Genomic DNA, 144179 nt, shown 5'->3' with positions numbered 1-144179 from the left:
CAGTCTGGGACCATTCTATCTTCTCACCAGTTAAAACACTCCACAGTCTGTCCCCTAACCTTCTGTTTCCTTACCCACCCTTTCATTTATTTTTATATTGTATTTAATCCATCTTTTTTTTTCCCCCTCTCATTTTCTTTAGTGTTTTTATGTCACAATTGTCTTCAATGCCCTGTCTGTTGAAAATTTTTTTATTTCCCGAAGAATCTCCTACCTGCTGTTCTGTAACAGAGGCTTTTTTTTTTTCTTGTGGGAGGGGGGAGGAGTCACATGTACATACTAGACTCACTGTCTGATGGTCCAGTTTACCATAAGAAATATTTTTGGCTGTCTATATTGGTCTTTATCTGCTAGCATTTACTATGCAATTAGATATATAGAAGTGCACTTTTCAGTTAAAAATATCTCCGAATCATCATGTTATCACTTGATGTCAGTTCCTGCTCATGTTCTGGGGTGGGTGGGGGGGGGGGGGATTTTGGGCATCTGTTATCATCATCTGGGGCATCCTCTCAAAAAGAAGTTGCTCTTGAGTCAACTACTGGTGGCAAAATGGACCCGCAATGCATGTCTTAAAGTGGACAGCCTGAAAATCGCCCTCTCCATATTTCATAAGGCTGCTCAAATTAAATTCTGCATCAGCATCTTAATTTACTTTCATTATGAGAGTAACCCCTCCCCCCCGGAAAAAAAAAAAAAGCTTTAAAATAATTTCAAAGTACAATTTCAAATTAGAAGTCAAATAACAAGAGTGAGGAGTATTTTTGATGTTGCTGGTACTTTAATGCAGCAAACAAGATATCCCCCAAAATAATACTTATAAGAATTAGAAACAAAAACTTTTGAGAGACTTGTTAAAATAATGTGTTCGCTGCAAAGCATATGGTTAAGAAATTATAGTCTTATTTAATCTAATTAGTGCACCTTCTGTAGGTTTCATGTTTGCTTACCTGCAATATGGAGATTTACATTCATTGAACAGATTTGTAATTATAATTCCAATATATTTAAATCATACACATGACAAAAAGCAAACAATGTGCTAATTAGTGCATCTCAGCTGTTACTGGCCCTTTTTCTCATAGTTCTTTCCATATATTTCCCCACAAGGAAGTGACTCTACATGAAAATGTTCAATAAGACATTTTCCATATTTAGCACTTACCTCGAAAGGCTCCTTAAAATGAGAAAGGACTTGTTTTTATTACTGATCTTTTTGAATTTTCTATAAAAATAAACAGCTACTTAGAATTATCCCAGAAATGAAATGTAATTTTGTTTTCGAGTCCTATCTACAAAACAAGGGTGCTCTTTTACAAAGGCGCGCTTTGGAAGGTGTATGGATCCAAGAGGAAAAAGAACAAGGAACCAGCGTGGCTCACTGTAGCGATGAATGAAGCGATGAGAGACAAAAAGACTTCATTTAAGGAATGGAAAAGGTCAAAAACAGAATAAAAACTGGAAAAAGCACAAACAATATCAAAGCAGATGCCACAAGGCGGTACGAAGGGCCAAAAGAGACTATGAGGAAAAAATAGCCAAGGAGGCGAAAAACTTCAAGCCATTCTTTCGATATATTAAGGGGAAACATCTTTTTGTAGCAAATGGTTATCCAGGGATTACAGCCCATCTCTGGCGAGCAGTATTTATATTTTTGAATAAAGGTGTATTTATTTTGTTACTCTATACATTTTTTCTTGTGAGACAATATAACTATACAAGATGGCTCAGGCCTGGAATAGTGGATTTCGATTTTTGGGAGACCAGAGGGAAAACATTTTACAGGTTCCTTCACTTCCCCCCCCCCCCAGTACCTCTAGCCAGCACAAGCATCAGCTCCAACCTGATGCTCATGTTGGTTTGCCCTTTGACGTCACTTCTAGGTCCCATGCTTAGGAAATGATGTCAGAGGGAGAGCCGACAGAGGCAGCAAGTTGGTAATGCTGGTCACACCTGGAAAGTTAAAGAGGTATGAAGGAAGGGAAGGGAGGGGGCCATGCAAGGCAGCCGGGGGAAGGGGGGGCGCCACCGCCTTGGCCACCTCTCACCCTCGCTTTGCCACTCAACTCAAGACTACTTGTATAGCCCTCGATGGAGACTGCCCCAACTTGGGTCTCTTCTCTGCTGCTTAGCGTTGCCTTGCGCTCACAAGGAACCGGAGTTGCCTTGACTGACAAGAAACACCACCATAGTCCCCAAAAAAGAGAGATTGAAACCAGACAGATCCAGAATCCGCCCAATAATGAGCCTAAATCAGGGATCTCAAAGTCCCTCCTCGAGGGCCGCAATCCAGTCGGGTTTTCAGGATTTCTCCAACAAATATGCATTGAAAGCAGTGCATGCACATAGATCTCATGCATATTCATTGGGGAAATCCTGTAAACACGATTGGATTGTGGCCCTCAAGGAGGGACTTTGAGACCCCTGGCCTAAATGGAACTCTGGAGAGGGAATCATTTTTAGGCTGGTTGTTGTATTTTTTTCACTTGCTTCAATTTTGCCGTTTTCTAGGAGATAGAGCCCTGTTCCTAAAACTTGACCAGGAAGCATTCATATTACAGGAAAGCAGCAGATAAAAGAAAGTCTTAAGCATGCTGGTTATAGAACAGGCTGGGGAAATGTCCAACTTACCCTGATCTGGGAGTGGAGCCTATAAAGAGCAAGGATTAGATTAGATTAGATCGAACGCAACACAACGAAATTGCTTTTAGGGGTTCTGCTGCATGGGGGTGTGGGGTATGGGAGGGAGGGAGGGATAGAAAGAAACTGCACAAGGGGATGGGTAAGAGATAAGAGCAAGCCTGAGACTGGGGTTTGGGGAAGGGGAGCTTACTGCTTATGATTGGCTGTGGGGAGAAGGCAGGCAAGGGATTAGTAGGATACTCACATGATCTGCAGCACTAAGGGCTCCTTTTACAAAGGCACGCTAGCGGTTTAACGCACGTAATACCACACGCTAATCCGCCATCAGCGCTAGCCGCTACCGCCTCCTCTTGAGCAGGCAGTAGTTTTTAGGCCAGCGTGGGGGTTAGCGCGTGATGAAAAGTCATGCGCGTTAACCCCGCTAGCATGGCTTAATAAAAGGAGCCCTAAGTTGATGCTTTTTTTTGTGAAATTGCACTGAAGGATGATTTGGCATCAGTATAGACCAGTGGTCTCAAACTCGCGGCCCGGGGGCCACATGCGGCCCGCAAGGTACTATTTTGAGGCCCTCGGTATGCTTATCATAATCACAAAAGTAAAATAAAACAGTTTCTTGATCGTATATCTCTTTAGCTATATATTACAATATTATTATTTAGACTTAGCCAAAAGGAAAGATTTATAAAAACTATAAAGAGTTTTACCTTTGCAGGTGGTACAGAATGATAACTGCAACATCAAGATATGAGCATATTACTCCATATCTCTGACAATTGCATGGGTTGCCAGTTGCATTCAGAATTCAATACAAAGCAATATGTCACCAGTTTTTATATGGTACGATCCCTGAATTTTTTAAAGGCTTGATGTCAGAGTATCAATCATTAAGTTCATTGCACTCTGAAAGTTCAGCATTGCTGAAAATGAAGGCTAACCCTAAATATGTGGAAATGGATGCCATGACTTTTACATGTTCAGGGGTTAAATTGTGGAATATCCTGGTTGGTCAAATCCGAAAATTTAGGAAAATGCTGAAAAACACAATTATTTATAGATGCATTTCTTTGAGAAATTGATTTTATGTAAGGATTGAATCTGTTTGTTTTGTTCTAACCTTGTTCTGAATTTTATAATATTTTATGTATGTAACTATTTGTAAACTGTTTTGGGAATAAAACGGTATATAAATTTTTAAAAAATAAATAAATAAGACATTAACTATTTTTTTTTCTGAGGCCCTCCAAGTACCTACAAATCCAAAATGTGGCCCTGCAAAGGGTTTGAGTTTGAGACCACCGGTATAGACTGAAGAAATTTTTAAGGGTTTTGAATCCTTGTACCTACAGACTTATGTTTAATTGTTGAGTGTTGTAGACATTTTTAGTGATGATTTTAAGTGGAATATACTATTTTAGACTGTTACCATTTCTATAATAAGTGCAATATAATATGTCTGATGAAATATTATAAATGTACTGTATTATATAAAAACCGGGTTGGTTCAAGCGGTTTAGAGAAATTTTAGAAATAAATAAATAAGTGCAGATTTGCTGAATGCCGCGCCATGATGCAACCCAAATTACAGCACAAAATTCTAAAACCAGACCAAAAAAAACATAACCCGCAGCTACTGAAAATTTCCCCAAAACCAGTGTTCCAAAGCAGCCCAATTGGGCGAGTAAACCACAGACCTGGCAACTATGCTCACAACAGCAAACACCCTTACTGACTAGGGAAGCCAATCAGGAGAGTTCTTACATAAGTACAGAAAAACATTACATTCCAGCTGCAAGTTTAAATTAATTTCAAATTTTAAAACTTTTGATTTTGGAAACAAACCACAGAATTCACCTGTGCCAACAAGAATTAATACTCTGACAAAATATATCAACATTTAAGTTGAAGGAAGTATATTTTCAACACTGTGCAACTCATGTTAATTTAAAGGGATAGCAACGTTTTTGCACTGCACCAGGCACATAACAGTGCTCAGGACACCCTATAGCACCTTTGCTGAAAACTAATTATTTTTAAATTTTGTATTTTAATTTTCATATCTAGGAGATGGTCTCTTTTGCCAGTCTCCTTAAAAACAGTAGGCATGTGCCAGTTTTGGCGCCAAAAACACCGTTCTCTGGCCCACTGCACACCCCCTTAAACTTCCAGCATTCCATGGTGCTTAAAATTAATTAATATCCAATCTAACCCCAGTAGGCATGTACAATTATTCCCACCACAAGGCGCTAAGTGGCCCCGTTTAAGCTTGAGAACCTGTGAATTTTCAAAGCCTTGCTATAAAGATTGATGGCCAGAATTTACTAATACCCAAGGATTTGGTTGTAATAAAATTAATTAATATGCATGAAATCATGTATGCGTGATCACGCAAAATGTGTGAATCACATTTCACTTTGGGACATGCTTGCCCCTCTTTCCTGGGCCTTCCTGCCCCCCTTTCCACCTTTAAATTATTTGCCACATTGGTGGCAAAATATATAAGAGCTCCGGGAATTTTCCTGGGGCTTCGGGCCATCTCTCCCACAATGTGCATGTGTATGATGTCATATATGACATCAGCACACATATGCATCACCGCAAACATAAGCAGCAATGCTCTCAGCCCCGCTCAGGCTACGGCATAGGCATGGGCCTCTCCTGCTGGGTCCAACTCTTTCCTCTGGTTCTGTCCTGCCCCCAAGCGGCCTGTAATCGGCTACAAAAATAAAAAAATCTCTGGATCTGGCAATCATGCCGGATCTATATCTGGACCCATGATCGGGTCCCAGCAAAACTGGGCTGCCCCTTGGGGGTCTGGACAGCTCTGGGCAGCCTCACCTTGCCTCCCCCTGCACAGGTATTTTTAAAATATTCTGTAACACTCTGGTTATATTATCACCCCTGAACCAACTTTTCTCCAAGCTAAAGAGCCCTAGCCACTTTAGCCTTTCCTCATAGGGAAGTCGTCCCATTCCTTTTATCATTTTCATCGCCCTTCTCGGTACCTTTTCTAATTCCGCTATATCTTTTTTGAAATAGAGCAACCAGAATTGCACACAATATTCAAGGTGTGGCCGTACCATAGAGTGATACAAGGGTATTATAACATTTTCTTAATTTTTGCTTCTAGTGTACCTGAAAAAGTTTCTACTAGGCATTTTTACCCCTTTAGAAAACTTCTTTTTCAATTTTCTTTGTGTTTTCCTAACTTGCCAGTACTTAAGCTGCTTTGTGTTGTCTTTATTTGGATCCACTGTAGGCTTAATATCTGTCTCACCCCCCCCCCCCCTAACACACACACACAGAGTCAGACAGACATGCAATTAGCAGTTCTTAACAATGTCATCAGTAGAATCCAGAAGCTTGACTTTATGCTGATAACATAAGAACATAAGAAGTGCCATCTCCGGAACAGACCCTGGGTCCATCAAGTCCGGCGATCCGCACACGCGGAGGCCCCACCAGGTGAACCCTGGCATAGTATTAGTCCCCATACTCTAAGCTTCTCATAAGAGATGCGCATCTAGCTTAACCTTACCTATGTTCTATGATGGAAAGAATCTACAGTCTCCCTTCGCATTGGATTTGGATACTGCGATTATATCAAATATTTTAAATAAACTTGAAAGAAATAAGAGGTTTTACACCAGGAACATCCAAACTCAGCCTTACCTGGTCAGGTTTTCAGGATTTCTCAAATGAATATGCATAAGATCTACTTGCATACAATGGAAACAATGCATGCAAAGAGATCTCACACAAATTCATTGAGGAAATCCTGAAAACCTGACTGGATTGCGGCCCTCGAGGATTGACGTTGGACAACCCTGGTTTACACAAAACTTTTGTCACCCTTTATACGTACATTACAGATTGAGAGATATACAGTATGTTTGCATATTCAGTTTCCATTAATGAGCCCTTTAGCGATGAGATTCTCTGTGAAAATAAATATTCTGTGAACAAATATGTCTGAGATGTTTTAACTTTGAAACATAATTAAATCTTTTGAATTCTGTACCAATTATTAAAACATTTGACTTATATGTTGGTTATTTCAAGGTCCTTTGGCATGCTGTCAGGCACTTGACTAAATTTCAAAGCACATTCATGAAAACTGCATATCGGTAAATACCTCACATACACGTCAAGTAATTAATTAGCAAAAGTTCAACTCTGTGCCAGATTAAAAAAAAAAAAGACAGAAGAAAAACTCTTAAATATTCACATAAGGATTTGTCATTGGATATTTGCACCTGGCAGAATGAAAAATCTTGGTGCTGAATGTTTGTTTTTTTGGGGGGAGGGGAGGGGGTGTCATGCAGAAGGGATTCCAATTTTTTTCTTTAACCAAAGATAACATTGACTAACTCTCTACAATAAAAGTAAAAAAAAGAAGAATCAAAGTTCATCCAGATGGTGGAAAAGCCTTATTTGTCGATACCATGGGAAAGGAGCAGTGGAACTAAAAGGCAATAAGTATATTAGCCTAAGGGGAAGGAGTTCTAAGGAAGCTCTCTTCCATCAAGCTGGGCCAGATCTCTTTGCAACCCAACAGATAAAATAAATACATAGGTACAATGGGATTTTGGTGCCATGAAAGCATATTGCCCTTGAACAGATGAAATGCTGCCTACTAGCCTTAGGTCAGACCATCTAATCAACTGTAGTCCAGTGGGGGAGGACTTACGCTAGGCCTTAGAAGCGGAGCGTGGATGAGGAGATTAGCTCAGCAGAGACTGATCATGTCAAGGAAGATAACCAACTAAGTTTTAAAAGCATTCAAATGCGGAGGAGGTCAGGAGCACCCAGAGACTGCAAAGCAACCAGGAGAGTGTGGCACAGTGGTTAAAGCTACAGCCTCAGCACCCTGGGCAAGTCACTTAATCCCCCCCATTTCCCTGGGTACATTAAAGAGATTGTGAGCCCACTGGGACAGAGAGGGGAAAATGCTTGAGTACCTGAATAAATTAATGTAAAACGTTTTGAGCTTCCTTTGGAGAACGGAAATAAATAAATGTACTGAAGATGACAGAGTAAGAGCTATGCGATGGTATTTTTGTTAACGCATTGGTGTTTATTTATCATCGTTAGGCTCATGTTTGAGTAAACTGGACATAGGGATGTTTAGTTATGCCAATGACATCAAAGTTGTCATACCACTCAATTCAGCTTTGTTTTATATTAATTTCATATTAATTTTATATTAATTGGAACTTTGCTGGAGAATGCCACAAAAAAATTAGTTTTGTCTGAATTTGATTTAAGCTTAAATTGTTGCGTCCAGACAAAACTAATTTTTTTTGTGGCATTCTCCAGCAAAGTTCCTTCCGAACCATCTATTAATATAAATTCAATTTCGTATACAATAAATTCAACAATTAAAATACAAGGAGTTATTTTAGACCAGCACCTCACTATGAAAACTCAAATAGATGCTGTAGTGCGTAAAAGCTATTTTACTCTTTGGAAACTGCGAACTATTAGATAGTTTATTTTTGAATTTATTATTTTGAATTTACTGCCTTTAGATTATTGGTTCAATCGCTTTTACTAAGGGCTCCTTTGACGAAGCCGTTGCTAGCGGTTTTAGCGCGCATCCTGGATTAGCGCGCGCTAGCCGAAAATCTACCGCCTGCTCAAAAGGAGGCGGTGGTGGCTAGCGCACGCGGCAATTTAGCACAGGCTATTCCGCGCATTAAGGCCCTAGCGCGGCTTCGTAAAAGGAGCCCTAAGTCTTCTTGATTATTGTAATATTATTTATCTGACAATTGCTAAGAAAGAACTAGCAAGACTTGTATTAGTACAGAACACAGCGGTCAGAATGATCTATGGCTCGAAGAAGTATGAACACGTCACGCCGTTTTACTGTGAGTTGCACTGGCTGCCTAGAGAGGCTCGTGTGTTGTTCAAGTTGGGCTGCTTCTGTTACAAGGTTCTTTACGCCACAGCCCCTCATTACTTGGTTTACAGATTTTCCTTGGCTTTATAGAGATATGGTAGAAGAACCTATTCTTTGTTTAATTCTCCTTCAACCCAGGGTTGTAAAAGTATAAAATTTCCCAATCACACTTTGGCATCCCCAGGCCCTTCATGATAAGGAGTTCCGAGCTTTGTTGCTTGCAGCTCACTCTTATAAAGACTTTAGATCACAATTGAAAACCTATATATTTTCTAAATATTTGACCAATTAACTTTCTTCATCCCATTTATTATGATGTAATTTTTTGCAAACCGCGTTGAACTAATGGTTACGCGGTCAACAAGCACAATGTTACGTTATGTTCTTATGAGTTTTCTACTTGGTAAAAAAAAAAATGAGTAGAAAAGTTGAATAGAGTTTTCTCATTTCTCATTTGCTACAGGATAAATATAAACCCTTCCTTGGTGTAAAGAATAAATTCAAAAAAAGTCCTTAACTCCATACTTCAAAAAGGGAACTTGCACTGTAATCAGTGGCATAGGGAAGGGGGAAGGGTGGTCCGCCCCAGATGAGGTCTTTCTAAGGGCGTGGCACCCCTCCTCCTCTCTATCATGACGCTGTACCGGGCCATGGTGCGCCCTCACCTGGAGTACTGCGTCCAGCACTGGTCGCCGTACATGAACAAGGACACGGTACTACTCGAAAGGGTCCAGAGAAGAGCAACTAAGATGGTTAAAGGGCTGGAGGAGTTGCTGTATAGCGAAAGATTAGAGAAACTGGGCCTCTTCTCCCTCAAACAGAGGAGATTGAGAGAGGACATGATCGAAACATTCAAGGTACTGAAGGGAATATATTTAGTAGATAAGAACAGGTTGTTCACCCTCACCAAGGTAGGGAGAACGAGAGGGCACCCTCTAAAATTGAAAGGGGATAGATTCTGTACGAACGTAAGGAAGTTCTTCTTCACCCAGAGAGTGGTGGAAAACTGGAACGCTCTTCTGGAGTCTGTCATAGGGAAAACACCCTACAGGGATTCAAGACGAAGTTAGACAAGTTCCTGCTGAACAAGGACGTACACTAGTAGGGCTAGTCTCAGTCTCAGTTAGGGCGCTGGTCTTTGACCAGAGGGCCGCCAAGTGAGCGGACTGCTGGGCATGATTGACCACTGGTCTGACCCAGAAGCAGCAATTCTTATGTTCTTATGTACCCCCCCACACACACACACTCCTCTCCTTGCCACGCACGCACACCCCTTGCCTTCCCCTGTACCTTTTCCACTTCCCTTGTACGAGATTGCTGCTCAGATTGGCATCGGCACGCTCTCTCTGACATCACTTCTGGGACCTGCACCTAGGAAGTGACATCAAAGGGTGCACCGACACTGATGTGAGTATGCTGCTCACACCGGAGAAGTTTAAAGGGCACAGGGAAAGGGAAGGGGGCTCGTGTTTGTGGCAGGGCTGAGCGGGGAAGAGGGGAGGGGAGGGGCACCATTGCCCCGGCCGCCGCTCGCCCTTATTATGCCACCAACTGTAATGACACCGATTTTATCTGGTTGGCAGCTGAAGGTGAGCAGGAAAGCTTATGGCCCTTTGGGAAAATAGTACACAGATAGAGCGCCAAAGACGACAGTCATGGAATATAATCAGCCAGTGGACAAGTTGAACGGTGTTCGGTATGGAAGGTGAGCTCGGGTGCATATTGCAGAGCAATGACATCACAGGGTTCTAAATTGGCCAGGCCCATTCTTTTTTGCAAGCTGCAAGCTGTTTACATTGGAGTTTAATTTTTCCCCATCATTTCCCCACCCCCACTCCCATCAATATCAAGGGCACTTCTATTTTAAATAGCATCTACAAGTTTCAAGCTATGCCAACAGTAGTTTTACTACCACCAGGGCCTCCCAAAGTGGACATGTTTCAGTGGAGATGCCAGACTAACAATGTACCACCCATCTGGGCAGCAGCAGATGGGCAGTGTTGGAGGTAGAGGATCAAGTTTGATGTGACAGCAGTGACAACATCAAATTTATACTGTGCAGCAGAAAGACCCGACAATCTACTTCTGTATTCTGCCAAGGAAACTTGTATAGTGCTGGAAGATGATCCCTATGTTGGAAGGCACACACCATGCTGCTAGGGAAGAGCTGATCATCACCCAGGGTATGCTCAGTGTTTGTGAAGCTACAGATCAAAGCTGCCAGGACATTCTGATGCTGATGTTGCAGGACAGAAAAGGGATATCAGAAGCTGCAAAGATATTCTCAACATAGGAACTTGGAATGTACAAAGCATGAATCAAGGAAAATTGGAAATTGTTAGAGATCAAATGAAAAAAAACCCAAAATTGATTAGATAAGGATCAGTTAACTCAAATGGACAAAACAGGGCCATTTTCAGTCAAACGAGCATTGGATCTGCTACTCTTGTCATGAAACACACAGAAAAAAATAGCATGGCATTCATCCTCAACAGTAAGCTTTCAAAGATGGTACTAAAGTACAATGTTATCAGTGACAGAGTAATGTCAATCCTTCTTAAGGGAAAGCTGATCGATATCACCTTGATCCAAGTATGCGCTCCAACGACAGACATGGAAGATGAGGATGCAGAATTGTTCTACAAACAACTTCAAAATGAAAAAGATCAAATACTGAAACAAGATCTATTGATCATTATGAGGGACTTCAATGCAAAAGTAGGAAGTACACCTGAAGATGCAGTGGTTGGAAAGCATAGCATAGGAGAAAGAAATGAAGCTGGTTAGTAGTTTTGCAAAACAAGCCAACTGTCAATCATGAATGTGCATTTCCAAAACATAGATATCGCCAGTACACATGGACCTCTCCAAATAACATGTATCAAAATCAAATTGATTACATCTGCATAGGAAAGAGATGGAAATCTGCAGTTTTGACTGCAAGGACTAAACCAGGAGCTGATTGTGAAAGTGACCATGAGCTTTTGACATGCAAGATCAAAGTAAAGCTTCACAAGAAGATCATTAGAGACCTCCCAAAATATGGCATTGAATATATTCCAGCAGACTATTAGATAAAACTAGACAACAGATTTGACTGGCTTGATGCAGGAGATAGAGAACCCGAAGCGTTATGGAACAACATCAAAACCATAATTAGTGATGAAGCTAAAAATACACTCCAGAAAAGAAAGACAAGAAATTGCCTTGGATCTCAGAAAAAACTAGAAAAATAACAGAACAAAGAAGACAAGCAAAACTTTCCAGTGATAAAGAGATTGATTGTTATATATGCTATAATAAAACCTTTAGCATGCATGCGCACTTCAGTCTCAATGCCTCACAGGGGGCCAGGTTGAGAGACAGAAAGAAAGAAAGACAGACAGACAGCAAGCAGGGAGACAGACAGAAAGACAGACAGACAGCGGGTAGGGAGAGAAACAGACAAAAAGAAAAACAGACAGACGGGGCCAGGGAGAGAGACAGAAAGAAAGAAAGACAGACAGACAGACAGCAAGCAGGGAGACAGACAGAAAGACAGACAGACAGCGAGTAGGGAGAGAAACAGACAAAAAGAAAAACAGACAGACGGGGCCAGGGAGAGAGACAGAAAGAAAGAAAGACAGACAGACAGCAAGCAGGGAGACAGACAGAAAGACAGACAGACAGCGGGTAGGGAGAGAAACAGACAAAAAGAAAACCAGACAGACGGGGCCAGGGAGAGAGACAGTATTAAGAATGTTACTTTTATTTTCTATTTAAATGGAGTTCTTTTCATAATTTTGATTGAATTATATTCTAAACCGCTTTGATCCTTTTTTTGGCTATATATACAGTATATAAAGATTTTAATAAACATAAAACAAATGAACCAAGTATGTATGTATGTATGGTTAGTTTATTTGATATACCGCCTTTCTTAACAATTATTGCCAGATCAAGGTGGTTAACACTAAAGTGCTTAAAACTTCCCTATCTGTCCAAAAAGCCTCACAATCATACCAAAGCACCATGTTAAATATTTATTAATATAATAGCAGTTGTAGAAATACATAAAGTTCCAAAGTTTGAAGAAATAAAATATTAAAAAGGAGAGGTAAGGTTAATTAACAAGTAAAATAATTAAGCAAGAATTTGACATGAATAAACAAAAAGATAAACTCGAAATAAATCAAAAGAAATAAGATTCCGTTAATAAGGAGAAATAAAAACAGAGCATGTCCGTGTTCAATGTCAAGTTCGGCAAGACAAAGAATGATATCTAAAGAATATTTATTAGAAAATTGAATCATAACATTTAAACAGAAAACCTAAATTAACATATCAGGAAGTTAAGAGATTGTGGCAGACATTCGAGCTTCAATTTGGGATGCTTAAAGATGCCAATGGGATGATATTGAATGATCCAGAAAGCATTCAAAAGAGATGGAAAGAATGTACAGAAACTTTATACAAAAGAATTTGCAAAGTGTCAATTTGCAGAATTGTAATGCTATTTGACATTTTTTCAGACCATGTCAATGAAAAGTGTAGAATTTTCAAGTGTGGAACTCCAAGGCATCATGAAAGTTCCTATTCCTGCAGAAGAAAACTCCAAAGGAAATCCATGAATGTATGATGCAAACATTGAATGACAAATGCCTATCATACTTCCCTGTTTAGTACAAATGAAAAATAGGGCGTGGAGGGGGATTTTATTGTTGAAGAAAATGATTTTATGAAATATAAAATGAAGGGAAGGAGGGGGATAAATTTAATTTGATAAAGATCAATTGTAAAATCTCAAGTGAATTATCTATGTTACAATGTTAATATCAATATTGATGTAGTTGATGTAAGTTATAAAATGAATAAAGAATTAAAATAAAGAAAACTCCAAAGGAAATCCATGAATGTATGATGCAAACATTGAATGACAAATGCCTATCATACTCCACAATGAAGAAGTGGTATGCAAACTTTCAGTCAGGAGATTTCGAGACCGAAGATGCAAGCAAGGTCTGGGATGCCTCAAACAATGTTGGCTCCTGAAATTGTTGACCTTGATCTGATTATGGCAGATCAGCAAATATCAGATAAAACAATTGCTGAGATGTTACAGATATCCATGGACTGTGCTGGGTGCATAATCCATGAGCAGCTGGCTCTGCATTCAACTGGGTGCCCAAATATTTGAATGCTGATGAGAAACAACATCAATGGATTCTCCCAAATGAAACATGGTTACACCACTATGATTCTGAAACAAAACAACAGTCCATGCAATGGTGTCTCTCAGGTTCTCCAAGGCCAAGGAAATTCAAGACCCAAAAGTCAGCAGGAAAGTTCATGACCACAGTGTTTTGGGATCAGGAAGGTGCTGTAATGACTATTCTCGAAAAGGCCAGTTAATGCAAACTACTACTGTAACTTGTGCCAATTAAAGGAGGCAGTGAAAGAAATAAAAAAGAGAGGGAAGGTGCAGAAAGGAGTTCACCCTGCTCACAAGGTTGGCAAAACAATGGATGCTTTGATGCAGTTTAGGTTTCAGTGAATAGAGCATCTACCCTACTCACCAAATCTTGCTCCATCTGACTATTTTCTGTTTCCAAACCTTAAAGAGTCTTGAAAAAGTGACAGTTTTTGAGTGATTCAGAGGTGAGTGCAGCAGCGGAGCAATATTTCAGTGACCAGACAGAGTATTTTTTGGAAGGGTTACAGAAACTTCAGACATGATATGCCAAATATGTTGAACTTAGGGGTGAATATGTGGAATAACATTCTAAGTTTCATGGCTCCATATCATGCTCTTCTTGGTTGGGCTGAGAGCACCTCTTCATGATGGATGGGATGGGATGACTTCCCTATGGGGGTGGGCTGGGGAAGCTGGGTCTCTTCAGGTTGGAGGGGAGACAGCTCAGGGGGGATGTGGTGGATGTCTGTGGGATGATGAGTGGAGTGGAGGGGCTGGATGTGGATCGCTTGTTCAATCTTTCCAAGGGTACTGGGAATGGGGGGGCATGTGATAAAACTACTAGGTGGTGGATTTGGAACAGACAGAGAGGATGTTTCTTCACATGGCATGTGCTTGAACTCTGAAGTTTGTTGCCGGAGAGTGTGGTGGAATCAGATTAGCGGGGTCTGAAAAAGGTTTGGATGGTTTCCTGGAAGAGAAGTCCCTGGGCCATTGTTGGGATGATTTGGCGAAATCTACTGCTTATTCCTAGGATAATCATCATAAAATCTGTTTTATTACTTGGGATTTAGCTAGGGACTTGGGACCTGGATTGGCCACTGTTGGAAACAGGATACTGAGCTTGATGGGCCTTCGGTCTGTCCCAGTATGGCAATTCTTATGTACCACTATATCTCCAATTCGATTCAAAGCAGTGTACAAAAAAATTAGAAAAAGTTTGCAAAGAGTAATTACCAGATAATCAAAGGTGAGCTCATGATGCCATTTATATTTGACATTTTTTAAAAGCTGGATATAATAAAACCTTGCTCTTATTGTGTCTCATGGAGCCTGTGTTGATTGGGAACATTACTACAACTACTTATGGTTTCTATAACGCAGCAAGATAGACAAGGGCTGATGTAAAAGATATTGAACTGAAACATGACTGAAGACTGGATTCGAATGACTTCTTGTAAATAGTTTTAGAAAGCATGAAACTGCAACTCGGATTTCAAGTAAAGTTAAAATTGTCAATGTTCATTAGTCTTGATTTATTTCAATTAAGTGAAAGACTGTATGAAGTGAATGAGCACCAGGGAAAATTGTCCTCCAGACTACCAGAGTAAGTCTGACCCCCCCTGACCTGCGCCCAACTTGAAAATCTTGAGCTTTGCTTTACAGATCATGGCTAGGGTAACCTACCCAAAGAGCTTAGCCAATGCCCAAGTGAGTGAGTGAGATCAGGGTTGCAAAAATGGTGCCCAACCACTTGGGGGTGAAAGAATTAATTTTTTTCCTTGGACAGAGAGAGCATAATATCTGAAATCATAGAAACATAGAAACATAGAAATAGACGGCAGATAAGGGCCCACGGCCCATCTAGTCTGCCCACCTTAATGTCCCTCCCCTACCTTTGCCCTGTGAAGAGATCCCATGTGCCGATCCCATTTGGCCTTAAAATCAGGCACGCTGCTGGCCTCAATCACCTGTAGTGGAAGACTATTCCAGCGATCAACCACTCTTTCAGTGAAAAAGAATTTCCTGGTGTCACCTCGTAGTTTCCCGCCCCTGATTTTCAACGGATGCCCTCTTGTTGTCGTGGGACCCTTGAAAAAGAAGATATCTTCCTCCGCCTCGATGCGGCCCGTAAGATACTTGAACGTCTCGATCATGTCCCCCCTCTCTCTGCGCTCCTCGAGCGAGTATAGCTGTAATTTGTCAAGCCGTTTTTCGTATGGTAGATCCTTGAGTCCCGAGACCATCCGGGTGGCCATTCTTTGCACCGACTCCAGTCTCAGCACATCCTTGCGATAATGCGGCCTCCAGAATTGCACACAGTATTCCAGGTGGGGCCTCACCATGGATCTATACAATGGCATAATGACTTCCGCCTTACGACTGACGAAACCCCTTCGTATGCAGCCCATGATTTGTCTTGCCTTGGACGAAGCCTGCTCCACTTGATTGGCAGACTTCATGTCCTCACTGACGATTACCCCCAAGTCTCGTTCTGCTACCGTTTTTGTTAGGATCTCGCCATTAAGGGTATAAGACTTGCATGGATTCTGGCTGCCCAGGTGCATAACTTTGCATTTTTTGGCATTGAAGTTGAGTTGCCATGTCCTAGACCATCGCTCCAGTAGGAGTAGGTCGTGCATCATGTTGTCGGGCACTGAATCTTCGTCTGTTGTGCATTTGCCCACTACATAAATCGAATATGGATTACAATTCACTGACTTGTTGCAGGAGCCAGAGTGGAAAGATCGTGATGAAAATTATCACTAAGAACTGTGAGGCTGTGAGGACAAGTGAGGACAAAGTCAGGTTTGAGAAAAGCCTAAAAAAGATGGCACTCGTTCCCACCGGCGGGAAATATCACTGGAGAAGGAGCAGATTGCTGGCACAATTTTGGTTTCAGTGGGAGGGCTGTGATGATATCATCACATGGAGCAGAGAGGCTTCCATTGCGAGAGCGAGACAAGGAGTTGGGGCCTGTGCCCATTACTCCAATGCACATGTGGAAAGCGAACAGAGTGGAGGAGCTAGGAGTATCTGCGAATCATAAATTGTGATCAGTCCTATCATGACACGTCAGTTATTAGCCTGGGTCAAGATCTCAGTGGAAGATTGGAGCCTTATCAGGAGAATCATATGTAGCAGATGCAATACTTGCAAGGATGTGATATACACAGGTAATGTGTGATGAGTTGCAAGTTCTTCTGTAAAAATGCCAGAATCAGCACCCCTTACTCGAGTGAAGATACTTCTGGATTATGATGGGAAAGTCAGCCCTGGGGTATCAAAACCCAGAACTCTCTTCTAGATAATGATGGGGAATTGGTTTGAGAGATGACAAACAGGGGAAGTCCCCTCCGAATTGGAGAGCCTGAGGAGCAAAGGCCAACTTGCTGCAACAGACCAGAGGAGCGGAGAGATCACTGTATGAAATTCTCAAGTTCAAGGTTGAGGGATGTAGAAAGCCTTGGGGTACCCAAACCTACCACCCGCCAATCCTGCAGGTATGCAGAAAGACCAATAACCCATGAGATGAGGAAGATAACACAAGGCGGAGAACAATGGAGATCAGGGAAGTGTACCTGAGGCATGAGGAGCTGCTGAGGAGATTTCTCCCACTGCCATACCATTGCATTTAAGGAGTCCGTTCCATATAAGCAGGGCCTTGAAAGATAAGGTGCATTTCCAAATATCTAGAGAGTAGACTACCTCATCCACAGATGGTGTTCCAGAACTTGTGTTTTTTTAAGTTCAAAATGTTTATTGGTTTTATATAATAAACAGTAAAATATCAAGTACGAGCAGAGTCATTGCATATAACAAGAACAGAAAACAATCTGCAATACATATCACAATCAAGGTATAAACAACAGAAATGCAAGTACCATAGACAAAATAACTATGCAGAGAAAATTAGAAAAGAAATAAAATGAATCAAGCTGCCAAGAGATTAAAGTCATAGAATTACAGCGATACACAGAATTCAGTTAAAGGCGTCCAGAGTTGCTCATGTTTATGCACATGACCACATTTCACCGCATGACATCTTTCATATCTCATTATTAAACATACTTCATGCCACCACAAGTTGTAAGACATGTTATCAGCATTTTTCCAGTTGGATACAATAAGTTTGAGAGCTATGATCAATAAACAACGCAATAATTTTGCTGATGACTCATCAAGTGGAGAATTTAAACCCATATTGCCATAAATCAAAATGGCTAAGGTAATAGGTTCCTGGATATCAAAAATTTTGGATATAGTGTCCCATATGGAATGCCAAAAAGTTTTGATCGCTGCACAGTGGAAGATTAGATGTTCAAGAGTGCCAATATCATTATGGCAGGACCAACATGTATTGTCTTCATGATTTGGTAACTTAGATAATTTATATGGGGTCCAATACGCACGGTGTAATAAATAGAACATTGTTTGAGATATGGCAGCAGAGTGTAATACTGAGAGGGATTCTTTCCAAACCTTTTTCCAATTATCCAGTTCAATAGATGTCCCTATAACATTAGCCCAAGTTACTTGAACCCCCAACACTGAAACATCTTTGTACATCCATATTGTTTTATACCACAGTGCAGATTGGCTTTTCTGTTTTTTTTGTATGAACATACACAAAGATAGAATAGAAGGAGTATCAGATCAACTTGTGTTTGGCTCTGGGGGAAGTAGACATAACATAACATAAAAATCCACTTGTATACCGCCATACCTATCAGTTCTAGGTGGTTAAAAAAACAACAACCCAAAACTATACAAGCATAGCAGATAACAAACTCATTTATAAAATTTGTCAAACAGGTAAGTCTTCACCATCTTTTTAAAAACCTGATAAGAGCCAGAAGCATATCAATTTACCAACACTCCTATCTCAGGATGCTACCTGATAAGCCAGGATTCACTGAAAAAAATTGCTTATATATAAAACCTTTTACTGAAGGAAATATAAATATACTAAGCTTGCACAGTGATAATTTTCTTTCTGTGAACTTGAAATGATCAATAAGATAATTTGGCACAAGGCATTTTAACACAAAAGCATCCCATTTTTAAAACGTGCCTCAGCTGGAAGCCAATGCAGCATCTGATTAATATTTTGTTACGTGTTCAGATGTTTTCAAATTAAAAATCAATCGAACCGCTGTATTCTGGATAAGCTGCAGCCTTTAAATATTCCTTTTTTGAGAGGCTAAATAGAGATATTACAATGGTCTAAAAGACTCACAAATCAGAGACTGTACAAGAAGTGGATCGATTTTTTGCTCCGTCAAAAATTACAAAGACTAGGGGACACTCAATGAAGTTACAGGGAAATATTTTTAAAAACCAATAGGAGGAGATTTTTTTTCACTCAGAGAATAGTTAAGCTCTGGAACGCGTTGACAGAAGATGTGGTAAGTGTGGATAGTGTAGCTGGTTTTAAGAAAGGTTTGGACAAATTCCTGGAAGAAAAGTCCATAGTCTGTTATTGAGAAAGACAAGGAGGAAGCCAATGCTTGCCCTGTATTGGTAGCATGGAATATTGCCTCCTTTTTGGCATTTCAGAGGTAAACTTCTCTTAGAAGCAAGGAAAGACAGATTCTCGCTCGAGCGTCTGTGCCAGAACGCTCAGCTGACCGTTCCATCTGCCATCTTGGATCCTCCCTGTAAGGCTATTCTTATGTTCTTAAGCTTGAATGCAGAGAAATCAAAATAAGCCCTAATTGTCCAAAGCATGGAAAAGCATTTCTTTACCAAAACTCCCAGTGGTGTTTCAGAATGGACTGTGCAGATCTCAGGCATTGACAGACTGGTCCAGAATGCTGAGGCTGGATGTGTCCGCAATGATGTTGGAGATTATCCTTCCCAGACGGCTGCTGGGGATGGAGATGTGAAATAGATGGGCACTCCCCTCCCCAGGAAATATCTGTGCAAAAAAGCTGAAGTAGAAAAGCTGCCCAAACTGAGCAGGACAGATCGCTACCTCAGGTGCCTGTTGTAGGGATTATGGTGGCTATGGTATCCATATGTCCCACTCCAGATGATAAGGGCATGGGGGAGATCCTACAGGTAGCATGGATCCGGGAAGTGATCTTCAACTGGATGAGACCTGATCGGTCCTACAGGTCTTATAGTCCTGAGAATTCCAGCTATCATGATTAAGTATATCATCAGTGGTTGGACTGGCAAATTGGATGGTCCATTAGCAAGCACTTTGTAGAGGTGGTAGACAGATACCACTCCAGAAAATTCTATAGTGTCACCCGCACCCTACCAGGGGGCACAACAGTGAAAAAGCCTGACCTTTTATGGTATGGGTGAGAAAAGTTAACAGTGTGTTGAAAAGAAATATTATAACCTGAGTTCTGTGGAAAAGAAACTGCCCCGGGAAGAACAAAATATGTCTGATTAAAAGTAAAATGTTTTTGAGCAAAATGACAAATGAAAATGTCATGCATGTTGTATTGAAGAAAGAAATATTGTGACATGGATTATGAGACTGTGGAAAGTAATGCAAAGTGAAATTTGCCCTCTGAAGACCGAGGAAAAATGATTTCCAGAAAGTACAAGGAAATCATTTTTTCTTAACTGAGGGGAGAGTGCTTCTGCTACAGATTAGGAGGCAGAAGATTTTCTGGGAGTCACTAAGAAATGCTTGTGTGTGTGTATGGGGGGGGGAGTGGTAAAGGAAATATAAGGGAGGTGCTGAGAAACATAGAAACATGACGGCAGATCTCAGGCCCAAATGGCCCATCTAGTCTGCCCATCCCAAGAACGTGTGCTGGTATGGCTAGTCTTAGTTTGGGGCGCTGGCCTTTGACCAGAGGACCACCACGTGAACGGACTGCTGGGCATGATGGGCCACTGGTCTGACTCAGCAGCGGCAATTCTTATGTTCTTATGCTAGCCGCAGTGACCATTATCTCCTCCTCTTCCTATTGGCTAAGGTTCTTAACATTTGCATCTCCTCTTCCTATAGGCTAAGGCTCTTTGAACCTGTATTATGAGGTCATAGAGCTGCCCATCCGCAGTAACCATTATCTCTTTCTCTCTCTGAGAGATCCCAAGTGCCTATCTCAGTCCCTCTTGAATTCAGATACAGTCTCTGTCTCCATCACCTCTTCCGGGAGACTGTTCCATGCATCTGCCACCCTTTCTATAAAAAAGCATTTTCTTAGATTACTCTGGAGCCTATCACCTCTTAGCATCATCCTATGCCATCTCATTCCAGAGCTTCCTTTCCAATGAAAGAGACTCAACTCATGCACATTTAGATGATGCGGTATATAAACTTAAGGTTTAGATTAGATTAGATTAGATTAGATTAGATTATGTAGGTATTTAAATGTCTCTATCATATCTCCCCTCTCCCGCCTTTCCTCCAAAGTATACAGATTGAGATCTTTAAGTCTGTCCCTATACGCCTTATCACAAAGGCCACACACCATTTCAGTAGCCTTCCTCTACTAAGAACTGGGATGTGTGATTATCCTGATCTCCTGCCAGAACCCAAATATTGAGGAACACTCCAGGGAGTGTCAGCTGGTGGAGATAAAAATCCAAGTGGAATTGCCAGAATGCAATACTGTGGTGTGTTTAATTCAGCTTGGAGAGGAAGAAATAGCCATGGGATGAAGGAAGAGAGCGAGACCAGGAGCAGCTCACAAGGAAAATCAAATCAAGGGGACCTTATACCCCAAAGACTGTTGCCAGGATGGGACAGAAAAGGGAGGACACTGATCTCAGATGGTTAAAAAAAAAAAAAAAAAGAGTGATTGTTAGTTCTGCTTATAGCAAATTCCAGACTGAGGGTTTCAACAAAGAAGTGCCTCTGGGCTGATGAACGAGGTTAGAACCCGGTATAAAAAGGATTTTGTTAGTAAAGAGATTGGGAACATGACAAAGGAGTTATTGAAAGTGACTTGCGCTGGAAATGTGAATGAAGAATTGCTTTGAGGAACTTTTGTAAATACAGTGGAACCTCGTTTTGCGAGTGTTTTGCAAGACAAGCAAAATACTCCTGCAAACCTTAACTCGCAAAACGAGCACGGTCCCGCTAAACATGCAACCCCCCCCCTCCCCCGCTCGAACCGGCATCGCACCCCCCACCCGCGAACGCCCCCCTGCAAGAACTGCATCGCACCCCCGTGCTGGAAACAGCATCCGCCCGCCCGCCCACCCACCCAAACAAGCTCCTTACCCCTATCTGCTGTGTGCCGGTGCCATTTAAGGAAAGATCCCGCCTCTTGCCTGGGCTGAGCCTTGAGCATCTGTGCATGCTCAAGGCCTTCTGACTCTCATTCTCTCCGAACGGGGTGTTCACGGGCAGGGGGGGTGCGATGCCGGTTTGAGTGGAGGTGGGGGGGTGGTGATGGAGCAACGCCGGTTGCCTCGGGGGGCGGGGAGGAGGTGGAACGAATCAAAGCGAGTTTCCCTTACTTCCTATGGGGAAACTCGCTTTGATATATGAACAATTTGGTTTACGAGCATGCTTCTGGAACGAATTATGCTCGTAAACCAAGGTTCCACTGTAGTTTGAAATTGTTACCTGTGACTCAAATTTTGAAGTAAAGTTCAAATTATCAATTTTTTCATCAGTTTTGACTTGACTTTTTTTTTTTACAATTTACTAAAAGACTGTGTGAAGTGATTGAACAACAGGGAAAATTATTCAGCTTGTCGGAGTAAGTCTGGCTCTGACCTGTGCCCAGCTCATAAATCAGACTTTTGTATTCATAGATCTTGGTCCTAGTACTTGACCCAAAGATTTAACTGATGCCCAAAGACATTATAAGAGTTACATATAAGAACATCCTCAGTGCATAACATAAAGTTCTACTTGCATATCTCTACCTATACTGCCTATTAGGGGGTAGGAATATTGCTTACTCAGACAAGACAATGCAGGAGAGGCACTTGGGGTAGGGTTGCCAGATTTTAACTATAGTAAAATCTAGACCCAATAGAACCGCCCCCAAACCTGCCCAGTCTCACCTCCAATCCCACCCTAGCACCACCCAGCCCCGCCTCCCGGTGCCTGCTCTCGTCAGGCAGGAGGAAACCCATGCATGAGCGGATGCCACCCGATGACGTGCGCGTGACATCATTGCGTGGCATCCAGACATGCACAGATTTCCGCCTGCCCGATGCAATGTAGAGGAGGCTTATCAAATCCCAGACAAAGTGCTGGGTTTTGAGAAGCTGTCCGGACCCCTGGACGTGTCCTCGAAAAGGAGGACAAGTTCGGGGATATCCGTACGTCCGGTAACCCTAACTTGGGGGGAGGGGGAGCCTTGATACTGGTTACCTGACCAGCAGTTATTCTGGACTGACAGATAACCTAAAGGTTAGTTAACCAGGACTCTACGATAAAACAATCTAGGACAGAAAAGTTAAAATGATTAAGTTCCAAGTTTATTTAATCTTTGATATACGGTTTACAATAATCAAATTATTGTTAAAATAAAAACAAAAATTGGAAAATAAAAATTTTATTACATAGGACTATATTTAATGTGGGGATGGGGAGGTATGTTATGTGATTTAATGGGTTTATTCCTGATGAATGGGATGGGTGGGGGAGGGGACTTTTTATATGCAGTTGACAATAATTGTTAGAATGTCAAGTGATTTGTACGAATTATCTGATTGAATATTGTACACTTGCTGCAAGAGTTAAAACTGAATAAAGAATTTAAAAAAATAAAAAATAAAAATTGGAGGGGCGACAAAACAAATAGACTTACTGGTACAAAAAGGAAAAGTGGGAAAAGGTGAGAGGTTAAATGCAATGAGAAAATAAAATCTTAAAAAAGGAGGGAAGAGAGGGAGGGGCTTAGACACCTTCATGGTTTTGGGAAGCATACAGTACAAGATCATATGTGTTCATGATCAGGAGAGCTGTCAACTCTACGCTGAATATCGGACGTGATGCTAAGAGCACTAGCTGTGTGTTTTCTTTCTCTCAAGAGAGGACTGAAACAAAGGTCATGTTGACCACAAGTTTCTGTGTTATCATATAAATGGCCCCTATTAGCACATCACAGAGATAACAACATTTCTTTCTTCAAACTACAGCTTTGAAATATATGATCCTGTGAGGCCAGGAAATGAGAGTTTAGCTTGCAGGAGAGAAACCTCTGGGTATTTTGTGGGTTTTTTTTCCTTTCTTTCTTAGTCTTCTGAGTTTCCAGAACCGCAGGACAGAATCGATAACAAAAACATTGCCCAATTGTTCAAAAGGCAGCAAATCTGTGCTTTGTTATGGTATTCTAGTCACTGAGCACTTCAGAGGAGTATAATTTGAAATAATAGAACCACCTGAATCTTTTGATAACATGGAAATCAACTTTTTTCAAGTCTGAAAATGAGTTAGGAGATCACAGAACATTTTTTTTTTTAAATGATAAATCATATACATTAGTAAAAGATATTCTAGTTCACAATGGTGATAGAGAGAAGGTGCTTTCTTAGAGTAATTGAATTTCATATTTTCTACCAGGATTTCAAAGCAAAGCCGAGGATCCTATTTACTGTGCTAAACCACATTTGTGTTTTAGTGCAGGAATTAAAATGCATCAACTAACCTCCCCCCACCCCACCCCACCCCACACACACACTTTACAAAGCCGCCACTGTAGTAACTGCCCCAAAAACTCAGAGATTTAAAGGGCTGCAGAGCTTGGCTATGCGGGTTTGGAAAAGGAGGGGAGGGTAAGGCATGTTAAAAACTGGCTAACACATAGAGGGTCTTTTACTAAAGCTCCCAATGTTGTACTTAGCACATCTTAACGGCAAATGCAAATGCTGTGTGCTAATTATTGAGGACATGCCGAGTGGCCTCAGTCATTAGCATGCGTAAACTTCCTGGGGGATGCACAAAACTTGCCGATCGTCTAACGGTCGTCCAGTGATCGACTGAATTGGATTCCCTGACCCGATGCACAAAACTGCTTTCTACTGTGTTTCTCCGAGCGCTCGCTCAATCTCCAAACCGAGCATGTTAATGAGGGGAATAGTATTGAAATGCCATTCAAAGTAGGCGCGCAATCGATGCACCAAAAGGGATTCAAGATAAGGTTGGATAAGTTCCTAAAGGAACAGAACATACGCAAGTAAGGCTAGACTCAAATAGGGCACTGGTCTTTGACCTAAGGGCTGCCGCGTGAGAGGACTGCTGGTCGCGATGGACCACTGGTCTGACCCCGCAGCGGCAAATCTTATGTTCTTAAGTTCAAGCAGAAGAAGTGATACCGATCGGGTTTGCCGATCAAAAAAAAGAGTGATCGGTGAAGACCAGTCGCTCACTATCCTTGCCGACTCTTCTGCCCTGAAAAAGTAATAGAATCAGTATCGAAGTTATACAGTGACACTTTAAAAACGATTAAAAAACTATAATATGCTATAAAAAAATATTTAAAAAACCCAATATAGATATACACAAGAACTTATGCGTGTGCTATACACTTGTATCATGTGTGCATTGTGAGCGCATGTGTTTAAAGCGTGTGTTCAGGTTCTGTTCAATGCATTTCCATTATCAGCGTACACCCCAAAAAAAATGTAAGGGATAGTGGTGGATGGGGGTGATCACAAATCTTTTCTTTCCAAAAAATAGGGCCATCACTATATATAACATCCTCTTTTTATGTTACCCATAGTAAACTGCAACCACCCCGCTCCCCCCCCCCCCCTCCTTATGGGCTCGATGGTTGAATGGATATAATGTCACAGGGTCACATTGTCTGCTTCGCACTTCACGGCACATGAAGCCACAGAGCATCATGGGATAGTTATAAAGCTCCATCCAACGGCTTCAACAGCTGCCACCAACTCCCAAGACAAGGAAAATTTCTTCCGGCATTCCTTATATTGCATTTTTTTTTACAACAACAATGCTTTGCGACCGACACCTTCGATGTGCCCCGATGATGTGCATGAATAAACCACACCTATGAAAGATACACAGCATGTGCGTGCATACATCACATCAAGAACCAACAAGAATAATCTGTGCATGTGTTTAAATCGTTCTCACAGCGATCGATCAGATCGCTGCAGGGCATGTGTCCGCTCAAATAGTTTGCAAGTAAACTCGGTTGCACACCAGTTGCTCGGCAAAAATCAGCCAGAGAATTGGCCAACAGCGATCCAGCCGGTAGTACCGACTGACTTTTGTGCATCTAGTGAGAAGGCACTTAGCCCTTCTTACTAAGGATGGGCTGTGTAAACAACAATGCAACTATCAGTTAAAGCACTTGGAGAGACACAGAGATCAACAATTTCCGTGGCTGCCATGCCAGAGTACCTGAGACTCTGTAGGGACAAAATGTCTTTAGAATAAACCAGCTTAAAACCTTATTATTTGTTAAGGCTTTTTATTAGCTTTATGGGGAAGGCTATTTTAGCGCTCTGTTAATATGTTTTTATGACAATGTGTGATGAGACTGTATTGCTATGTTTTGTATGTATTTCAGTTGTGTATGTTATATTGTTATCCACTTAGTTTGTAAATAAAAATACATAGAAACATGACGGCAGATAAAGGCCAAATGGCCCATCCAGTCTGCCCATCCGCAGTAACCATCATCTCTTCCTCTCTCTAAGAACATAAGAATTGCCGCTGCTTCTGGGTCAGACCAGTGGTCCATCATGTCCAGCAGTCTACTCACGCGGCGGCTCTCTGGTCAAAGACCAGCGCCCTAACTGAGACTGAGACTAGCCCTACCAGCGTACGTCTTTGTTCAGCAGGAACTTGTCTAACTTTGTCTTGAAAATCTGGAGGGTGTTTTCCCCTATAACAGCCTCCGGAAGAGCGTTCCAGTTTTCCACCACTCTCTGGGTGAAGAAGAACTTCCTTACATTCGTATGGAATCTATCCCCTTTCAACTTTAGAGAGTGCCCTCACATTCTCCCTACCTTGGAGAGGGTGAACAACCTGTCTTTATCTACTAAGTCTATTCCCTTCAGTATCTTGAATGTTTCGATCATGTCCCCTCTCAATCTCCTCTGTTCTAGGGAGAAGAGGCCCAATTTCTCTAATCTTTCACTGTACGGCAGCTCCTCCAACCCCTTAACCATCTTAGTTGCTCTTCTCTGGACCCTTTCGAGTAGTACCGTGTCCTTGTTCATATACGGCGACCAGTGCTGTATGCAGTACTCCAGGTGAGGGCGTACCATGGCCCAGTACAGTGGCATGATAACCTTCTCCAATCTGTTCGTGATCCCCTTCTTTATCATTCCTAGCATTCTGTTCGCCCTTTTCGCCACCGCCGCACATTGATCCCACATTCCTATCCCAGGCTTGCTTGAATTCAGACACAGTCTCTGTCTCCACCACCTTTCCTGGGAGACGGTTCCACGCATCTACCACCCTTTCTGAAAAAAAAAGTATTTCCTTAGATTACTCCGGAGCCTATAACCTCTTAACTTCATCCTATGCCCTCTCATTGCAGAGTTTCCTTTCAAATGAAAGGAACTCGACTCATGCGCATTTACATTATGTAGGTATTTAAATGTCTCTTATCATATCTCCCCTCTCCCACCTTTCCTCCAAAGTATACAGACTGAGATATTTAAGTCTGTCCCTATATGCCTACAGCCGGTACCATCATGACTGTCTGAAGATAAATCGGCTGTTGCCTCTTCATATATTTTTTACTTGGGGAGTTGGTTGGGGAGGGTTCTTTGAGTGCATTTTATGTTTTTTCACACTGATTTGTTATTATTATTATCACCTTCAATTGGGGTTTGATTTACGCACACAAGAGGCCACCAGTGATGGTGTGCAGGCAAAGGTTTTGTACCTTTGTCTTATACTGTGAAGCGCCAGTTGTTCTCCTTTCGCTGATCCTCACACTGAGGTGGCATCTATCACTGTTGACTTAGCCTTATTATTATTATTATTTATTTAATTCAGATGTGTTATACTGCATTTGCACTCTCAGAACCCTTAGACTAGTGTTTGCCTTATTGGTTGTAACAACAAAAGTATAGCATGTAGCAGGTACCCTGCACTGAATGTTCTGTGCAGTTCCCACCCATTCTCTATTTCCCAGCCTCATGACAACATACAGTTCACTCACAAATTTAGGCAAGGAGCGTGTGGTGCAGGGGTTAAAAGCTACAGCTAAAAGGATGTAGAAGATGAAAGAGTTAGGCAAACAGGAAACAACCACAACAACCGCCTACCTCACTGGTTTGGGTTCAATTACAGGATGGCAAAAAGGTCTTCAAAGCCCTAATTACATACAATATTTGTGAATGTCCAGCTTTGGCTCATCTCATTTTTCTTTGAGTCACGCTAATAAGATTACACACAGAGTGCACTTGTTTACATATCCCTCCTTAATATCTTGTCGTTACAAGAAGTTCCTTGAGAGAACCCTCTCATTTCAGGCCGCCAAACTGAATTTATGGCTTGGAAAAATTATGTTAGAGGTCTCTGGTTACAACTGGAAAAATGTCTGTATGATCCAACTCACCTAGCCTACACTCTATCTATCCCTCTACGGACTAAGGATAAACAACAACCCGTTTTCTATTCCACTCACGATGTGCTTAAAGCCTACGACAACTTGTTTGAAATTAAATGGCATGAATCTCGTCATATTTTGCTGTGGCATAATGATCATATCAAGATACAGGACAGATCACTTGATTGGAAGTTGTGGCAGAATTGTGGCATTTGGACTCTTCAAGATTTAATAAAGAATTTCCAATGGATGTCCTTTATGGACCTTCACACTCGTTACCACTTGCCCCCTCATCAACAATACCATTGGATACAGCTGAGACACTGTTTGACCGCTCTTTATCCGGATGTGAGGAAATTGGGAACTACTCCGACATTGATCTCTCAAACATCGTTAATTAATAACAATAAAAAAGGAGTTTCCTCGAGATGGTATATCCTATTGAGAAAGTCTTCGACTTATTCCTTGTCGAAGGTGACGAATGCATATGGCATGGAGACTTGGGACTAGCATTAGAGGATGAAACTTGGCAAGCTGTCTGGAAAAATTTGTTTAAATCCTCTCGAGCTGCCAGCATTCTTCAAAGATATTAATAGGATGGAGTCATCCCAGAGGGAGGTTATTAAAATGGTCCATGGTCTACATCAGAAGGCATATGGGGACAGATTTAAAGATCTTAATATGTATACTTTGGAGGAAAGGAGGGAGAGTTATGATAAAGATGTTTAAATACCTACATGCTCAAAAATCAAGCCACTATATCTACTACAAAAATGCAAATCCAAATTTCAAGTATTAGAATATAATCCCAATCTTGGACCCACTCTTATTTAAATGTGGGAAATATACTGCCGATTGATACAGCTGGCAAAAAACTTTTTACATTTTAAATTTTTGTATGGACCTTCAGAATCCAACCAGGCACAGCATCCTTCTGGTTGTTTACATCTCCATCGGTCCAACTTTTATTGAATTCTTAAGAACATAAGAACATAAGCAATGCCTCTGCTGGGTCAGACCTGAGGTCCATCGTGCCCAGCAGTCTGCTCACGCGGCGGTCCAACAGGTCCAGGACCTGTGCAGTAATCCTCTATCTATACCCCTCTATCCCCTTTTCCAGCAGGAAATTTCTTGAACCCCAGTACTGTACTCTGCCCTATTACACCCTCTGGAAGCGCATTCCAGGTGTCCACCACACGTTGGGTAAAGAAGAACTTCCTAGCATTTATTTTGAATTTGTCCCCTTTCAACTTTTCCGAATGCCCTCTTGTTCTTTTATTTTTTGAAAGTTTGAAGAATCTGTCCCTCTCTACTCTCTCTATGCCCTTCATGATCTTGTAAGTCTCTATCATATCCCCTCTAAGTCTCCTCTTCTCCAGGGAAAAAAGAGACCCAGTTTCTCCAATCTCTCAGCATATGAAAGGTTTTCCAAACCTTTTATCAGATGTGTCGCTCTCCTCTGAACTCTCTCGAGTATCGCCATATCCTTCTTAAGGTACAGCGACCAATATTGGACGCAGTACTCCAGATGCGGGCGCACCATCGCTCGATACAACAGCAGGATAACTTCTTTCGCTCTGCTTGTAATACCCTTCTTGATTATGCCTAGCATTCTGTTTGCCTTCTTAGCGGCCGCTGCGCACTGTGCCGTCGGCTTCATTGTCATGTCCACCATTACTCTCAAGTCCCTTTCTTGGGTAATCTCAGTCAATAACATCCCTCCCATCGTACCTCGTACCTCGGGTTTTCATACTCTCTTTTGGCTAAATGTGATTTTTTTTTTAATCTTGTCATTCTTCCTGTCATTAAATAAACTTCATTCATAAAATAACCATCACTTAGGGCTCCTTTTACTAAGGTGTGCTAGCATTTTTAGCGCACACAGATTAGCGTGCGCTAACCCTGCGCTATGTGGCTAGAACTAACACCAGCTCAATGCTGGCATTAGCGTCTAGCGTGTGCTATTCCGTTCGTTAAAGCCCTAACGCAGCTTAGTAAAAGGAGCCCTTCTCTTTAGGATTATTCTTCAGTGCAAATAGTTATCTTCCATTAAGCCACCTCTCCTGACTTGCATGTTTCACTGGATGCTTTCTTCAGGGTCGAGGGGAACTAAAACATTTGAGGGAGCTGCCATCCGCCATAAATCTGCTTTAAATACCTACATGACATAAATGTGGATGAACTACAAAAACACCCAATAGAGGAATACTGAAAAATAGTAGCAAGAGAGAAAGTCTCCCCTGACCCAATTTGGGTAAGGGGGGAAGAGACAGTCCTGAGAAACAAATGCATTTTTGTGTGTGAATGGGGAGTTCTCAGTCCCACAGCCCGCAAATGGGGAAACACCGTTCCAAATGCTCAGCTGCCACAATCGGTTCACAGTCATTCACGCCAACATTTGAGCCCAGACAATTGCATGAAAGACTGCAGAGCGCTGCTGGAAAAGTTAATTTTAAAGAGCTCCGAGGGTGTGTGTGAGGGGGGAGCTCCCCCAGTTTACTTAATAGTGTTTGCGCTGTCATTGGGGGGTTGTTTGGGGGGTTAGAACCCCCCATTATAGAGGCAGCGCAAACAGTATGAAGTAAAGTGTGGGGGGGTTCCCCCCACCCCCTGTCAGAGCTCTTTAAAATTAACTTTTTCGGCGGCGTGCTGGAGTCTTGCTCCCAATTGTCTGGGCTGAAATGTTGGCGCGGCTTTTGTCCCGTCACTGCCACAATCATACGCCCAACAGGGTGAAACATCCTTGGAAAACCCCAATTACTGAAATATGTGATTGAACTAGTGCTCAAACTGGTGTGCTAAAAGTGAATCAAACAAATAAATAAATAAATAATCAAATAATTTGTTAGGCTAGCTCTGCCCTCTGACCCGAGGGTACACAGCAGCCAAAGTTCATCCAAGCCAAACAAAATCACAAGCTGGACAAGCAAATAATGCAAAACGAGTGCGGTCCTTTTCTTCTCCACAAAATCTAAAGTAAGATCACATAGCCTGCATTTCATAAGTCCGTCCAACGGGGCTCTGCTTCAAGAGTTTACCACCCCCTTCCTCAGGAACCGGCACTGCTATCAAAGCTCGCTCTCCAGAAAGTCACAGCAAATTGTAGTCAGGCAAAGTTGAAAATGGTGCTGGCCAGGGGCTGTCTCTCCCCCCTTACCTGAATTGGGTCAGGGGAGACTTTCTCTCTTGTTATAAATGTGGATAAGGCAAGTCTCTTTCAATTGAAAGGAAGCTCTGGAATGAGGGGGGCACAGGATGAGGGTGAAAGAAGCATAGTCAGAAGTAACCTCGGAAAATACTTTTTTCACGGAAAGGCTAATGAATGCTTGGAACGGCCTCCCAGTGGAGGTGGTGGAGATGAAGACCGTATCTGAATTCAAGACAGCTTGGGACAAGTATGTTGGATCCCTAAGGGAGAGGAGGGGATAGTAGATGGCATGGTTGGGGAGGGAATAGTAGATGACAGGAATTGGTGGGAAAAGAGTGGGGAGGGTGGTAAAACAGTTAACATATATTAACTGCAACATACATTAACTGCAAAACACAAACACCGAAGCACAGTGTGCCTTCAGTATGTGGGTGGTCAATAGATGAAATTGTTTCTATGAAATGAGAAGAATTGGTGGGAAAAGAGTAGGAAGGGTGGTAAACAGTTAACGTATTAACTTGTTGTTAGGAGCCATCAACTTGTGCTTGAATCCAACAACTTGATGAATTGCAGATCTAAAAAGAAAATGGTTTTGTGCTAGTCCGGAAAGGTCTTCCAGTGTCATCCCCATGGTTGTTTTCAACATGTCCAGCCATCTGACTGCAGGTCATCCTCTTCGCTTGGTTCCTTCGATCTTCCTCTAAACATGATGTCCTTCTCCAGTGATCTCTCTCTTCTGATGCTGTGACCAAAATAAGACAGTCGTAACTTTATCATTTGGTTGGCTCACAATGGCGAGTTTGAGCCAATCAGGGCCTTTGGCCCCTCCCACTGCGTGCCAAGATGCATTGTGGGGGGAAGCCCCATCATTTGCAGCATACAGCCCTGTAGACAGGAGGAAGTGAGCTTCCCTTCTGCCGTTTTCTCATCCAAAGGTACAGGGGGGGCCAGGGATGTGGGAAGTGGGCCCAGGAATGTTAGGGGGATGTGGGGGGGAAGGCAGAGATGTCAGGAGATGTTGGTGGATGTCCAAGGTATCAGGGGGACATAAGGAATGGGAGGGAGATGTGGGGATGTCAGGGGAAGAAGTGTAGAGCTCTGCGGCTCAGCAGATCCTGGCAGGGGGAATCCCCATCAGCTGAGCAACCAGGAATCCCCAAAACCAACTCAGCTGATGGGGATTCCTCTGAGCAATCAGCTGATGGGAAGCCTACAAGTTTTTGGGGTGTTTCACTCTTTGGGTGGTGGGAGGGGGTCATGACCACTGGGGGACTAGGGGGGGGGGGGTCATTACTTAAATCCTCCAGTGGCCTTCTTGTTAGTTTGGGCACCTTTGTGGAACTTAGACGCAACTGTCTAACTTGGTGTCTTAAGTTCCCTCTAGGAAAGCTTTGATTATGGCTGGGATACATCCAGGTTGAAGTCCACCTGATTCCCACCCATAACACACCTTCCAACATACATACCCCTTTGCTCTCTGGACACACAGCAGTTTAGAAGTGCAGCTGCACATCCAGAAAGTTGGTTTTGATTATCGGCACTTGGACGTCCCTGATATTAGGACTTATTAGGATGTAGAATTCCTATGAGTGTAAGAGCTTTTACAGCAGTGGTCTGCAACAAAAAACCCTTATGCAGCTTGATAAAAGGATATTGTCTAATAAAAGTATTATTTTATTGTCTTTCTCTTTATTACATTTTATCTAAAATAAGGCTTACTACTGTACGTAGTTGGTTTATTGTAAAAATTATTAATATTGAAAACACAATGGAATAATAGTATTTATTATCTGTAGATGTTAATGCTGGCAGTATGGTAGACTTTAATGCCCAATTTATGAAAACAATAAGATACAGAATGTGGCATGTCTGCATTAAAAATAGCAGGGTCATACTAATGTGCTTTTCATCAGGGTTGTTTTTTCTCCTAAGGTTGGTTACCATGGGGAAGACTGATTAACTTTATCTCCTGACTTCTCAGACTGAAGATACATTGGCATAAGAGTCAATTTGTTAAATTATGCAAGCTCAGTTTTACATAGAACTTTGAGATGGGAATTGAGACATCCAGGTCAGGACATGCTCAGGTCTATAGGTATTTTACAAAAGGCTCAGCTGAATACAGAGGGTTTGTAAAATACATATAAGGAAGTACAGGAAAAAGCAGCTTCTTGGCATGTTCCTTGTGTAAATGTCAGCACATATACAGTACTTAATACACATAGAAGTGGCAATTTTGCAACTTCCAAGAATAACAATGGTCTGGTAATAAAAAAAGGCTAGGATAATTTCTAAAAGAGAAGTCTATAGGCCATTATTGAGATGGCTTGGGGAAATCCACTGCTTATTCCTAGGATAAACATCATAAAATCTGTTTTACTACTTGGGATCCAGTATAGGTGCTTGGGACTGGGTAGGCCACTGTTGGAAACAGGATACTGGGCTTGATGGGCCTTCGGTCTGTCCCAGTGTGGCAATTCTTATGTTCTTAACATGAGCCAAGTATAGGACAATCAAGCCATTGTGACATCACTGATGAGTTTGACTCTTAGGCATTGGTGGAATGAGGCTTTATGACATCACCATCTCAGCTCTGGAATGTTGCTACTCATTGGGTTTCTGCCTGGTACTTGGGACCTGGGTTGGCCACTGTTGGAAACAGGATTCTGGGCTTGATGGACCTGCAGTCTGTAACAGTATGGCAATTCTTATGTTCTTATGTACATACTGGGTCAGACTAATAGGTCATCAAGTCCAGTAGCCTATTGTCCAGAGTGGCCAATCCAGGTCACGAGTACCTGGCAGAATCCCAAATAGTAACACTCCATATCAATTCCAGGGCAAGTAGTGGCTTTCCCCATGTATAGAGGGGTTCTAATTATTTTCCAAAGAGGTAATATTACTATTTTAATTTAAAGAAATTAAAAAAATAGAAAATAGAAACAATTCATTATTTATCTATCAATATATTCATATCTCAGAATTCTCTGAATAAAATTGAAAGATTCTACATCATGAAAGGTCCTCACCAACAATTCCAAAAAGGTATGATAGAAAGGAGAAATCTCACACAGACATTTAAAAAATTGATATTCTACAACATTCAAACTGTCTTATTTGCTCTGTTCCAACCAGTTTTACCCTCCATGGGCTTTGTCAGGGAGCATCATCATCCCACATATAAGAGGGTTTAATAGATATTTAATTCCACATTAGTTATTTTTGCCTAAAAATATATATATGTGGAGGGGCATAATCGAAAGGAATGTCTAAGTCCGTTCTTGTCCAAGTCGTCCAAAGTAAAAAATAGCTTAGGACACATTTTCGAAAAATACGTACAAATTATTTTCCGTTTCGAAAATCGTCTAAGTATATGTCCTGCCGATCTGATCGTCCAAGCTGCTAAATCGTCCATCTTTATACCACATTTTCGTCCAAGCCAAAAACGCCTAGAACAAGCCATGTTGGACGTGGGAGGGTTCTGTAAAGTGATGGACTGAACACCCAGATATGGCTCCTAAATAGTGGGATAACTTACAGGGCACTGCTGTGAACTTCACAGAAAGGGTGCCGTGTCATCATCTTACTACAGCTCCCTTATAGGTCATGGTGAGCCCCTCAAACTACCCCCAGAATCCCCTAGACCCACTTATCTACCACCCCAATAGCCCTTATGGCTACAGGAGCCACTTATATGCCAGTACAAAAGGGTATTGGGGGTGTATAGGGGAGTGCACATGTTTCAATATCAATGCAGTGATTACAGGGGCTTATGGGCATGGGTCCTCCTCTCCATGGGTCCCTAACCCACCCCCAAGATGGCTTAAGATGCCTTTGTGCAGGACGACTAGGCTTTCCTATGCCAGGCTGCCAGGTGATGATGGGCTGGAGACACAATTTTCAAGTTGTGATTAATATTTTTATGGGGGTGGGGCGGGGTCGGTGATCACTGGGGTAGTGTGTGGTGATCTGTATTATGTGTTTGCAGTGCCTATCTGGTGACATTAGGTGGGATTTTGTGACTTAGACCATGTTTTAAATGGTCTAAGTTACAACGTACAAGTTCCGTCTATGCTGTGCTGTATAACTTTCGGTTATACATGCAGTATGACTAAGTCTAAGCCTGACAAAAAATATATATATAATAGCAAGTGGAATATTAATAAGAAACACCACCAAAATATATTCCAGTAAATATATACTGGAATATATTTTGGTGGTGTTTCTTAAGTCTAAGCCTGCCCACGTCCCGCCCAAATCCCACCCTCAACATTCCTCCTGAAATGCCCCGTTTAGCTATGGTCGTTCAGCGGTACTGTGAAGGCCTAGGTCATTTTTAAATACATCCAAAACCCGGTTTTATTATCGGCACTTGGACGTTTTTGACTGATGATCGTCTAAGTGCCAACTTAGGCTGGTTTTTGGACGTTTTTCTCTTTCAATTATGAACCCCATACTGTATATCTCAGCCCAACTTGTGGGATCACTGTGTTCAGAAATTTCTCATTGAGAGTTGCTAAATAAGTAACACTGGTAACATCAAAGTTGAAAGCTTCACCAAGAAATCTGTTGAATCCCGAAGATTAAAAAAAACAACAACAAAAAACTCTCTACATAAAAACAGTCCACATAAATTGAGAGGAGCTTACTTGAAACTCTTCGGTCTCCCAAGTGGCTTAAAAAATGTTTCATGAATTGTGGAAAGCAGATAGATAACCAGAATCTTCGAATGTTCTACGTTCCAAAAATTGGAACTCATGTTTGGTCATAAAACCATGATCAAAACCCTCTAGGGCTAATTCTTTAATTTGATTTTCAAAACTATATTTAGGTCCTCTTCCATTTTTCTTTAATCAGATTGAATTAAAAGTTGATGAAACATTTCATTTTCATAATCACATTTATTTAAAAATACCACTGCTTTGCTTTTATCTGCCTGGTGAATCACTAAACTGGAATTGGCTTTCAATGTCATGAGGGCCTGATGTTCATATTTAGAATAATAAAACTGCTAATATCTGTTTATAGTATCCTCCAAGTTTACAATGAACCTCAATATCAATTGTTTTAAAGTATAAAGTATTGGGCTCATAGAAGCTGGAGGTGACCATTTAGATTTGATCCTAACCACAGAAATATCTTCAGCAATGGGTTCTCTGTGTACAAAAGATTCCTTAAAATGTAAAGATCTAAAAAAGTCTCTCCAAGTCAACTCGTAACTGAAAACTTTCAATATATTTGGATGAAACAAAAAAAAGACCTTTTTGCAACACTTGTTCCTTCAAGACATGGTCAAAGTGGTTGATTACTACTCTTTCATGCTTTTCTAGGACTTTGTTAGACAATTTTGCTCTGGTCTCTCCCTTTCCCTTATTTTTGTGTCCCTATCTGTCTAAAAAATTTGTCTTCAGTGCTAGATATATCTAAGAAACCTGTAGTGTCCTCAAAATCTGTTGATTTTGATTTTCTTTTTATATCGGCTGACATGGTCTGGATGCAACCATGCCTATATTGATTGCTTTTTATAATCGTCTTCATTTCGCTTGTACTTTTTAAATCTTGTTGTGTTGTAATTCAGCCCTAAGTTAGTCAGTCTTCTTCCTCAATTCCACATGTTGTTTCACAAAATCATCTGCTGCTAATATATTCTTCAATTCCTGAAGTTGTTCATCTAAACTGACCTGTAAGGCCAAAGTGTTTCCCTGGGTTTTCTCTATGATCAATACCGTGAGGTTCAGGGAAAATTTATTCAGCATACCTACCCATTTGTTCAAAAAGTTTCTAGCGTCCAGAATTAATCTTGGCTCTTTCACTATCAGGAGACTTTTTTTGCAGTATTTCAATAATATTGTCCCATGTAGATCAGCTCTCACCAGCTGTTTTGATACACTGAGAAACTTGTCCCAGGTTGAGCTTCCCTTCTCATTTACCGTAATTGGAAGGTGGAAGAATATCAGATTCAAAATCCGATCCAAAGCTAAAGTCACTTTGCCATGATTGGGCTGCCATCAAAATTGCACTATGGGCTCCTTTTACGAAGCTGCGTTAGCGGTTTAATGTGCGTAATAGCGCGTGATAATTTGCCGGCTGCACTAGCCACTACCGTCTCCTCTTGAGCAGGCGGTAGTTTTTTGGCTAGCGCGGGGGTTAGCACACATTAAAAAGGTGCGTGCAATAAAGCCACTAACACGGCTTCGTAAAAGGAACCCTATGGCTTCAAATAGCAAAATCCCCCCCAACCCTCCCCCCCAAAAAACCAGCATATAGAAAGGTAAAAATTCCAAACAATATACAAATCTCTATTTGTGAAAAAAGCTAATGTAGTGTCACCACCATTGAGAATATTGACCATTTAGCCCTACTCTGTTTTTTATCTTTTAACCGGTTCTTAATCCATAATAGAACATTACCTCCTATCCTATGACTTTTTAATTTCTTTCATGAGGTACTTTGGCAAATGTCTTTTGAAATCTAGATACACAGTATCAACTGGCTAACCCTTATTTACATTTTAATTACCCCTTCAAAGAAATGCAGTAGATTGTTGGTGAGGCAAGATTTCCCTTGACTAAATCCATATTGGCTTTGTCTCATTAATCCATGCTCACTAGTGTATAATTTCCCAGCTTGCCTATGGAACCCTTTTTAAAATTTGGCATTACATTGGCCACCCTCCAGTCTTCTGGTACCATGCTGGATTTTAAAGATAAATCATAAATTATTAATAGCTCTGCAAATTAATTTTTCAATTCTGTCAGTGTACCGGGATGTAAACTATCCAGTCCAAGCAATTTGCTACTCATCAGTTTGGCAAATTGCCCTATTACATCTTCTAGTGATACAGAGATATGTTTCAGTTTCTCTGACTCATCAGCACTGAATAGCATTTCTGGCATTGGTATCTCCCCCACATCTTCCTCGTTGAAGATCAAAGCATTAATTTAATCTTGCCATAGCCCTGTCTTTCCTGAGTGTTCCTTTAACTCTTCGGTCATATAGCAGTCCAATTGATTCTTTTCCCAGCTTCTTGCTTCTAATATACCTAAAAAAGTTTTTACTATGGGATTTTGCCTCCAACACAATCTTCTTTTCAAGGTCTCTGCCATTCCCTATGCTATTTCCTATTATTTTTCTGAAGGATTTTCTTTTGACTCTATTAGCTTCCTTCACCTCTCTTGTTAACCATACCGGCTGCTGTTTGACCTTCTTTCCTCCTTTTTTAATATATGGAATATATCTGGTCTGGGCTTCCAGGATGGTATTTTTGAACAGCATCCACACCTAATGTAAATTGTTGACCTTTACAGGTGTTTTTCTAGCGGCCTCTTTTACAAAGCTGCACTAGCGGCTGCCGCGCAGCAACAGCCCCGAAGACCTTTAAATCTCTATGAGCTTCGGGGCCGCTAGCGCGGCTTTGTAAAAGAGGCTGTAGGTTTCTTTTTTTACCAGTCCCCTCATGTAATTATAGTCTCTAAAAATGTGTGCGGAAATATTTTAGCGTGTGACTGAAAAGTAGGCGTGGCCAAGGGAGGGGCAGGGGCATTCACTATAGATATGTGCAGTATTATGGAATCCAGGGGATCGTTGCATTCAAAGATTTATACCAGGTTTCAGTTAATATGAATCCTCTTGCCCAAAGTTGGGTGCAAATCCCGGTGCAACACTATCCTATAAATGGCGCCCAACTCAAAGTGTAAAGCTGGGCATCCAATTTTATAGAATTAGAGAGAAAATAGTATCTTATAAATACAGACATCTCTTTACATTTATACAAGTATACAGTATATCACTAAAGAAATCACTATATAAAAAAATACAATCCTAACAAACTGACTTTTGCTCAGCAAAATAATTTTCACACAGTATTTTCTTTATAGGCTTGGAAATGGCCCTGAAAAAAAAAAAAATGGATTATTTATTGGTTCTGAAACTTTTTATATGAACAATATACGAGTTATCCAAACATATATAGATGAATTTTTGAGATAACATTGCTCTCTCCTTTAGAACAAGAAAAAGCAAGAAACATGTTCTATATAACAAATGCTCGCTCAGAAACAAGGTTTCCACCTATCATCTCATTTGTTTTCCAGAAGGGTCACTCTATCAGCGTATGCGTAATATATCTGTATGCCTGTGTTTACACAAAAGCCATTACTCATAAATGCCAAGAGATAATACATCGTTGTCACAATGCAGCAAAAGTATACTTGAAAACAGAAAATGGGTGCATTCATTTCCATTAATATCTATATTTTCAATGAGCAACAAATGCTTCATATACTCTTCAAGTACTTCTTTAAAGAAAAGAATAGAACAATCTGGAATTGGAATTATTTCCCATTATGGTCACAACCTTGTGTGCATTAAGCCACCTCAACTGTTCTGTACAAGCTATGATTTAGATCGTCTTTTCTTAGTTATTTTTTGAAGGGTAAGAAACGGCTTCAGAACTATCTGGACTACATTTGAAAATAAAGTAGATGTTAATCAAGTCGGAATGCTCAAAGATTTTGGGAGCCGTAGGTCCATTCATGAGATCATATTTTTACCTCCTTCAGCTTTTAAACCATATTTGTGACAGAAAATATAGGACAGAAATGTTCTGCTAATCCACCCCCCACTCACACACCCTTTTACTAAACCAGGATAGTGGTTATTAGCACAGGGCGCTGCGCTGAATACTTCGTGCTGCTCCCGACGCTCATAGGAACATTCAGCGCGATTCCCTGCACTACAAACCGCTATCATGGTTTAGTAAATGGAGGGGTGGGGGGACAGTGCATTGGAGTAAGGGGTCATTTTATTAAGTTGTCTTATCATGCATTTACATGGGTCTATCATATGCTAAGGCCATGTTTCCAAGTTTATTATTTCTTGGCTATCAAAAAAGTATCTAGACCAGGGGTGTCCAACCTGCGGCCCCAGTCGAGGGCAATGCAGTGTTTTCCTCTGCTGCCCCCGGGTGTTTACCGTCTTGCCGGCTCCGTCCTCTGTCTTGCTGCAGCATTTGCACGTTTGTGTGGCCCCAGAAACATTTTTTTCGGCCAAAGCGGCCCAGGGAAGCCAAAAGGTTGGACACCCCTGATCTAGACGGTTTGCAATCATTAAAAAGCATTCAAACAAAAATACAGTACAAGCAATTAAAATTTATAAAAAGGAGGGGAATACAAGACTATGAGAGACTAACATGACAAGAAGGAGGCAACAAGAAGTGGTAATATAACACATCGAGAGAAAAAAAAAATTTAAATATTGGAGGGGGGAGGGAGGAGACAATTGGACGGGTTTTGCTTTGAGAAAAGCGTTTGGTGAAGAGAGCCTGAACTGAGTCTTAACCAAAGAAGGAAATAGAGGCTCTAGTATTAGGAACTGTATGCATCCTTACCATAGCTGTAAGATGGCCGATTTTCTATTTTTTTTATATTAATGGCCCTATGCTGTTACCATTAGTGCATGGCCATTTTTAAAGTGGTCTTAGCTTGTACACTTATTTTATAGGCATTCTATAAATGGTGCCTAACCACACTAAACTTATAGGCGCCGGTCCACATGCTGACAACAACGGCCGACTACAAATCATTTTGAACAGAAATCAAAACCCTGCTGTTCAAAAAATTTATCAAGAAATCCTAACTCATCTCCATGACTATCCCCACTCATAAATTTCCCAGCAAAGTCTCAAACAGGTAAAAAGCACCCTGATTTGTAATTTTCCTGGAAATGTCCAGTTATCTTCTTTTGTAATCTGCCCAAAACTGCAAGGTATTGGTGGAATAGAAGTCACTAATGTAATGTAATCAGCCACTAGGTGTCCTATATAGAATCATGCCTTACGGCATCTAGGTGTCCTTAGGCATTGCTAGGCGGTGCTGCTTGCCCAAAGCTTCCCTCTGACGCAGCTTCCTGTTTCCGCCTGGGCTCATGGTGGGGTGGGGCGGGGCAGGGGGGCCCAGTGTACTTGGGTGCCTGGGGGCCCTCGACAAATTAATCCTGCCCTGGCAGCATTTGGATTCCGGGGCAAAAATTAATTTAAAAAATAGTTCGGATTCCAAGTTGTTCGAGTTCTGGGGCGTTCGGATTCCGAGGTACCACTGTATTACCTCCTTGTAGCATCAAGGCAGGAAGAGTGTGTCGCAGACCAGAGGAAAGGGAGATGAAGTCGGGGATAGGGGTGTAGTGACCTGTTTAAAAACAGAAGACTGATTTTTCTGAACCTATTTCTGAAATTAGTCATTCCTAGCCTGGGCAGAGAGAATGCAGGACAGTTTGAACAAGGAAGTAAGTGAGGCAAAGAGCAAATGAGGGATGATGGCGAGACAGTTTGCCGATGGACATTGTTGGTAGGGTAGCTATGCTAGTCTACTTCTAAAGGTAATAAATAGAAATAAAACAAAAGAAGGAAAAGAAAAGAAGAGGAAATCCTTTTAACAACACATTTTTTTGATGAGCTTTCAAAAGCAACCTTTTTTCACATCAGAAATGAGCAAATTACCTATATGAAAACATATATGTGAAGCATAAAAGCATTCCAGTTTCATGGGGAAGGTAGGAGTGAATAGGGAGGGAAAGGAGAAACAGGGAAAATGCATGGGTGATCAGGTGACATTGTAAACCATAAAATTATACAGCTCTGATCACGCAGAGCTGAGGAGTAGCTGAATGACTAGTGTGGTGAACTGAGAACTAAAAGCTTTTTTTTTTTATTATTATTGTAAGCCCCCCAGAAACATAGACACATAGAATCATGATGGCAGATCAGTGTATTACCACTGTATCAGTGTATTACCACTGTATTACCTCCTTGTAGCATCAAGGCAGGAAGAGTGTGTCGCAGACCAGAGGAAAGGGAGATGAAGTCGGGGATAGGGGTGTAGTGACCTGTTTAAAAACAGAAGACTGATTTTTCTGAACCTATTTCTGAAATTAGTCATTCCTAGCCTGGGCAGAGAGAATGCAGGACAGTTTGAACAAGGAAGTAAGTGAGGCAAAGAGCAAATGAGGGATGATGGCGAGACAGTTTGCCGATGGACATTGTTGGTAGGGTAGCTATGCTAGTCTACTTCTAAAGGTAATAAATAGAAATAAAACAAAACAAGGAAAAGAAAAGAAGAGGAAATCCTTTTAACAACACATTTTTTTGATGAGCTTTCAAAAGCAACCTTTTTTCACATCAGAAATGAGCAAATTACCTATATGAAAACATATATGTGAAGCATAAAAGCATTCCAGTTTCATGGGGAAGGTAGGAGTGAATAGGGAGGGAAAGGAGAAACAGGGAAAATGCATGGGTGATCAGGTGACATTGTAAACCATAAAATTATACAGCTCTGATCACGCAGAGCTGAGGAGTAGCTGAATGACTAGTGTGGTGAACTGAGAACTAAAAGCTTTTTTTTTTTTTTTTTAATTATTGTAAGCCCCCCAGAAACATAGACACATAGAATCATGATGGCAGATAAAGGCCAAATGGCCCATCCAGTTTGCTCATCCACAGTAGTCATTATCTCTTCTTCTCTCTAAGGGCTCCTTTTACTAAGGTGCGCTAGCGGTTTTAGCGCACGCAGAGTATTACCGCGCATTACACCGCAGGCTACGCAGCTAGAACTAAAACCAGCTCAATGCTGGTGTTAGCATCTAGAACGCGGGGCAATGTAGCGCACGTTAATGCCCTAACGCAGTTTAGTAAAAGCAGCCCTAAGAGATCCCATGTGCCTATCCCAGGCTTTCTTGAATTCAGACACAATCTCTGTCTCCACCACCTCTTCCGGGAGACTGTTCCGTGCATCTACCACCCTTTCTGTAAAAAAGGATTTCCTTAGATTACTCCGGAGCCTATCACCTCTTAACTTTATCCTATGCCCTCTCATTCCAGAAATTCCTTTCAAATAAAAGAGACTCGACTCAGGTACATTTATGCCATGTAGGGTTTTGTGTTGTTGTTTTTTTATAAATCTTTATTAATTTTCAAGTCGAGAACAGTGCATTAAAATATATATACAATTAACGTCATAGACAGCACTTACAATCGATCAAAGAATACTACAAAATATTTCCCCCCCTCCCTCCCTCCCACCCTAATTCGGAAACAAAAACAAAGTGCTTTAAATTATGCATACAATTAATATAATAAACAGCACTTGCATTCGATCATTGAAAACTACAAAATATATTATCCTCCTCCCTCCCTCCCACCCTCCCTGGATGTGCAAATTAAATAGGAAATAAAGGCATAATCCAACTAATCTGAGTTAACAAAATTCATCAATGGACCCCATGTTAATTTAAATAGTTTATTAAGACACAATATTTCTGAATTCATTTTGTCATATTTATAACATAAACATAAAGTTTTCCATCAAAAGAAAAAATTCATTTTGTCATATTTATAACATAAACATAAAGTTTCCCATCAAAAGAAAAAATTAAGTCTGTCCCAATTTTTCCAGTTCTTGGTAATCATTTGTTGGCTATCCCAGTCATAATGATAAAGAGTCTGCTTTCATACCTATCTAATGGAGGTTTAGTTGACAACAATGTCCCACAGATTACCACCTCATAGGACAACGGAATTGAAGACTCCAGTATCAAATTAATTTGTCCCCATATTGATATCCAAAAATTGATTATCAAGGGACAATAGAACAACAGATGATCCAGTGTCCCTATTTCAAGATGACGGTGCCAGCATCTATTAGCCTTTGAATTGTCTAACTTTTGCAAATGAACAGGGGTCCAAAAAATTCTATGTAACAAAAAGAACCAGGTTTGTCTCATAGATGCTGACGCTGTACATCTCATCCTCCAAGTCCAAATCCGTGGCCATTGAGGAGCATAAATCTGCTGCTTTATCTCAATACTCCAAATGTCTTTTAGGCTAGTTTTTGGCTTCTTATTCAAATATTCAAATAATAATTTATACCACTTGGCGGCCTGATGTCCTAGGAAATCTGTCTGGAAACATAGGCCCGGCAAGCTATATTGATTTTTCCAATTTCGTCAATCAGGGAACCCTTTCTGAATGACCTATTTCAACTGCAACCATTTATAGCCATGTAGGTATTTAAACTTCTCTATCTTATCTCCCCTCTCCCGCTTTTCCTCCAAAGTATACAGATTGAGATTTTTAAGTCTGTCTCCATACGCTTATGATGAAGACCATGCACCATTTTAGTAGCCTTCCTCTAGACTAACTTCATCCTTTTTATATATCTTTTTGAAGGTATGGCCTCCAGAATTGTACACAATATTCTAAATGAGGTCTCACGAAAGTCTTATACAAGGGCATCAATAGCTCCTTTTTCCTACTGGCCGTACCTCTCCCTATGCAACCTCCTTCTAGCTTTTGCCATCACCTTTTCAACCTATTTGGCCACCTTAAGATCATCACATACAATCACACCCAAGTCCCGCTCTTCTAACGTGCACATAAGTTCTTCACCCACTAAAACTACAATAACACTAATAAAAAGTTCACACTATTTGAACTATAAAGTACATTTCTCTTCAAAACTATTAAAAAGCTTTTACAAATAAATGAATTTTCAGCTGCTTCTTGAATGACAATTTCCCTCTACATAGTCTTAAAAACCCTGGAACAGGAGAAGTAACATTTTTAAAAATATAAAATGGTCGACGACAGATTCACATGAACAGTATTAGACATAACACGATACATAAGGGTAAATGGGAAGGATACATTGCATAAAAAGAAAAAGAAAGGGAAAAGTGAAAAACGAAAGGAATAGAGAGAATCTTTAATGTTAGGCCTAATGTCTGAGTCTTATGAAAAGGGAGAGCTAGGAATAGATCTCATAAGCATCTTTGAAAAGAAATGTTTTAAGACTAAATTTAAACTAGAAAATCCAGGATCTCCCTAGTTCTAGAAGACCCCGCAATAGGGATACCCCAATCAACATCCGGCATATTAAAATCACTTATTAGTAAAACTTCCCATTTTTTAGATATATTCTGAATGTCTACAATTAAATCTCTGTCCACTTCTTCCATCTGTGAAGGAGGCCTGTAAATTTATTCACCGTTCCCTCTTTCCAAATTGACCCATAGTGACTCTTCCTTGCCCTGCAGATCCTGCAATTGTGTGGCTTTAATATGATCTTTAACATATAATGCTACTCCCCCTCCTTTTCTTTCTACCCTGTCTTTCCTGAATAGATTATAGCCCAGTATAACTACATCCTAGTCATGGTTTTCCGTGACCGCCACTATATTTAACTCATCTTTTTCCATCACAGCTTATAGATCCAGAATCTTGTTCCCCTTACGTCGAGCATTAGTATATACTGCTTTCCAGATATTGTCCTCTTTTCCCATCCGTGTAGATGTATTCAGTGATTTACTTACCTTTGGACTTATACTCACCTATGGACTTTGATCACCCTGCCCCATCACTTCTAGTTTAATGCCCCCTTCAGTAGATTAGTAAGTCTGCCACCAAAGTCACTTCTTCTCTTCTTTGATAGATGGAAACCATCTCCTTCCCATTCTTTTTTTTTTTTTGTCTTTATTAGCAATTGCAAAGGGAACATACAACCAGGATCAGAGTAAGCATAAAAACATAGCAGACACTTGAAAACTATGACAGCAAATGTTGCACAGTACAAGAACCCAATGGGTGGATGCCCATCACAATTGACATTTTGAAATACCAAACCCCCCAATCAAACACACACAAACCCCAAGCCCTCGGCCTCAGACCACAACAATCAGACAACAAACACTCCACAATCATACCTCCAGATATCCAAACACCCAAATGCTCACACACTCACACACACAAGTGCAGCCACCCAGTGAAAAAGCAAAAACAACAAGAGAGCAACAGCCCCATCAAGAAGAAAAAATCAAGGTAAGGATTCCGTGTCCACTGGCTCCCCAGCGCAGGGTTCTTTAAATGGCTGTCTTGGTGGTAAAAAAAAAGCTCCTGTTGCAGCATTGGGTGGATGACGTAGTAGCCTCTTATCTGCAATGGCTTGCTCGTTTTGCTGAGGTAGGGCGGTATGAGCTTCAACGCGTCCCTAGGTCTGGGACTCTGGCCCTCCGCTGCTATCAAGCTCTGTGGCAACGGACGCTAACTGTCTGTTCCAGCTCGGAGCCAGTGGACACGGAATCCTTCCCATTCTATTAAAAAAACAAACACATAAAACTCCTACCACCTTTATAAAGTGCGGTTTAAAATAATGACTAGAATTTTACAGCTAGAATCAAATACCTTTACAGAAGCTCATATAAACCATTCTGAATTGACTCCCCCCGTCATTAGTAGCGGTATATAAGCTTTCAATAAACAATGAACAGCACTCCTAGACTCTGTTTCTTGCATGATAGGAACATTAGAATTAGAAAAATAGGGCATAAGTACCAGCTCTGTGGGTCTTTGAGTACCCCCAGTACTGAGCAAAATGCCTTTACTTTGTTCAAATAGGAATAATCTGAAATTGGTATGCAAAATCTTTCAGTAAAATTTGCTCCTATAATTTATGCTAGTTCATAATTCCCAATCCAGACAACCAGAGTAGTTCAGTTTTTCCTGCATTTACTGATAACCTATTGGAGGTTATCCAAACATGAATCATTTTGATATATAACTCCACAAAACCAAAAGCTGTCTCAACTGTGTGACATTCAAACAGAAAACTTCAAGTTATCGGCACACAATCTGTAACATATGTCAAGACCTCTCAACAGCTTACAAATTGGAAACATATAGAGATTAAAAACAATGACTGAGAGAGCTGAACCTCGACGTCCATTCTGATTCTGATTTTCCCACAGCTACTTGGAATTGTTGGCCAGACAGATTAAAACCAATAGAGCATGAGCCCACCAACCCCAAATAATCGCAGGTATTTCATCAAAACGGAATGATTCGTTATATCAAAAACAGCAGCTATGTCTAATAAAATCAACAAAAGTCTTTCTCCCTTCTCAAAACCTACACAAATTTCAGCAGGTTATGAATGTAGGCAAGGCGTGTTAAAAATAGAATGAGCGTTACACAGTGAACATGAGAAAGGGAGAAGAGAGAAAGAAAAAGGATATAAAATTGTTTGGAGTGCTTATGCTGCACAGAAAGGATCACAGAGTTGTGCAGTTTACTGTGAATTGGCCGTACCATCTTTATCTGAACACAGTTATGCATTTTCAACCGGAGGTTCATTATTTGGGTGTGATTTTGGATCCCCTAAATTACATCTAGAGAATGTGATTAAAAAGACTTATTTTAAGTTGCAGATGTTGAGTAAACTTCAAATGTATTTATCATGCTGTGATTTTAAACTAATTCTTCAGACTATTGTGTTAGCTGATTTGGACTACTGCATCATTGTGTATTTAGTGCTGCCTGATTCATGATTCGAATCGATTCACCGATTCGAATCAGGTGAATTGATTCAAATCGATTCAATTTGGAAAAAAAAAATCGGCCTCCCGATTCAATGGCCGACCCTTCCTCTGTGCCTTCCTAAAGCAGGAGCTGCTGCGCTGCCTCTTGCTGGCCGTCCGCTCCTGCTCCTACTTGAGGGGGGAGGGTTGGTCAGAAAGGCCTCCCCCAGCTTCCCCGCTCTTGCCTCTCCCAGCTTCCTCGCTCTTACTTCCCCCAGCTTCCCCGCTCTTACCTCCTTAACGCTAATAGGGCAGCTTGCAGTACCCATAACCAAAGTTGGTTTTTGATGTATCTAAAACCAATTTAGGCTTTTCCCCTGACTCTAAACACATAGAGCAAAAAGAGGCATTTTTAGAAGAAGGGAAAGGGCGGGATGGGGGCCGACCTAGACCTAGGTGTACAGCAAGTATAACCAAAGATTTTGACAGGTTGCCTAGTCGGCACTTATACGTTTTGACTTAGACCAAGTCAAAACAGGTAGACTAGGCAGCTTCCTAGGGAGCACATCTGTGGATATGGCAAAGGTGCTCATGTGCCAGATGTTAGTACTACAATGTACTTAGGTCGTCAAAATATCACCATTCACTAGATGAGTTAGCCTTTGTAGTTTTGTTTTCTGTTTTTTCAGTTTAGTTTTCCATCGTTTTTTCACTACATGTGCCCATTACCTGTACCTGGTTTTTTTATGTTACTAGCGCTTACATGTTTTTTCTGTGCAAGATATTAGTTTACTTTGTTTTTATGATGCATCTTTCAAAAAATCTCATATGAAGCTTTATTTTTAACCTGCTTTGATTTATTTATTATGTATTATTTTTCAACCTGGTAGTAGTGCTGAGTTATAGATATGTTTTTTAAAATTTTGATCTAATTACCTCTATGTAATTTTTACATATATATATATATATTTTTACATATATATATATATATATTTTTTTTTTTTTACATATATATAATTTTTACATATATATATATATATATATATTTGAATCAATCAGCATCTCCATGTATTCACCATTATAGGACCCTCAGGGTATGTATGTTCATCCTGTATAGTGCTTTCTCTGTTTCTTAAGCTTGTTTATGTATGTCTTTATAGATTAACTGTTCAGCACAGTTTTTTTGTGTTATATTATTTATTTATTTATTAAGTTTTGCACTCCACTCTGTTTTTTTTTTTTTTTTGGGGGGGGGGGGGTTTGCATAGACTTAATATATATATTTTTTATCTTTATATATTTGTGATATTCGTCACGGTCTTTAACCAATTCATTATTATTAGTTTCATTCATATCAATGTACTCTTCATTTCACATTTTCTACATCTTCTGCATGCTTGATATCACTTACAGTTTTCGACTTCATAGTCACTACCTTTCCTAATTTACCTATATTTTAACGTATCCCTTATTATTTATAGGACCCTTGAAGAAGACTGTTTGTCGAAACGCGGACCATGTTGGGTCCTGCATTCCTAGTGGACTAGGTCCTTTAAGGTTTTCATGTGGATTATTTTACTTTTATGTGGATGATTTTATTTTATGTGGATGACTTGTTGTACCTTTGGAACTTTGACATTTTTCAAATAAAGTCCATTTAAGGAACATCGTCATTCCACAGAGTTTCTTATGGTTTCTTTTAAACAGTGATACCATTTTCAAAAATAACCTGCTTTATTTGACTTTCGACCATTCCTCAGGACACACCTAGCCACTTGGGTTTCGAGACAATTCGCAATGAGATTCAAGAGAGAGATTTGTAGATATTCAGTCCATTGTCCAAAGACTTGCTTGAAAGCCATTCTTATCAATCACATCGCCATATAATTTGTCTGAAAAAGGATTCTCAGTTGTTGTGAAAACCTGCATCTTAAAATATTCATTGGGCTATAATTCTTTTTTTTTTTTCCCTGTCCAGCTTTTTCAATAACTTTTATCTAATTTCTGCTTAAGATGAGCTAATTACATTTTCCTATCTTGTAGCTGAACTATCAGAATAGCTGCCAAGCACAATTTTTGAACCGCAGCCAAGAATGACCTGTTTAATAAAAGCACAAAAGATTTACACTAATTGTAAAGCACAACAAAAGGAATTGATTATTTCAGGTGTAGGCTTACAGATAATAGATAGAACACGTTCATTATGAATTGACAGACAAAACATGCCACTTTACAATAGAACTTGAGAGCTTACCGTCTTATTTTTAACTCTTTCCCAACAACAAAAAAAATGAGTTTTGGGGACAAAAGTGTAGTTTAATGCCAGTTACTAACTAAAGCGTAACCATGACAGTTCTGAGCTCTTGTCATGTCTAGGTTTTGTTTTCATGGTGGGGAGCTGCAACAAGTGGCAGATAAATCCAATGACATTCTTTCCCGTGGAATCTATTCTCATTTTCTATTCATTCATTTTGTCAGCAAAAGGAAAGCAATAATCCCCTTTCTAGGTTTACAAGCGAAACCATTGTGTTCCAAAGCAATAATCATTCAAGGTAAGGATAAGGTTTTTCGAGATTGAATTGGACCCCTGTGTTTTCTTTAACTAGACACCTGAGAATGGAAATCGCAACTGTCAAGATCTCTCCTGACTGGTATTACAAGAAACTTAATCCACTTACTCACCAGTGTGATGTCCCGCTAGCATGAGGCAAACACGTACTAATTAAATGCTTCAGTTCTTGATTTAAATGCTTACATTGCATCCCCAAAGAGGAAGATGTCCATTGCTCTGTTCTTTAAAGAAAATTACTTTTCTTTATTATTAAATTCTCCTCTGTAATGGAAGCAGGGCCATTGTTAACAAATTAGTAGTTGTGGTTACAGTAAATGGAAAACGGAGAAGCAATTACCACTGCAAATGATGTATGCATGGTATTAGATGAACAAGATAAGAAACAATATCGCTAATGGCGATGGGATGAGATGTAAAACTGCAAACAAAGAAAAGCAAAAGAGTACAGAACAGTGGCAGACCATAAACTGGGGAAAGCCTCAACCACTGGTATCCATTGTTTAAAATCAGTGTCCTGAATTAAATAAATAAATAAATAAATATATATATATATATATATATATATGTGTGTGTGTGTGTGTGTGTGTGTGTGTATATATATATATATATATATTATATATATATATATATGTGTATATGTGTGGGTGTGTGGTTGTATGCATACGTTACATTACATTAGAGATTTATATTCCGCCATTACCTTGCGGTTCAAGGCGGATTACAAAAGAGTTATAAACGGTGGGTTACAATGGAAGATCATTGGTCATTTCTAGAGAAGATAAAGAGTAGATCAGGTAGTATCTGTGCGGCAGGAAGAAGGTGGAAGGAAGGAAGGTCTTTGTGATGTTAAGACTGTTTCAGGGATTTCTTGAAGAGTATACTTTTTATTTCTTTTCTGAACATCTTGTAGTCGGGGTAGTTATTAGTAGATTGGAGATTTGGTTATCTAGTTTTACTGCTTGAGTGGCTAGGAGGCCATCGTATAGTTTTTTCCATTTAACTTCTTTGATTGGAGGGTGTGTGAATGGGGTGGGGGTGTTTTTCTATGCCTGGTTGAGGTAGTTTGGATGAGGCGGTTGTTCAGGTAGGTTGGGCTGTATATGTATATATGTATGTATATATATGTAAAAGTACACCTGGAAACAAGAAAGGTGTACACTTTTATATAAACCATGTGTAGGTGGAACATGAGCAGAAATGAGAATTACATTCATTTGAGGCAGTGTATATTTAATACCTACATAATTAAAACCAACAATAAAATTACTAACATAAACAACACTAAAACAGCTTAGCCTGCTCGCTATTATAGCTACCAGAACCTATTATATCTCAGGGGAGAGTGTGGTGCAGTGGTTAAAGCTGCAGTCGCAGCCCCCTGAAGTTGTGGGTTCAAAGTCACACCACTCCCTGTGACCCTGGGCAAGTCACCTGATCTCCAATTGCCCAAGGTTCATTATATAGATTGTGAGTCCACCAGGACAGATAGGGATTTACATTGCTTAGCAAATTGAATAAGCGATTTATCAAACATTAATAAAAACTTGAACTTGAAAAATGCTTGAGTACCTGAATAAATTAATGTAAACCATTCTGAGCTCCCCTAAGAGAACAGTATAGAAAACTGAATAAATAAATAAGAACTGGTCATTTCACATCATCAGACATATCAAAACTGACCATCCTATAACATCCGCAACCATCCACATTTTCATTATAGTCTTGTGAGCTGTGCTGCTTGTAGCCTCTTAACTGCTTGGATTTTTTTGTGACGTTTATGTTTTTATATATAAGACCCCTGAGGAAGGTATTTTTATTTTGCTGAAACACGGCCATATTGGGTCATTTTTATTGCATACATTATTTGGTTTCTATCCTGTGGGTCACTTGTGACTGTACAGTATACACCCTCTGTGGATTGTTTTTATAATTATTGTTTTTAAGTTATTTTGACCCTTATTAAACTACAAACTTGTACACCCAATCTTTTCTTCCAAAATATTTCTGTTGTTTTGCTGCTTTATTTCCTTTGTGGAACCTTTTGGTGCTATTTGGATTTTGTTGTTTTGCTTTATACATAAACATTTGTGCCTGTTACTGAGCACGGGTGTTGGTTCTGAGATATTCACTATATTTAATTAAGAATTAAAAAAGACACTGTGATTATAATATAGACCTGTTACTGAGCAGACATAAATGTCCATGACTTCAGTCCAGATGTGATTTTGCCACACATGTATCTACATGTAGGTGCCAATAAGATGCATTTTAGAAGGATTTCCAGCTCATACTATGGACTTCCAGGTCTCTACATCCCATGAGGACATTCTTTTCTCATGTGTTTAAGAACAGGGTCTGCCAACTTATATATGCATGTCCATTATTGTCTACAGCCATCTTTGCCTTTGTTTGCAGTTTTACATTTCATCCCATCGCCATTAGCGATATTGGGCTACATTCACTAAATTTACCGATCCGGTAACGATGGTCGCACAATTGTTCCTGTTCCCCGACCCGATTCACTAAAGTGCTGTCTGATTAATCTCCTATTCGATCCGATCAACCCATGCAAATGAGTAAAATCCCATGCAAAATAGCCAAGCGATTGATTCACTAACAATTGCTTGGCTATTTTTCATCAGGTTTTATGAATGTAAAACCCCACTGCTGTAAATCTGTCGGTAACTGTGTTACTGACACATCTGCCTGAGGAGTTGTTTTTTTTTTCATTTTTTTTAATGGCAGTGATATTTTATCTGCATTACACATGCAAAATATCTGCCCAATTAATAAAAAGCACCCCCCAAAAAATGCCTGCTCCCCCCAACCCCCAAAAATGCCTGCTGCTACCTACCGATGCCTGCCGCCACTGCAGCAAACAAAAGGCAGGAGGTATTCACAATCCCGCCTGCCATCGTCCCCTCTTCTTACCCCCCCAAAATACAAATGGCAGGAGGGATGCCCACTTCCTTCTGCCACTGGACAGCAGCCACCAATGCCCCCTGCCCCCTCCCTGCACCTTAAGTTGGGAGCAGGAGGGATGCTCAGTCCCTCTTGCTCTTCTGGACTCCAGCGATGATGAACTGTGGGCCTTAGGCCCTGCCCCAGCACATCATCTGATGCATGGGGAGGGGCATAAGGCCCTGATTAGCTCAGGTGCCTCAGGTGCCTCCCTTGGGAGGGGCCTGAGGCACCTGAGTCAATCAGGGACTTCCTTAGCAAGTAGTCTAAGGAAGTCCTTGATTGGCCATTGCTTTGGTAAAACAATGGCCAATCAGGGACTTCGTTAGGTATAGAGAAGGGTGACAAAAATGATAAAAGGGATGGGTCAATTTCCCTATGAGAAAAGACTAAAGCAATTAGGGCTCTTCAGCTTGGAGAAGAGATGGCTCAGGTATGATATGACAGAGGTTTATAAAATGCTGAGTGGACTGGAAAGGGTAGATGTGAATCACTTGTTCACTCTTTCCCAAAATAGTAGGACTAGGAAGCATGCAGTGAAGCTACTAACTAGTAGATTTACAACAAACTAGAGAAAATGTTTTTTCACACAACATGTAATTAAACTCTGGAATTCATTGCTGGAGATTGTGGTGAAATCAGTTAGCATAGCAAGGTTTAAAAAAGGCTTGGCTAATTTCGTAAAAGAGAAGTCCTTAGGCACTTACTGAGATGTCCTGGAGAAATCCACTGCTTATTCCTAGCATAAGCAGCATAAAATCTGTTTTACTACTTGGGATCTAGCTAGATACTTGGGACCTGGATTGGCCACTGTTGGAAACAGGATACTGGACTTGATTGACCTTCATTCTTTTTTTTGTTGTTATTCAAATTTATTTATTTAATTCGATTTCTATCCCATCCTCCCAGTAGCTCAGAACAGGTTACAAGCAAACATTCACAGTGGAATACATTTGGACAGTACAAAGACTGTGCAGAAACTTAAGTATAGGTTTAAATATGGTTCAAAAAAATTAGATGCACTGAAGACAAGCACATCTAAGAAATGAGCATTTTGGTCTGTCGCCAGGTTATGTCCTGTCACATTTTTCTTGGAGTTATTTTCTCTCTCGGGCTGACTTCGAATGATACTCTTTTGTCCCAGCCCGTTCGTTCTATTCTCGGTAGCGGTAATCCATGCAGAAATTACACCTTGAATGGAGAAACTTTAACTAGTACTTCGGCGGAACGAGACCTAGGAGTAATCATCAGTGCAGACATGAAAACTGCCAATCAAGTGGAGAAGGCTTCATCTAAAGCAAGGCAGATGATGGGATGTATCAGTAGAAGCTTTGTCAGCAAGAAGCCTGAAGTCATAATACCATTGTACAGAACCATGGTGAGACCTCATCTGGAATACTGTGTACAATTCTGGAGGCCACATTACCGTAAAGATGTGCTTAGAGTCGAGTCGGTTCAACGGATGGCCACCAGGAGGATCTCGGGTCTCAAAGGTCTCTCGTACGAGGAGAGACTAAACAAACTACAGCTCTACACTCTAGAAGAACGTAGGGAGAGGAGAGACATGATTGAGACATTTAAATACATCACAGGACGTATTGAGGTGAAAGATGATATCTTCTTTCTCAGGGGACCCTCTGTCACCAGAGGGCATCCGCTCAAACTCAGGGGCGGGAAATTTCATGGCGACATCAGGAAGTACCTCTTCACAGAAAGAGTGGTTGACCGTTGGAATGAGCTTCCAGCGCAGGTGATCGAGGCCAGCAGCGTGCTGGACTTTAAGAATAAATGGGATACCTATGTGGGATCCCTACGAGGGTCGAATAAATAGTCACTAGGTATAGACTTAAGAGGAAGGGACAGTAGGGTGGGCAGACTTGATGGGCTATAGCCCTTTTCTGCCGTCATCTTCTATGTTTCTATGTTTCTATTTTAATAAAAAATACAGGGAGAGTGCAGCTATTTACTTATCCTTCTATAAATTTTGCCACTACAAGAGGTTTCTTGGGAAAACTTTTTCTTTTCAGGCCGCTAAAATGAATACATGGCTCGGAAAAATGATGTTAGAAGCTTCTTATTTAGATTTTAGGAAATTACTAAAGGCTCAGTTATTTGATAAGCTGACATCGTAATGGTTTTACATTTTCTCCTATTTTCAACCATGCTCGCATTTTATTCCTTATGCTTTTTACTCACATGGTTTTACAATTCTATCTTGATTAATTTTATTGAAATGTTTGTATTTTTTATTCCGATTAATTTTACTGAAATGTATGCACTGCCTTTTATTGTATCGTATTGAGATTTTTTTTATTGAAAATGTATGTATGTATTGTTTTTTTCATGCTGTGAGCCGCTTAAAACCTCCCCGGTATGGCGGCATATAAATAAATAATAATAATAGGGACCTGGATTGGCCACCGTAAGAACAGTAAGGGGCTCATAATCGAAACAGAAAAACGTCTAAAAACTGGCCTAAATCGGCACTTGGATGATTAGTAACACAAGTCGTCCAAGTGCCGATAATCGAACCGGGTTTTGGACGTATTTAAAAATGACTTAGGCCTTCTCAGTGCTGCTGAACGACCACAGATAAAAGGGGCGTTTTAGGAGGAGTGGTGAGGGTGGGATTTGGGCGGGACGTGGACTAGAGAATGACACAGTGACAAAATTCATCACCGTTCCCGTCCCCGCGGTAAACCATCTTCATGTCATTCTTTAAGGAGAGAGGGAAGAATCAGAGTATGAATGGCCACAACCACTGACCCTAAAGCTTTGCTTTGAAGAATGCTGGTGTAGAAGGACTGAGGTTGAAACAGACACTACAGAATGACGGTCTCTGGTATCCAGAGCAGATATTGTGATGTCATAATGCCTCATTCCACCAGTGCCTAAGAGCCAATCACATCAGTGATGTCACAATGGCCTCATTATCCTTGGCTCACATAAGAATCAGAGTATGAATGGCCACAACCACTGACCTGCAAGCTTTGCTTTGAAGAATGCTGGTGTAGAAGGACCGAGGTTGAAATAGACACTAGAAAATGACATGGGATTATTTCCCGCGGTTATCCGCGGGGACGGGAACGGTGATGAATTTTGTCACCGTGTCATTCTCTAACATGGACCATCTTAGACTTAGTCGTACTGCATGTATAACCAAAAGTTTTACAACACTCCCTAGACGGAACTTGGACGTTGTGACTTAGGCCATCTAAAATCAGGTCTAAGTGCACAGAAGGTATCCAAAGTGACCAGATAAGCACTGAAGACACAAAGTACAGACCCCAACACACTGCCTCAGTGATCACTGACCCCCCCCCTAAAAAAACGTAATAACAACTTTACATATCTGCCTCCAGACCATCAGCACCTGGCAGCCTGACATAGGAAAGTCTAGTAGAGCTGCACAGAGGGGGCTTAAGTGGTCTTGGGAGTGGGTTAGTGAACCATGGAGAGGAGGACCCAGGCCCATAAGCCACTCTAATCACTGCATTCATGGTGATAAATGTGCACCCACCTCTAAACCTCCCATTCCATTTTGTACTGCCATATAAGTGGCTCCTGCAGCCATACAGGCTATTGTGGTGGTAGATAGGTGGGTCTAGTAGGTTCTGGGAGTATTTTTGGGAGCTCACCATGACCTATAAGGGAGCTGTAGTGAGATGTTTCTGTGGTACCCTTTTTGTAAAGTTCACAGCAGTGCTCTGTAAGGTACCCCACTGCTCTGGTGCCATGTCTGGGTGTTCAGTCCATCATATTTCTGGCCCGACCGTGCCCAAAAAGTTTTTTTCTAGGCGTTTGTGACTCGGACGAAAATGGGATATAAAGATGGATGACTTAGCGATCTGGGCGATCAGCTGGCTGGATGTACAGTTGGATGATTTTCAGAAAAAAAATATGCTGGACGTATTTTTTGAAAATGGAACTTTTCCCGTGTCCGACTTTGGGCAACTTGCAACTTAGGCCAAAATGCACTTAGACATTTCTTTTGATTATGCCCCTCCACAGCTATTGTTATGTTCTTAGGAAATTGAAAGACAAAACATCCAAATGGTAGATTAAATTTAAGGTGGACAAATGTAAAGTGATGCACAATGGGAAGAATAACCCAAATCACAGTTACCAGAAGCTAGGGTTCACCTTGGGGATCAGTGCCCAAGGAAAAGATCTGGGTTTCATTGTAGATAATATGCTGAAACCTTCTGCCCAACATGCAGAACTTATGTCGGCACTTTTGATTGTTTCTACTCTCCTTTATAGAAACATGATGGCAGATAAAGGCCAAATAGCCCATCCAGTCTGCCCATCCACACTAATCATCTCTTCCTCTCTCTAAGAGATCCCAAATGCCTATCCCAGGTTTTCTTGAATTCAAACACAGTTTCATGGCTCCACATCATTCTCTTCTTGGCTGGGCAGAGAACTTGTATTGTGATATCATAATGCCTCATTCCACCAATGTCTAAGAGCCAACCTCATCGGTGATGTCACAATGGCTTGGTTTCCCTATACTTAGAAACATAGAAACATGATGGCAGATAAAGGCCAAATAGCCCATCCAGTCTGCCCATCCACAGTAACCATTATCTCTTCCTCTCTCTAAGAGATCCCACATGCCTTTCGCCTGCCTTCTTGAATTCAGACACAGTCTCTGTCTCCACTACTTCCTCCGGGAGACTGTTTCACGCATCTACCACCCTTTCTTACGCCACGTGTACTAAAGGAGAGCAGAGACAAGGAAGTTCTTTTTCACTCAGAGGGTGGTGGATATATGGAACGTGCTACCGGAGGATGTGATAAGCAGGAGCACGCTATAGGGCTTCAAAGAGGGTCTGGACAGGTACCTGGAGGACAAAGGGATTGAGGGGTACAGATAGGAGTAGAGGTAGGTAATAGGGATAGGATTAGAGGCAGTTACAAAATTAGTCAGGGACACTGTTCAGGCAATTAGGCCTGATGGGCCGCCGCGAGAGTGGACCGCTGGGCAGGATGGACCTCTGGTCTGACTCAGCGGAGGCAACTTCTTATGTTCTTATGTTCTAACTGTGTGCGTAAGTTCTGTACTGATGAAGGCTCCTGAAAGAGCATTTGTTGTCACAGGCTGACTTTGAACTGTGATTGTGATGATAGTAAATTGCTGTTTGTTTTTGTCATCTCTGTTTATATTTCTTTTTGTGGTCTGGTTTTTATATGGAATGTGTTCTGTCACATATGCTGTGTTGTACTCTGCTTTGGATAAAAGCAGATTATAGATTGAAATAAATGAAATGAAATGTAAGAAATGGCTCCTGCTCCATGGACTATATAAAATATTCAAGACAAATGCAAAAATAAATAAATAAATAGTGAGTTTAATTTATTATGGTAATGAATAAAAACAATATACTGTAGGTATAAATGCAACATAAGGGATTATGATTTAGACATTTCAAAAAGGATGGCTTTTAGTCTAAATTTGAAGGCCAGAGAGGAAGCATGACCCACTGACTCAGGAAATTTATTCCAGTCATATGAAGAAGCTAGGCGATGGTGGAGAAAGGTTCAGATAAGAGCGTGACTTTATTGATAGGTGAGGTTCCTGAATAGACTTGTAGGGAGAGATAAGAGAGAAGAAGTAATGAGGAGCTGCCGAATGAGAGCACTTATTGGAGAGTAATAGAAATTTTAACTGCTTGCTGAAAATGGATAGAGAGCCAATGAAGTGATTTGCGAAGAGTGGCTATGTATAGGCACTGGCAGAATAGAAATAGTTTTGAATAAATCGAAGTTCAAGTTGTAATAGCCTAAACTCATAGGGAACAGATTTTTGGTAGTGTGCTCAGAAAGGAAGGAACAAATTTTGCTCTTTTAAAATTTTCTCTTTACGAGCATTGTACAATAATCATTCAGTTCAAATGGACTGAAAGAAATATGGCTTACAAAAATGACAGGAAAAAGCCTTCATCTAATAGGGAAAAGAAGTCTAATTAGATGACAATACTAACAAGAATAAGAAAAAGCATTAAAATAAGCAATTGCTGGTATGGAAAAAAAGAAAAGACTAGATAAAAAGGCAAACTACTACAAGTCAGCCAAAAGCATCCACCATGTAGAAATATTCATCGCACTGGTCTTCATTCATCTGTATCAATTTAAAAAATATATATACTGTCATTGTATGGGATGAAAGCAAAGAAATGCATTGCCTATGAACTGAACAAAATGCCTACAAGGAAACTTTAATGTCAAATTAGCATTTAAGGTTAGTACCTCAAGCTTGAAGGCCAAATCCTCTCTCTTTCCTGTGTGGCATGAGAAAAATCAGAAAAAAAACCCTGTGCCCTTGATTCAAAAATTTGTTCATTACCGTAATATTTTGAAAATACCAATGCAGAACCACTTTATGATATGGATCATGGGCAAAGCTCAGCACCAGTGTAAACCTTTCAATCAAAACCTTCAAGGAACTTTCCAGAAAACCAATAAGGTTTATTGGGGGGGAGGGGGGTTGAGGATTCCACATTATTCTCCCACTCATCCTGAACTTTTCCCTTTACAACACTGCTTGATGTCTGTAGCTGGCTGATTGCAAGACCGTCATCTTATTCTCAATGAAATGAAAATGAATGACTTCTGGATCAATGGTGGTTTAGATCAGGGGTCTCAAAGTCCCTCCTTGAGGGCCGCAATCCAGTCGGGTTTTCAGGATTTCCCCAATGACTATGCATGAGATCTATGTGCATGCACTGCTTTCGATGCATATTCATTGGGTAAATCCTGAAAGCCCGACTGGATTGCGGCCCTCAAGGAGGGACTTTGAGACCCCTGGTTTAGATCAACCTTCACTGATTCCATTATTGTTTGATTTTCCTATTACCCCAGTTACTTCTATCGGGTACTTAAGGGTTACAATATACTCTAACGACCTATCATTTGGGCTACATATTTCTAATTTGTCTGGTCTGTTATTGTTGTTGTTTTTCTGTGTGTGTGTGTATTATGTCAAATATGCATAGTTATTTCTGTACTGAGGTTATGAAGACTCCTACACGTGTACTTATTTTCAAATCTGGATTGTAGTAACATTGAGTTTGTGGGTATAACTACATGCAGACTGAACCATCTTCAGACATTGCAGAATACTGCAGCTCACGTTCCCTGCTATGTTCACAAATCTAACCACATCCATCCACTCCTAGTCCAGTTACATTGGTTACCAGTTAAATTTTGCTTTCAATGTAAGTTACTATTCTTGACCTTCAAGGCTTTCCATAAACATTTACCTAATTATTTGTTCCCATATGATTCCCCTTTACTTCATTAATACTGCTTGATATAACATGCCAGAGTGTCTTTTGGGGTCCTTTTATTAAGGCGCGCTAACCGATTTAGCGCGCTAAAGATTAGTGCGCGCTAAATGCTAAGATATCCATTATGTTCTATGGGCGCCTTAGCTTTTAGCATGTGCCAATATTTAGCACGCGCTAAATCGGTTAGCAAGCCTTAATAAATGGACCCCTTTATTTTTTATCTCCACATTTTCTTTTGCTTATACCAAATAGGAGTTGGGGGTTCTAGTGATAGATATGTTTTATTTTTCTCTGTGAGATTATATTCTTTCTTATCAAATACTGCAGTTCTTTTATTGTTTATATGTTTTCATTATAAATCACTTTGATCTGTGATGTAGTAATGGCATTATAGCAAAAATAAATAATCTAACCTAATTTAACTCATGTGTACAAGTCTGGAGAACACAGCTTCAAAAAGATATAAACAGGATGGAGTTTATCCAGAGGAAAGCAACTAAAATGGCCGACTGTCTACATCATAAGGCATATGGGGACAGAGTTAAAGATCTCAATATGTTTACTTTGGAGGAAAGGCAGAAGTAGAGAGGTATGATAGAGACATTTAAATACCTATGTGGCATAAATACCCATGAGGTGAATCTCTTTCAATTGAAAGAAACTCAAGAGTGAGAGGGCATGGGATTAAGTTAAGAGGTGATAAGTTGGTAGTGGATGCCTGGAATGCGCTCCCGAGAGAGGTGGTGGAGAGTAAAACTGTGACTGAGGTCAAAGAAGCGTGGGATGAACACAGAGGATTTAGAATCAGAAAATAATATTAAATATTGAACTAAGGCCAATACTGGGCAGACTTGCATGGTCTGTGTCTGTATATAGCCGTTTGGTGGAGGATGGGCTGTGGAGGGCTTCAATGGCTGTGAGGGTGTAGATGGGCTGGAGTAAGTCTTAATAGAGATTTCGGCAGTTGGAACCCAAACACAGTGCAGGGTAAAGCTTTGGATTCTTGCCCAGAAATAGCTAAGAAGAAAAAATTAAAAATTTAAATTGAATCAGGTTGGGCAGACTGGATGGACCATTTGGGTTTTTATCTGCTGTCATCTACTATGTTACTATGAAAGGGTGGTAGATGCATGGAATAGACTCCTGGTAGATGTGGTAGAGACAAAGACTGTGTATGAATTTAAGAAAGCAAACCTTCGATGAACTCCATAGTCTCAGCAGCAGGTCTCTTCCTTAAGTTTGACCTCCAGAATGTCAATCCTTTCTTCTGGATCTTCTTCCTGTATACAAACTGCTCCTTGATAACACTTCTTAAGAACATAAGAAGTTGCCACCACTGGGTCAGACCATTGGTCCATCGCGCCCAGCGGTCCGCTCTCGCGGCGGCCCGTCAGGTCCATGACCTGTAATGTGGTTCCTGTCCGTTTCTGTAACCTACCTCTTCTTTTTTATCTGTAACCCTCAATCCCCTTTTCTTTTAGGAACTTGTCTAAACCTTCCTTGAAACCCTGCAATGTGCTCTGGGCTATCACAACCTCCGGAAGCGCGTTCCATGTGTCCACCACCCTCTGGGTAAAAAAGAACCTCCTAGCATTTGTTCTAAACCTGTCCCCTCTCAATTTTTCCGAGTGACCCCTTGTGTTAGTGGTTCCCCACAGTCTGAAAAATCTGTCCCTGTCCACTTTCTCTATGCCCCTCAGGATTTTGAAGGTTTCTATCATGTCTCCTCTAAGTCTCCGCTTTTCCAGGGAGAAGAGCCCCAGCATCTTCAACCTGTCAGCATACGAATAGTTTTCCATACCTTTTATCAATTTAGTTGCTCTCCTCTGGACCCCCTCAAGTACTGCCATGTCCTTCTTGAGGTACGGCGACCAGTATTGGACACAGTACTCCAGATGTGGGCGCACCATTGCACGATACAGCGGCATGATGACTTCCTTCGTCCTGGTCGAGATACCCTTTTTAATGATACCCAACATTCTGTTCGCTTTCTTTGAGGCCGTTGCGCACTGAGTTGATGCTTTCAATGTTGTGTCCACCATCACCCCCAGGTCTCTTTCAAGGTTGCTTACCCCTAGCAGTGATCCCCCCATTTTGTAGCTGAACATCGGGTTCTTCTTCCCTACATGCATGACCTTACATTTCTCTATATTAAAACTCATTTGCCATTTTTTTGCCCACTCTTCCAGTCTTGTTAGGTCTCTTTGCAGGACCTCACAGTCTTCCGCGTTTCTAACCCTGCTGCAAAGCTTGGTGTCATCAGCAAATTTGATAACCTCACATGTCATCCCCATCTCCAGGTCGTTGATGAATATATTGAACAGGATTGGTCCCAGCACCGACCCCTGTGGAACTCCACTCGTGACCCATTGCCAGTCTGAGTAATGGCCCTTTACTCCAACCCTCTGCTTCCTGCCTGCCAGCCAGTGCTTGATCCATCGGTGGATATCCCCCTGCACCCCGTGGCTCCATAGCTTCTTAAGTAGTCTTTCGTGAGGTTCCTTATCGAAGGCTTCAACTCTACATTCCCCTCCTGGGACCCCAACTCAGAATCCAGGGTTTTCATTGCTATGGTAACACATCTGGCTCTCAGCAAGTTGTCCTCAGAAAAGCCTAGACTATGCTTCAGTCCACCTTTTCACATTCAGACTCAACTGAAGAAGCAACTAGTCCCACACCAGAGGATTCTAAATGACATTAAGGGCTCCTTTTATCAAGCTGTGTAGGCAGTTAATGCGCAGAATACCACGCGTTCAACCGCCTGCCATGCTAGTCGCTAACGCCTCAATTGACGAAGCGTTAGTTTTTTGGTGTGCCTCAGGGGTTAGCGCGTGATGAAATGTCCGACGCACTAACCCCTGTAGAGCTCCTTGATAAAAGGAGCCCTAAATTTGACTGCATCACTGCTGACACCATTCTAGGTCAAGGAGGGAAGACTTGGCTCTTCATTTTGCTGCAAACTACACTCAGGGAGTTGCTAGGTGGGAAACAACTTGAAGATAAGAGAATGCAAGCTCGAGCACCACCTAGACACCATCTTGGCCATAAAGGAAATCACATTTTGATCATGTTATAGAGAAAAAAAAATTGAAAAATGTTAACAGAGATAGCTATGTGTAGAAAAAGAATAGCCATGGCTCTATGATTATGAGCTGAGGCGACTAAGAGCATAATAGTATTTTCCATAGAGAAAGGGGGAAGGTAGAAACCAGGTATTAGGTAAAAAGATAAGAAGGTCTGTCTGTCTCTCTTTTTCATGTTAAGTTTCTGATATTGGTGAGACATGCAGGCATGATGTCAGTCCAGGAGGCTAAGATATGGGACTGGATTCCTGTAGAAATGTCAGGTATAGAAAGGTATATCTGGAGTCATCAGTACATACGGTACTCAGTACTGTGCTTAGGGAATATTTCAGTTCAAGTCGTGGCTGTCGCTGTTAGTTTGTGGAAGAGTAGATCATGGAAAGTGGGAGAATAGGGGGGAATGGGTAGGCAGTAAAATGGTTAACTGCTATGATACTAGTGCCATGTCACAAACCTACATATCTAAGTCACCAGTTTAAGTAAGTAGTGAGGACACGTTTTTGTTTGAGACAGAAACAAAACAATGTAGAATTAATAATTACCCCAGAATCCTCCGTGTGAAGTCTTGCACATAATGAACATTTAAAAAAAATATGTGCATGTTTCTGAGCTTCTAAACGCACCCCCCACCCCCCAGTGGGAACATTTTTAACATATGTTTAACCCCTATGTAGACTTTTGGTCTATCCAAGCCACACCTAAATAAGGGGTCTTTTTATTAAGGCGCGCTAACTGATTTAGCACGCGCTAAATGCTCAGGTGCCCATAGAATATAATGAATATCTTAGCATTTAGTGACACTAATCTTTAGTGTGCGCTAAATCGGTTAGTGCGCCTTAACACCCAGAGACCCAGTGTTGTAATATTACAACATCACATTTAAGGCTACAAAATAAACCCTCCCCCATTTTTTTTCTTTTTAAAACTTCATGTACATTACTAATAGAACCTATTGTTCAGTTCTGCAACACCATTGGATGGTTGAATGTGTAAATAGGTCTGTTTATCTGGCCATGAAGTCATACAACCCTGTTGCCTGCTTTGGAGTATATCATCTTGTTGTTTTGGACGGGATACATCAGGACTAAAGTAAGTAAAAAGCTTGAAATATTTTTTTATGTGATCATTAATATGTGTAGATCATGCAGATTTTATGACATCATTGAATATACTGATTTTAAGAGATTTAGAGCTGGTTATTTCTATGTTGTAATTTTACAACAGTGGGTCAAAGTGATAGCAAGGTTTTGTCTGCACTCCCCTGAGACCCAGTGTTGTAATATTACAACATCACATTTAAGGCTACAAAATAAACCCTCCCCCATTTTTTTTCTTTTTAAAACTTCATGTACATTACTAATAGAACCTATTGTTCAGTTCTGCAACACCATTGGATGGTTGAATGTGTAAATAGGTCTGTTTATCTGGCCATGAAGTCATACAACCCTGTTGCCTGCTTTGGAGTAATGATGTCCATTCCCTCTGCACACCACTGGAGTACTTTCAGAAGTTTGTGACAGAAGATATGATCAACGCTCTGGCAGATAACACAAATCAGTACAGTTTTCAAAAGAAAGGATCATCTATAAACACAAACACAAAGGAAATAGAGCAAATGATTGGCATGTATCTGAAGATGGGTCTTGTCCAAATGCCTGGAGTCCGTATGTACTGGGAAGCAGACACAAGATACAGTCCTGTCGCTGATGTAATGTCACGAAACAGATTCCAGTCTCTGTTGACATCATTACATTTTGTGAACAATCTAACCGTGTCTGAGATGGAACAAAAAAGTGACAAACTCTGGAAACTCAGACCATGGCTTGATGCTTTCAGAGAGAAATGCCTAAAAGTGGTCCCTGAAGAACATAACTCTGTTGATGAAATGATGATCCCTTTCAGGGGGAAATTCAGCAGCATCAAACAGTACATGCGTGGCAAGCCAAACCCATGGGGGTTCAAGCTGTGGGCAAGGACTGGAATCTCTGGTATACTTTGTGATTTTGATGTGTACCAAGGCAGTGTGAATGGAATACAGGCAAGATCTGAACTTGGACTATCAGGGGATGTTGTGATGAAACTTGCTTCCACACTTCCACATAGTCACAACTACAAGATCTATGCAGACAACTTTTTCACCAGCATCCCATTGATAGTTAGGCTGCTGGATTGTGGAATTCATTACACAGGAACAGCCAGACAAGTGCGCCTTCCAAACTGTAATCTTGAGGATGAGAAAAGCTTGAAGAAAAAGGGAAGAGGAAGCTTTGATGTCAGAGTGGAGTCAAATCACAACATTTGTGCTGTGAAATGGTTTGACAACAGACAGGTTACACTTGTGTCTTCCTTTGCTGGCCCACAACCAGTGGAGAAGATTCAACGCTGGGACAAAACTGCCAAAAGATTTGTTGAAGTTGAGAGGCCTTATATCGTGGCTGCCTATAACAAATTCATGGGCGGAGTGGATTTGTTAGACTCATTTGCAGCAAAATACAAGTTTCCACTGAAGTCCTACCGCTGGTACCTTTACATCTTCTGGCACACCATTAACCTAGCTGTGATCAATGTTTGGCTCCTGTACAAAAGGGACTGCAAAGCTTTGGATATCCCAAAGAAACAGATGCTAAACAGGAGAATGTTTCAGGCCCAGTTGGCATCTTCTCTTATCCTGATCGGAACGGCTGGGTCAGTGTCAAAGCGAGGGCGACCATCTGCAAGCCCAGTTTCATCAAGAGGGGGCACCTTGACTTCCCAAAAGAGGCAGTTTACAGATGATGGAGGTTCTTCAGCTGCCATGACAGCCAAAAAGTCAAATGCACACCCTCCAAAGGAAGTTTGCAAGGACATGATTGGACATTTTCCCATCAAAGCCGATAGAGGACGGTGCCGACACTGTGCAAAAGGCTATACCAGGGGTCTGCAACCTTTAAGACATAAAGAGCCACTTGGACCCGTTTTCGAAAAGAAAAAAAAACTTGGAGCCGCAAAACCATTATAAAACAAATCTAACACTGCATATATTGTTTCTTATCTTAATGCTATATACAGGATCACTAAATTGAAAATAAAATCATTTTTCCTACCTTTGCTATTTGGTGATTTCATGAGTCTCTGGTTGCACTTTCTTCTTCTGACTGTGCATCCAATCTTTCTTCCTTTCTTTCAGCCTCCTGTATGTTTCCTCTCCTCCAGACCTCATTCTCTCCCCCAACTTTTTCTTTCTGTCTCCCTGTTCCCCCTTCTTTCTGTCTCCGTGCCGTCCCCCAAGCCACTCGGTTTGCTGCCACCGCAATCGGGGAACAGCCCCCAAGCCACCGCCGTCCCAAGCTTTCCCTGCAGAAGTGTTGCGCTGACCAGCATTCCGCTCCCTGACGTCAATTCTGACGTAGGAGAGGAAGTTCCGGGCCAACAAGGCATTTCTCCTCATTCCATCCAGCCTGAGCCCCATCTCTCCTTGATCCAGCATTTCCCTTCTGTGTCTGTCAGAATTACCATTCCACCTATTTTCCAGCATCACCCTTCTTTGTGTCCATCTCACCTATATCCCTATCTCACCACTTTTTCAGAATCTTCATTTGTCTCTATCCTTGTCTTTACCCCATGTTCACCATTTGCCCTTTCAATGTCTTTATCTCCCCCCCCCCCACACTTTTTCAGCATTACTTCTATGTCTCTATTTCACCTCCTCTTCATGTCCCCTCTGTATCTCTATCCTTATTCAGTAGGTCCTGCTTACTCTTTCTCTTCTTTGTGTCACTATCTCCATTTTCAGCTTTCCCCCCCCCCCTTTTCCTTTGTTACTGCACCCTGTAGCTAGAATCTTTCCACCCTCCCTCCATTCCAGCCCAGCCCAGTATGAAATATTTCCTTTTGTTTCCCTCCCCTCTCTCTTCTGCTCCCTCACCCACGAGTCCTGCATCTGGCCCTCTCCCTTCTACCTGCACCTGGCAACACCCCCCTGCTCCGCGGCTCTCTTCAGCAACTCGTCAGCAGCGGTGATCAAGACAAGCTGCCGACATCGAGGCCTTCCCTCTACGAGTCCCGCCTTTGTGGAAAAAGGAAGTTGAAACAAGCGGGACTCGCAGAGGGTAGGCCCCGACGTCAGAAGCTGCTGCTGAGTTGCCGAAGAGAGCCGCGGAGCAGGGGATGTGGCCGGAAGCAGGTAGAAGGGAGAGGGAGATAGGAAGGCTGTAGATCTCCGGAGCATGACACCGACCCCAGCCAGGATGATTTCTTTTTCAGGCACCTTACAAGTCCAGCGTCGCGGCGGGAAATAGCCATGCTGAGCAGTGAGCTCAGCACTACACAGATGAAAGCCTTGCTTGCTGATTGGTCCGGCGGCACGGCGGGGCGGGGCCGCCGGACCAATCAGCAAGCAAGGCTTTCATCTGTGTATGTGCTGAGCTCACTGCTCAGCATGGCTATTTCCCGCCGCGACGCCGGACTTAAGCTGCATGCCTGCGTGACACACTACCGGAGCCGCAGCAAAGGTGGAAAAGAGCCGCATGCGGCTCTGGAGCCGCAGGTTGCCGACCCCCGGGCTATACCAACACACTTTGCAGGAAGTGCAATGTTCGCCTGTGCTTTTCAGAGCAAAATAACTGTTTTTGGAACTACCATAACTGAATAAATGAACAAATAAAACATGCACATATAGGGCTCGATTCACAAAACCGTGCTATGAAGATAGCACAAGTGCTATTTCATAGCGTGGCCGTTTTTACCCGTATTTGCGCTAACATGAAATTTTTTGTGCAAAAACACGAAATTTCTTGATTACCGCTGATAGAAGTCAATGGGCGCTTCACAGGGAAAAATTTGCGTTTTTATATGATACTCATTTTTTGTATTAAATTGATAATAAAAATTACTTTTTTCTTTATTATACTATTGTTGTTGTGTATATACATAAACTTAGGTGGGTCTTTATAAGCTGTAAAGTACAAATAAACTTTTAATTATTCCTTACATGTGTTCAGAGAGAGAGTGACACTATTGAAATTCTGCTACCTTACAGGCCCAGCGTTGCAATTTTACAACATCCTCCCCAAAAGTTACTAAAATGTCAAAATAAAAAAAAAAAACACTGATTTAGGGATCACAAGCCTCCTATAACAACATGTGAACGTTCGAAAACATTTTTTTACGTTTTTTTCTATATTTGGGTCTCTGAAAAGACCCTCTAAGCCATGCCCCCTGCATCCCAGTGATTTCCCCATGTATTAGCAGCTTCCTGAAATCACCATATAAACATGCATGCGATCTACATGTATAAGTGCCACTATTTAAATGTCATTTGCATTTGTAAGTAGAGCGATGGCTGCCTACTAATATACTCTGTGGAGTGACGATGTTCCCAAATGGACTTTATTTGAAAGTATCAAAGTTCCAAAGGTACACTGAAATCATCCACATAAAATAATTCCATCCACATAAAAGTAAATCATCCAAATAAGAGCCTTAAAGGACCTAGTCCGCTAGGGATACAGGACCCAACACGGTCCGCGTTTCGACAAAAAGTCTTCTTCAGGGGTCCCTGGGGGTCCTATAAAGGTGTGTACATGGGAAACAATTGTGTGGTGAACCGGAAGAAGACTTTTTGTCGAAACGCGGACCGTGTTGGGTCCTGTATCCCTAGCGGACTAGGTCCTTTAAGGCTCTTATGTGGATGATTTACTTTTATGTGGATGGAATTATTTTATGTGGATGATTTTAGTGTACCTTTGGAACTTTGATACTTTCAAATAAAGTCCATTTAGGAACATCGTCACTCCACAGAGTTTTTTTGGTTTTCTCTGGATTTTCTTCTTTGTGGATATTTTGGGGTCAATTCCTTTTGTTTTTGGCCTACTAATATACTACACTGATTGTTCTAGCTCTCTTCTATTGGGGGTTATACGGATGTAATTTTATCATGGGGAAATACAAGTCACTGCCTGTATCAGGACTTTCTTGCCAGGTTGCAGTATGAAATTCATTGCACATAGCATCCCTACCTGATAGTTTTATCAATTCTAAATGATACTCATTTCTAGAAATTAAGGCAAAAATCAAGATTAGAAATGTCATTTGCAGACTTAGCAGCAATACCAAAATGAGAAAGATAGCCTTTCTAGGAACTGGGATTGCAGATGAAAAAACTGCAAGCAAGTGGGTTTAATAGTAGCAGTTATATGTTATTCCTTCCCCAATATTTCTGCTGCTGTATGTGCATGAGTTTGCATGTTACTATTTAATTTCTCCTTTCTCGACAATTGTTATTCTCTTTGGTATTATTATTAAGAATGCAATAAAAAGTACCCCCCAAAATACCCACAGGATACCCCACACCTCCCCAATTCTAGAAGACATGTTGTTGCTAGTCGCCAAGCTCCAACTCCTTACCCACACCCATGACATAAACCAATACCCAATACCCCTAAAAGACCATCCTAATGTAAGTTCCCCTGGTACTCTAGGGCATGGAAGGCAGAAACAATCCCCAGGTTCAAAATGGCAGCTAAAACCTATAGCAGTAGCCTTACAGTAGCACTTCTAGGGTACTTCTAGTAGTACTTCTAGGGTGCCGAATAAGGGCAAAAGCTCTGAGCCCTAGTAGTACAGAGGTACGGGGGGAAGGGATGGCATGAGCACGGTGGGGTGGAGAGGTTCCGGTGCTCCATGACATGGCGTTCAGAGCGATCTGCCATCCCTCACTGCGCCACTGACTACTAGGCATACACAGTGCTGTATATCAAAACATGGAAGAGACAGTCCCTGCTCACAAGAGAATATACTCTAGCTAAGACAGACAAACTGGACCAAAAGGAGCATGTACGTATACAAAGTGCTAAGGTGGGGAAATTACAGAGGAAATGATAAGACAGGTATTGGTGATTATCAGGTGGATTTGAGTTTGGAACTGAAAGCAGCTTCAAAGAAGTGGACTTTGAGTCTGGATTTGAATACTGCCAGGGACAGAGCTTGACGTACTGATTTAGGCAGTTTGCTCCAGGCATACAATGCAGCAAAGTAGAAAGGACAAAGTCTGGAGCAGAAGGCCTGGGGGGTGGAAGATGAGAGAGGAGAGATATTGAGTAGCTGCAGAGTGAATACACTTTTAGTTCAGTAAGAAGAGTTTGAACTGTTATGGAAATGGATAGGAACCCAATGAAGTGACTTGAGGAGGGGGGTTGTGTGGACATAGCAACATTGGCGGAATATGAGGCATGCAACAGAGTTTTGAACAAATTGAAGGGGGAGAGAGATGGTTTTGCGGAAGGCTAGTGAGAAGCAGGTTGCAGTAGTCTAGATGAGAAGCGATGATAGTATGGATGAGGGTTTTAGCAGTGTACTCAGAGAGGAAAGGTCAGATTGTACAAACGTAGAGAAAGAAACAATGGGTTTTGGTGGTCTGTTGGATTTATGAAGAGGAGGAGAGAGATTACCCAGAGGATATGAGCTGATGAGACAGGGATGAGGTGGACATTATCCACAAGGATAGAGAACAGGGGAAGAGGAAAGGTGGCTTTAGGAAGAAAAATCAGGAGCACAATCTTGATCATGTTTAATTTTAAATGGTGGTGAGGCATCCAGGTAGTGATGTCAGACAGGCAAACTGACAACTTAGCCTGAATGTCTGTAGAGATTTCCATTGTAGAGAGATCTGTGAGCCATCAGCATAGAGGTGATACTGGAAGCCATGTGAAGAGATTAGAGTACCAAAGGAAGAACTGTAGATGGAAAAAAGAAGTGGCCTCAGGACAGAGCCCTCAGGTACACTAATCAATAGCAGGATGGTGGCAAAGGATGATCCACTAGACCAGTGCTTTTCAACCTTTTTACACCTAAGGACCAGCAGAAATAAAAGAATTATTCTGTGGACCGGCATCGGTCCGTGGACTGGCGGTTGAAGAACACTGGATTAAGTCGTACACCAGACCCCGCCCATCTCTACCCAATCTCTACCCCAGACCCCGCCCCCATAATAGTACTAATTGCATCTTGCACGTCCCGTGCCTCATCTGGAAGCCTTCCCTCAACATCAGAGAGAAGGCTTCCGGTTCAGGCGCAGGATGCCCGTAGGAGCCACTGCCCATGGCTTTGTGCACTGAATCAGTTAGGAAGAGGGAGCTGGCTTGAAGATAACGCTGCATCGATTGCACCGTGGACCAGCGGTTGAAGAACACTGTTTTGGGCCTGATGCACGTGCTGGCCCTGTGGACCGGCAGGAAATTTCTGTGGACCGGCACTGGTCCATGGATCGGTGGTTGAAGAACACTGCACTAGACCATAAGTTAAAGGTACAATAGGAGAGAAAGGTAGAAAACCATGAGATAACATAGCCCTAAAACCCATTATTACATGTGTAAATCTGAGGAAATCCCCCAATCCACCATGACACTCCCATTTCCGTGCCCTCTTTGTGATACCACATATAAATTTTAGGCATAGATTCTGCATATCAATTTATGCATGTAAATTTAAATTAAATTCAATTAATGCTAGTGATTGCTTGTTAAGAAACCACAGTGCTAATTGGCTCATTATTCAATTAAGTTGCACACACAATTGATGGCAAATCATCACTACCTTATACTGAACCCTAAATGCCACTGGCAACCAGTGTAACTGCCGAAGGTAATTGATTAGCATCAATGTATTGCAAGTTAATGGATCATTAGCTAATTGATTTATATGTACATCTTCAATCCATATGCAAATTTTTGCTGCACATTTTTTGGTACATATGTAGAATCTGGGGGATAATGTCAAATTCTGAAAATTAACTTACTGCATCCAATTGTAAGACCTGACTTCTAGATTGTCTAGAAGTTAGGTCTAGAAGTCAGGTCTTACAATTGGATGCAGTAAGTTAATTTTCATTATTGGACATTAACCACCAGATTATAAATATGTGCCAAAAAATATGGATGTCTACATACTGTACATACAATCAATTCACTTCAGAAGTGTTAAACGTATTGGTCTACAAGCACATTAGATGTTTTATTGCCGCTTTTGACTGTCTACATTTTAATTTGTGGGTTCATTTGAGGTTATAGATTAAAATCCTCCATTGCCCCAGGTATGTTAAATAAATTGTGAGCCCACCAAGACAGATAGGGAAAATGCTTGAGTACCTGATTGTAAACCGCTTAGATAGCCTGATAGGCAGTATATAAATACCTAAATAAAAATTTAATATGGGTAGCGGAGATATGATAGAGACTTATAGGATCATGAAGGGCATAGAGAGAATAAAGAGGGAAAGATTCTTCAAACTTTCTAATAATAAAAGAACAAGAGGGCACTCGGAAAAGTTGATAGGAGACAGATTCAAAACGAATACTAGGAAGTTCTTTTTTACCCAACGTGTGGTGGACACCTGGAATGCGCTTCCAGAGGACGTAATTGGGCAGAGTACGGTACTGGGGTTCAAGAAAGGATTGGACAAATTTCTACTGGAAAAGGGGATAGAGGGGTATAGATAGAAGATTACTGCACAGGTCCTGGACCTGTTGGGCCACCGCGTGAGCGGACTGCTGAGCACGATGGACCTCAGGTCTGACCCAGCGGAGGCATTGCTTATGTTCTTATGTTTATGTTCTTATGTTATTAATTGAAGGGTCTGTGTGCATGCGTATGTGTGTGAAAGAAAAAAAAACAAACATCTTTGCTACGTTCAAAAAGTCTACATTTTATCATTCTCATGACTAGCTTATCAGTTGTTTATTGCTACTGAGAGTCATAACTAATATTTGGTTCCCCAGCATTTCTTCCATATCTTGCAGGAAGTAGATCATCAGGACACATCTTTTCCCCACAATATGGCTTAGCAGCAACACACAGTTTATCTTCATAATATTTAGGTGCTACTTAATGAGGTAATAAAATTGATTAGGCTAATTACAATCAATCACTGTGAAGATTGCAGTCAACGATACGCACTGCGTTTCCATAAGCAGTGCCAAGTGAAATTGCACATCTATTAAAGTTCCAAGTAGACAATCTATAATCTTCAATTATCCGCCATAAACATGAATCTTTAGTATTTTATGCTTGTACAGTAAGTATCTGTGGAACTACAGAAACATGAGATAACAGTATGTAAATCAATATAGGAAGCTAGCATGATTTCTTTTCATTTACAGCATTAGAAAGGGATGATTTTGTGATAGAAACTGGAACATAAATGTGCCATCATCGCTACAGTAATTTACCAGTATACAATACAAAATAGCCTTTAAGATCCCTGTTTTAAAAGTTGCTTAGTAAAGCATGCATCCTTCAGATATAATTTCCTTGTGTGAGTATTGTTGCTTGACCTGCATTCTTGGACAATTCAGCTTTGCAGCCGAGGAATTTCCTCCTATTTGGGCACCTGAGATAACTTATGGCGTTAGCTGAGTGGTAGGGATTGGGTAAGCTGAACCTTGGTAGATGGCTGACAAAGGATCATGGCAGGGTGCTTGAGCCAGAGAAAAATAGGGGGAGGGGGTATTGTTTTTTGAAAACCCTGCATACTTATGGACTCCCATGAGGCACTGAGCTATAAAATATTTGATAACATTTGGGCTGATGGACTTGCTTGGAGGAATTAGGTCAACTGGTAAAGCCTGCTGCTACTAACAGCAGTGAAGTCTGCTTTGGTAGCCTGGCATGAACCAACAAATAAACATAGAAACATGATAGCAGATAAAGGCCAAATGGTCCATCAAATCTGCTCATCTGCAGTATCCATAATCTCTTTCTCTAAGAGATCCCACATGCCTATCCCATGCTTTCTTGAATTCAGACACAGTCTCTGCCTCCACCACCAGGAGACTGTTCATGCATCTACCACCCTTTCCGTATAAAAAATATTTCCTCAGATTACTCCTGAGCCTATCACCTCTTAACTTCATCCTGTGCCCTCTCATTCCAGAGCTTCCTTTCAAATGAAAGAGACTCAACTCATGCGTATTTATGCCATGTAAAAATTTAAACATCTCTATCATATCTACCCTCTCCAGCCTTTCCTCCAAAGTATACATAGGAGTGTGTGGCGCAGTGGTTGGCTCTACAGCCTCAGCACCCTGGGGTTGTGGGTTCAAACCCCGCGCTGCTCCTTGTGACCCTGGGCAAGTCACTCAGTCCTCCATAGCCCCAGGTACGTTAGATAGATTGTGAGCCCACCGGGACAGATAGGGAAAATGCTTGAGTATCTGATTGTAAAAAACCACTTAGATAACCTTGATAAGTGGTATATCAAATCCTAATAAACTTGAATAATAAACTTGAAACTTGAATAGTAAATGAAGTTATGTGGGGAATTGAAAACTTAGCTCGGGTACATGGAGTAAATTCAAAAGTTAAAAAGGTGTGGCCTAATGTACCCAGTTTCTATTGTGGTGTTACTGTATTAGGATGAACATTAGACTTTGGTCAGGGTGTGTGATGTTTTTATTTCAGATTGTGACGTGCCACTGTTAATGTACTGTGTATTTTAACACCACAGATTGTTGAAGACTGGTGTTGACTGCCTTGTGTAAATGAACAAACCCAAACCTTACTCTCCCTGTTGTAGATCATTCTATGTATTCAGTTTCCGCTTTTCGAGACATTCTTTCCAAGGAAGAATGGAGTGAAGATTGAACTGTTGGCATAGGAAAAAAATAAAAAAATGAAACATTAGTACAGAAAATGAAAGAAAGAAACTGTGAATATGGAATGTGAAATGTTATTTTGCATTTTGGATTTCTGCATAGAGTTTTCCATAGGGGTCCTTTTATCAAGCCGCGCAGTCAGCCAGCACCGGTGCCTCTCCTCCTTGCCGGCACCTCGCAGCATACCTGGAATCTGCCAGGGCACACAGTTTGCGATACACTGCTCTATGCCATTGATTTTGGACATGTATTGAAATGAATTATTTGTAATGACTGAAATGTGGATACACAGTTTTGTCCTTTTATCCTTAGTTTGAGCTGGCCTTAATGAGTGATGCTTTGTTCTGTTATTTCTACATATTTTTGACTTTATGCGATTGACCTGGTGAATGAGAAAATGGATAAGGATAATGTATATTGTAATGAAAATGATAATGAATTGCATGACCCACTGTACGGCCAGTATAAAAACTCCATTTAAGCATTTTATTTGATCTTCTGTAATTATGTTAATTTGTTCAAATGAAAGAACGACTCTTGGCCTTACATTTTTATGAAGCCTAAAATTGAGTGAATCAAGCTTTGTTTGCATTTCAAGAATAGTTTAGTCAAAGATTGAAAGTGTTTGGGGTGAAATACATTTCTATAAATCTTTGCAACACTGGACAGGCAGTTTCAGATAGAATTCAACAGTACTACCAAGATCTCCTCTTAATAACCATTTCATCTAGAATAAAATTGATGCTAAGAATACCATTATTATAAACGGTGAATCTGCAATTAATGTTGGGTCTATTTACTGTGCTAATGCTAAATGTGTCTCTTAATACGCATTTAAATCTCATTTGTGTGCATTAACAGTAATGCCTCTAAATGCATTGCTGGTAATGCAAATCATTTTAGTTCTATGTGAAGAAAATTGTAATGAACTGTGTCCCATGTAGACGCTTGCAGAGCAGCTCATTAATATTATAGGATCACAATCTGGAAAGACACACGGCGCATGTGTAGGTCACAGGGGAACCTCAGATTAGGCAACTTCATTTTGAATCTTGATGCAGGAAGTATTGACTCTGTTCAGTAGGCCCAAGGCTGTCTTTTGACAGAGATAGCCGAGAGGTCTTGAGAGGTCTAGAAGATACCAACCTATCAAAAAGTTGTGTTTTTAACAATTTTCTAAAAGCAAAGTAAGAAGGGACCTCTGGAATAATTTTTCCAAGCCATGAATTCAGTTTGGCGGCTTGAAATGAGAGGGTTCTCTCCAGGAACCTCTTATGACGACAGGATTTTATGGAAGGATAGGTAAACAAGTGTACTCCACGTGTGATCTTGTTAGCATGACTCAAGGAAAAATGAGGCGCAAGATAGCCTGGTAACAGACCAGAAATTGATTTATAGCAAATACAAGAAAATTTAAACAAAATTCTAGATTCCATTGGTAACCAATGGAGTGATTGAAACAGGTCTATTTACAGCGCCCTTCTTTTTTTGACTTGGACATTTCTTCCCTTTTGATTATCATTGCCGGATGTCCTGAATGTTGGCTCTTCCAAGTCCCACCCTAAATATTCCTAAAACACCACCTTTTGCTGTTTAGATGAACTGCAGTGTAGGAAGTCCAAAATTGGTCTTTTGAAAACCATGATTTGGACGTTTTTGGCAGATGGACCATCATTTTGAGATGTCTTTCTGTTTTGAAAATGAACTCCATAGTGTTTTACTGTTGCCTCTTTCTTGGATAAAGGAGACATAGAAGTTCTTCCATCTGGATGTGAATGTTTTTTTTTTTATACATATATACTAGTCTTTAAGCCCGTTACATTAACGGGTGCTAGAATAGATGTGTCTGTCTGTCTTTCTTTCTTTCTCTCTCCTCGGCTGTCCACCACCACCCCTCCTCCACCCCTTGCCTGTTCCCCCTGTCCAGCAGCAGCCCTTCTCCCTTCCTTTTACCTCCCCACTGTCCATCAGCACCCCCTTCCCTGCTCCCCCTTTCCAGCAGTAGCCCTTCTGTGTGTGTCTTTCACCCCCACTTACCTGTCTTTCAGTGTGTGTGTGTCTCTATTTCTGTCTGTCTGTCAATGTCCCTGCCCACTGCCTGTCTATCGTCCCCCCCCCCTTCTCCCACCTACCTTTTTTTAATCACGGGCAACCGGCACACAGTAAACTGCCACGCGCGCACTTGTTGTAAACCGCCGAATGCGCATGCACGGAACCCGCACTAGCATTTGTCTGCCGGCCACGGAGCTACTGATCATGGAGGAAGGGATCACGCAGGTAGAAGTGTGCATGTGCGCTTAGGGTTTTATTATTAGTGATTATTATAGCTAAACAAAACTATTGAATTTCAAAATCATTTTTATAGACAAACTTGTATGTAGATTTCTGGTTTCTGTTGAGATTGTGGCCTTAGCTAACATTTGAGCTCATTCCAGAGGCATCAGATATCCATATTCAAGCATTGAATACATCTGGGCTATTTACCATCCCCTGAATGAATGAATGAATGAATATATTTTGTGTAACACTTACAAAATTTGTTCTGATTAATTTCAGGCCTACCTGTAATACTTATCTTTCTTTTAGATTCATACGGTATGCAAGAAATATCAACACTTCAGAGGTGGATTGAATTTCTTATTATGAGCAAGTATGAGTTGCTTCAAGAAGAGAGATACCGGTAATAAAAAAAATATATATTGTTTCAAAAGATTTTTTCCTGATCTTTTTGCACCATTCTTTCAAGTAATAAGAATTACAAAAGTCAATGTAAATGCAGTTCTATTTTTTTTTTTTTAAATCCTAGATCAAAATCATCTATGAGAGCATTATAGGATAGGATAATTCGGATCAAGCATTTCTCCATGAGAAGAAAATTCTAGAACAAGGCATCATAATATGATCAAAGGGGATAGATTAACGAACAACATTATTTATGTACTGCGATTTATTAACCAACTTTCCCTCTCCTTTACAAAGCTGCGCTAGCATTTCTAGCGCCGACCGCCGCGGTAACAGCTCCGCCGCTCATAGAATTCTGGCACTAAAAACACTAGTGTGGCTTTGTAAAGGAGGGGGTTTATGAAGACATTCGCCCTAGGTGGTATACAATGGGTACAATTCAACATAAGCCCCCTCTTTTACAAAAGTGCGCTAGAAAATATTCGTGTGCGCTAAACACGTGCTAAACGCTAACACTTGCATGTTATCCTATGGATGTGTTAGCGGTTAACGCGCGTGCTGATGTAGCGCACGCTAAATCCACACTAAAATGCTTAGGGCTCCTTTTATCAAGGCGCGCTACGGGGGTTAGCGCGTCGGACATTTCATCACACGCTAAACCCCGCGGCAAGCCTAAAAACGAATGCCTCATCAATGGAGGCATTAGCGACTAGCGTGGCAGGCGGTTGAACGCGCGGTATTCCGTGCGTCAACTGCCTAACGCACCTTGATAAAAGGAGCCTTCAGTGCACCTTCGTAAAAGAGGGCCAAAACTTACCATTTCGTTTGCGGAGACGTGACAGCGTTGGAGCTCGAGTCTTCCCTTTCCAGCTAAGTCCTTGGGCTGTTTGTGAGGGAGATTATTTTGTTTGTTTGTTTTTTGCCTATGACAGTATTCAAAGCAGTTTATCTTGTGCCTTTTGGTGTGTGCTCTGCTACTTTAATCTGAGGCTTTTTTTCCCCCTCGTACTTTGGGCCCATGCTGAGTTTGAAGTGGGAGTGCCCCTCAGTAGCCACGACTACACAACATGTTTTGTGGTCATAGGTGAAAATATTATTTTTGTTCTTGTCCTCACCGTGGAGTCCTTTTACTAAGGCGAGCTAGTGTGTCTTAGCACGCTAAATATTAGTGCGCGCTAAATACTAACACCGTGATGCGGCACAGGGAAGGCCCCGGAAGGAGAAGGCCGTGAAGCAGCCTGTTTAAAATGCTGCTGACGCTGCTCTTAGGAGGTATGTTGGTCTCTGCAGTGGGAGGGGGTTCGGATGGGAGTGAGAGATGGAAAGATGGGAGGGGTTTGGCTGCATGGGGGGATGGGAGGGAGGGATAGAAAGATGCTTGCTCAAGGGTTCTGCTGCATGGGAGGAAGGGAGGGATAGAAGCTGTGCAAGGAATCTGCTGCATGAGGAATGGGAGGGAGGGATAGAAAGATTCTTGCTCAAGGGTTCTGCTGCATGAGGGATGGGAGGGAGGGATAGTAAGATGCTGCAGAGGGAAGGCACAAGGGGATGGGTAAGAGGGGGAGGACAGATGCACATGTAGGGGAGAGAAAGGAAAGAGGAAGAATTGAGGTGAAGGAGAGGAAGGAAGAGCTGATCATTGTACATGAAAAAAATAAGACCTACCCCATAAAATAAGCCCTAGTGCATTTTTTTGGACCCAAAATTAATATAAGATTGTCTTATTATCAGGGAAATACGGTATTATACACAGTATATATATATATATTTTTATATGTTACTGTTTATAGAATATAAATTTTGCATGGAAGGGACATGTTAGTAGGGCAAGTGGCATTCCAGTGCTAATGCATTAGTGTTTCCCCATTACCACATTCTGTTTAGTATAGGATTACCCTAGAAGCCCTTACTGCCTACCAAATAGTTGTTGATAAGTGTTCCTGCTGTAATTTTTTTCTAATGGCCATGAGCTACTGGTACTAGTAATCATTTCTGTGATGCGACTAGAGGTAAGCAGCACAGTACACATTGTATACAGATACTCTTTCTGTCCCTAGTGGGCTGACAGTGGCATGTGATAAGGGCTTTCAGGAGAATCAGGCCCCGATGCACTAAAGTCAGCTATCGTCATTAAACCAGTTTTGACTGCTTTAGCGACAATTGCATTTGCTGACCCAATGCACAAAATGGCTCACCGCGTGTTTTTCCTCTCGATCGTCCATTTTTCAATACAGCCATGCAAATTAGCTAAAACCCCATGCAAACTAGCCAAGCCAATTGATGCACTAACATCACTAGGCTATGTACAAAAAAAAACAAAAACCAAACAACCCCCAAAGGGGTTTTAGTGATCCAAAAAAATTGACTGGTCAAGACTAGTCGCTTACCTGTCTAACCATAGTTTAGCCCTCCCCCCCCCTTTTTTTTTAAAATGGGTGCAGATGATATGCGTGTTACACATACACACAATATCTGTCCCATTAAAATTAAAAAAAGCTCTCCCAACCGATGACAGCCCTCTCCAATGTCCCCCTGACTTGGGGGGGGACTCCGTTAGCAGGAGGGAGTGGGCATCCCTTCTGTCAATTTTCACTGGTGTGGTGGTGGTGGTCGTGGAGGGGGGGGGGGCCCTAGTGTTGGTTCATCGGGGGGGGGGCTTTTTTCTTTCTTTAATGGGGTAGATATTGTGCATGTGTAACACACATACATCTGTGCCCATTAAAAAGAAAAAAAAAGATTCTTGCCCTGAATTGGAGGCTGCTTTGAGACTTCCCTTGCCTCTCAGCTGTTCAGGCTTCCCCTACCGGCTCTGCGCATGTGTGAGCATCGCACTCACTGTGATCAATCAAAAGGGAGAGACAGAGATTACGATGAACCTCTGCATATTTACATGTAAATTTTTTGGTGCATCAATAGCTCTTTTAGAATTGGCCAAAAAGCAGATCAGACTTTACCCACGCGGTCTTACCAATCCTGTTTAGTGCATCTAGCCCTCAGTGAATCCACAGCCTTGCTTTTATTGTTTGTTTGTTTACTTTTTGCTTGATGGAGTTTGGTTTGTTGAAGGCCCTGACAGTACTGACTTGAATTTGATTGGCTGAGCAGCAGGTGCCTGTTGCCTGCTTTACCAATCAAATTCAGAGCAGTGTCTTCAGGGCCATTAGGAGACTGCCTGCCCACCGCGACTGCAAGTTTGCCTTGCCGACACCGACTCCTCCTGCAGCTCCCGATTCACCATCTTACTGCTGGGCCGGGCGTGTGAGCTTGCTCCGCCCCCCAATCACTGCCGGGAGATCTAAAAAACAGCCTCAATCAACGGCACGTGGAGCCATTTTGCAGCCGCTGCTGCCCTACCTCGAACCTGCCTGAGATTGTCCGAGACTGCCTGCCCGCCGCGACTGCAAGTTTGACTTGCCGACACCGACACCGACTCCTCCTGCAGCTCCCGATTCACCATCTTACTGCTGGGCTGGGTGTATGAGCTTGCTCCGCCCCCCAATCCCTGCCGGGAGATCTAAAAAAAACAGCCTCAATCAACGGCACGTGGCTGTTCGGCGCGCCGGAAAAGGCACACGGCAAAGGCGCGTGCCTTGCGCCTTAGCACGCGCCTTTGCGAAGCGACCAAGCAAAGCCCAACGCCGCCTCTCTACCCTACGCCACCCTCATCCAGCTTCCAGATTTGACTCTCCAAGGCCCATCAGCTGACCAGAGAGCCTCGTGCCAACGATTGCTTCCAAATTTCCAATCCCGACCGGGATATTCCCCCAACGGCGCAGACCGGCCTAGCAGCTAAGTATCTGCATGACTACCTCACCAACCTGCATGCTTTGACAACACTCCCCCCCCCCCTGCATGACTTCAACCTCCCAATTGCATGCCTCACTTGCATGTCCTAGCCAACCTAAACAACTCTTCACTGTCTTACCTGACTAGAGACAACCTAACTAAGAGACAACCCACTCTCACTCCAACACGGACTCCTCCCAAGCCAACCGAAATCTCAGAAATCTTGTCTACTCCATCATTGGGTCATCCCTCCACCAGCCAGACCCATCAACCTCCAAATCTCTCTTACCAGTAACTGCAGTATCTATCTCCCCCAACTCCTTACATCTTCCTCAATTTACCCCCAGTTCCACCAATCTACCCCTCCAATCCCAACCTAACCCTTCACCTCTCTCTACCCAATTCAGCAAGGCCCAACATGCCTAACTTCACAGGAAAACTACTAACCCTCCTTCTTCTCTATCTACTCAGCACGAGAAACTGGATCACCAGAACCTTAGCATTCAAACCCATCCCCACCTACCTCACTTGGAACAGAGCCATCCAACCAGACAAATCACTTCACCCCTCCAGTACCCTCCATGACTACAAGGAATCAGGTCCATTCCCGATCGCCGTAGTCAACACCACCCGACTCTCCTCTAGACCAACGCAAAAAAGAAACAGACTCCTAAAAAATCTACCAAGTACACAGTCCATCACTCCCTCTGAACACCACACAATTTCGGGTGCCTATCTGAACATTCGCTCGGCTAGAAACAAAGCCCAACTGATCAAGGACTGGCTAGAAGAAACCCACCTTGACATCCTACTCCTCATCGAAACATGGCTAATTTCCAATCAGGACACCATCATCAGAGACCTACTCCCTCCAAACTACAAAATCATTCCACTATCAAGAAACTTTAGAAGAGGAGGCAGACTAGCCATAATCCTCCATGACCACTTCCAGTTCCAAATCCTCGATTCCAAACTGACCAACGCCCTGGAAATCCTCTCCTGCAAAATCTCCAAAGCTGACTGTAAAGACAATCTAACCATTACTCTATTCTACACCCCTCCCAGCAAATGGAACCAAGCCAAAGAAGATTTCTACGAATTCCTCCTCACAAATTCCGTCACGGGCACTCACAATCTTCTCGCAGGCGACGTCAATCTACACTTTGAACAGGAAGAGAATTCCAATGTGGCCAATCTCCTCTCCTTCCTAACATCCCTAGGTTTCTCTAAACCACCCCCTACAAAAACCCACGACAAAGGCCATCACCTAGATCTGATCTCTTTCCTCCCCAATACCCCTTCAATCCCCAGCATATGCCTTAAAGAAGAAAACTGGACCACCACCCCCTGGTCTGACCACCTCCGATGCAATTTCAAATTACACTGGCTTAAAAAACAAACCAAAAAACAACCAAGAACCATCCACAAAGAAAAAACAATATGGTCTAGAGGCCAACTTAACCCTGAAGAATTCTGGTCCCACTACAACCCAACATCCACCCCAGACCCTGACCCTAATTTCATCTCAGACTGGAACAATGTCAGCAATAAGATCCTAAATGACATTGCTCCACTAAAACTTTGCAAGAAAAAACACCGCTCCTCTGCTAATTGGTTCGACGCTGACCTACTTGCCCTCAAACGAGAAGTACGCAAACTGGAAAGAACCTGGTGCAAATCAGGCACAAACACTGACAGACACTCCTGGCGAATTAAAGTTACAGAATACAAAAAAATGATCAAAGAAAAGCGCCACAAACACTACTCCCAGTCTATCAACACCCCATCCCTGAACACCAATAAACTATTCAGACTAGTTAACTCCTTATTTGACACCGCCCCACATAAAAGCTCCCCCACAGATCTACCACCCTCCCCAACAAATCTAGCCGACCACTTCACCAACAAAATTCTCAACTTGAAAACAACGCTCACAACAACTAGCACCTACCCATATATCCACCTACCTTCTCCAGAAAACGATGGCTCACCTGCTGACATGACCTGGTCTCACTTCAAAAACCCAGAATGGAACCTATTTCTCAAGCTATACTCAAAATATTCCAAATCAAACTGCCTACTAGATAACTGCCCTCCATCCATCATGAAAACTGCCCCCCTCCCCTTCAAAGCGGAACTCTTCAACTGGGTCACCCTCTGCCTGTCTACCGGCCACTTCCCAAAGGAACTTGGCCACATCCTCGTATCTCCAATAATCAAAAACCCCAAAGAATCTCCCTCTGTAGCCTCCAACTACAGACCCATCGCCAATATTTCTCTTTTCCTTAAAATCATGGAAGGACTTGTCAATTACAATCTCATGTCATACCTAGAGAAATTTAACATCCTCCATGACTCCCAGTCTGGATTCCACACTAACTACAGTACAGACACCGTTCTAGCCTCACTAACCAATCACCTCCTCCAACTATTCTCACTGGGAAACAGCGCACTGTTACTCCAGTTTGACCTCAGCAGTGCCTTCGACCTAGTAGACCATGACATTCTGATTAGTTGCCTCAACTCCATTGGTATTTCCGGACAAGTACTAACCTGGCTCACAGGCTTCCTAAAAAACCGAACCTACCAAGTCCATAACGACGGAACCTTCTCCCATACCTGGAGCAATCCCTGCGGAGTTCCCCAAGGCTCCCCCCTATCTCCGTCACTATTCAACATCTATATGGCATCACTGGGACACTTGCTATCGAACCGTAACCTGAAATCCTATATCTATGCAGATGACATTACAATCATCATACCTATCACCTCACTATCACATGAGACAGAACAATACATCTCAACCATCCTCACCATGGTAGAAAACTGGACCACACGCTTCAAACTGAAACTAAACCCAGAAAAAACCAAGTTCTTCCTTGCAAGTCCCAACCACAAACTAACGACCATCACCCTGCATCTCAATGGTTTAACGTATCCAATCAATTCCACTATAAAAATTCTCGGAGTCATCTTGGACCGATGCCTCACTTTGGAAGATCACACCAATGCCCAGGTCAAAAAATGCTTTTCCACCCTTTGGAAACTCCGTTCTATCAAACATTACTTTGATTTCCCCACCTTCAGTTTGCTGGTCCAATCCATAATCCTAAATACCCTGGATTACTGTAACATCATATACCTGGGCTCCTACAAGAAAACCATTAAACGACTAAGATTCATCCAGAACACCGACGTCCGCCTCATCTATGGGCTTAAAAAGTCAGACCACATCAGCCCTTTCTACAGAAAACTTCATTGGCTACCGTTTGAAGCAAGGGTCATCTTCAAATTCGCCTGCCTCTGCTTCAAAACCCTATCTGGCTCAGCCCCAATATACCTGTCACACCACTTCGTCTTCCCAGGCTCTAACCGAACACGCAATGTCCACTTGTTTGCCTATCCCTCCCCAAAAGGATGCATCTACAAAAGATTCTTGGACAAAACCCTCTCATTCCAAGCTGGCAAATGGAATGACTGCTTGACCACCCTCATCTCTCTTGCCCCAACTTATCTATCCTTCAGGAAATCTCTCAAATCATACCTCTTTGACAAATTCCTCTAACTCCCGCCCTCCCAACCAAACTACTAATCAACCTCGCCTCCCTCCCTACCCTTCCTCCCCCTCTTCCACGGTTATTGTTCGCACCCCCCCCCGTGCAACAGTTATCGGATCATTTTTTTAATGGCCACTGGTTTATACCATACACTTGATAACTAATTCTCTGTACCTTCATTGCATAAATACAGTTCTTATCTCCTGCAAACTACTCTGAACTGTTTTCTGATACTCTGTAACTTCGCTGTATATGTACAGTCTCTTCTCCTGTAAACCGCTCTGAACTGTTTTGTGGTATTGCGGTATACAAAAATAAAGTTATTATTATTATTATTAGGAGAACATAGAACATAAGAACATAAGAAATGGCTTCGCCGGATCAGACCATAGGTCCATCCAGTCCGGCGACCCGCACCCGCGGAGGCCAAGCCAGGTGTTCCCTGTTGAGAAACCTTGTTTACTCGTATCCCTCAATTTGATTTGCGAGAAGGTGTGCATCCAACTTGCCCTTGAATCCCGGAATGGTGGTCTCCATCACGACCTCCTCTGGGAGTGCGTTCCAAGCGTCCACCACTCGTTGTGTGAAGCAGAATTTCCTGATATTTGTCCTAAGCCTGGTGCCCCTCAGCTTCAATCCATGACCTCTTGTCCGAGTCACATTGGACAATGTGAATAACGATGTTTCTTGCTTTATTTTGTCGAATCCTTTTAATATTTTAAAAGTCTCTATCATGTCCCCTCGCAGTCTTCTCTTCTCGAGGGTGAACAATCCCAGTTTTCCAAGGCGTGGGCGAATACCCTGAAAGCCCTGACCACACGCCACTGTGGCCTCAAAATCTAAGTTTGTCTGTTTTTTGTAGCCAGCAATGGAGAATTAAATGACTTGCCCAGAGTCACAAGGAACTGGAGTAGGAATCAAACCCAAACTCCCCCCCCCCCCCACCAGGACCATAGCCCACTGCACTGACCATTAGGCTACGCCTCCAAATTAGTGCACAGCCATTAAAGCAAAAAAGGAAAAATTAACCATTTTACTGCTGAAGTAAAAAATGTTCTTAGCATGTGGAAAAACCCATGTACTGGCACACTGCCTTTGGTTTTGAAGCTTATACTGGACTTTTCTATGTCTTGGAATGTGAGCCTGCTATTTTTCAGACTAACCTGGACCTTATAAAGATCCTGCTGCTACTTAATTGGTTATGTTGGGGGCACTATGAATCCCTGTTTCTGAGCTGGCCGGTGTGAACTCACAGATGTCCCACCAGACTCCCTATGGCCTTCAGAATGTTAACTGGCACTGCAGGAACCAAGAAAGAACCAAAGGCATTCTTATTTACACAGGCTTTTGGCTCTTAATGTCAGCAGGACGGACTTTAGTTTTTTGCTTTGATACGGTTTATTTTTGTTCATCATGAATGATGTTTGTTTTCATTCTAACATATGTTATGCATATGTTTTAAAGTGACCTGCTTGCAAATTATGTAGCATAGTAACATAGTAGATGACGGCAGATAAAGACCCGAATGGTCCATCTAGTCTGCCCAACCTGATTCAATCTACAAATGTGTGTGTGTGTGTTGGGGGCAGGGGTTTCTTCTTCTTCTTAGCTATTTCTGGGCAAGAATCCAAAGCTCTGCCCGGTACTGTTCTTAGGTTCCACCTACTGAAGTCTTTATGTATACTTTATATAATGCTAATTAGGTAGAATTGCATTCCAGTTAGTTATAGGTGAGATATAAGTGTTTAACCCTTTAATTGGCAGATGGCAAAATGGCTGCTTTACGTAACTTGATGTTGAACGAGAGCAACGGTGCCAAGTAAAACAGGCCTTTGGAGATGCAGATCTCCCATAAGAGCTATGGAAAACACATGTTGCTTCTGAGCAACAATGGCAAATAAAGGGTTAAATAAATTTTAAAACCGTCTTTTCTCCTAACATTATTGCATTACATTAGAGATTTCTGTTCCGCCATTACCTTGCGGTTCAAGGCGGATTACAAAAGAATTTAAGGTTGGACTGTTACAAGAAGAGATCAGTGGTCATGACAAGTGAAGGTAGAGAAGAGGGCGGGTATTTTCAGAGAGTGAGGAAGAAGATAGGTGGAAGGAAGTATTCAAGATGTTAAGATTTAATCAGGGATTTCTTGAAGAGTATGGTATCCGACAATATTTTTTTGAACAAAAGTATACTTTGATGAAACAGAATGGGACAATTTGGATTTATTTATTGGGTGATCTAGCCACTGGATTGACGGATTATTTTGTTCTCGTAGGAATCTCGGGCTCTGAAGCTGTAATGTCATAGTAGTCACATTCAAGTGATTTACCCATTGATACCCAAATAGCTTGCTTCTTTGATCAGTCATTTTCTGGATTTTCTACCAAAGAAGCAACTACCAGCAAAGTGTTTGCTAGGTTCTAATTCCAGGGACTTGGTATCATTTAAGTAGTCTTTACAATTTGTAGCTATCCCCCACCTTGTTACAAAACCGCGATAGCGTTTTTTAGCGCCAGCACACACGCTAAATGTTCCATGCTGCTCCCAATGCTCATAAAGTTCCTATGAGCATCGGGCAAAAAACAAAAGGAATTGACCCCAAAATATCCACAAAGAAGAAAATCCAGAGAAAACAAAAAAAACTCTGTGGAGTGACGATGTTCCTAAATGAACTTTATTTGAAAGTATCAAAGTTCCAAAGGTACACTGAAATCATCCACATAAAATAATTCCATCCACATAAAAGTAAATCATCCACATAAGAGCCTTAAAGGACCTAGTCCGCTAGGGATACAGGACCCAACACGGTCCGCGTTTCGACAAAAAGTCTTCTTCAGGGGTCCCTGGGGGTCCTATAAAGGTGAGTACGTGGGAAACAATTGTGAGGTGAGCCGGAAGTGAGATACTGCTTGAATTATTTTATGTGGATGATTTTAGTGTACCTTTGGAACTTTGATACTTTCAAATAAAGTCCATTTAGGAACATCGTCACTCCACAGAATTTTTTTGGTTTTCCATATGAGCGTCGGAAGTAGTGCAGAGCATTCAGCACGCTGGCCTGCGCTAAAAAAACGCTAGCACAGTTTTGGAAAAAAAGGGGGGGGGGGTAGATTCTATAAATGGGACCTAAAAGAAATGGCATTAAAAAATAGCTCTTAGGCTCAGATTCATTAAATGAAACCTACTGATAGGCTTCTAGATTGGGATGCCTACTTATTGCATAACCGACCTCTCTCAGGTATTCTTTCCCCTTATAACCCCAATGTATTATGTTACATCTTTCTTCTCTCATGTATTCTCTCCCCTTGTTTCTCCAATTTATTATGTAACATCTTTCTTCTTGCATTTTGTAATTCGCTGATTATCCAGTCTTCTTTCTATGTGAATCGCCTAGAAGTCACTTTGACTATGGCGGTATAGAAAAATAAAGCTATTATTATTATTATTACTTAGTGGTCCTTTTACTAAGGTGCGGTAGCCTATTTAGTGCGTTCTAAACGCTAATGCATGTTAATGCATTCATCATATCCTAAGTACGCGTTAGCACACGTTAGCGTTTAGTGCGTGCTAATTTTTAGTGCGCGCTAAAACAGCTAGCGTGCCTTAGAAACAGGACCCCTTTGTTAGGCATCTAACTTAATTATTTTAATTGGTTAATTGGTGCTGATAATTGAAAGCACCATTAAAATCCAATTAAGAAACAATTTTAAAAAATGAATTTTGGGGTAGGGGCCTAACTTGGTAGATGCTATGTAGGCATCTACACCAAGGCACTTATTTAAAAAGTAGTGGTTCGGGGCAGAGTTTGAGCATGGATTGAGTTAGGGGCTGCTATTTTAGGCCAAGAAAATCTTGGTCTAATATACTGGCATCTAAATTAGAGACACCTACTGGAGCCTGATTTAGGCAAAATTCTACCAATGGTGCCCAACTTGGATGACACCATGGTAGGTGGTTTATGGTCTATTTTATTTCATATACAGTAAAACCTTGGATTGCAAGTAACTTGGTTTGCAAGTGTTTTGCAAGACAAGCAAAACATTTGATTACATTTTAACTTGATATATAAGCAAAGTCTTGCAATACAAGTACATACAGTATACTGTATACGCATCACATCATCACAACTGAGCTGATGGTTCTTCTCTCTCTGACGCTGTGGAAGTGTAGTGACTGTTCTAAACAAGCAAAGTCTTGCAATACGAGTACATTACATACATGCAATATGAGAACATACAGTATACACGTGTCACATCATAACTGAGCCAATGGTTCTTCTCTCTCTGACGCTGCGGGAGTGTAGTGAGTGAGGTCTTGCAATACAGATACGTATAGTATTTTGTATTAAAGTTTTTGGGTTGTGGAACAAATCGTCTGAGTTTCCATTATTTCCTATGGGGAAATTCGCTTTGATATACGAGTGCTTTGGATTACAAGCATGCTTCTGGAACGAATTATGCTCGTAAACCAAGGTTTGACTGTACTGCCCTTCCTTATACAATAACAGAGAGGTTCACACAATCATTAAAATATACAATAAAACTAACCACACATTACATTACATTAGTGACTTCTATTCCACCTGTACCTTGCAGTTCTAAACGGATTACAGTATAAGATAGCTGGACATTTCCAGGAAGTTACAATTTACAGTATAAGATTGCTGGACATTTCCATGAAGTTGCCATTTAGGGGATGCTTACACAGTAGATGTAGGGGAATTACAGATTAGAGGCGTTGAATAGTAAGGCAAAGGGGAGAGTTTAGGATCACTAGAAGGGAAGAAGAGGTTTAGGGTTGTTTTCTTGAGAGGGTCATATTGGAGATAATAGTAGAAGGGAGAAGGTTAGCTTGTAGTATGCGTGGAGGGGGGAGGAAGCGAGGGGGAGGATAAGAAATTAGCATTCGTACTTCGTCACCTTGCAATTAATACTATAATCCCAGTCTCCCCCAATAATATAATAAACAATGATTTAGTGGAATAAATGTTTGGCCGCAGCTTTCATAAGAACATAAGAACAAAAGCAATGCCTCTACTGGGTCAGACCTGAAGTCCATCGTGCCCAGCAGCCCGCTTACGCGGTGGCCCAACAGGTCCAGGACATGTGCAGTGATCCTCTATTTATCCTCTTCTATCCCCCTTTCCAGCAGGAAATTGTCCAATCCTTTCTTAAACCCCAATACCGTACTCTGCCCTATTGCGTCCTCTGGAAGCGCATTCCAGGTGTCCACCACACGTTGGGTAAAGAAGAACTTCCTAGCATTCGTTTTGAATCTGTCCCCTTTAAATTTTACGAATGCCCTCTTGTTCTTTTATTTTTTGAAAGTTTGAAGAATCTGTCCCTGTCTACTCTCTCTATGCCCCTCATGATCTTTTTGACCAGTTCAACAATTAAATTCATATATCCTTACCACCCCCCCACTCCCAATGCAGCTGTACAAAACCCCCCATTTTCCCTCCCCCTCCTCCCATGAGACATTCGGTGACAAAAGTGGCTCATCCCCTCCTGCAAATTCTTGCCACATACACCCCATAGCATGACCCACGGTATCGTCAGGTCACCCACCCAACTCACAGCGGTGACGCCCATGAGTAATCCATTTTCATTTCTCCATCACATGTGTCATAACTCAGATTCCATCCCCATCCAAACAATATCCCCATATTGTATGCACAATTCCCCTTTTTGCTGCGACTGCCTCCCCTCCCCCACCCATTTTTAACAACCTATCTCTAACCCGCACCCACATCAAAGGGAGGGAGGGAGAGAAACGGTCTTTCAAAACCTCCTCCCTTACAACCACCCTCACCCACGTAAACCCCACAACTGACTAAAGCCACCAAAACTACCTTTCCCAACATTCTAAGCTCCTACCATTTCATCCAATCAAAGCTCACAAAATTGTCCTTCACAATTCAATCCCACCAATCCTAACTAAACCTTCTTCTTCTCCTATTTATTGCCGTTCCCACCTTCTCCTTTACCCTGCCCCCCCCCCCCATACACTTTTCCCCTTTACTATCACTTAATTCTTTCCTTTAAGGTTGCTGGGCTCAGCTAATGTTGTGACCCTGTCAGACTCGACTGACAAGGTCTTCAAAAAATTAAATGAAACAAATTTAAATTTAAAATAATTAAAAATAATAATCATAATCATAAATAAAAATTGTTGTAGGTGCCATTTTGCTAGGCACCTACAATGTTAGGCTCTGTTCAAAGAATCAGGGCCTTAGACGGTACTCAGAGTTAGGCATAACTTTGTAGGTTTTTACAGCAGTCTTTTTCTCTTATCCTTTTATAGGTGGTTGTTTTTTGTTGTTTTTTTTTTTTTACTGTTCTGTTTTTCCCGACTGTTAAGAGCAAGCCAGTGATATGAGCTGGGCTTCTGATCCCCTCCCCCCCCCCCTATCTAAACAACTGCCTAAACCAGATCCTCACCTCAAGACAAAGAAGAACTCCGAACCCTTTTGCCTTTCCTTCACTCAAGGGCACTCAGCGCAAAAAGATGTTTGATAACCTTCTGGCGACGCAAGCAGCAAAACTTAACCACTCCATCTCCAACCTGTTGACGGCAACGGGCGACTTCAAAACTTTTCAAAAAGAAATCAAAACCCTACTTTTCAAAAAATTTATCCAGATATCTTAACCCAACCCTTCCCCCTCCTCCTACATAAATTCTCCCCCAAAACCTCCACTTAAATAATCTCTTCCTCCCCAAAACACCAGCCAAGTATTCAGATCCCTGAAATGTAACGTAATCTTATTTGTACTCTAACTGTAATCTATTTGTTATATCACACAGTAACGTACAGTCAATTTAATATCCAATTTGCAAGTTCTTCCGGAATTAATCCAGGTACCTCTCCTCCCTTGTAACCAAAAAAAAAACAAGCCCCAAAACTGTTGTAACTTCACTGGAAATGTCCAGTTAGCTCTTTTGTAATCCGCCTTGAACTGCAAGGTATAGGCAGAATAGAAGTCCCTAATGTAATGTAATGTAATGTTTTCTGGTTTTGAGGCTTGCCATTTGATAATAATCACTTTCCCGGTTTATCCCTTCGTTCAACTCGTCGTTAGCAAACTTATTATTATCTAATGCAACATTATGGGCCTCTTCTATCAAATTGCACTGGCAGTTTTTAGTGCAGAGAGCCGTGCCGAATGGCCCGCGCTGCTCCCGACGCTCATAGGAACTCTATGAGCGTCGGGAGCAGCGCGGGCCATGCAGCGCGGCTCACCACGCTACAAACTGCTAGCGCAGTTTGATAGAAGAGGCCCTAAGTTTGCTCCCTTATATTTTATTACGTGCTCAAAGTTAGGCCCCATTTATAAATTAGCGCTTAGTGCCAGGAACTCCATTTAACTTTTACCCACAGCCATTTACACCAACTGAAACGTGGATTAACTCCTTATGCCTAAACTAGGTGTGGTTCCCCTTTATTCTATAACTATGGGCTAGATTCACTAAGCAAACCGATCGGTTTGCGACCCCCTTTGCGACCTGATTTTACTCAGCCCCGATTCACTTACCTCTCCTCCGATCCGTGCATGCAAATGAGGGGAATGGCATACAAAGTAGGCAGGGACACCATTCACTACAGAAATCTTGCAAACCGACTGGGCTGGCCGATCAACACAAGGAGCGACTGCTGAGGACCAGTCGCTGATGTCCTTTCCAACTGCCTTGCCTTCTGCTGCCCTGCTCTCTGCCCTGTCTCAGCCCCGATCTCCTGCCTGCCCCGATCTCCCGCTGTCTCCTGCCTACCCTGATCTCGTACTCTGCCCCAAATCTCTCCTGCCTTCTGCCCTGCTCTTGCCCCAACTCTCTTGCCCGTCCCTGCACTGCGAGCCCATGGTTTTAACCTGTGGGTTTAAAGCGGGTTAAAACCACGGGCTCGCTGAGCTAGTAAAAATAAAAAAAGTCATGGCTCTAGACGGCTCTTAGACGCATGCGCAGATCAACTACAGATGGTCTGCGCATGGGTCGGGATCACACACTAGCGATCCGTGCGGTCGGAGGAGGGCGTTCCTCCGATCGCCCTCATTTTAATTTTTTGGTTTTGTAAATTTGTCAGGCCTGCACGGATCAGCCACGGATCAGGAACCCTAACGGAGGTTAGGGAATCTAGCCCTATGTGCGTAAATCTTAGAAACATTTCTGATCTGCCCATGAGCCTCCCATTTCCATGTCCCCTTTTTGCACCCATATATTAAATTTAGTTGTGGATTCCGAGACTAAATTTACATGTGTGAATTTTAATTAATTCCAATTAGCATCAAAAATTGTTCATTAAGATTACAATTATTGGTGCTAATTGGCTTATTTAATTAAATTGCACGCCCAAATTTATGTGCACAATTTTGAGTACTTTTTGTAGGATTTGGAAACTGGCCTCTAAATGCACTGTAACAGTACAAAATATGTCATAGAACATTTATTAAGATAAATTAATGCAATCAAAATAAACCACACAAACACTAAACACTAAACACAAACACTAAACACAAACACTAAAGTATATGTTTTTATAATATATTCTCTGGTCTAATGGCAAGGTATCAGTCACACTCTTAGCATGGAAACCTGTTGGTATCCTTACCTTCCAAAAAATAATCCCACCTAAAACACACTAAAATCAGTAACATCAAAAAGGTTCTCAAAATGTGCATCCCGATTGCAGGCCCCAGTAGGCCTACTATTGCCATCTGGCAGCCAATTACTCTTGGTAACCTTTCATGCAAGTGGAGGCAGAAAAGTTCCATTCAAGCTTACCTCTAATGCTTTTTGACAGGTTTTTTCATTGTCTTAAATTGGACTTTAACCTGCAATGGATGTAAAGGATTTAAGGGGTTTGTGCTCCTGAGGAAGACAGCAAAACGGAGCTCTGTCGGGCAGTAACTGGTTTCCTTTTCAACACAGATAAGTCTGATATCTTGATTGTGTTTTGCTATATACTTGTGCAGGGAAAAGAAAATTGAAGACAGTTTTTGAAATGAGGAGAGTGCGTTATATACATATTATAACACATTTTTATTGATTTATTTTTTACTTATTGCCTGATGGAGGAGACATTGTGATGTACAGGGCAAACTCATTTAGGTTATAGGGTTTGAGAAATATGAGTTGTCAGCCCGAGGGTGCACTGCTAAAAACTTGACTTACTGCAGTTCCCAATACTCTCTCCTATAAATCATTGATTGATTGATTGATTGTATTTTTCTGTTATATTCTGCCATTACATTACATTACAGATTTCTATTCCGCCATTACCTTTCGGTTCAAAGCGGATTACAAAAAGAGTTATGGAAGAAGGCCATTCTCTCTCATTTTGGATTTCTGTGGTGGGGTTTTTACTCTCTCCATATTTAATGCCGATTTTTTTTCTGGTATTTTGTTATATAGTTCAGCAACTTTAGGTTCAAAGTTTTTAGCCAATTAGGGGACACCTTTTTTTTTTTAATTGTTTAAGGAAGGATGCCTACATTGTAGGCATCCGTAGCATGACTATGGAGACGCATGGGGCATGGGTGCGATTTCATCTGGAAGTGGCCTTGGGCATGCATAAGCATCTCTATGCATCTCCAAAGGTGCAAGACTGACACTTGAAATGTAGGCCTGCAAAAAGCTTAGAATTTAAATAATGGCACTTTTGAGCACTTTAAATTTGAAGACCAATGGCGATCTGAGATGTGCATAGTCTGCGTGTGTTTGAAATATACTGCACGTAGCAACATTACTGAGGTCTTAAAAAATAGTTAAAAAAACAGTTGAATTGTTCTTTTGAGGTACTCTGTATATGAATAAGGCCTACATTTAAGGCAGTGATCTCAAACTCGCGGCCTGGGGGGCCACAAGCGGCCCGCCAGGTACTATTTTGAGGCCCTCGGTATGTTTATCATAATCACAAAAGTAAAATAAAACAATTTCTTGATCATATGTCTCTTTAGCTATAAATGACAATATTATTATTAAGACTTAGCCAAAAGGAAAGATTTATAAACTATAAAGAGTTTTACCTCATGCAAAATTGGCATTTCTTTAATAAGACATTAACTCCAAGCACCTTCAAATCCAAAATGTGACCCTGCAATGGGGTTGAGTTTGAGACCACTGATTTAAGGCCTCTGTTTAGCAATGTAGACACAATTCTCTTTAGGACACCGGTGCATGATTGACACGTGATCAGCGGCATTCTAAAGCGAATCAGGCCTAAAATGTCTAATGCAGGGTTTTATAAATTGAAAATATACTGTACAAGAGTGGTTTGAAAGGTGTGGTAAGAAACCCAAGTTAAACGACATCATCTCGATCAAGGGCTATACGCTTAGGGAGCCTTTTACTAAGGCGCGCTAGCATTTTTAGCGCGCGCTGAAGATTAGCATGCGCTAACCCCCGCGCTACATGGAAAATACTAACGCCAGCTCTATGGAGGTGTTAGCGCAGCTTAGTAAAAGGAGCCCTTAGTTCAACGAGTTTCCAGGTTTTTTTGTTTTTATATCACAGGAAAAATAGTTTGCAAAAAAAAAAAAGTAAATTTGCTGGACTAACGGCAGGATTTTCCAAAACCTGCATTAAAAAGCGACGGTCTGCTTTCGCAGCCGTTTTGATAGCGAATCTAAAAAAGTGAGTCATTTTTTAAAACCCCCGCATGCAAATAAGGTTGGAGGACAGCAGCGAAGATTCGCTAAATTTGCATGTGCCCATCACTGGTGATAGCAATGGGCACATGCGCAGAAAAAAACGGATCAAGAAAAAAATACCAAAAAAAACCACAAAACACAATAACAGCAGAAGAGATGTTCAGTCTCTCCCACTGTCAACCAACCACCTCCCACCCCCCAGCAGCAAGAAAGATGCCCACACTCTCCCGCTGCACTAAATTCCCTGCCGCGAATGACCTGACCCCCCTGCAGCTGGAGAGATGCCCACTCTCCCCCTCTGGCAAATAACCCCCCCCATCACCGTCTCCATCGCCATCTCCCCATTACCTAACCCAACACTCCACTGCAGCAGGAGAAGGACCCACTCTCCCTGCTGGCAAGTAACCCCCTTCGCCGCCGTATCCACCTCTCCTCCCCCTTACCTGAAAGTAGATGAGCCAGAGGAACGCGTACCCACTCCTCCCAGCTTCCTGTGTTGTCTAAAATGGGCCTTCCTCTCCCCGGTGCATCTTCGGGCATTAAACAACTTGGGTCAATCAGAGGCTCAGGCCCCTCCCCGGATGCATCAAGAAGGGGCTTAAGGCTCTGATTGGCCTGGATGCCCCATGGGCTCAGCATTTTTTAAGAATCCACCGGAGGGCTCATTTCAGTGTTGAAGAGTCCATTTGCAAGTCAGTGTCGGAGACTGATAGAATCCTCGCTAAAGCCGGAAATAACTCCTTTTGATAATCCGTCGCTAAACTGCATGCAGGCTAAACTGCTGGAAAACAGTTTAGCGACGGCGTTAAAGTTTTGAGAATCTGGGCCTAAGTATATACTTCTCCCTCTGTATTTGTGGTTTCTGCATTCGTGATTTTGATTATTTGCGGTTTTTAGCTTGCTGGCTCCTCCCCCCAAAATTACATTATCCATTGTGCAGATAAAAATTTTGGCGTGTTTTTCCAAGCACTGATTCCCAGCGTGCAAAGAGAAAATCGCTGATTCCCACCACTTTCTTCACCGTGTTTTGCCTCTCCTTCAGGAACAGGCCAGGTCTCCCACCATGTTATTCATGGTTTCACCATATTCACGATGTTTTTTAATAGAAAACCGCAAATAGCATATGAAAAAGTTATTTGCGTTTTTTTTGTAATTCGCGGGTCTGTTAATCCCCTATCACCGTGAATATGGAGGGAGAAATGTATAGCCGTTGAGTGAGATGATGTCGTTTAACTTGGATTTTTTACCAAACTTTTCATACCACTCTCGTAGGATACTATCTGCTTCTTAGACTTTTCACAGTGTGAATAATATGTCAGTGCATTTTCTGGCTTAATCAATTAATAAAAACTTAATTATATTTGTTACGCATTCATAATTTTTTTTATTAAAAATTAATAAGTACCCTCCCCATTTTACTAAACTCTGAGCGTCGGGAGCAGTGTGGAATATTCAGCACGACTCCCTGCGCTAATAACCGCTATCACGGTTTAGTAAAAGCAGGGGAGGGGGAGGTAAATCCATATTGAAAATAATGTGAAATCATATAGGGCCCTTAACATAATCTCTCTAATCACAGCCTCAACCTTAAATTGTCTGCCCTAGTTGATAACCAAATGATTCCTTTTCTTTTTTTTATAAACATGATCTTCCCCACCTCCCCTCTTTGTTGTTTTTTTACCTTATTCTCTTTTCTATTAAATTGTATTTCCCTCACTTTCCTCTTATTTCACTTATGTCATGTTTTCAGTCATTTTAAAAATGTTGCGTGTTCCCTCCCCCCACACACACACATTTTTATTGTAAAATGCTTAGAATTTATGATTAGTGTTTCATCAAATTTTTTAATAAACTTGAAACTTATGTTACTGGGTCCAAAATTGTCTCTCTTTTTTGTTGGTTTTCTTTTCTTTCATGTATACTGACCTGCATATCACAACCCCTCAGATCTCAAATCAGCTTATGTTTTGTTCGACAATAGAATTTTCAGAATATAATTCCTTGAGAACACGATGGTCCCTGTTTTGGATGCCAAGAACATTGCAATTCAATAGAAGCAGCAGCTAATGAAGATGAGTGAACTCAGCACAAGCGACTAACTAGAAGCCTGGACTCAGCAATGCAGAGATCTCTGGTTGCTATAGTTTGACACAATGATGGATTATTTATTTATTGAATAGCACTGGTGGCCATAAAATCAGATTTGCATGCATGAAAACCATGAAACCTCAGCCACCCCCTCAGTTTCTTTTACCCAAGCAAGGGTCACCCCCCTGGGGGTTTGGTGCAGTCCTGTGTGATTGGTCATGCCTCATTTGCTGCGTGAAAATATTATTTCCACAAAGTGAACTTTCTGAAAGGCTCACAAAAGATCCAGAAAGTTATTTCCTTTCTAGTTGTGCAGAGCGCAAGTGTGCGAATAACTGAAGGGAAATGACAAACAGCCATTTGTCCTAGAAATGTTTGAACATATCATTATGAAAAAAAAAAGGACTTTGCATTCAGCAGACACAAAGGCATTTCAAAATAATAAAGTATACAATGTAGAATCTTACAAATATTAAAAAGGTGTTTTTTTAAGGACCATTTGATATGTTTTATCTCTTAATTGGAAAGCTCATTGTTATATGCTTTGAAAATATTTGATATTGCGTGTAAATCAAAATGTCAATAAACTTGAAACTTGATCCAAGAAATCTCAAGTGGTGAATAAGTTTCACTAGTAACAAGTTGAAAAGTGCACACATACACTATTTATTTATTTATTTAAAAATGTATACATCGCCTAAACACACAAAACAAACAAAATATTAAAAACAATACAACTTACAGCTAATGTTATTTGCTGTCTTAACACATGGGGCTCCTTTTACAAAGCTGCGAGAGTGTTTTTAACGCAGGCAGAATTTTATCGCGTGCTAAACTCATGCTGCACGGCTAGTACTAACGCCAGCTCAATGCTGGCGTCAGCATCTAGCTAGCGCCTGGCAATTTCGCGCGCGCTAAAACCGCTAGCGCAGCTTTGTAAAAGGAGCCCATGGTCTGTCAAAACTTCACTGGCTTCCAGTAATTTCTAGGGTTCGCTTTAAATGTGCCTGCCTAACGTTCAAGATCCTACGTGGCACTCTTCCTCCCCTAATTTCACTATCTTGGAATTCTGCGAGACCTGACGCTACCAGAACCATCCAAAAACTTAAACTATCTGTCCCCTCGTTAAAAGGCATTATCTTTGCTGGAAAATTAAGGAAATCTCTTTTCTTCAAAATCACTGAGCTTTGGAATAACCTTCTTGCCCTGCTGCGGAATCTGGGCTCCTTCCAATTATTCCGAAAACACCTGAAAACTAGGCTATTCTCAAAAATGTAAATTTCGCTGCTCTCTTTATAATCACTAACTCTTATTATGTGTTTTTTTCCTTACTTTAAAGTGCATGTAAACCGTGCTGAGTTCTATCTTTATAGAGAGGAATGGAGTATATAAGCATAGCGTTTAGTTTAGTTAATTATTCAGACTTATCTCCCGCTATCCAAGTTACGTTCTGTCCATCATGGTGACTTGTTTGTTCCACCCATAAGGGAATTGAGACTGAATAGCTCATGTTTTCCTGCAGAGGCCCTCAGGAATGGAATCGGCTACCTTTGTACATTAGAAAGCAAGGTAATTTTGATGCTTTTAAGAAGTTACTGAAAAGACATCTATTCTGTAACATGAAATATGGTCATTAAGGCATTTGTGATGGTGTAAGCGCTGGTCACTTATTTGTTTGTGGTTTTTTTATATGTATTTTATTTTTATATGTACTTTTTTTATTGTGCATGTTTAAATTGTGAGCCGCCTTGGGAAAGGCGGGTTATAAATAAAATGAAACAAAAAATCCCTGCACTTCTGTCCAACTGAAAACCCGTTTATACGAACTCGTTTACACGAATGCACTAATAAACAAATGTGTTTTCAATCACTTTTTAAAATTGACACGTTCTACCCTTTGGCCACAAGAGGGCATCCGCTAAAAATCAGGGGCGGGAAATTTCATGGCGACACCAGGAAGTATTTCTTCACCAAAAGAGTGGTTGATCATTGGAATGAGCTTCCGGTGCAGGTGATCGAGGCCAACAGCGTAGCAGATTTTAAGAGTAAATGGGATGTCCATGTGGGATCCCTAAGAGGGTAGAGTTATGGATGGGTCATTAGGAGTGGGATCTCTAGGAGGGTAGAGTCAGGGGTGGGTCAGTAGAGTGGGCAGACTTGATGGGCTGTGGCCCTTTTCTGCTGTCATTTTCTATGTTTCTATGTTTCTACCCGTAGACATAACTGGCCTGGCAAGGCATTTCAAAGTTTCACCCCAGCGACTGAGAACATAGACGCTCTAGTATCTGCTTAATGTACTTTTAACTCTCTATCCACTGACAACTGCATCGCAATGGCACAATGACATGATTTCCTATTTCCCCGTAAGACAATTCAGGGGGTGGTGTACATTGGATTTATGTTTCTGCTTGGATGGAGGACATGGAATGTGCCTGCATTAAGTAGAGGGTGGGATATTTGTGTCTGCAGTGGCATCTGTACAGTGTGTGAGGGGTGGGTGGGGGGGTATGAGTTAGTCTGGTACATTAGATAGATTGTGAGCCCACCGAGACAGATAGGGAAGAATGCTTGAGTACTTGAATAAGCTCATGTAAACTTTTCTGAGCTCCCCTGGGAGAACAGTATAGAAAATGGAATAAATAGATAGTGTGACAAGTTTCAGCCTCTGATAACCAGAGCTGGTATTATGACATCACAATGCCTCATTCCACCAGTGCCTAAGAGCCAACCTCATCAGTGATGTCACAATGGCTTCATTGTCCTTTACTTGGCTCATTTTTACTACATTTTGATTTCTAGACTGGTGCAGTGTTTAAAGCTACAGCCTCAGCACCCTGAGGTTGTGGGTTCCTTGTGACCCTGGGCAAGTCACTTAATCCCCCCCACCCCCACCCCATTGCCCCAGGTACATTAGATAGATTGTGAGCCCACTGGGCCAGACAGGGGAAAATGCTTGAGTACCTGAATAAACTCGTGTAAACCGTTCTGATCTCGCCTGGGAGAACGGTATAGAAAACCGAGAGGCAAATTCTATAAGAAGCTTTTAAAAGCGAGGTGCCGATATAGGCACCGCTCAGCGCGATTCAAGCACAATCGGGTGCTGTTTAGTGAATCGCGCTGAGCAGCGCCTATTTCGGAGGCGCCCAGTAAATAGGGCCAGCTCTAGGCGCAACTAAAAGGCGTCCTGGCGCGCGCTTAAGCACGCTTAATCATCATCATCATAATAATAACTTTATTCTTATATACCGCCACAATCTTGCGACTTCTAGGCGGTTCACAGTGAAGAAAAACTGTACAGACAGCGAATTGCAGAGTCTATCATTGAACATCTTGTGATAGTTCTAGGAAAATGACAGGGTCAGTGAATTACGCGGTTTCACGGTGAGTAACTTTATACAATCGGCGGAAATTGAGAGCATAAGTAGGATAGGAGAAAGGAGATTGCGCGGTCCGTGAGTTACAAGGTGTAAGACTGAAAAGATGATAAAGATAACTTAAGAATGTTGGTGAGGAACTACCGTATTTGCCGGCGTATAAGACGACTTTTCAGTACCTTAAAATCCTCCCCAAAGTCGGGGGTCGTCTTATACGCCGGGTACTGTTTACATCACAGTTCTTCAACCGCCGGTCCGCGGACCGGTGCCGGTCCGCAGAAAATTCCTGCCGGTCCGCACAGGACCGGCGAGATGGACCCGTTAAATTTTCTGCCCCGATGGTGTTTGCAGAAATCTTCTGTTCCTCCCAGCCTCGGGCGATCAAGACAGGCGGTCATTCCCTCTGTGAGTCTCGCCTATGCGGAAACAGGAAGTTGAAACAAAATAGGCGGGACTCAGAGAGGGAAGGTCCCGACGTTTGCAGCCTGCCCCTGCTGAGTCGCCGAAGAGGGCCGCGGGGAAAGTGCAGGCAGAGAGAAGATGGTCAGCGTGCGCGGGGAGGTCAGCGTGTCGATTGGGGCCATCAGCAGCGTTTGTGCTGAGTCTGCCCACGTGCAGGATGCGGCGGGTAGGGGCCTCCGACTCGTCTTGGGCGGCTGGGCCTGCGGTGCAAAGCTGTTTTTGCCGGCTTGGGGGGGGGGTCGCGAATCGGAAGAAGGGGTAGTCTTATACGGCGAGTATATAACAAACTCTATATTTTAACTGTAAAAGTTGGGGGGTCGTCTTATACGCCCAGTCGTCTTATACGCCGGCAAATACGGTAATTTGTTATCGTGGTCCATTAACGGAGGACAGGCACCAGTGAATGAACTGGTAACAATTAAAGGTGGAAAATTGGCTGAAGAGGTGGAACGGGCTTCTTAGGGGGGGGAGGTCTGGTTAGGTTATGAATTTCTTAAACAGGGTGGTATTTAATTCTTTCCTAAAGACACTATAGGATTCTCTGGCGGCATCGGTGAAGTAGCCTAGCCAAGTGTGCAGTCTACCTGCTTGGAATTTGAATGTTCTGTCTAAGAAGGTACGATATCTACAGCCTGTGATATTTGGGCAGGTAAAGAGGTTACGGTTTCTGGTAGGTCTGGTAGAGGAGTGGAATTCAAAGTGTGGTAGTAGGTAGCTGGGGGGCCAATCCCCAGATTAGTTTGTAGCAGAGGCAGGAGAATTTGAACAGAATTCTTGCTTCAATCGGTAACCAATGAAGGAGTTTATAGAATGGGCTAACGTGATCGCTTTCCTTTAGTCCGAATATTAAGCGGATGGCCGTATTTTGAACTATTCTCAGTTTTCTCACATTTTTTTTTAGGTATCCCCCAAGTAGACAATGTTGCAGTAATCCAGGGTGGATAAAATCAGTGACTGAACCAATATTCTGAAGGATAGCGGGTCGAAGTATTTTTTTATGGTTTTCAGTTTCCAAAGGATGAAGAAGCATTTTTTGGTCACTGAGTTTATATGATCGGTCATAGACAAGTGGGTGTCCAGTATTTTTATGGTTTTTAGTATTGGGTGATCGTGGCCATTTACATGTATTGTGGTTGCGGAGATTTTTTCGTTTGGGCTAGCTAGGAAAATCTTTGTCTTTTCTGCGTTTAGTTTCAGTTTGAAGTTCAAAGTCCATTTTTCTATTTCGGTCATGATGGATGAGATTTGTTTTGAGTAGGCTGGTGTCACATTTGTTATTGGTATTAATATGGAGATGTCATCTGCGTATATGTAATAAGTTAGGTTATGCCTTTGTAATAAGTGACCTAGGGAGGAGCTGTATATATTGAACAGGGTGGGAGATAAGGGGGAACCTTGTGGGACTCCCGAAGGGCTTTTCCAGGGTTTAGAGTAAGTTCAGTGATTAAGACCAGTGATTCTGTAAGAAGGCGCCTAACACGTAGCCACGCCCACACCTAACATGCATAGCGCCTATTTTTTTTGAAGGCCGCCTAAATTGTTAGAGGCGCCTTGTTACAGAATTGCGCTTTCTTGATAGGCGCCTATGTTTCAATCAGTACTGCTTAAAAAGCTTAATTTTGCGCTTGTTATTCAGTTTAGATAGGCGCCTAACGTTAGGCGCTGTTATTGAATTTGGGCCTGAATGAATAAATAAATAAAATAAATAAATATGTGTATTTGGGAAGGCTGAGAGCAAGGGAGGTTGACTGTGGGATGAAGAAGTTGAATGTGTAAGGTAGGGGTGGGATGTGTCTATGTCAAGTGTAAGAAATTAGAGAATGACATGGTGACAAAATTCGTCACCGTTCCTGTCCCCGCGGATAACTGCGGGAAATAATCCCATGTCATTTTTTAGTATCTATTTCAACCTCAGTCCTTCTACACCAGCATTCTTCATAGCAAAGCTTGTGGGTCAGTGGTTGTGGCCATTCATGCTCTGATTCTTATGTGAGCCAAGGATAATGAAGCCATTGTGACATCACTGATGTGATTGGCTCTTAGGCACTGGTGGAATGAGGCATTATGACATCACAATATCTGCTCTGGATACCAGAGACTGTCATTCTGTAGTGTCTGTTTCAACCTCGGTCCTTCTACACCAGCATTCTTCAAAGCAAAGCTTGAGGGTCAGTGGTTGTGGCCATTCATATTCTGATTCTTCCCTCTCTCCTTAAAGAATGACATGAAGATGGTTTCCCGCGGTTATCCGCGGGGACGGAAACGGTGATGAATTTTGTCACCGTGTCATTCTCTATGAGAAATCTGTGCCCTAACACTGAATTTTATGTGAGATAATGGGAAGTGAGCACAGAAAACATCATTAACCAGCGTTTTGATCATTTTAAAAGCTGCATTTCATAAATATTTTCAGAATAACCACTCCAGCAGTTATTTTTTTTACTTATTTATCTATTTATCTATCACAGAGACAATAAGAAAATTCATTTTATAAACTGAGGCCCTTTCTTGAGACATCCAGCTCATGCTGGCTCGTGCCCAGTGCCGGATTAATGTATAAGTTAGAAAAGCAAAGAAACCTGCCAAACTTCCTAGACAATTTGTTTCTTGTCTATCTCCCATAAAAGCTGTATTCCATAAAGGTGATCTTCCATCTCCAAACTTTACTGAGGCGCCTAAAATGATAGAAAGGGGTTGACTGCTCTTTTAGGAGAGATTCATCACTCAGATTTCATATCCCGCAGCTGTCCTGCCTCAATAAAAAAGGAGATATGGTAGTTCATGGAAAGTTCACACTACTAGATAATTTGAAGAGCTTCAGCTTACGTGGAGGGATATTTACAAAAATCATGTCTAAGTTCGACTTGAATGTTTCCCGCTAAGCATCCACAATAAGAAGCACAGAATTGTCCATTTTCGAATGGGATGTCCAAATCATTTCCCCCCCCCAAAAAAATAAAATAAAATCACCTACTTGGGTGTCTTGGCCTCCAAAATGTCTAGACTGCCATGGCATCTAACTTTATTCGTCATTTTCAACCACAAAAATGAGCAAGTCAGAAACATCCAGGGGCCACCATTCTAATGGAGTGACCACATAGACATGCCAACAGAGCAATGGGACACCCTAGAGCAGTGTTCTTCAACCTTTTTACACCTATGGACCGGCGGAAATAAAATAATTATTTCATGGACCGGCAAACTAATAAGACTGAAATTTTAAAAAAAAACCCATTGCCGCCCCATCCCCGCGAGCTCGATCCCATTAACCATCTGATCCCATCCGCACATGCCTCAAATAGTTATGATTTTATATTGAACATATTTTATTAAAGTATAAAAAGAAACAATATTCTGTACAATTGTCATTTTATAAATATAAATAATACAGGGCAAGGATCAACAAAACCCCCGTCTCCCCTCCCCTTCACATATATCCCCTCTAAACATAGAAACATAGAAACATAGAAATAGACGGCAGATAAGGGCCACGGCCCATCAAGTCTGCCCACTCCAGTGATCCTCGCTATCTATCTTTGCGGATAGATCCCACATGCCTATCCCATCTGGCCTTAAAATCCGCCACACTGGTGGCCTCAATAACCCGAAGTGGAAGACTATTCCAGCGATCAACCACCCTTTCAGTGAAGAAGAACTTCCTAGTGTCACTGTGCAGTTTCCCGCCCCTGATTTTCCACGAATGCCCCCTTGTTGCCGCGGGACCCTTGAAGAAGAAGATGTCTTCTTCCACCTTGATGCGGCCCGTGAGATATTTGAATGTCTCGATCATATCTCCCCTCTCTCGACGCTCCTCGAGTGAGTAGAGCTGCAAATTCCCCAACCGCTCCTCGTACGGGAGCTCCCTGAGTCCCGAGACCATCCTGGTGGCCATCCTCTGGACCGACTCCAGTCTCAGCACATCCTTGCGGTAATGCGGCCTCCAGAATTGCACACAGTATTCCAGGTGCGGTCTCACCATGGATCTATACAGTGGCATAATGACTTCAGGTTTACGGCTGATGAAACTCCTGCGTATGCAACCTATGATTTGCCTTGCTTTGGATGAAGCTTGCTCCACTTGGTTTGCCGACTTCATGTCTTCCCTGACAATCACTCCCAAGTCTCTTTCTGCTACAGTTCTTGTCAGAAAACTGAATAAGCCAAATTATTACAGAATGCTACACAAATATCATGCTAACAGAATACCACAGTCACACATGGCAGGAATGGTGTTAAGGGAGTGGAACTAGGGCAACTGCCTCCTGGTCAGAGAGAGCCCTAAGCCAGCTGGAAGCTAAAGACGCACTGCCTGGGCTTTGCACTCCCCAGTTATGTCTAACATCAGCTCTAACAGGATACATATTTTAAATCTGATATATTCTAATCACAAGATAGAAATAAAATTATTTTTTTCTACCTTTTGTCGTCTCTGGTTTCTGCTTTTATCTTCTTTTCACTCTAGTCTCTTCCATCCAGCGTCTGCCCTCTGTCTCTTCAATCCAGCATCTGCCTCTTCCATCCACTGTCTGCCCTCTACCCCTCCCCCTTCCATACAGTATCTGCGTTCTTTCTATGCCCCTCTCTCCTACACCAGATTTGTCCCTCTTTCCTTATTTTTCATCTGATCCCCCTTCCCAGCATCAATCTCTTTCTACTTTGTCATTCCTCTGTCTCTTCCCTTTTCTCATCTGATCTCTCCATTCCATCCTGACTCCTTCCCCTCCTCTAATCTCCCTGCCAGCTGTTTCCTTCCAATGTTCCTCCTCCCTTGTCCAGCAGTACCTTCTCCTTTTCTTCCTCCCCTTATCCAACAGTAATTCTCATCCCTTCCCCTTCTCCCCTGTCAGCAGTAGCCCCTTCCCTCCCTTGTCCAGGAGTACCCCTTCTCCAACAGTAATTCTCATCCCTTCCCCTTCTCCCCTGTCAGCAGTAGCCCCTTCCCCTCCCTTGTCCAGGAGTACCCCTTCTCCCTTTCCTCCTCCTCTTATCCAACAGTAATTCTCATCCCTTTCCCTGTCAGCAGTAGCCCCTTCCCCTCCCTTGTCCAGGAGTACCCCTTCTCCCTTTCCTCCTCCTCTTATTCAACAGTAACTCTCGTCCCTTCTCTTTCCCTTCTCCCCTGTCAGCAGTAGCCCTTTCCCCTCCCTTGTCCAGGAGCACCCCTACTCCCTTCCCTCCTTCCCTCTCCAGCAAATGTTTCCTCTATGTAGGCTAGCGGCAGCTCTGTGTGCTTTTAACTTCGGCACACAGCTGCCCCTAAGCAGTATTTTAGCCGCGGTTTCATGAGGCAGCCTCGGGGCCTTTGGTAGGCAGGCCCGCTTTGATGATGCGATGTGGGCCGGCCTATCAAAGGCCCCGAGGCTGCCTCATGAAACCGCGGCTAAAATACTGCTTAGGGGCAGCTGTGTGCTGAAGTTAAAAGCACACAAAGCTGCCCCTGCTTGTCTGGGGGTGCGGAGACATACGCGGCAAGAGTAGGAGGTGGAAGGCAGGAGTGTCGGCATAGCGACGGCAACAGGAAGTTGCACGTCAGCTGACGCCGGCACTTTTTGCTGTGGCTGGGGACCCGAATCCTTTGCGGACCGGCAACATTTTTTTTGCGGACCGGCAGCGGTCCGCGGACCGGCGGTTGAAGAACTGTGCCCTAGAGAGCATTGCTGTGAGCTTCGCATAAAGGATGCCTGATATACATTTCACCATAACCCTCTTATAATTTATGTTGATCCCTCCAAAACTCACCCCCAAACCTATAATATTATACCCACCTGCCTACTTCCCCAAAAGCCCTTAAGTTTATTGGAAGCTTCTATCCCGCTACTGAGTGAGTGGGGAGTCAATTCAGAGCTGTTAGCATGAGCTTTGGTGTCATGCTCTACTAGACTTTCCCTTAGAAAGTGCTGCTGTTCTAAAGTCAGGTATGTACTCTTTCATTCAGAATTTTTGGGGTGGGAGGGGGGTCAATGAGCATTAGGGGAGTGTGTGTGTGTAGGGGGAGGGGGTCACACCTTCATGTATTCAGTGGTCTTCTGGTCAGTTTGGGCATCTTTGTGACACTTAGATGCTTCTAAAACAGGTCTAGCTTTGAACGTCTAAGTTCTGTCCAGGATGTTTTGCCCGCCCAAAGCCCACCTTTAACATGTCCCCTTGAACTTTGGACTCACAGCAGGTGAAATGTCCCACTAGACATCCAGGAAAACAGTTTTGATTATTGGCACTTGGATGTCCCAGCGATTAGGACAACTAGGTGGCAACTTAGAGGGGTTTTTTGAACATTTTAGTTTTTTGATTGTACCCCTGAAAGTATTCTTGGTGCTTCACCAGAGAATAATGCATAATCATTTCTCCAGTTTTTTATACAAGGGAATCAAAAAGAATCAGTAATATCTGTAAGATGTAAATTATTTTTGGGACAAGAACCATCCGGATCGTGTCTATGTGGCTTCACCAAAATAAATATAACGGAAACCAGCATTCAATATTAGTGAAAACTGACCACAAATATTCATCATTTTTAGAAACAATATCAGCCAGTGTTGGGGTAATCATAACCCCAAATAAGAACATTCTTTTTTAGGTGACATGAAAAATGATCCATGCCATCCAGTGACTGCTGGATACCAGAAGATCTATAACTATAACATCAGAAACACTCTCTCCGTCTGTAAGCATTAAGTCTAATATGGCCTCAAGAGTAGGATTACCAGACGTCTGGAAAAACCCAGACATGTCCTCTTTCTAGAGGACTTTACAAAACCTAGCATTTGTCCAGGTTTTTTTTAAAGCCCTGACAAGCTCTGGCCGCATCTGTAGGGTCTCTGAACATGCGCAGATGATGCCACACAGATCTGAGCATGCTCCAGGCCCTCCCAGACGCAGCTGGAGCTTGTCCAGAAGAAGAGAAGTGGGGGTAGGGGTGGGGCTTGGAGCAGAATGGGGCAGGGCTGAAGGCAGAACTGGGCAGGGTGGGAGTAGAATGGGGTGGGGCTGGAGGCGGGACAAGGTGGAGTTATATGTCTGGGGTTCCCCGGAGAAAAATATGGTAACCCTACCCAAGAGTAAATATGTCCATCTTGGCTGGAAATGAAAATACAGTCAAACCTTGGTTTGCGAGTAACGCGGTTTGAGAGTGTTTTGCAAGACGAGGAAAACATTCTCGCAAATCGTGACTTGCACACTGAGCGTTGACTCAATTTGCGAGTACCTCCCCAGAACCGGCATCGCTCCCCCCACGTGAACTGGCACCCCCCGCCCACCCAAACAGAAGCCTTAGCCCATCTGTCACCGGCACGCAGCCCACAGGACATGCCGGTGAACGAAGATCCTGCCTCTTGCCTGGGCCTTTGTTCACCAGCACGTCCTGTGGGCTGCGTGCAGGTGCCAGATGGGCTAAGGCTTCTGTTCGGGTTAGCTGGTGATGCTGGGTCGCCAGGGGGGAAACGATGCCAGTTCTCGGGTGGGGTGGAGTAGCGCCGCTAACCTCGGGGGGTGGGGGTGGGTGGAAACGAATTAAGCGAGTTTCCCTTAATTCCTATGGGGAAACTCGTTTTGATATACGAGTAATTTGGTTTACGAACATGCTTCTGGAACGAATTATGCTCGTAAACCAAGGTTCCACTGTGTTTAATTATTTCATTAAAAATATAATTATACTCTGATCATAAAATTTATGAGCCAGTTGTTCTTGAATCTGATTTTCAGGGTTTTGTATGTGCTTTCAGCCACTGTTGACATTCATACTTACCGAAGCACAAGACCCAGAGTGCTTCAGTGTCAGTCTATTAGAAATAACTGCAAGTATTTTCATTTGAGCCCCTCCATCAGCATACCCACTCTTAGACCTTTTGATATTTATAAATACTAAGGGGTGGGCAGGGGAATTACTAGGTTTTGTTCTCATATATGCTGCATATGACCAACCACTGCTTTCTCAACTGTGCCTGTGAGGAAATGCATTTGACTTCACAATCAATAAAAAAAAAAAAAAGAGCGTCAGCATCCCTTAAATGATGAAAATCAATACAGGAGAAGCAGATGTCTAAAAATCATATAGAATTTCAAGATTAATCTGGATAGAAACTTCATAGTAATTGATTTTTTTCAAAACTATATAAAGTGGGGATTGTTTATGTTTACTACATTCATAACAGAATCGATTCTATGAGGCTGGTATTCAGATATGTGACCTATCAGATATCTGAGTTGAATGATACCCTAGAGGTTGGTGCATAGTTTATTAAGGTCTTCCAAAATGTCTCTCACCATGCGTGCACACAAACTAGGAAGAGTCTGCTAATGGCAGGCTTAAAAGTTAATTGCAGATAATACAGTAGATAGGCACAATAAATTCAAAGGCCAAAAAAGAAACTGCGAGACTTTCTTAAATATATGAAAACTCCCTTTTATTTCACTCTGTGATAATGCACAAGTATTTACAAAAGTAGTGAGAGAAAAGCAGTAAGACAAATAGTCCATAAAAACAAGATAAAACAGATACAAGAATCAGAAAAGCTCACTGGAGGGCAAATCTTGGTTTCTTCTGAGCATTACCGTCTACTTTTAAACTCATGAATCTTTCTCACTTCCTTGCCGAATGGATAGCTGTAACAGTCTTTACTCTCCTGTATGGTGCCTTTATCCTTCTCGAAGTTAGCCCCCCCTTTATAGGGCTAGTGTTAGACATTCTGGGGCCTAGGGCAGAAATTAAGCAACACATGTTACCCCCCCCAATATTCCCCCTTCCATTACCACCACACATAAAACAACTTTAAATGACTTCTTTACACTCTAAACACAGACAGACCTTTACCAAATACAGAACAAGAGATCACAAATAGAAATTGAACTGGGAACCCCCAGAAATTAAACTCAGCAAGTTTTACAACACTGGAGAAATAAAAAACATAGGGCTCCTTTTATGAAGGTGCGCTAGCGTTTTTAGCGCACGCACCGGATTAGCGCGCGCTAGCCAAAATACTATCACCTGCTCAAGAGGAGGTGGTAGCGACTAGCGTGCGTGGCATTTTATCGCGTGCTATTCTGCGTGTTAAGGCCCTAACGCGCCTTTGTAAAAGGAGCCCATAGTAACATAGTAAATGACGGCAGATAGAGACCTGAACGGTCCACCCAGTCTGCCCATTAGTTATACACTTTAAAAATACATGATTAAATTAACTTGTCTCTTCTTTGATATTTCTGGGTCATAGGCTTTCTTTCAATGGGAAATGCTTTTAACATTTTATCCCAGGTATTATAGGTGTAAAAATGTATGATGACAAAGCTGTGTATAATTTTAAGTGGTGCTTGTGTAAGCATATTCTAGGGTGCAATTTCAATGAAGAATGAGCAGGGTCTCACGGGGGACCTTCTATCTACAGCACCCCATAAAAAATCAGCCCACAGTACAAAAAACCCCATGGATGATTGCCCAACACAATTGGCATTTTGAAATAGCAAACCCCGCCAAGCAGACACACCCAAACCTCACGCCCACACTACAAGCCACAACAAGCACTCCGCACTCACACCTCTAAACAGCCAGACACCCAAATGCGCACTCCCGCACCCCCAGAAATGTCGCTATCCAGAAAGACTGCTGCAAAACCTCCCCAACCCCAAGAAAACCAACTGACAAGGGGGAGAGACAAGAAGAAACCTCAATCTAAATTAATCAGCAAATTGCACATAGTGTGAAACAGGAGAACCCTCAGTAACACAGCCACCCACTAAGGGAAAGGCTGTCACCGGCTGACACTCAGAAAGAGTGTAAACTGTGAAACATCCCCGGGTTCTTCCTGTGAGTGAGAATAAATCAAGTGCACCCCCAAAAAGTGCTACGTGTGAAAAAAGATTCTAGAAATCAAAAAAACACACTATGAGGTTAAGAAATTCTTGTCTCTACTCCTTGCCAGGGGGGCCAAACAAGGAAGGAAAGTGTCCAAATCTGTTAATAACTATCTCAGTTACACCAGTTAATAACTGGTTACACCAGTTAATAAGTTAATAACTATCTCAGTTACACCAGTTGTCATCCTACAAAACTAAAACAATCCTTACCGGTCAGCCAGTTCCTCCGTGTCCGTAGGATTTGTTCTGACACCAAAGAGTTCCGCTTTCAAGCGAGGAAACTTTACGCCAGATTCAAGGAGAGAGGGTACCCTCATAACGTTCTACAGAACGCTTATACTAGGGCCCTTTTCGCTAATAGGGAACTCCTCCTTTCAACGACTTCTACTCAAGAAGCGGAGGGCACCACATGCATATTGACTTTTTCTAATCATGCTGCCCGTGTTGCCCAGAGCATCCGGAAACATTGGTCTATTCTTCAGCTTCACCCGGTCTTCCAGGATTTTCCCCGCATAGCGTATTCCCGGGCAAAGAACTTAGGAGACACCTGGTTCATTCTAGGTATAGCAAGAACAGGGGCTTTACTATGCGGGAAGGCCGTCATTCCAGATGCAGTGACACTTGTGACATTTGTCATACTACCATTCAGGGCAATCAGTGGCAACATCCTAATACTGGCAGATTATACACTTTAAAGTCAGACACCACTTGTAAATCCATGTGGGCTATTTATGTTATCATCTGCCCCTGCACTATGATCTATGTGGGTCGCACACAGAGAACTGTCAGAACCCGATTGATAGAACATCGGTCACGGATCAACACTCAATCATTGAATTCTCCTATGGTCCCCCATTGTATCCAATATGGCCATACTTTCCGAGACTTACGCTGGTTCATTATTGAACATCTGTTTGCTGACTATCTGGGTAATAAAACCAAGTGGTTACAGAGAAGAGAACAATACTGGATATTTGAATTACAGACCCTTATTCCTAACGGACATAATGAGTATATAGAATGGCAACTTACATACTAGCCTTTTTTGCGAACTGACTTTTGCCTAATTTCCTTTTTTTCGTACACACAGTATAATCCCATTTGCATTTTTTGTGGGACTTACTTCAGCTGATATGCTGTCATTTTTTACTCTTTTTTGGTATTCAGGGAATTTCCACCTCTTCCCTCAAGAAATTGGTCATCTGACTTTTTCATCCAATAATACTAGTGGCTGCAGTTTAAATCTGGAGGCGTTTCCCTCTGTTAGGTGCCATCTTCTGCCTTACTTTCCAAGCCACGCCGGAGGAATCACCAGTCTTATTACAGTCCAGTTGTTCCTGAGGAAGGGGGTGTGCACCCCCGAAACGGAGTCCCGTTGGACGGATGATGTTACACATCGGCTGGCTGTTCTACAGTCTAAAGTAGCTAAGTACTTCCATTTATTGACTGGCTTGGTTCTGATTTGGACAGATTTGGACACTTTCCTTCCTTGTTTGGCCCCCCTGGCAAGGAGTAGAGACAAGAATTTCTTAACCTCATAGTGTGTTTTTTTGATTTCTAGAATCTTTTTTCACACGTAGCACTTTTTGGGGGTGCACTTGATTTATTCTCACTCACAGGAAGAACCCGGGGATGTTTCACAGTTTACACTCTTTCTGAGTGTCAGCCGGTGACAGCCTTTCCCTTAGTGGGTGGCTGTGTTACTGAGGGTTCTCCTGTTTCACACTATGTGCAATTTGCTGATTAATTTAGATTGAGGTTTCTTCTTGTCTCTCCCCCTTGTCAGTTGGTTTTCTTGGGGTTGGGGAGGTTTTGCAGCAGTTATATATTTTTCCTCCCTATACATTTTTGGGTTCTATTTTGTGTTGTGCTATCCAGAAAGAAACATAAAACAAAAACATAAAAGAAAAGAGATCAACAGCCCTCATTATTATCCGTTCTATTTTTGACTGCTCTGTTTTCTGCTTGTTCTGCTCCGGGTTGTTTGTTCCTTTGCAATTGTTAATAAAGATAATTGAAAAAAAAAAAAAAATCAGCCTGGAAAAAACTCCTCTTAGCGCTATCTTAAAAACTGCGCCTACAGTTAGATGCAGTTTATAGAATAGGGTTTAGTGGCAAGACCCATGAATTCATTGAGGCACAACTGTTTATACCAACTAAAACCTGGTATAATCCCTGTTCCTAACCTGGGCATGGATTGGGCATATTCTATAACGGTGTGCATAAATTTTCAGAATGCCCGTCACCCACCCATGCCCCTTTCGTGGCCACGCCCCATTTTCAGTTCCCCGCATCACAACTTAAATGCACATCTTTATTGTTTAAAAAGATGTGTGTGTAAATTTAATTAGTGTCAATTAGTACTGATAGACGCCAATTATCAGTGCTGATTAGCTCATTAATCAATGGGCACTTGCAACTCAGAAAGCCATATATAGAATTCCTACTTCACTGATCGTTCTTCCAGAGTTATTTTTAATAACACCTCTTCAGATCCCTATCCAAATAACTCTGGAATTCCTCAAGGTTCCATTTTTTCTCCGTTGTTGTTCAATATCTACATGGCCCCTTCATTAACATTGTGCCAATCAATTGGTTTTACAGCATATGCGTACGCAGATGATTTTCAAATCATACATCCCATTGATCCATTTAATAGCAATGACCTCTATGCTATAAATCTAAAACTTGACCGTATTAACGATTGGTTAAAAACAAATATGTTATCTCTTAATATTCCTAAAACCAATAGTCTCTTTTTCCCATGGAAGGATAATATTCAAATTACATCTCCAATATGTATTAATAACATTCCAATCAAATCTGTCGACATGATTAAAATCTTACGTGTAACTATAGACAACCGACTCAACTTTCGTTCACAAATTGGTTCTGTGGTAAGAAGCTGCTTTTATAGACTTAGAATGATTAGATCTCTGGCAAAAATCCTGGAACCATCATCAATTAATATTTTAATTCATTCACGTATTTCGAAAATAGATTATTGTAACTCCTTATGTCAGGGAATCGGTCAGAAAGATATTAGGCGCTTTCAATGAGTACAAAACACATCCATCAAAGTGATTACAAACTCTGGAAAATACGAACACGTTACCCCTCTTTAAAAAAAAGCCCACTGGCTTCCAGTCCAATACAGGATAACTTACAAGATTGCCCTTTTAATATTCAAAACCCTTAAAACTAAAGAACCAGCATTCCTTGATAAAAATCTTATACCTTATGAATCTAATAGATCCTTAAGATCCCCCGGACAGCATCTACTTTGGGTTCCTTCTTTAAAATAATAAATTCCCATAGAACAACAATATTCTCAGTGACCGCACCCACACTCTGGAACGCATTACCCACTTATCTTCGGGCAGAGAAGAACTTAGATAAATTTAAAGGAGCTTTAAAAAGCTTCTTATTTATTGATGCCTTCAGCTAATTATGCTACTATTCTTTTCTTATTAAACCCCTTAGTCTTTTTGTTTTTTTTCCCATATATATTTTCTTTTTTATTTTTATTGTAGTTCTCCCCCCTATCCTTTTGTTCTTATTACACTTATTTTGTGTCTTGTTCGACTGAGTATATTTCGTCTGTTTAATACTGTTGTTATTTCTGTTCTTACCCCTATTTTATTGCTGTAATACGCTCAGTATTTTGATAAGCGTTTAATCAAATATACAATAAACTTGGAAACTTAGATAGTGTATGCATTTTTAAAAAAATGCATGTGTGTATGCTTTTGAAGGAGTCTGGGACTGGTTTTCCAAGTACTGAAGGAGTCTGGGTCTGGTTTTCCCAAGTGTTGAACTAAACTAAACTAAACTAAACCTTAAGTTTATATACTGCATCATCTCCACGGAAGTAGAGCTCGGCATGGTTTACAAGAACTTAAAAAGAGAAAGGGTAGGGAAAGGTTTACATAAGTTTATAAATCGAGTGGGAAAGTAGGGGAAAAGAAATTACATGTTAGAGAACTAAAACACTATTAGAGAACTAAGTTTTCTCTTTAATAAAATACTGAATTATGTTTAGCTGCAGACCTAACTTATCTCATGTTCTAGCCTGCCTGTACTGGGTGTTAGCTTGGACATTCTAACTTCTTATGGCTGTCTCAGCATAAACGGCATGCAACAGAAAGACTGCAGGGCCTAGATAAGTGACTTGCTAGTGACCTGCTAGTGTGAGCTGAGACCAATGATTATTAAGAAAAGTAACACGTGAAAAGTTTTTTCTAGAATTCAGTTGTATAGCCAGAAGAATGTATAAATATCTCTGTAACAGGGCCGCCATCAGGGCAGTACCACCAGTCCTGCATTCAGGGGCCCGGAGCTGACAGGGGGCCCGGGCTCCCCCAGGGTCCTAGGCCACAGTCTAGGGGGAGGGGCGGTCCGCCCCACTTGGACAGGAGAGAGCTGGACGAGGGATCCGCGGAATTCAATACATCTCGAGCCGCGAAGCTCGTCTTCTGTTCCTGCCTGCCCTGCCGCTCACATATAGCCGATCGCAAGTGTTCCCCGATGTCAGCGCTCACGTCAGAGGGAGGGCTTAAGCAAAGCCTGCCCTCCGACGTCAGCGCTGACGTCGGAGAATACTTCCGGTCGGCTATTTGTGCACGGCAGGGCAGGCAGTAACAGAAGACGAGCCTCGCGGCTTGAGCTTCATTTTGCAGAGAAAGTTGCAAAGATGGGCTGGGAGGCAAACGCGGAACACAAAAGGGGAGAGGAAGTGCGTTTTGGACACAAGGCATGAACTTGGGAGAGAGGAAGGGAGGGAAAGAGATGCTGAAGTGGGGGAGGGAATGGGTTTTTGGACACAGAAGGCATGGACTTGGGAGAGAGGAAGGGAGGGAAAGAGATGCTGAGGTGGGGAGGGAATGGGTTTTTGGACACAGAAAGCATGGACTTGGGAGAGAGGAAGGGAGGGAAAGAGATGCTAAGGTGGGGGATGGAATGGGTTTTTGGACATAGAAGGCATGGACTTGGAAGAGAGGAAGAGAGGGAAAGAGATGCTGAGGTGGGGAGGGAATGGGTTTTTGGACACAGAAGGCATGGACTTGGGAGAGAGGAAGGGAGGGAAAGAGATGGTTGTGTACACGGGGAATAGAAGAAAGGAGAATTTTTGGTCATAGGGAGGGAATGAGGTACAGATAGTGGCATACCAGGGTGGGGGGGGCGGTCCACCCCACCCCGGGTTTACGTCCCAAGGTGGTGCACAGCTGGCCACCCTCCAGTATTCTCCCTAGGCCGGCAAACTGCGGCTCTTTAACCACTTGAGTGCCACCGCCGCCATCGGGAACAGGCCGGCGCCAAGTTCTCCCTGCTTTTCCCTGTGGGGCCGGCCAACTCTCGCCACTCGCGTCAATTCTAACGTCGGAGAGGACGTTCTGGGCCAGCCAATCGCTGCCTGGCTGGCCTAGAACGTCCTCTCCGACGTTAGAATTGACATCGGGTGGCGAGAGTTGGTCGGCCCCGCGGGGAAGAGAAGCAGGGCGAACTCGGTGCCGGCCTGTTTCCGATGGCGGCAGTGGCAGCCTATTCCCCAGTGGCGGTGGCAGCATTTTCCCAATGGGGTGGCATAAGGGAGGGCAGGGAGAAAGAAAGAAAGGGGGGACAGGAAGCCAGAAAGAAAGAAAGGGGGCAGGGTGAAACAAAGAAAAATGGGGCACGGAAAGAGAGAGAGAGAAAGACAGACATACAGAACGAAAGAGGGTGTGGAGAGAGAAAGAAGGGGGCAGGGTGAGAGAGAGAAAAACAGACATACAGAAAGAAAGGGGGTATGGAGAGAGAGAAAAAGAAAGAAGGGGCAGGGTGAAACAAAGAAAAAGTTTGGGGAGGGAATGAGGTCTGGAGGAGAGGAAGCATACAGGAGGCTGAAAGAAGGGAAGAAATATAAGAAATATTGGATGCACAGTCAGAAGAATAAAGTGCAACCAGAGACTGATGAAATTACCAAAGGTAGGAAAAATGGTTTTATTTTCAATTTAGTGATCAAAATGTGTCTGCTTTGAGAATTTATATATGCTGTCTATATTTTGCACTATGACCCCCTTTTACTATGCAATAGCGTTTTTTAGCGCAGGGAGCCTATGAGCGTTGAGAGCAGCGTGGGGCATTCAGCACAGCTCCCTGCGCTAAAAACCGCTATCGCGTTTTAGTAAAAAGAGAGGGGGAATATTTGTCTATTTTTGTATAGTTGTTACTGAGGTGACATTGCATAAAGTCATCTGCCTTGACCTCTTTGAAAACCCGTGGAATATAAATGATAATTAACATTTTCTCTGCGTACAGCGTGCTTTGTGTTTTTAAAATTTTATTGTTGGTAGATCATTTTGACTTGGCCACAAAGGTAAGGGGGAGGGAGGGAGGGGAACTGCTGAAAGACATCTAGTAATCCTTGAAGGCTTGACTGTGCAGGGAATTATTTTTGTAAAATCATGTTTTGTTATGTGACTGGCATTATTTAGACTTTAATTTCTATGAATGAATAGAATGAAAATGATATAAATTACTTGCTTGTTTTTATGTGCGTGTGCTGAAGGAAAGTGGAGAGAGAGTGGGCTGAGGACGCTGAAGGGAAATGGGGAAGAGAGAATGGGGAGAAGACGCTGATTTATAAATTGACAATTGTACAGAATATTGTTTCTTTTTTATATTCATCCATAGCTGCATGTTAATGATGTGCTCATATGCACTTATTTATCATCATAACATATACATCATCATGCAGGTGTGGATGTGTAAGGACAGGCTGAGGAGGATGGATGGGAAGGAAGGAAGGTGTACATATCAACATATTGTACATTTTTAACATGCATGATGCAGCTATAGGCAAGCAGAGGAGGATGGGATCATACAGATGTGTATATTCAGATATGCGCTCAGATGTGTAGTTTTTTCTGATATATTTATTAAGCTTACAGTATTTATAAAAACACATTTAATACTTGTTACAAAAAATATTGTGCAATTGTGATCTACTTCTGGCCTACAAAGGTCAAAAGAAATCCTTAACTGAGATTTTACATTCAAAAGTGAATTATAGCTACTAGCACTATTATTTATTAGTTATTTATTATGCAGATGTTTGGTAGTTTGTTATTAGTTCAGTTTTAGACATATGTTAGTTTAGAATAGATAGGTATAGATTAGTTTAGTTTAGGTTAGGGCCCTGCTGAAAGAGTCTACCTTGACGTGGTTGCAGGCTTACAAATCTTTTGGTCAAAGAGTGCGGCGACAGAGAAAAGTATGTGTGTATTCGGCCCATGGAAGAAGGGGGGGTCGGGGGGGGGGAAGGGGTGCGTGGGGGGCCCAATAGGGTTGCTCAGTAAGGGGCCCAGAAATTTCTGATGGCGGCCCTGCTCTGTAACGTCCTGTTTTCGGCACTTCTGAAGCCAGCTTGGAGCTCGAGAGTTGCATACGTATGCTAATAAACTATCTGTGCCTTCTTCAAGTCTTCTAGGTTTTTTGGCTGCCCAAAGTGACCTTTCACTTTTTCCTGAGCATGCATAAATTACTGTGGGTCTATTTTATAAATCAGCACTAAAAAGTGACCTTAGCATCCTCTTTTGCGTGTCTTTCCTGTATGCCAAGGTCATTTTTAATGTACGTAAAAATACGCCATATATCTAAATAGTGTTTTATAATATAAGATTATTTTTTAATGTCTATTTTATGATATTTTTTTCTTAAATGATGAATATTTATGTACTTTGGAAAACCGCTTAGGTTTAAGCGAGTTATAAATTTGCTAAATAAAATAAAAATAAATTGTGCCTTGCCTGGTCACTGAGGGTGTGCTCCAGCTAGAAGGAGGACCCGCCAGAGACAAGAGCGGAAGTAGTGTCAGCTCGGCGCAAGTTATGCATAACGTGACCATTTATTTTTTTTCTTCAAAACGGGACTGGACCCTGGATCCATTCCCTCCACCCTCCCCCGGATCCCATTAAATATAGTGCAAAATATAGACAGCAGGATTTTCAGAGAGAGGAAAAAAAAAAACCAACCCAGAATAATTGTCCCTGTACAAAAAGCCAAACCTAAGCTTCTACTATGGTCCTCTCTCTCTATTAAGGAGCCCCTCCCAACAGGGCAAAACATTCAGTCCTGGGCTCACACTGCTAGGTGAAACAAACTAAGCAAGGCAACAGGCTTTGCAAACTTGCAAAGGAAAAAAAACAAACCTCTGACCTGTTCCAGGCTACTCAGCCTGCTGCTCTACGTTTGGGCAGCACTCCCAGTCCTTGTGAGGCAAACAATTCTCACTCAGCTGGCTGCAGTTCCTCTCAGCTCTGGTGTTCTCATCCAGCTCCTCCTCCCTCTCTGCCTGAGCTCAGGTGCAGGTTTGCTAAGCTGGCAGATTCCTGGCCAGAGCACATTCTTGCCTTTTCTTAAAGGGCCAGACTTAAAAGGAGCAGCACAGAAATATTTCTCCTTTCTGGGCTGGGCTGTCCTGGCTCTGATTCTGGGCACAGGGGTAGGACTAACATGGGCTGGTTCTGGATCAAAGTCCATTATCTCAGGGTCTGGGAAGCGCAGCGCAGGGGTCCCTGCCACAATATGTTGGCAAAACAAGAACATATTTAGGGATTATATTTAAAAAAAATAAAAAAATAAATAAGAATGTAAAAAATAAGAAATTTTAAAAAATAAAAAAATAAATGGTGGCCTTTTCATTCTCCATATAGGAACTAGGGGAATATTTTTCTATAGAGTATACTTATCGTCCCACTATTTAGCTTTACATTTTATTTGAAGCTTTTGGTGCCTCGACCCTGCCAGAAGTTATTGAAAAATGGATTCATGTCAGGAGAGGTGGCCATCAGAAGATAAGTAGTTTAATATTTTTATCATTAAAACAATATATAAAAGCAGAATTACATGAGGGCATGACTGCTGGTTATGCTTACCGTGTCTAAGTTTGTGGCTGGGGAATTTTACCTCTTTGCTGAGATGCTTCACACTAAACAGAAGGCAGTCACGGAAACCATAACCCATCATACTCTTGAATGTTACGCATCCAGATCTATGCCGAAGCAGCTGAGCCACGGGGGTCCTGCCTCAGAGAAAGACGGTGGAGCGTCTTTGCCACTGGGACATGCCAGCAGCTAACGTCCCGCCATGTTCAACAGTGTTATGGGCTCTACCCAGTGAAGATATGCCAGCCACGAGAGTTGCCTTTGGCTTCCAGAAAGAGGAGAGCAGACCCAGGGAATCACAGGGCGATGAATTGAATGTGAATGTGGCAGTAGAGCTCCTTGCAGTGATCACCCTGGAAGAAATTTAGAGGGCTCTGCAAAAGTTTGATGCTACTGCGGAGAAATCTTCACATGAGGTTTCCAGTATTGCTGGTAAGATGGAGATGCTTTCTCAGAATACGGATAAGGTTAAGACTGACTGTCTGGACCAAGTGAAACATGTTCAATCTGAGAAAGAACTTAAAGAGACAGTTTCCTTGATTAAGGATAAAATCATGATTCACTGAAAATTAGAACTAGAAATGATAATAGAAGACTTAACCTGAGGGTATTGAATTTTCCCAGGATTCCTTCAAAAATTATTTGAAATTCTTACAATGCCAACTCATACTATTCCACCTATTAGCAAGACATATATTTGCAGACATGACTTAGGGCCTCTTCTATTAAACTGCGCTAGCAGTTTCTAGCGTGGGGAGCCGTGCTGAATGGCCCGCGAATAGGTTTCAAGGTTTATTCAATATTTGATTAATCGCCTATCGTAACTACTAAGCGATTTACATTTACAGCAAATACATAATAAAACGTTAACAATAATATAATAAACTATTAAAAACAATTTAAAACAAACTAGACAAATTTGGACAGGAAACATTGGGAAAGAGGGGGAAGAAATACAATTTGTAATAGGAAAGGAGGGATAAATAAGGGTAAATACACAGAATGGATGGGAAAACAAAATAAATATATAGCTGACTGAAGTGAAAGGGAGTTGTACAGAGTAATTAGAAATTAATTAAGGATTAAAAGCGTCTATAAAAAGAAAACTCTTAAGTTGGCTTTTGAAATTGTCGAGGTTTTTCTCCTCCCTTAAATAAAGTGGGAGAGAATTCCATGTTTGTGGTGCCGTGACTGAAAAAATATACTGTCTTCTGGTATTTATAATTTTGAGAGAGGGAACAACTAATAAAAGTTGCTGATTAGATCGTAAGGTTTTTTGAGAAGTGTATGGAATTAGAACTTTATAAATGAAAGATGGAGTTTTGGATGATAAAGATTTAAAGGTGAGTAAAGATAACTTGTATAAAATTCGATGTCCTACTGGGAGCCAATGTGCTTTTTGTAATAAAGGGGTTACATGGTCAAATTTTTTGGCCCCAGTAATTAATTTAATTGAAGTATTTTGTATGATCTGTAATCTTCTGACTTCTTTTTGGGCCATTCCTTTGAATAATGCATTACAATAATCGATTTTTGCAATAATTAATGAATGAATTAATATATTTAAAGATTTTGCACAGAGAAATTTTGAAATAGAACGGATTTGACGTAGTCTGTAAAAAGAGGCTTTGACCACATTACTAATGTGGTCATGATATGTTAAGTTTTCATCAAGGATGACTCCTAAGATCCGAATTTTATTAATTTGTTTGAGCGTTACTCCTTGGATTTTAATAGGAACAGATATTTTATGATTTTCTTTCCAAGGGAAGAGTAATGTGTTGGTTTTATTAATATTTAGGGAGAGTCTATTGTTGTCCAACCATAAATGAATCTGTTTGAGTTTGTCATTGATATTAACGATTTCAAATTGATTATTGGGGTCGATAGGATGTAAAAGTTGGACATCGTCAGCATATGCGAATACTGTAAAACCAATAGATTGACAAAGAGTCAAAAGGGGTGAAAGAAAAATATTGAAGAGAAGAGGGGATAAAATAGAACCTTGGGGAATACCGTAGGGATTAGAAAAACTTGCAGAAACGGTATCGTTGAAAGAAACTATAGAAGTTCGATTGTCCAAGTATGACCTAAACCATTGAAGAACTTGTTCAGAGATACCAATAGATTCTAATCTATTTAATAATAGGTTATGATCGATTGTATCAAATGCTGCCGAGAGGTCTAATGAGATCAAAAGTACAGAAGAGTGGTGGTCCAAATGATAGAGTATTGAAGATGTCATACCTATCAGGGAATGTTCGGTGGAATGATTTTGCCTGAAACCAGTTTGATTGGGGTGTAGGATGTTTGTTTGCTCTATATAATTTGATATCTGAGTAAAAACAATTTTCTCTATTATTTTTGCGAGAAATGGGATATTAGCAATTGGTCTATAATTTGTTTTATCTTCGATGCTTAATTTGTGATCCTTGATAATGGGATAGATAATAGATGTTTTCCAGGCCAATGGCATAGTGTTATGTTGTAGACTTTCCTTGATCATAAAAAGTATTAAAGGTCCGAAAAAATCAAAATGTTGTTTAAGAAAAAAAGGAGGAATAATTTCATTTTGCATACCTTTACTGTTGATTGTCCTGATTGTTGATTTTAATTCTTCAAGGGAGGGGAGATGAAATTGTGTACATTTAGCAGATAACTCAGAGAGGGTAGCTATATCGTTTTGTTCAATGATCTCTTTGTCATTAGTATCAAATTTTTCTCTAATTTTTATAATTTTTTCAACAAAATGAGTTGCAAGTTCTTGAGCTGTTGGTAACTGATTTACAGAGCATTTTGGTTTTTCACAAGATGAGGTAATTGTTTTTAATATTTTATATAGAGTGGAAACATTTTTTGTTTTTGAAATTTGGTTCGAATAATATTTCTTTTTGGCTTGATTTATTTTTTCCTTATACATATTGGAGTAATTTTTAAATTTTTCTAAATTAGTTTGATTCTTGTTTTTCCTCCAACAGCGTTCAAGGGATCTCATTTGCTTTTTAATTAATGCGAGTTCTGCAGTAAACCAGGGATTAATACGTTTCCTTGCTGAAATAAATTTAGTTTGATAGGGAGCTACTTTATCAAGTAAAAGTTGGATATTCTCGTTCCACAAAGATAGGTATTCATCTACAGTAAAAGAGTTGGAGTTTGAAGGTGTATAATGAAAATTATCAATTAGTTGGTTAGCAGATATTTTATTAAATTCCCTAAATTTTATGTTTTTCCCTACAATTTCGTTTTTAATAATAGGAGAACAGTATTTTATTGGAATTAGAGAGTGATCTGACCATGGGACTGGTATTAAAGAGCTAATTGAAAAATTTTTTGTCTTTGTCACTGGTGCAATGGCCATGTCGATAGTATGACCTGCTTGATGAGTAGCATGAGAAAGGAGTGTACAAAAATCAATTTGATTTAAAAGAGAAAGAATATCCTTTGTATAATTATTATTTACATCATCGAAATGTATATTAAAGTCCCCCAAAATTAGTGGGTTACTAGAAGATGAACCGAAGTCAAAAAGTAAAGATTCTAATAGTTGAAGAGTATTGTTATTAATGGGTGGTGGTACGTAAATTAATAGTATATCTAATTTAGGATTAGTTTTTATTGAAAATTGCAAAGATTCAATAATAGAATTGGCCGATTCGTGTATTTTTTGTAAAATTAATGAATCACGAAAGTATACTGCCAATCCGCCTCCACGTTTGTAGGATCGGTGATTGAAAAAGAATGAGAAGCCCGAAGGACAGGCATAGGAAAGATAGGCCTCTTCTCCATCCATAAGCCAAGTTTCTACTATACATAATACGTCAAATGAATAATGAATAATGAGATCTTTAATTAGATGATATTTAGTCTTAAGGGATCTAACGTTAATTAAACCGAATGAAAGAACGGTTTTAGAATTAGAACAGTTAGAAAACTTGGCAGAAGATAAACAATGATCAATTACAGAAATATTGAAACGGTCATTAATAGGCAGGTTATTGGTTTTATGAAGTGATTTATGTGGTCGATTGCCACAAATAGTTGGAATATTTGTTGAGTATGACCCCATTTGAAAGAAATGGTAAGGGTCATAAGTCAAGACTAATGAGATTTCTAAATGATTGTTTGGATATAATGGTACAGAAATATTTTGACAATGAATAACCGAAAAAGGTCCAGGAAAACTGTGAAGACAGATAGTAATTAAAATTAAAAGGCAATTAAAACATTTACTCACCCAAAAATGTTTACCCAAAGGTGTATTAATTTGTATGGAATGATGTGTAAAATTGCTTGGTACAGATCGCGCACAAAGGAGCGCAATAAGGAGCAGGAAATATGGTGAAATATGTGAATATGGTGAAACCGCAAATAACATGGTGGGAGACCTGGCCTGTTCCTGAAGGAGAGGCAAAACACGGTGAAGAAAGTGCTGGGAATCAGCGATTTTCTCTGTAAACACTTGGAATCGGTGATTTCTCTATGCAAGCTGATGTAATTTGGGGGGAGGAGCCAGCAAACTAAAAACCGCAAATAATCGAAACCACGATTGCTGAAACTATGGATATGAAGGGAGAAGTGTAATTGTAATTGTAAAAGTCTCAGAATATGGAGCAGTTAACCCAGCTGGTTTTCAATCATAATCAATTCACTCGCTCCCAGTCAGATCATAGGCAAAACCCCTCACCTTTCCTATTACTCTGCTATTCACCTAATAAATAGCTTGATATTTTAATTTATGTGTTTTTATTTCTCTTTCTCTTTCTCTTTTACTTATTTATTTATTTTAAAATTTTCTATACCATTTAAAACCTAAACATAATGTTACATATATAATTCTATAAAACAAAATCATAAATAACAAATAAAGTCAGACAAGCATAAACAAATAGTCCTCAAAAAATCAACAGTGGAAAGATATAATCCAGAGAAGGCTTATACAATCATGAAATTTTTTTTTCAAAAGTCAGCAGTCATGAGGGACCAATATCTAGAAAAAGGCAATTACAAATAATTGTGTTTTGAGTAATTTCCTGAAATTGCCTTTTTTACCACATTTTCGTAATTAATTCATGAGTGAGTTCCACAATTTAACCCCTGCACAACAGAAGGTCATTGTGCTGGTCTCAACATATTTTGGATTGACATTTGCTTTTTATACAGCTGAGTTTTCAGAACGCAGAAATCTATTCGGTAAATAATTTGTCATCTTACTCGTAAACAATTCACGTATAATGCCTTGATTGTATTAATAATAATAATAATAACTTTATTCTTCTATACCGCCACAATCTTGCGACTTCTAGGCGGTTTACAATCAAGAGTGCTGGACATTCAGCGAAATACAATAAGTAGATATTCAGAGGAAATACAGAGATCAGAGACCTCAGGAGGCAATAGTATAGAAATACAATTTGCTGAGCGAAAATGTAATATGTACATTTTAGTAGGTAATGTCCGACAGGACCTGTTGGGGATAAATAGCAACGTAGAGTTACGATAAGATGAAGATAACAGATTATATTTATAACAGTGCTGTAAGTTCAGGTGGAATAGGGAGGGGGGGAGGGAGAGGGAGAGCGGGTCAATTGTTTAGGTATTTCTGGAACAGGTATGTTTTTAGGCGTTTCCTGAATTCCCCGTATGTAGTGGGCGAAAGCAGTTGGTCTAGGTCTTTGCCCCATAGGACTGCTTGGTGAGAGAGAAGGTGTTCGTGGTGTTTTTTCATTTTGCAGCCTCTAACTGGAGGGGAAATGAGTTTTGGGTGTGTGTTTCTCTTGAGTTTGTTATTAGAGAATGCGAAAAGGTCCGTTATGTACTTTGAAGCAGAGGCAGGCAAATTTAAACCTTACTTGGGCTTCTGTTGGTAGCCAGTGCAGCTGCCGATAGTAGGTATTATGCTTAAACTTCTTGTAGACTCATATTCAGGTAGCCTCAGTAAGCCATATAGGGGGGTCCTTTTACTAAGGTGCGGTAGCCAATTTAGCGCGTGCTAAAAATTAGCGCACCTTAAATGCTAACGCGTCCAAGTGGATAGATTTTTCACTCTGCCAAAAATTACAAAGACTAGGGGACACTCAATGAAGTTACAGGGAAATACTTTTAAAACCAATTGAAGGAAAAAAAAATTTCACTCGGAGAATAGTTAAGCTCTGGATCGCATTGCCAGAGGATGTGGGAAGAGCGGATAGCATAGCTGGTTTTAAGAAAGGTTTGGACAAGTTCCTGGAGGAAAAGTCCATAGTCCGTTATTGAGAAAGACACGGGGTAAGCCACTGCTTGCCCTGTATCGGTAGCATTACGTATTGCTACACCTTGGGTTTTGTCCAGGTACTAGTGACCTGGATTGGCCACCGTGAGAACGGGCTACTGGGCTTGATGGACCATTGGTCTGACCCAGTGAGGCTATTCTTATATTCTTACATGAGCCAAGTATAGGACAATCAAGCCATTGTAACATCACTGATGAGGTTGGCTCTGAGGCACTGTGGAATGAGGCATTATGACATCACAATCTCAGCTCTGGAATGTGGCACTCTTTGGGGTTCCGGAATCTTGCGTACTCTGAGATAATGGAATGTTGCTACTCCTTGAGTTTTGGCCAGGTACTAGGGACCTGGATTGGCCACCGTGAGAACGGGCTACTGAGCATGATGGTCCACGGGTCTGACCCAGTAAGGCTATTCTTATGTTCATTATATCATATGGACGCGTTATCACTTAGTGCGCTAAATCGTCTACAGCACCTTAGTAAAAGGACCCCTTAGCCACAAACCAGTAACTCAGGAATTTATAACAACCAAATTACTTATCTGGTATTTGCTATTTTTTGTCAGCTGTCTTTTAGATGAGCTGTTGAGCTGTCGAACGCTGCCGCGCTACAACGCCTTTTACAAAGCCTCGGTAGTGATGCTGCATTCATAAATGCACTAAAGCCCATGGGACCTGAATGGATTTCAGTTCATTAACCCCCCTCCCCCCCCTTCACCTTTTACAAAACCAAAGCATGGTTCTTAGCATAGGCCGCGGTGGTAACAGCTCTGACGCTCATAGGAATTCTGTGAGCGTCGGAGCTGTCACCGCCGCGGCGAGCGCTAAAACCCGTGCCGCAGCATCCCAGCCCCTCTGTGAGGAAAGGGGAACAGTAGAGTAGTCTCTTCAGGAAAAGATTATTCTCTTCAGAGTTTATTAATTCTTACTAAAAATATTCTTCTTCATCGTGATTTTAATGTTAGGAAGTTTGGTTTATTTTGAGTAAGGGGATTTTTTGCCTTGTTCACCTTCTCTGTGTCTGTGTTTTAGTCAGGGCAGGCTATTTGGTCTGCCAGGTGCTGGATTTGTTGCCAGAGGAAGCAGAGGCTGCAATGGAGAGGGGCGGTTTGGGCTCTTCTGTGGAGGTTTAAAAGCCTGGCAGCACAACAGTCCCCTGTGTGGAGCAGCAGTTAGCGTTGGGTTGCCATTTGGTGAGTTGTCTGCACGACCGTGGGCAGAGTGGGTTGGCTGTGAGGGAGATGGGATGTGAAAGGTGTTTTCTCGCTAATGTACAGTGTGTCAGAGAGGGACTTACCTGTTGGGGTTATTTTGTGTGACACAGAGAGGTCTTTCTGTTGAGGTGTAATTTTGCCAGGTTGTTTCTTAGTAGGCTAGTTTAGGGGAGCTGGCAGGTGGTTGGTCTTTAGTTCACGAGGATAGTGACTGGCTGCTCTGTGTGCTACACGCTTTGTAAAATGGGTCCTGTATGAAGTAACCCATGAAAACCCCTCCGAGTTAGTTCGTCAGCTTCGATGTCTTGAGAAATGAAGGCTGAGGACTAAAATCAAAAGGCAGACAATGTATATTACATTGTCTAGGTTAGAAAATGTTTTGACACAACCGAAATGGAAGGACTGCCCGGCTCAGCTTCATAAAGTGGCTGCGGTACGTTCTGTCGCGAACATTTTTTTTTTTCCAAAATGAAATAGCCACAGGGCACGCAATCTGATGCCTAGGAACGTCCAGAGCGAGGGGAAATAAGTCCACCAAGGACAGCAGGGAATTTGCCCACTATGTATTTTTTTTTTAATATATCTTACATTTCAAGAAAACGAGATGTAGAAAAAAAAAATAAAGTCTAGAGGTTAGCCGTGCTAATGTATCGCCGTGGGAGAGGGGGAGGAAAAGAGCAAGAGGAGGAATGAACCAAAGCCACTAAAGTAGTTTGTTTTCTTCTCTCCCCATCACCTTTCAAAATAATTTTCCCTGGAAAAAAAAAAAAAAAACCTTTTACAAAAGCGTTGCGCAGTTTTTAGTGTCGGCCGGAGTGGTAACAGCTCCGATGCTCACGGAATTCCTATGCTTTTATAAATGGGGGGGGGGGGGGGGGGGGGAAACAGAGAGAGAGAGAGAATGGTTTGAGAATGCAAGCTATACAGGAAAACCTAATTATACAAAACATTTGTATATCAAAGCAAATTTCCCCATAAGAAATAATGGAAACTCAGATGATTCGTTCCACAACCCAAAAACTTGAATAGAGAATACTGTACTGTAGTACGTACTTGTATTGCAAGACCTCGCAGCGTCAGAGAGAGAAGAATCATCAGCTCAGTTGTGACGCGCGTATACAGTGCGTATTTGTATTGCAAGACCTCACAGCGTCAGAGAGAGAAGAACCGTCGGCTCCATTGTGACGCGCGTTTACAATGCGTACTTGTATTGCAAGACCTCGCAGCGTCAGAGAGCGAAGAACCGTCGGCTCCGTTGTGACGTGCATTTACAATGCGCACTTGTATTGCAAGACCTCGCAGCATCAGAGAGCGAAGAACCCTCGGCTCCGTTGTGACGCGCGTACACAGTGCATACTTGTACTGCAAGACCTCGCAGCGTCAGAGAGAGATGAACCGTCAGCTAAGTTGTGACGTGCGTATACAGTGCGTACTTCTATTGCAAACATCGCAGCATCTTCGGCTCAGTTGTGATGACATGCCGCACGTATACGTACTCATATTGCAAGACATCGCTCGCTAATCAAGTTAAGATTTTATAAAACATTTTGCTCATCTTGCAAAACACTCGCACACCAAGTTGCTCGCAATCCAAGGTTTTTCTGTATTTCTATTCACTGTATATTTCTGCTTCTTATCTGTGGGCTCCTTTTACAAAGTCGCGGTAGACTGCGGGCCGGAATTCTACGGATCGTTGGAGCATTTACCTCACCAGCCTGTGGTAGAATGGTAGAAACCCCTACTGCAGCTTTGTAAAAAAAAGCTTTTGCAATGATTTCTAGAGAATAATTTGTCTCAGCCAGGAAAAAAGTGTGCACCGTACCCAGCACGCTCATATCTAAAGTCTTGTTTAAAAATGTACATGTCATCTTAGAAAGCAAAAAGGCACCTTTGAATTTTGAAAATCTTGTACTTTATAGAGGAAAGGAATCAATAATACTTAGAAGGAAAAAAAAAGACCATAACTATTCAAAGAAAATATAGCTGCAGTTTTCCTCACTATGGTACCCTAGTTTTAATTATTATCATGGGAACTTTAAGACATTTGGTTGTCAGCGATCTTCACAGCATATTTTTACGCTATTAAAAGAGGTTCAATTTGCTTCCATACAATTATCCTGTGGCCCAGAAATAGGTAGATCAGAGTGTCGAGGCAAAAAACAAGATGCTTATATTATTATCTTGCTTTGGTAAATAACCAAGTCTCTCTCTTTGAATTAGCGCTTGAATATCTAATTACTGATGATTGCAAGGCTCCTGGGATTTAACAATTACCTTACCAAATGAAAATCGATCAAGGCTGAATATCAAAGCAAATGAAAAAAAAAAGTTCTAAAATGCTTTCTGGTGTACAAGCCTGCAAAGTTTATTGCAGTAGATTTTTGTTGAAAGTGAAAATCATCTGTTACCCAGAGCTAAGAGTAACCCCTTCCTATTCTAGAAGGTAAGAGGCAAGTTTTAGAGCTGAATGTGTACCACATATTCTCACAGCTACCAAACACAATAAAGGGATCCTAAGTGGCTTGATTATGCTGTACTTGGCTCACATATGTTATCCGCATAGATAGCTGATATGCGAGTTTTAAATGAATAAATAAAAATAAGAATTGCCATACTGAGACACACTGAAGGTCCATCAAGCCCAGGATCCTGTTTCCAAGCCAGGTCCCAAATACCTGGCAGAAACCCAAATAGCAGCAACATTCCAGAGCTCAGATTGTGATGTCATAAAGCCTCATTATACCAATGCCTAAGAGACAAACTCATCAGTGATGTCACAATGGATTGGTTATCCCACACTTGGCTCACATAAGGGTTGCCATACTAGGACAGAGCGAAGGTCCATCAAGCCCAGGATCCTGTTTCCAACCCAGGTCCCAAATACCTGGCAGAAACCCAAATAGCAGCAACATTCCAGAGCTCAGATTGTGATGTCATAAAGCCTCATTATACCAATGCCTAAGAGACAAACTCATCAGTGATGTCACAATGAATTGGTTATCCCATACTTGGCTCACATAAGGGTTGCCATACTAGGACAGAGCGAAGGTCCATCAAGCCCAGGATCCTGTTTCCAACCCAGGTCCCAAATACCTGGCAGAAACCCAAATAGTAGCAACATTCCAGAGCTCAGATTGTGATGTCATAAAGCCTCATTATACCAATGCCTAAGAGACAAACTCATCAGTGATGTCACAATGGATTGGTTATCCCACACTTGGCTCACATAAGGGTTGCCATACTAGGACAGAGCGAAGGTCCATCAAGCCCAGGATCCTGTTTCCAACAGTGGGCAACCCAGGTCCCAAGTACTGTAGCTAGCTAGATCCCAAGTAGCAAAACAGATTTTATGCTACTTATCTTAGGAATAAGCAGTGGATTTCCCCAAACCATTTCTATATTGGCCTATGGACTCTTAAAAAAAATTATTCAAGCCTTTTTTTATTATGCCTTATAAACATATTTCTTGCTGATGATGAATAGGGTTGCCAACTTTTTGACAAAGAAAAACCTGACACCTGCCCTACTCCGTATTCCTCCCTTACCCTGCACCCATGTTCTGCCCCAAATCCCTTGCCACATCTACTGCTGCATTAATAACATAAGAAAATGTGGGAGAGTGGTTCTGGAAGCCAAATTTAAGCTCTTAGGTCGAAAGCTGAAATCCAGATCCTCCAGGGTTGCATTTTTGGAAATGTATGTTCTGTGTGCCTGGAATGTTGTCCCTTTAGAGGCGGTGGCGACAAAAACAGTGATGGAGTTTAAAAAATGCATGGGCAGACATCAAAGGGACAGAATCCAAACAAAATGTGACAGATCTACAGTTAACATTTTGTTTGATGCGTGGGAATTGGCGCTTGAATGGCAGCTTAAGCAGCGGGAAAGTAAAGCCCATGCTGAACAGACATCTGCAGCCTATCGTACATGGCTAGACGAATCAGGATGTTTACGTTTGTTAAGAATTTGATATACCGCATTTTACTGACCTAAGCGGTTTACAGTGTAACAATTGAATACTGAAAGGAACTCCATATTCAGATAGCAAAGGTAGAGATCGAGAAAGATACAAGATATAGAAATCCTAACAAGTATTTATTATGGATGGAAACAAAAATATTACTTTTAAAATAAAGTCAATTTACGAAAATTAGAAATTTTAAAAAAAATTCTTTATTCAATTTTCAAACTTCAACAGTGCATTACACAAATATATTACATAGAATAGTTCAATAAAAGCACATTCAACCAATTTCTCCCCCTACCCCTACCCACCCACCTAATACTAATTTAATAAAACACAGAAAGATAGGGGTTCTTTTATCAAGCCGCGCTAGCGGGGTTAGCGCGTCGGAAATTTCGTCATGCGCTAACCCCCACGGCAGGCTAAAAAACTAACGCCTGCTCAATGCAAGCTTTAACGGCAAGCGCTGCAGGCGGTTTAACGCACGGTATTATGTGTGTTAAACCCTTACCACAGCTTGATAAAAGGACCCCATAGATTTCCCCAGTAACCTTCCCTATTAGCCATATCCTTCCATCCTCCCACCCATCCCAAGTGTAAATATTTAAAAATCAACTTATGACAGCAATAACCCCCCCCCCACACACACACACACCCTTCCCTGGATATGTACCAAAATAAACAAAAACTGACTCACAGTCAATAATCAATTATAATGAGGTAACATAAGATATCAGTGGACCCCATATTAATTTAAATATATTACATGCCCCAAATTTTAAAAAATAGAAATTAAACTGAAGTGAAATAAATGGTCCAATTGGGTTCAGTCTGGTGCAAGGCAACAGCAGGACACAATGGCCAAGATTGTGTCCTGACGTCAATCCATCATTGGTCAAAGATGATCTCAGGATCCCCACCACAGGAGCTGGGCCAACAGTCGAAGACTGTAGATAGAAAAGAAGGAGCAGTCAAAGGCAGGAGACAACTGGAGCAAATATCGTCTCCATCAAATATCGGCTTCAGGATGGACTGAAGTCACTGGTCTAGCAAAAGTGGAAGGCGCCCCCACCCCCTGCTATATGCATGCACAAGTGCCCCTTCAACTTGTTGCCCGCACTGGTGTTGGCTCTTCCTTTCACTTTCTAGTCATGGGACCTGGAAGTAACGTCCCAGGTTAGCGCTGAGGCAGGCATGAGGTACAGTGGGGGGGAGGGGGGAGTGATGGCATGCATGTGGTGGTAAGGAGGGGAGGTAGAGAGGAGGAGAGGTGCCGGTGCTCCCACCAAGATGGTACCCGGGGCGGTGCATCTCCACTCCCCCCACCCCCCCACCCACCCCCACACACACACACATTTGCCTCTTACTACGCCACTAACTTGAGTTAGCTTTGACAGCGGCTCCAGCAGTGGGGAAGTGAAGCTGATGCTGGAAGGACATCTTCAGTCCGTGTCCTGTATGTGTTAAGATGGATCAGAATGGGCTGGAGATCGCTTTGATGGAAATTTCAGCAGTAGGGAAGCAAATCCGATGCCAGAAGGCCTTATACAGTTCATGTCCCGTAGGTGGCAAAATGAAACAGGATGGGCTGGAGTTTGCTTTGACAGTGACTTCAGCAGTAGGGAAGCAAAGCCGATGCCAGAAGCTGTGCTTGGATCAGGATAGCGTAGGTTTCATTGGCATCTCGGTAGCTGGGAAGTAGGGCCAGTGCAGGGCAGATTTATTTATGGTCTGAGCCCGGAAGATGGCAAGGATGGCTCAGGAGCTAATATGCGTATTTCATACCACATTCCTATCATCTGAGTATAGGTCTTACATAATTTTGGAGGGGGAGGGGAAGACATCTTACAATGGAACTTAGCAAGTAAAATGTAATAATGTACCGGGTTATTGGTTCAACATTGCCCTGATAATGAATGCAACTGTCAGGCAGACTGGATAGACCAAACAAGTCTTTATCTGGTGTTATTTACTATGTTACCATGTTGCTTGTATATACCGCCCAAAAGCTATCAAAGTGGTGCACAGTTGGGTATAGCACGTTAATGTTTTAACGGCATGCATTATTTGCCAGTAATGCAACTTTTTCATCTCAATGCATGTTAAATAATAATGAGCTGCAAAGAACTCGAGAGCATTCAAAGCAGTTCATCATTACGCAAACTAAATAATGCAGATTGCAGTAAACTTCACACGGTGAAATATTCATTAAAAGTTAATACCTCAGGAGATGTTATTAGGTTTCCCAAAAGAGCAGCGGCCTACTAATGTGAAAGCTCAAGCTCCTGGAGATGGTTGCAAAATAGGAAGTGAGGGCCTGATTGACATTTGACACGTATCCAATTAGGGCTAAATTCTAATATATGTCGCCCCCCCCAAAAAAAAAAAAAAAAAAATCAGTGCTGAAATAAGCGCTATTCTAAAAGCCACACTTAGGGCTCCTTTTGCAAAGGTGCGTTAGGGCCTTAACACGCGGAATAGCGTGTGCTAAATTGCCACGCATGCTAGCCGCTACTGCCTCCTTTTGAGCAGGTGGTAGTTTTTCGGGTAGCGCGCGCTAATCTGGTGCGTGTGCTAAAAACGCTAGCGCACCTCTGTAAAAGGAGCCCTTAAAGATAGGCGTAATTTATTGTTGTAGCCCCACTGCAGACCTAGGCTGAGACTCCGCAGTGCTCTCTGTGACTACTAACAAAACGTGCACTGGCATGTGACCCGGACTGGAGTCACCCTGCAGGTTTTCTAAAGGAACTGAAATCAAACCACAGACATGGCTGTAGAATGGCAATATGAAAAAATTTTACTGTTCAAAACAAAATCATAATGTTCCACAAATCAGAATGGCTCAAAGTTCAACAAACAGATAAATGTCCAAAACAAAAATGACCAGAAGAAAAACTCTGGCAGCTCTCCTCACTTTCCCCAAAGTTTTCTTTTCACCTAAGTCTGCTCCCAAGCAACGGTCAGGTAAGTGCCACATTACAAACACTTCCTGTAAAATTAAGTTTTTCCAAATTTCAGTCTTCTTGGTCTCAAAACATAAACCAAAAAGAAACCTCCAGCCTGACAAAATATCCAGGCTGGGTACAGAGGAGTGGTCTAAGTTTGTCTTTCCTAAAAGCGCACACACAGCTTTCAAAACTCCCTCCCGGGTGTCAGCAAACTTCTCCCCCCCAACTCTCTCTGAGTTTCACAAGCAAAAAAAACCCCCACAGTCTAGAAAGATGACTGGGAGCAGGTAAAAGAACCCAGTCATCAAAATTAGTAACAAAAAAACTCACAGTCTTTTCTTAGTCCAAGCTGCTTTTTACTCCCACCTCCATTGGTTCCAGGGCTTCACATACCCCTTCAATAGGAAGCTCCATGTGAATCTCCATGGAGTCTCCTCATCAGCTGCTGTTAAATCTGGAGAAGTTCCAGGATCATCAACCTCCATGGGTGTACAGCCATTACTCCTGCTTGAACCAGGCAGGTTTTCCTGAGAGGGAGACCTCAGCTTCCTTCCTTTCCTGCCTAATAGTTTGTGAAGGACTGCTGGCCTTTCTAGGTGGGGGACACGCCCTGATCTTACTGAGTCAGCTTGGCTCTGCTCCTCTCTTGGACTCCCCCAGTAGTAACCTAGATACTGGTTTCTCTGAGGGCTCTCAGTTCTAGCTTTGCCCTCCTGGGTCCTAGCTCTACTGTGTTCCCGAGGTTTGTGGCAAGTTTTCCCAACCCCCGGCCCTGAATGACTAGCTGGCTCAGGGAACTCCAAATAGGGCTGCGGCCAGGCTCTGGGCACTACTCTTTTTGGGTTCCTACCCCCTTTACTCCCAGCACTCACAGGCACCCTGGCAGGCACGGAGTCTGCTTGGTCACATACCCCCTCAATGAATGCTTATCCTGAAAAGCATGGGAATCTGAAGTATTTTCCGGAATACAGGAGAGAATGTCGACATTAGTATTTAAGCTGCCCGGACGGTGGACTACCATGAATCTGAAGGTTTGCAATGCCAAGTACCACCGGGTGAGGCGCGCATTGTTATTTCTCATGGTGCCCAACCATTTCAAGGCAGCATAATCAGTAACCAAGGTGAATGGGCATTCTTCCAGATAGTGCACTAAGGTCTGCATCACCCACTTAGCAGCTAAACATTCTAACTCCACTGCAGCATAGTTTTTCTCATTGGGGTGTAACTTCCTACTTAAATATAGGATTGGATGCTCCATACCCTACTTCTCTTGACTGAGAATGGCACCTAATCCACACCTGGAAGCATCTGTCCGAAGGGTAAGAGGCTTATTGAAATCAATGGCAGTCAGGACTGGCTGCCTACAAAGACTTTCCTTCAGGTCCTGAAAACCCTCCATACAACCTGACTCCCATAGTAAATTGTCGGGGAACTCCTTTTTTAACATGTTGGTAAGTGGGGTAGCTCTAGTGGAAAAATTTGGGATAGTATCCCATGAGACCCAGAAACCCCCGCAACTGTTTCTTTGAGGTCGGGCGTGGATAGCCCTGGATACATTGGACCTTATCCACCAGGTGTCTAATCTGGCCTCTACCCACAGTATACCCTAGGTACTTTACTTCCCGCTGCCCCAGAAAACATTTCTGCCATTCTAAGTGATTCCAGCACTGCAGTAACATTCTCTAGGTGTTGAGCCCAAGATGGAGAATATATGACGATATCGTCAAGGTAAGCTTCTGCGTAGACTTGGTGCCCCCTTAGGACCTTGTTATTGCGTGTTGACAAATTGCAGCTGCCCCATGAAGTCCAAAAAGCATTTGTGTGAATTGGTAAAGCCCATAGGGAGTACTAAATGCCGTTTTGGGGTTAGCAGCAGCCGTCAGGGGAATCTGCCACTACCCCTTGGTCAGGTCAATGGTAGACAAATACTGAGCCTGGCCAAGGCGATCCAACAGCTCGTTCACACGTGGCATGGGAAACGCATCAAATTGCGAGACTTCATTGACTTGCTGAAAGTCAATACAGAAATGGGGAGACCCATCTGCATTTGGGACAATCACAATTGGGCTGCACCAGGGACTCTGCGAGGGTTCAATGACTCCCAGTGCCACCATTTCCTGTACCAATTCATTAATCAACTCCTTCTTCTCTTCAGACAAATGATAAGGGCGGACTCTAACTATCTTGCCTGGGGTAGTTATAATGTCATGAGAGATTCCCCTCGTACGCCCTGGAATGGGTGAGAAAACATCAGAAAATTTTTCCACCACAGCCTGCACCTGCTGAGACTGGGTTGCAGAGAGTTCTGTGCCTATATTAACCCTCTCTTCTCGGCCCAAATCAGCTGTGGGCCTAAATCATCCTCTTGGCACTGCTGGGTTATCAAAGTTAAAGCTTCCCTGTCCTTCCAGGGCTTTAGGAGATTAATATGATAGGTTTGGAGGTGATTCCTCTCATCTTTCACCCTATAATTCACCGAGCCTATCCTTTCTACCACCGTTGCCGGCCCTTTCTAATGTGCCAAGAATTTGTGAGGGTCCGACAGTACTAGTATCAATATCCAATCTCCCACTCCAAACTGGCGCTCCTTAGCCTTTCTATCATAATATATTTTCTGTTTCCTCTGTGCCCACTCTAAGTTTTCTTTACCCAACTTAGTCACCTGGGACAGTCTCTGTTTAAGCTGGGTGAAATGGGACAACACATTCATCCCAGCCTCCTCAGGAGGATCCCAAGCCTCCTTAACCACATCCAGGAGTTCCCAGGGAACACGCCCATACATCATCTCAAAGGGACTGACCCCCGAAGAATCCTGGACTCTATCTCTGGCTGCGAACAAGACATAGGGAATAAATAGGTCCCAGTCCTTCATATCCCCTTTTAAACCCTTCTTTAGCATATGCTTTAGGGACTGGTTAAAGCGCTCTACTAGGCCATTTGCCTGAGGATGATAGGTGGATGTTCTGATATGCCTTACCCCCGAGGTCTCTCCAAAACCCTTCCATCTCCCTGGATAGAAAGTTACTACCCCGATCTGACAGTGCCTCTCTGGGAAAACCAATGGTATAGAATAAACCCATTACCTCCTTCATCAGAGCCTTAGAAGATGTCTTATATAATGGAAAAGCCCAGGGAAACCTAGTGGCCACATCCATCACCACAAAAATAAAATTATACCCCCGAGGAGTCCTTTCCAATGGGCCTACAATGTCCATGGCTAATCTCTTAAGAGGCTCTTCCACCACTGGAATGGGAATAAGGGGTGCTCGAGCTGGCTTACTCATAGTTAGCCGCTGACAGGTGGGGCAAGACTTGCAGAACTCCTTTATCTCCCATCTCAAACCTGGCCAAAAGAACCTACCCAGCACCTGGGTGTGAGTAGCTTGTATCCCCTTGTGCCCGGCTAACGGAGAGTAATGGGCTGTTTGTAGAATGATCTTCCAAAACCCCTTCGGGACCACTAATTGCTCTCTCTTTTCCCCTGAACCCTCTGAGCTTTCATCCTCCCTATAAAGGAGATCCCTTTTAATCCTGAGCCCTGTTTTACCTGACTGGAGCCCCATAGCCTGATGCCACAGCTCCTGTAAAGAGGGGTCAGCTCGCTGCTCACTCAGGAATGTAGGAAAAGTATCAATTATTTCCTGAGGTAGCCCTGGGAACTCTTGCATTTGACCAACTCTCCTAAGTGACTGAGCTCTTTGTTGTTGCTGCCTTCTCTTCTGAGCCTGGGAAGCTCTCGCCTATTTCTGAGTAGGCCTTTCCACTCCCCCCCTTCTTGAAGGGAAACACTCTTCCCAGCTCTGCCTCTGGACCTGTCATAGGTAAACCCTGAGAACGAGTGTTAATGAGCCCCTGTTTGGTGCCCAAGTACTCCCTCAACCCAGACCAGTCCCGTCCTAGAATCAGGACATACAGAGCCCCTGAGACCAAGGCAACTGATATTTGGTACACCCTATCCTGGTACAAGATTGTGGTGGGCCTGAGAGAATAAAATACACTATCCCCATGTATGCACTTAATCATCAACCGCCCGGCCTTGGAGGACTCCTTCTCTCCAGGGAACACCTTTTCCCAAAACTGGACTGACATCATTGACTGATCGGCTCCCATGTCGATCAGTGCTATGGTCTCCTGTCTGCTTACTGAGACCGGCGTAGTGCATGCAGTTTTTAGCCCTTGCCCCGAAATACTCATATTGTGTAACCCAGCATCAAACCTGGTTATCCGGCTGGACAAGTTTATCACCCTGCAAAAACTTTGAATATGCCCTGTCTTCCCGCATCTGTAGCATTTCCTATCACCTCCCTGGGTGTTAGGCCTGGGGAAAGGGGCAAGTGAATTCTTGGGTGCAGACTTCCTAGACTACCCCTTGCTTGAATCCCCTGAGTTCTGCCTAGGTGTGTGTCCCTGCACCGGACCTGGTTCTTCCCCTACGGGTTCTTGGGCATCTAGGTAAGCTTCTGCAACTTCTAGGACCTGTCCTAATGTCCCACAATTCTGTCATTTTATCCAAGCCCTTATGTGCTTGGGAACAGCTTCCAGCATTTGCTCTTTCACTATCTCAGTGAATAGGGCTCTGGCATTGTTCAGAAAAGGCTGTAGCCACTTCTCGGCTAGCTTGGTGATATGGTGTAGTAAGCTTTGGGCCTTTCTAAATAAAGCATCTGAGTGGCCCTAAAACTGCTGTCTATAGTGCTCTGCAGTAAATCAAGATAGTCGAGAATGTGTGTCTTAACTACAGGGTAATTGTTAGCCTGCTCGGGACCTAGGGTTTGAAAGGCCGCTTAGGTCTTACTGTCTAAGCAGGGTAATAGTCTGTACACCCACTGATCTTGGGGGCAACCAGCAACCACAGCAATTCGCTCAAACGAACTAAGAAAGTCATCAGGAGCATCTCTGGGTGCGATTTTACACAGATTCAAATGAGTAAGGTTGTTAAGTCCTACCGGAACTGGCGGTGTTCCACTCGGCAGTGATTTTTCTGTAGATTGAGTAGCGGTATGTTGTAAGATCTGTGCAAATATTTTGCCTGCTCCTTCATGGAGGCCATTAGTTCTCTATGTTGCCGTAGCATAGCGTCCTGGCTGGCTTGCCACCTATCCTCGTTGGTCCTCAGGATCCCCCTGAGCTCATCGGTCTGTCTCTGGCACTCGCTGGCCAGCGTTGCCAACATCTGGGTCTGCTCCATAGCAAAAACCTGGAAAGCAAACAAACAAGAAACACCACCCAAGTATGGCTGTATAGAAAGAGCGTCCCCCTCTTTCTAACCTCCTCCAGTCTCCAGTCCTCCCCAACCAGCACCACTCTATCCTCACCAGCCGCTACCCAGGTACTCTTACCCGATGTACTGGTGAGTTTTCGCCTGTGTGCTGATTGGGTGTACCGCCCGTGCTGTCACCGGTTTGGAACTGGTCTCGGTTCGATCCTCCCTCAGGACTGGAACACAGCTCCTGCTCGGTTCACCACTCGAACTGGAATGCTGCTCCTTGTTAATCTGTCCTCCTTCCGGTTCCTGTCACTCTGACTCCTCCCACGGATAGGTCACAGGAACAGTCGAACAGTCTCCCAGGATCCAATAGACAATAGGTATCAATAATTATCAAAACAAAAAGTTCATCCAAGAATCCAGAACAAGCCAGAGCAAAGATAGGATTGCTTTTTATGTAGTTCTTTCTATCTGGTTATTATGCAGGCATTGGCAGTGAATATTACTGGTACCTGCATATCTTCCAGCTCCGCCTCAGCACTAACTGGACAGTTAAATGGTGGTCACACTGGATTTTCCGTAGCACTGTGCAGGTAATTTCGCCTGAAAACCCATAGATAGCGCCATTATATGTTACATCTACAATAGCAAAATGCCATGTAAAATGAACCATGAGCTTCAGAAAAGATAATCTGAGCCCATTACTTAAAGAAGGGATTTCAGAATCATAAAAATGTCTGACTTTTAATGGGATGTAAACCAAGGTTCAGATAGACAATTAGATGTGGTGTGAAATTAGATTATCCATTTGAGATCAGAATTTATCATAGGAGACAGGCAGAGATTCTTCTAGAGATAAAATGATGGTTCTTACTGATCTGGAGAAATATCCTGCCCGTATGTACATTTTGCTTAATTTCTCAATAGCCTAAATGTCATTCCACCTGTCTTGGAAACTCATCATTGGCTTAATTATCTGTCCACTCTTATCTTGGCAAACCAAGAATGGAATTAAAAAGAAATGAGTCATTCCTTCTTATTGGCATTATTTAAGCAAATTTCATAGCCTGGCAACTGTGCCTGCAAGAATGGAAGCACATTGATTAATAATTGCCAGAGGTGATTTTTTTTTTAAATTTTTTAATCATGATTCTAAAACTTTATTTTCTGCTTTGATGATGTTTTATCTAAGTACGATAAACACATAATTAAAATATATTCTGCAGTAAGAATTCATCCTGTTAGGAGGAGAGATAGGGCTGGTAGCAAAAACAATAACCTCCAGTCTATAGTGCTTTTCAAGCTGAGTTTAGACACTCACGTAAAACATTTAATTAAATTGTCTTTCAGTGAACAGGCAATATTCTTTCTGCCACCAAGAACTGTTGACTTTAAATGAATACTTGTATAATAAAATACAGAGATGCTTCTGCTGATACGGTGATCCATAGGTACTGCCATAGGTAACCTAACCTTCTCACCCTGCCTAGACCTCCCCCCCTTCCCGCCCAAATACACGTATTCAGGATCCCTTCAACTGAATTGCATTAAGTGCTAATGTGTGCCTAATCTGGCAAAAAAATGGCATACTGCGGGAAAGTGGGCGCAATAAGGCCGTGATTCTATAAATGTCATCTAACTCCTAGTGACTTCGGAAGTTGTACTGGCTGCCGGTAGCATTTAGAGTACAGTATAAGACTGCAATGATTTGTCATCAGTTTTTGTAAGGTACAATCCCGGAGTATTTTAAGAGCAAGACGATTATTTATCGTGCTGAAAGATTGTTGTGGTTTGAAAATTCTGCTTGGTTAAAGGCCAATGTTAATCCGAAGTATGTCGAAACTTGTGCAATGACCTTTTGTTGTGCTGGGGCGAAATTGTGGAATTCGCTGGTAGGGCAGTTGAGAAAATGTGCTGATAGAGGAACTTTAGAAAGCCCCTCAAAACGCAATTGTGTGGGTTTTTTTTTTTTTTTTTTTAAATCTTTATTAGTTTTCAATTATTAACAGTGCAATACAGTGAATTTAAATATAAATGAATTAAACATTTTTAGCCCCCTCCCCTTAACTAATGAAAATAAAACCACATGTATAATTTCAATAAAATAGATATAATGAATAATTATAATGTTTTCCCATCTCCCACGTAATTGTTTGTTAATGCTTTTTTTATATAATAGGATCTGACTTGTCCTGTTTGAGGAATTATTATGAATTTAAATTTTGATGATTTATCTCTCTATTGTATTGCTTTTTATGGCACCTAGTACCTAGACAGTATAGAAATTTAAAAAATAAATAAATATAGTTGTTTTATCTACTGCATATTACGTATTTAAAACCCTACACGGAGACAGCCCATCATACTTGAACAATCGCCTCATCCAAGCACCCACTACCAGACACAGAAAAACGCACTCCCCATTCATACCCCCCCCAATCAAGGAAGTAAAAAGAACAAGACTACACGACGGCCTACTAGCCACTCAAGCCGCAAGACTGGACAACCAAATCTCCAACCTTCTGATGACCACCCCAGACTATAGGACATTCAGAAAGGAAATAAAGACCACACTTTTCAAGAAATTCCTGAAGCAGCAATAACATCACGACCTCTTAGTAACACTAAAACTGACGCTCGATCTACCCATTGCTGCACTAATTAATAACAAAAGAACCTCCACTTTGACCACCTATCAACTCTACTACAAACCACCTCACCCTCAACAACCCGCTAAATGTCTATAAGATCTACAACCTACCTCTCTAGCTAATCATTGTAACTCTGTTTTTAAATTAACCTTTTGTAATCTTCCTTGAACCGCAAGGTAATGGCGGAATAGAAATCCCTAATGTAATGTAATGTAATGTAACTATGATCAAAAGTCCAGTGCACATAAATAACGAAACAATGTGTAAAGACCACAAGTGGAGAAACAATGTGTACAGACCACAAGTGGAGAAAAAGAGACCTCAGAAAAGCATATAAGCTCCAAATTTTCAGTACATTCAACTCCTGCAAAGGAGCTGCAGTATAGCACCATCGTTGGTCACTCAAAAAACTCCACCAAAAAGTCAAATCTCATTTCGTTCAATAATAGTAAATATGCAGTCAGGTACTTATCCTCATAGTTGTCCAGGGCATTCAATCACAAACAGTTGTGTTGCTCATCTCCACAGCATAAAGAGGTGCAAGCAAACTCCATGTTCAGCCAGACCCGACAGGGCCCTGTTTCGCAGAAAGCTGTATCAAGGGCTCTGGCCACTCCATTACCAAGTACAGAAACAAAAGTCCAAAAATTGGATCTTGTCCCCTCAAAGACTCACCGGTACTGTGGAAAACAAGTTCTGGAGACAGCGTTTAAATCCACAAGTTAGCCACGCCTCTTAATGCCTCGTATTTCCGTTCTTCATGCACACATATGCTGGTAATTACCAAGAAAAAAATAAATGCAAGAAATATACACGCTCAAGGGTCAGAGTCTGGAGAGCCACAGCTATATACAAGAAGAGCTGCATGTGGATCGCGAGCCGCAGGTTGCCTTATGCGCTGTTTGGCACGGTTGTCGTTCTTAGGCGCTAGTAGGCATTGAATCCTTAAGCACACTGCTAAGGTTTTCATGGCCTAAATGAGTACACCCAAACTCTGCCCCAAATCCAGCCCAAATCTACCCCTAACCACACCTACTTGTTTGTAGGTGCCTTGGTGAAGACAACTGCCTTGAATTGGTAGGCACCTAGTGGTGGAGATGAAAACGGTGACGGAGTTCAAAAAAGCATGGGATGTATATAGAGGATCTAAAATCAGAAAATCATAGTAAATATTGAAGACCTAAGGCCAGTACTGGGCAGACTTGCACGGTCTGTGTCTGTGTATGGCCGTTTGGTGGAGGATGGGCTGGGGAGGGCTTCAGTGGCTGGGAGGGTGTAGATGGGCTGGAGTGAGCTTTGACGGAGACTTCAGTAGTTGGAACCTAAGAACAGTATTGGGCAGAGCTTTCGATTCTTGCCCAGA

Source organism: Geotrypetes seraphini, chromosome 3 (assembly GCF_902459505.1).
Source record: "Geotrypetes seraphini chromosome 3, aGeoSer1.1, whole genome shotgun sequence".
NCBI lineage: Eukaryota > Metazoa > Chordata > Amphibia > Gymnophiona > Dermophiidae > Geotrypetes > Geotrypetes seraphini.
Note: the sequence above shows the minus strand (reverse complement) of the source record.